Here is a 140754-nt window from a genome sequence, read left to right as displayed (position 1 = left end):
ATCAAATGTGGAAAGGGAGGAAAACCAATAGAATCCAAAACATGGAAAACATTTCTAGAATCAATAAAATTACAAGAAAATTGTGAATATGTTTTATTTTATATTTTATAATTCAAAATTCTGGCAATTTAAAACAGGGAAATGATATCAGCATTCTTTTTTCGATAATGACACTCTTTATTTGTACTCTTTTATATTAGGCGGTGAGAACGTTTATAATTCTCCCAAAACTATCAACAACATCAAAATTTAGTCACTAATTACGTTGCTCTGGAAACGTTTTTAAACTTCGGCTCTTCTTCATAAAAATTTAGTTGCTAATTATGTTGCTCTATATAAATATTTTACCAATTAGATATTCTTAACTATTTAATTAAGGCTTTTTTTTTTTTTTTTTGAGATGGTATTTAATTGAGGCTATTGATGTCCGCACAACCATATTTTGACGATGGGACGAACTCACCTTGTTTTACCCTTCTCTGATTTGGCTTTTGGGAGCTTTTTGGGGAGGGAAGTGATACATTCGCCCCCCATTTTTTTTTACTTAGGTTAGGACAGCCCCCTCTAGGGTAAAAGAGGAGTCATAGACACACTAGAAGGGGCTATCCCAAATAAAATAAAGGGTTGAATATATCATTTCCCTCTTGGGAACGCTGCCGATATTGGCACATCATGTTTTAATAATTGCACAAAGTCAGGTTGTCTTTTCTTTTTTAATTGGTTTATGAGAGCTTTGAGAAAACTGTGTAATAACCTTGTGACATCTGTATAAATAATAAAAGACGAGATGTGTCTGCGCAATTATCAAAACACAGTGCCAATATCAGTACCCTTTTGGGAATTGTAATAGCTTTTGACAGCCGGTTAACAATATGATCATATCCATGTAAAACAAGGTGAGTTCGTCCTGGTTAAACAACAACAGTGTAAAACAATTAAACAAGGTGAGCTGGTGAAACATGGTCGTGTCGGAAGGCAGCCCCCCTAATATGGTGTTTTGCCCGTTGAACACTTGAACGTGAGCCCTTTTTAAGCAATTCTTTGTTTTCAGATTTCCCTTATCTAATGTGGCCCCCACCAAATGACTACTTCCTATCATGAGACAGGTCACAGGTGTACGGTAGAGATTATAGTGGACCACCAAACCAATGTAAGCAAGTCTTTTGTTCAGGCTCTGTTTCTTACAATGTAAGATGGGAGTAAAACAAGTCTTAGACTGGTGTAAATTTTGTTTTATGCCCATCTTACATTGAAAGAACAGAGCCTCATTGAATTCGTGAGAAAGAGAACAAATGAACATGATACTAAGTAGAAATGGAAGTGGAATATCATATCGAATTATAGATTTTGAATTAACTTTTCTTATTTATTACCATGCCACAGAGTTTGAAAAACTAATATTAGCCTCTTTCTAGAAGATAGTTTATTGAGCCCTGCTTGTGCCTTGTAGACGTTGTGGCATAACGTGATCTGATCCATTGATCCGAACAATGGATGATCATAGGTCCGGCTAATATGATCCTAAGCTCTTGATGTATCGAGTAATGTTTAGCGTTTTATTAGGAAAAGCTAAACCATTGATTTTTGTAGTCCTTTATCTTATGTGTGGGATCTAAGAACAAGATCCTGTGGGTTCCACGTTATACAAGATCAATGGTCTTGACTTCACAATCATGCCTGTTTTATTTATTTATAATTTTTTTTTTTTTTTCCCCGGGGGGTGGTCTTATTCTGTATTTGGTCTAATTTTCCTTCAAAGGGTCTGTTTCATTTTACCTAAAAACAAATGGGAGTAAAATTTGTTTTACGCCCATTTCAGGTCGAAAAAATGCAGCCCAAATGGGTTTAAACTTTGAACTGTGAGATCTGATAATTACCGACTGTTTTTACTGTCTGAACTTCATTTATCATTTATTAACTCTGTTTGCTCATGAATCCTCTCTCTCTCTCTCTCTCTCTCTCTCTCTCTCTCTCTCTCAAACTTATTTATATTTCAAAAAAATAAAATAAAACATAATGTCTAACAATGTCAGTCTCTCATGTGCAATATCTGCAATAGATCTTCACCACCCACCACTCCATTTATCCATTTTATTCATTTGCCTTTTCATTTTTTTTTTCAGTTGCCTTATTTTCCAAGACAGTCATTTTCACCAACAATTCCAGCAAACAAATAAACCATGCATTTATTGCACTGAATCCTTACAGCATCCCCCACCACCAATGCCTTTCTTTTATCAGTTCAAACCATTCAAAACATACTCCTCAAACTCCCATTCCTCTCATCTGTAATATGGGGTTTTATTAAACCTTAGTTTTCTGAAATGGGTTTGAGCAGATTTTCTTCCTTGGTTTTGCTCTCTTTGTTTTTTACATTTTTCTCTTTAAAGGCTTATGGTGATGGTTCAGAAATCTCAGTTAAGTTCTTAAAGGCTCCTTTGGCTTTCTCATCTATCAACTCAGCTACATTTGTGTTTGGAGTTTCAGTGGGCAGAAATGGAGATATTTGCACAAATTGTAGTGTCAAATGCAAGGTTAGTTGTTTCTGTTTATACCCATTTTTGTTCTCTTTTTGTGGGTCTTCTCTTTCTTAGTTTTCAGTTTGAACTGATAGTACTAGTAGGAATTTGATCTTAGTGATCTTGTAGTTCCAGTTATTAAAATGCTTTTGAGATCTTTATGTATGAAATTAATTGGGGTTTAAGGAAAGATTGTGAAGTTGTTTTTGATGGGTAAAGATTGTGAAGTTGCCCTTCTAAAACAGAATAGAGGATTGGAAAACTAGATCAGTTTGATTCCTTCAAAAAATAAGTTCAGGAATTTGGACGGGTGATTTTGTGGGATTGACCAAACTATGTAATTGCTGCTTTTGGAACTAGGAGTAGACATTATAAAAAATCAGAACGTGTGTTAATAAAAAAAATTGTTTGGATGATGATGATGCCAGTTTTCCTGAGGGACATGTTCCATTAGCTGCTTGAACTGTGAGGGTTGGTTAGGCTAGAGACAGTGGACTACTGTATGCTTGGGAATTTAGGAATATAATCTACATGAATTTTCTCCATTTAAATTCATTTAGTTCACAGCACACACACACACACACACACACACACACACACACACACACACACACACACACACACACTTGTTTAGCGCTCCTCAGTTGCAGACTTGCAGGTTTAAAATTTAAAGGCCTCTTTCAGAATCCAATTCCTTTCTCGCTCTAACGTTGATAATACAACATGATGCAGCTGGATGATCAAACCTCTTCGAACTGTCAATCTAGAGAAGCTTCTTATACAGGATTGGATGATGGAGAGCATACATTTGAGGTCTGCATCAATGGGTCTCAAGGAATTCGCTGTCCTACCTATAACTGGACTGTTGGTTAAGAAACTGTTCTCTTTATCCTTATTGAATTCTTTTGCAATTGTTAATCTAAATGGTTATTTCATTTTGAGCAACCTCCTGGACATCCAAAATGACTTTTAACATTGGTTCATGAGCAAAATTCCCTTTCACAATAAATTTATTCAGGTGACTGGAGTAGAACCTGAAAAAATGTGTTCTTAATTGACGTTGTCATCAACAGTGTTAATTTAAAGGAAGTACCTTTTTATTCTTTTTTGTTTCTTTTGGCTCTAGGTTCTCTTGTAACTGTCATAATACCAATTTGCATTCCTAATATTGATTAATGAGTAATGGTCTGAAGTTCTCACTCCTACGAATTTCAAATGACAGACACAGGAATTGACAAAAAAACAAAAAATTTAGTGTTCTTAAAGGTTCCACTTCTCAGGGTAATGACTTGGTTGTTAGGATTTGGGACCACAAAACTCGTATTTTTATTCACCAGAAGATTCAGTCCTAAAAGCTCAAATAAAATATTTTTGTCATCCTGAAAAAGACGTGAACACATGATATTATTCTTTGGAGATCCATACACTGAAATTATATGTTTGTTAAGTCGGAATTAGTTTACTTTCTTTTATCTTCTGTAGTGACACATTCCCTTGTATTGTTAGATATTGTTAAAATGGGAAAACCTCATTTGTGACATCCTACTTTCTCAAATTTCACTCTTGAGTCTTGACAAACCAGGAAGTCTGTTAGAGTGACAAGAGATAGCCTATTATTCTTGCAAAATATGTGCCTAACACATCAACAAAATAGCCAGTCACTTTTCTGTTTCGTAGGTTCTCGAATAGATAATTGTCAGTGTGTTTTATGTTCTATGTGTCATTAAGAATCAGAAAATTTTCAAACCACTGCTTCTTTCTGCCTGTGCTTCCTACCATCTATCATGAGACAACCTATAATTATGGTTTGCGCATATACTTCAGTTAAAAGGGATTTTGGGTGTATTGCAAATATAAGAGGGACTTGGTTATGGCAATTTTACCTGCGAATTTGCTAATGTGATGATATTTTTTGTGCAGATACAGTCCCTCCTACAGCATATGTTACGGCTGAAAGATCTTTTACAAATGCACTAAATGTTTCTGTAGCTATTTCTTTCAGTGAACCATGCACTGGCCGAGGTGGATTTGGGTGCCATTCGGTGAATGCTTGTAATGTGAGTTGGTGACAAACTGAGCTTCTTCTCATTAAGAAAAGGAGATTCTTGGATTTTATTTCCCAAAAGTGTGGTTACTTCGATTTTTCTTTTTTTAAAAAGAAAGAAGTGTGGTTACTTTGAAAAATCAACTTCTTCAGGAATTTCATTTTGCAAAGGGTGTTCCTTAAAGCTCCAGAATAGGAAAACTCTTCAACTGGTTCTGTTCAAGTGAATAGCCCAATTGCCACTGTAGCTTTATGAAATTGTGCCTTGAAAATTGTAATACACTCCTATTGTGCATAATCCATATTGGGGGATTGACCTGGCAGTCTTTCACCTGTTTTATCTGTAATAAGTAAATTGCCAAAATTTAAGTTAACCACTTGTGGGCTATTCTAATCTGCACTCTGATTAATGATGTCTAAAATGATGATATGTGATTGATGCTTGGTGTTAATTTGGAATTTCATAAAACATGATTACTTTTTAAATGTTAATTTCTGTTATGATGCTGTCAATGATGTATTGTGGTGTCTCTTATTTTGTAATTCCTTTTTAGTAATTGATTCAACTTATCCATTATTTTCTTTTCAAATTTTTAAACTGGATATCCTCCGGGCTTTCCATATTTCTGAGAACAAAGTCCGCCGTTTTCATACAAATTAGCTGGTTGTAATTTAATTTAGGTCTTATGGCAATTGTGATTGCTTTGACCGATTGAAACACGTTAAATGACGTCTAATATGTGCCTCCTTTGGCAGCTTCTTGTATATGGTGCTGGCCAAGTAAGACCATCTACATTCAGGGTTCTTCAACCAGACCTAAAATTTTCTCTTCTTGTGGAATTAGCTGCTAGTGCGCAGTTTGGACGAGTGGTACTGGTAATGGATAAGGATTTCTGTACAGACACTGCTGGAAACAGGTTTAGAAGAACCACAAATTCAAGTTTTTTTTTACATTTTGGTATGTCGTGTTATCTGTTCATTCAAATTTAACTGTGTAATTAGTTCTAACTTATGAGCATTTTTTTTAATGTTATTCTTTCATGCCTAAATGCAAGGCCAAGCTTTGTTTATTTTCAAAATTGCTACCATCTTGCATGTGTTCATGCATTATATGATACCTTCATACATGGAAATAATTAGGATTTTTATGTGATTATAAAGATGAAACTGATTTCATCACAACATTTTTTGTATAGTGAGACACATTTCTATTTGTTGAGAAAAGCCGTTGGGTAAATCCGATCCAATAGTGCACAAGTAAACACAAGCCACAAGATGAACACCGAGATTTTACGTGGTTCAGCCAATTGCCTACATCCACGGGCGAGAAACACGATCTTCCACTATGAGAAAAATAATATACAAGGATTACAATGGATTAACCCAAAACCCACAAACCCGCAACCCTTTCCTTGACCTCTCAACCAAGACTGTACAAGAGAGTACCCCGAGAGAAAACCCCAAGAGAAAACCCCGAGAACAAACCCAAGAGGAACCTGAGAAAAACCCTTTCTCCTTCTCTCTCTCTGTCTCTTTCCTCTCCTCTCCTCCTTGCAGCTGACACACAAAGAGCCTCTCCGCCAACTTGATTGCGTGATGAAGGGTACTTTTATACCTAGGTTTCCAAAAAACCTAAACAAGCAACCTTTCCTATTTCCGTTTCCCACTAAACTTGTGAAACAACCAAGCTAACTTTTTATTGTATGAAATCTAAGGGATGATGTTACAAACACTTCTTATTTTCTCAAAGCTGATTTTACTACTATAGTCATCAATTCTTGAACTTTTGGATTATTATTGTAGAATTTACCCTATCTTTGTTAATGTGCACACTTTATCAATACACACCATTTATGTTAGTGTTAACCGCTTACTTTTTTGCTGGCTTGGATTTTTAGACAGAAGAAGTGTATTTGTGAATCTGACAACTCACATCCCAGAAAAGCTACTTCAACTCAATAGCGAGACAAGAACAGTACAGGCAACCAATAAAGTTGAGGATCTGAGAGTTTATTTATATTTCTCGGAACCTGTTCTCAATTCGTCTGCTGAAGTTTTGAGTGTTCTACACTCAAGTATTGGATTCCTTTTTCCTACTAATGGAAGAACCCTTGGGAACCGCCGGTTCGGTTATCTGGTGAGTATTTCCCAATATAAAGGAACTATCGATTTTCCAGTATAATTGTCATATTACTGGGATTTAATCAGTCATTAATTCTTTCTAGTTTTGTTTAGCAGTATTGGGTGCTGTGGCCTGCTTATTATGTTCAATTTAAGTATGATGCATGTTTCGGAATTGTTATTTAACTATCTAAGCATTATATGACCTCCCCTGTCTTGATTTATGATGTGTTGGAAATACAATCTCCCGTGTGTACTACTGCTCATTCCATAACTGAGAACCATTAACTAGTCTGAAGAGTCTCGAGGAAGATCAGATAATAATCGTTCTTGTACTTATTTAGTCTTTGCCACATACAGACCATGTACTTTTTATGTTTGCTCACAAACTAATCACCTTGCATTCCATGAATTCAGTTTAAATGATACGCAATAACAGTTCTTCCAAGTATCTGAAGCCTGAAAGCTGTAATTTGTAACAAGCTTGGGTTGCATGACATATACACTCCAGCCTGAGGGGCATGTGTTAGAAGGGTATTTCGGTCTTTACATATGTAACTCTAGTAGTCACTTGCTCGCGTACACAGACGCACGCACGCACGCACGCGCGCGCGCGCGCACACACACACACCATATTATGTGAGAGTTCTGAGATAGACTCTCACCTTCTCCCTCTCTCTTCTTCATATTTGGTCACTAGGTTACATCGAACAGTGAGGATAGAAAATGTAAATATTGTGTCCAAACCGACCATTCAAATGAAAAGTGTTGGGATAAGTGGGGTAAACTAACATGGACAAATGAAGTGATTTATGTTAGTGATGGATCTGAAAATCTACATCATATGCCGCCAGATACTTATACACAATCAGCTACCTCTGGTCCAAGTAGATCTAGACTAGTATGCTGTGAGGAGTTTAACTCCTTAATGAAGTAATTTCAGCAAGTTTCTACTACTTAATCTACATCTACTGCGACATTAGCTCACTCAGGTGCTATTGTGCATCGTCTCTCAGTAGTCCTCTCCTTGAGTCATTGACTTAGGACTTCTGAGCATATGATTAGTATGCCAACTCTATTTCCTACATGTGATACATCTTGTTCTAAGTTTACTATTGTGCTTGCTTATGGGGTCTTACTGGAAAGGGAACTGTTAGTCCAACTTTATCTCTCTCTTTCTTCTGTATGTTTTGTACCTCAATTTCCCTCCCTTTAGTCTTCTTTCTGTTGTCAAACTAACAGAATCGCTTCACTGTTCAATGTCTTTTTGTCCATCTTGTTTTCCAAGACCTATATCTAGATATTGATCCTTGGTCTGATGTTGCTACTCTCAACTCCTGTGTGCCTGCCACTCACTGGCATTGTCGTTTGGGTGATCCGTCTCTACAGAGGTTGAAGTTGTCACTTCCATCATTAAAGTCAGTATCTCGACTTGAATGTGAGGCTTGTCAATCCTTCTAGAGTAGAGAGTAGAAAGTCTAAGCCTTTTGAAGTTTATATTTGGGGTCTTGCAAGACATAAGATTTTAGTGGCTTGTTCATACTTTTCTACATTTGTTGATGATTATTCTTGAATGACATGGATTTTTTATTATAAAACATTCTGAGCTTCTATCTATTTTTAAATTATCTCATAAGGAAAGAGAAATCCAATTTGGGACTTCTATTCATGTCTTGATATTTGATAATGCTCAAGAATATATGAAAATTGCTTTACAAGTTTATTGTGCCTCAAATGCCATAATTCATTAGACATCTTGTTCTGACACTCCCAACAAAATGGAGTGGCTGGGTGCAAGAACAAATATTTGCTTGAAGCTGCAAGAACCATGATAATTAATATTCATGTTCCAAAACACTATTGGGGAGATGTTGTACTCTTTGCTTGATATCTTATTAACCGCATGCCTTCACATATCTTATATAATCAGATTTCTAGTTCTGTTTTGTTTCCTGACCTGCCATTCTTTACTTTATCCCCTTGTATCTTTGGTTGTCTGTGTTTTCTTCATAATTTGGGTCCAAGTCCTGAGGCCTGACAAGTTATCCCATCATGCAACAAAGTGTGTTTTTAACTTTATTCTTGTACTCAAAAGTAATAACGATGTTTCCATCCTAGGCCCCGTCGATATTGTGCTTGTGTTGATGTCACCTTTTTTTAGGGTGCATCAACCTCTTCCTCTCACACCGTTTGCCCAAATCCTTGACTATGACCAGTAGCTTAGGAAGTATATTAAATAATATATAAATGAGAAACTTTACAATAGGCAAATAATATGGTTTGTTTATTGTATTGTTTTGGTTATGGGGAAGGCTTGTCAATTATTCTTTGGTACATTAACAGTCCTTCATTCTGAAGTTATTCCTGAGCTTTAGGTGAATTTTACATTTCATTTCAGTAACTCTTTCTCATAAGAAATTATGTCATGGTTTCAGTGTCAATATTTCTAAAATGGTGGCATTCGTTTGGGATGTAGTGTCACACAAACTGACATCCAAATTTCTATGCTTCAAATGTTAAATTAGTTTTATCTTATGGCAAACGAGGTTCTTCATTCTGAAGTTCTTGAACTTTAGGTGAATTTTTCATTTCATTTCAACTGTTTCTCTTTAGAAATTATGTCTTGGTTTGAGTGTCACCTTTCAATAATGGTGGTATTCGTTTGGGATGTAGTGTTACACAAACTGACATCGAAATTTCTATGATTCAAATTTAAATTAGTTTTATCTTATGGCAAATGAGGTTTCAAATTGTTGGCATTTTCCCCCAGAATCAGACATTTATCAAAATGCCACTATCCGGCCCTAGGCTTCTCATTTGCACCGTGGTTTCATATTTGAAGCACTTTTTTTTTGTGTGAAATTTTGACCATCAATGCCTGATTGAACTCTCTTTTCAGGTGAAAGATATTTCCAGCATTGCTGTTGTCACTATAAGTCTTGATACAAAGTCTATAATCAGTAGACAGGGGACTGCAGTTTCTCCAATTGACCCAGTCTCTTTCCTTTATGGTACCTTCTAAACTTGTAAAATGAAGTGATAGTGATTTCCAAAAAATCAGTCATTGGCTATTCTGCCAAATGAGTTAGATACTTCTCTATTAGTTTATAAACCAAAATATCGTTTCATGCATTTTGTATCAAAACCATATATCTATTTCTTGTAGTGTGAAAATCTAGGGTTGTTTTTTTAATGGCTAAAATGTAGGGTTGTTTCTATGAGGGTTTTATCGTGCAGCTTGATTACAGAGGGAAGATCTCAAGTTTAGAGTTCTCTTGGTAATGTCGACTTTTGTTTCTCCAAAGACGCTGTCCAATTTAAGTGACAACAAATTCGCCTTGTTTTAAAGAGGATATTTTTATTTTTCTCTATATTCTCCAAAATCCGTAAATATGTTCCAGGCTTGATATGGTTATTTAGTCTTTAATGAAACTCCAGCTATGTTCCCTACCTGTAAAAACCAAAGTGCAATCTATTCACCGCCTAGGAATTTTGATTCATTGATTTCGATTTTGGTCTGGATTAATTTAAGGTTTCCTGCAACAAGCATGATTTTGATGTAATGTCTCATGTTTTAGTGGATCAGTCCGTATGTATCTAGTAGATATCTTTGGTTTGATCATCACTTCCTTGACTTATGCAAATGGGAATGAAATGTTAGACTCTCAAAGGCCTTCTGTGAGGCTGAGCACAACATCAAATATGAGGACTCGTGAATGCAACGTACCAGTACTGATAAATTTCATGAAACCAGTATTTGACTTCAACTCTTCAGCTATTTCAATTTCAGGAGGACACTTGCAGAGGTAATTTACTTTCTAATTAATATTTACAAATTGTTTTTACTTTACAGCAGTATTAGAACACATGATGTCTTCATAAGTGGCGTTTGGGTCATTCTAATATGCATATTTTTTCTATTATGCAGCCTCCGTGAATTAAGTAGGAGCATTTATATCGCATATATACACGCTGAAGAAAATAGCATATCTGTTAACATCCCTGAAAATGTAACTGGCGATGTCGCAGGAAACAGGAATCTACCATCAAGCCATCTACAAGTTAAGCATTGTAAGGATGTCATGTTCTCCTTCTTAGTAAACTTTTCTGTTTAGTGGGTTATCTCTGGTTTAGATTAGTCATATCTCATTCTCATCAAAGACATATATGAAAACTCTGCAAAAAAAAATGTATCAGAAAATCCAAGTTATGAATAGTCAATTATAATTGATGTGGAAAATAGAATGTCCATTATCCTGTATTGATAAGTAGTTACAACTGTTTGGGTATAAGTGCTTCTGTTTCATTTCAATTTGATCAAATCATGATAGCAATTGTTTCAAGATGGTTGGATATGCTGGTGTCAGACAAGGACATGAGTTGTCCAATAGTGCCCTAGAAAATCCATCATGTATGTCTGGAAAGTTATATGATAATATTGAAATGTTTCTTGTTTATTAAATATATCAGTTTATAAAAAATATATTGCATATAGATTAATAGAAATGCGTCAAAACTAATTTCCTCTTTCAGGTATGAATAATGAAATACATTATGAACCTAGCAAAGAGACATGTAACTGTGAAGTTACCCATAATGGTCGGGTCAACTTGTCGTGTGTTTGATGTGCTCTTTAATTAATGCAATGTCCTCTTATATATGTATGTGTTCATTTATTTGCATGTGATCTTATGACCATATGTTAATTAAGTACACAAAGAACTCTCAGATGTGTTTCACAGAATAGCATTTTGTTCCACCATATTCACCATTGTCATCAGATAGCTATAATAGTTTTGTCTGCTGATATGATCATCATTGATAAAATGCTGTCGCAAGGGATTTTCTTAGTCCCATCAAATTTTGGCATTAGTAATTCACATAAAAGACTATCTCAAAATACTCATAATATATATCTTCTTGTCCATTAAATCGATCTTAACTTTCACTTTTCATTCTGCATTATAAAATACAATACCGAGTATTAATCATGAGAATTTTGAATCTTTTGTCAATGTCTTTCCAGTGGAATTTATTTTTTTTCAAATAAACATGTTGTTTTAATTTGACTGTATAACTCTTCTGCAGATTCCATACCAATTATCTCTTCTGTGCTTTCTACCGTGGTGACTGCTGCTTTTACAACGACGTCTTTAGCAGCGGGGCTGCTCACTATTTCAACTGCTAGCATCCAATCACTTGGGTTGATTTCAAGACCATCTCCCCATTTTACATCTGATCCCTCAAGAAATCTTTTTGTATGATACCTAACTTCTTTCAATAGTTGTCATTCGATATCTAACTTCTTTCAATAGTTGTCAGATTCTTGTGATTCATCTCACGGACTTCTACAAGCTTAAATTCTGAGAAATGACATTTGAATTTGCAATTTCCTTTTTAGAAAGTTAGTCGTGTCCCTGGTTATTTATATTTGGGGAAGGGTACCTCTTGGAAAGGAAATGGCCACGCCAAACACCTGTGGCCATTTAGATTTTTTGATAAATGATGATATCAATTCCTTTAGGAGACTCCTCTTTTGATGAGCTTTTGCTTTAGAAATGATATTTTGGTTATTACTTTACCCTAACAAAGAAGATATTTGATTAGTGGGAGATGATTTTTCCGCCCCCACCCCCCCCCCCCCCCCCCTCCCCCGTAGGATTATGCGCTCCCCTCTTTAACGTGAATAGTGGGCAGACTTAAACACTTTTTGACGTCAAATCACGTTAAAAGGGGGCCGCATAATCTTACAGGAGGGCCACAAAAATCATCGCTCTTGATTATTTTGTGCAAAATCATAATTCTAGGTGCCTAAACTATTTCTAAAGACAATCATGAGATTGCCCCAATTATTGAAAATTCATCGAAATAATCATGGTTGACGACATAAGTTCGCAAAAGTTCTTAGCAATATGAAAATAATTATTTCAAGCATTATGTAAAGTTCCAAAAACGCCTCTAATTTCTGAGATTTCATATCCTCTCATAACTTAGTGAGTATTTCAGCAATTTGGTCATCTCAAAAAGTACTGCTCTGGCTTCCTGAAGGCGAATCACAATGCGCTTTGGTTAAGCAATTCTCTCTAAAATTCAAACAGGTTTAACAGCTCTGAAATGACTGATGGGGCCCTTTTTGTTTATTTTCTTCTTTGGTACAGAGAATTGCATGCCACATTCAGGTCTTTGCGCAGTCTAAATGGTTAACAGTTACTCTGCCTGTTGAGTACTATGAATTTGTGAGGGGTTTACAATGGAGTATCCCACACCTCAATCTCCCTTGGGAAACTGGACACGTGCATCCAATTATGTTAGATTCAGGCTTGCCTGTCTTGGCACGTGCAGAAACATCAGAGAAACAGAAATCTGGAATTCTTAAGAACACACAATCGAGTAATGGGAAATTGGAAATGGATGCTTCCCTATTTGGATTGCCACTTACTCCCATGGAATACAGTTCATTTTTTGAGGTCAAGGGCCGGTTTATCCTTTCTTTTGAGTTAGTTTGATTCTTCTGTAGTATCTGTAGTATCACACTAATAATTTTATGGAATTGTGTTGATTTTATACGTACAGAGCCAAAATATAAAACCTGAAGCTGATTCTATCCTTGATTCTCAGAATGCAAATGGGTAAGTTGTTGGGATGTTTGTGATAGTTTATCTGCTTTAGTTTTTCTGCATTTGAATTCATCTTTAATTTATTGCAGAGTTCAACTTCGGATTATGAACTCTGTAGTCCATTAATTGTCATTTTTGTAATTAAGCTTGTGAGATAGAAAATTATAACATCAGTAGCTAGTTTAGATGGAATTATTTGAGACTTTTATCATTTTATCTTTTCTATGGCTTCTAACTGATTTTGTGGCTTGCAGATGGAAAGAGTTCAGTAGAAACATGTTCTGGTTAGCTGTAATTGGTGGTGGCCTGTTGTTGCTCCATGTTTTGGTTCTTTATATTATAAAATTCAGAAGAAAGGATTTAGAAAAACAGAAAAATTATGGATCACTCGTATTGCCAAGATTTGAGATATTCTTGATAATCCTTGCATTGCCCTGTTTCTGCCAGGCATCAGCTGCTATAATTAGAGGTAGTCTCAAACAAAAATCTGATGGGTCCCTCTTATACGTTCTTTAAATGTTTATAGAAATTCTCATAATCTCTTAATATCCCAAAACATCGTGCTTACTCATTTCTGTAAAACAAATAGATTTAGTAGCTTTTGCAAATCAGAGAAAGAATTCACAACCGACAAGTTTTACTGTTCATGTCAATGCTACTTTAGTATTTTCTCTCTTAAATGTGTTGGTTTAATAAGACATCTGATTTTATTTTCTTCTTCAAACAAGGAGGATCGACATCAGGTGTTATAGCTGGCATTCTACTGCTGGGTGTGGTAGCCTTTCTACTACTAGCCCTATTGTTGTTCCTCTCAGTTGGAATTACACTTGGTAAGTTACTCCAGTACAAGGAGATTCATCAAGAAGGCCTTGAATTCCATTGGTATCAAGATATTGTGAGAGTGACTTTGGGTCCTGGTAAAAGAGGTCAATGGGTTTGGAAAAATCAACCAAGCTCAATCTATCAAACAAAACTAGGCCCCTTGTTTGAGGATCTCAGAGGGCCCCCTAAGTACATGCTTTCACAGATTGCTGGCGGGAATCCTGCGAAGAACAGGAACCAGATCATTCCTTCTGATGATGAAACAGAGGATGCCAAGGCACCTTTTATCCAAAAGCTTTTTGGTATTCTCAGAATTTACTACACATTGCTTGAATCCATGAAACGGGTCGCTCTTGGAGTCATTGCCGGCACTTATTTAGCCAATGGGTCTTCTTCCAAGTTTCCAACATTAATCCTGTTATGCATCGCCTCATTTCAGCTATTTTTCCTTGTTCTCAAGAAGCCTTTTATAAAGAAAAAGGTACAGTCTGTGGAGATCCTTTCTGTTACCAGTGAAGTGGCTATCTTTGCAGTGTGTGTGGTTTTATTGGAGAAGGAATTTTCGGCTGTGAACGAAAAAAGAATTGGAATATTCATGCTGTTGCTGTTTTTTGTTGGGTTTGTTGCGCAAATGATCAACGAATGGTATGCATTATATAGACAGATAATGCGACTAAGCCCGATTGAGAACTCATTCTTTTCGGGCTTGAAAATATTTTCTGCTGGATTTTTATTGATTTTGATCCCACGGAAGCTACTGAAGAACTGGGATGATGGTTTATCATCAGATGGTGGAGACAGAGAAATTGGGCAAACAGTTTCTTCTAGTGACCAAAACAGAAGCTCAGGAAGCAGAAGCTCAGGTACAACAACAGACAAGCCATGGATAAAACAGTTACGTGAATTGGCGAAAGCTAGCTTTAGTAAAGAGGAGGCCGAGTCGTCAAAAGATCCTTCGACGAGTCAGAAGAGTGGGTTTTGGAGTGGTAAGAGAAGTGGGAGCTCATCTGTAACGTCGTCGGCAGATTTTAAGGCGAAACGAAGAAGGCTGTACGGAGATTTAGAAGCCCTTTTCTCTTCCAGGTTTGACAATCAATGATAATGGAAGATATTTGAACTTTTTGTGGAAAAGGCATTTTAGTCTTTGAAGCTTTTATACCTATTGGTGATCTATTCATGTGAAGAGTTTGTAGAGAGCCATTAATGGTAGAGGGTCTTGGGTTTCAGTCTAGTCAAGATGTTTGCATGGGCTTTGTAATTTGCTTTAAGATTATTTGCTTCAAGGATGGATATGAATGTCATACTAGATGTTCTGTAGCATTTTTTCCAGAGTGGAAAGCTAAAGCAAAAGGTGGGAAATGGGAAGCATGGGTGTAGAAAGAGAAAATGCAAGAAGCGAAAGATTAAGAAAAGTAAAGAGGAAATGTGGGAAGCGTAATCAGGACTCACCATGAAACACGCAATAAGCCTTTTTCGAAGCGAGCAAAAAGCGTATAGAAACAAATAGGGTTAATATTAGGTTGGGGAGGAAGAGTGAATGTAGCTTAGGGTTATAAGTAGTTATTAACTTCTTTCTTTCAATGATACAAGTAATGATTCATATAAGTTTTATTTGAAATCTGATGCAATCCCATAAGAGATTGCAGCGAAACCGCAGGATAAGAAGCTAATCAAACTCAGATGACTTTGGAAATACTTCGGCAAATCTAGTAAAATGTTAGATTTTCCCAAATTTATTCTAAAATTAAAACAAAAAATTTGACAAATAAGCAAACCACGATCAATACGTGCTTAGATCCATAGTAGAACATTAAGAGATCGAGCCAAATAAAATTCACATATAAAGTTCTCAAAGAACCTAAAAGCCTAAAGGCAAATTTCCATTCAATAATCAAAGAAAGTCTATCTATCATAATGCTTCCATGAGTTCTATTTATAAGAAAACAAAACCCTAAAGCTAACTTAATACTCAAGCAACTAATCATAGCCGTCCGTCTAAAATAACATAAATAAAACCTAAAATCTTGACTAAAACTTACTTAAAATATTAATCCATAATAAGCATATACCATATCCATAAGATGCCTATAACTTACCCAAATCAAGTCTAAATCGCATAATCTTGGGCTCTTTAGATAGGTAATCGAAAAATCCTTCTAAAAATACCAAAATTAAGCTAATCGGACAAGTTTTGACGCCCCAAAAAAAATACTACAAATAAAAGACGAAAATAGAAAATAAAAAGTAAAAGACTTGTTGAACGCCATGCATTCTGCATTATTCTCCCCAGGTTAAAAAAAAAAAAAACTCGTCCTCAAGTTTTTAAGTGTCGAAGAACAATCATCAAGTGAAACTGTCGCAGATTAAGCCACAATACATAATCTCCAAAACAAAAAGATAATCTCCCTTGATCTTGAACATGCTTGAGTTCATAAATATCAACGACATACATTAACGTAGGAAATAATAAAAACGGATCAATATAAATTGATGTAATATTTTCCCGTTGTCCAGTCTCTACTTGTCCACCTAATGTGCCGTCATATCCAACTTCTTTTTGCTCTTCAATCATGATTTCACAACACACATCAACAATCACCCGAAGTGAATCATTAATCACTTTGTCTCCATAGAAAATAAATTGCTCATCATCTGAACTCTTAGCAGCAATTAAGAATCCGTCATCTGAGTATTCATCATATATTGGTGGCGATTTCCAATTTAAGATAGCCTCCCAATCTTGGTATTCGACAACCCTCCTATGAAGTGATCGAAGATAATATGTAGTCATCACGAATCAACGCAAACTTCACTACTAAACTTCCTCAACCCAAGGAAAGAATCAGCTCTGATACCAACTAATGCAATCTCGTAAGAGATTGCAGCGAAACCGCAGGATAAGAAGCTAATCGAACTCAGATGAGGTTGGAAATACTTCGATAAATCTAGTAAAACATTAGATTTCCCCAAATATATTCTAAAATTCAAATAAACAATAAGACAAGTAAGCAAACCACGATTAATATGTGCTTAGATCCACAGTAGAACATTAAGAGATCGAGCCAAAAAAAATTCACATATAAAGCTCTCAAATAACCCAAAAGCCTAAAAGCAAATTTCCATTCAATAATCAAAGAAAGTCTATCTATTATAATGCTTCCATGAGTTCTATTTATAAGAAAAACAAAAACCCTAAAGCTAACTTAATACTCAAGTAACTAATCATAGCCGTCCGTCTAAAATAACATAAATAGAACCTAAAATCTTGACTAAAACTTACCTAAAATAATAATCCCATAATAAGCATATACCATATCTATAAAATGCCTATAACTTACCAAAATCAAGTCCAAATCGAGTAATCTTTGGCTCTTTCGATAGGTAATCGAAAAAACCCTTCTAAAAATACCAAAATCAAGCTAATCGGACAAGTTTTGACTCCCCAAAAAAATACTACAAATAAAAAGACGAGAATAGAAAATAAAAAGTAAAAGACTTCAACGCCACTCGTTATGCATCAAAATCTAAGATGAGTTTTTAAGTTTGAAATGCTTTCTTTTCATAAATATATACTCTTCCGGCATGGTTAAAAGGGAAATACTTGTTATGGGGAAAATAAGTACCAAAATAATAAGTGTAATATTAATTAGAGGAGAGTGTTCCTGCGCAGCTTAAGGCCTCCCATTGGTTCGTTTACCGGGTCCACCTTTGCAGGTCCACAAAAAATGACCAATGGGAAGCTTTATAAGCCACTTATGCGCAGGAACACTTTTCTCTATTAATTAAGAGAAACAAGAAGCACTGTATTTATTAATTATGACTACAATTTTCACACTAGAAGGGGGTGGCCCAGGGAAGAAAAGTGGGGGAATATATCAAATATGTGGTATGCGTGTTTGATTGATCCGAACAATCGACCATTCAAACCAACCTGTATTTGGGTCGTTCAAGGTGAACCACTAGGAATTAAACGTTAGGAACAATTCCATTTTATTTACCAAACTATAAATATCACAACTGGATGAATCCACAAGAGAAGACACAAAAGGTTCCCAAACTACAATCCCACATAAAATAAAATAAAATCCAAAACCCAGTCATTTTTCGGTCAAATTCACCGGAAAAGCCTGACCGTTAGTTCGAAAAACAGTCCTCAGATCATCGATCCCCACCGTTGAGCATGTAAACACGAGTCTTTCCATTTGATACCGATCGTTCACAGCCGAATTAGGAGCCCACTCCCATTCGCACACATACCCATTGAAGTCACAAAAGAAGATGTCTCTCGGATCAGATGGATTATAAATATATACAAAATTTCCCATAGAACAAATCTCGATCGAATGAATAGGCAAATTCACATTCTTTAGTCTTTCAAGCATCTCCAAAGGCATTTCTCCCATCAATTTCAGATCAAAATTCTCACAATCCACTTCCCAAATCCTTAGACTCTTGATATCGGTGGGGGACCCCACTAACCCAACTTGGATCAATTTATTATCATTAGATGAAGATCCAATGGCTGAGAAGAAAACAGATGGGTCTTGACCCAAATTTACCGGATTCGCCCATGTCATTGTCTCTAAATCAAATGAGCAAAATAGACAGGAATTTTTCTCTAATACGTACATTGTCTGGTCAGATATGGCTACCGAGAGCCACACCATAGATGCAGAGTTCTTGAAATTTGTGGGCATTGACTCACACGTGTGCCAAGCATGGGACTTCATGTCATACACCTCTACCGCAAGTGGGTCATCCTCAAACTCACACGTGCCACCGGCTATGACAACGTGGGACCCAACCACCGCTACGATGGGGTCCAATCGCCATACTCTAGGCCCATCGATGTTGTGCCACGTGGCATTGATTGGATTGGATGAGAATGTAAATTTGGATGATGAGAAAGTGTAGAGGAGATTCGAATGGGAAGATCGGAAGGGGGAGATTTGCTGGGTGTGCACGTGTGGGATTTGGATCCACACGTGCGAGTAAGGGTCGTAAGCGTGTGTGGATGTTACATGGAGATTTCGGGTGTTTTGGAGGTGGAGAATGAGCCAGGGATTGGTACGTTTGCGGTTACGAATGGACCTGGAGACTGCATGGCGCCATGCTGTGGACACTTGCGAAGCTGGTAAGAGATTGAGGAGTGAGACGCGTGAGATGAGGGTATCTAAGATGTCTCCATGGAGAGGAGCTTCTTCATATTCTTCTTCTTTCTCTGATTTTGGCATTTTTGGGACTGTTCTTCTTTGAGGAATTGTTCCTTTCTTGATAGAATTGGGATAAGTAGGGGGGGTATTTATATTTGAAAGAGGAGTACGACTCATCCTCATCCTTTCCTTGTATTCTAAATTTTTAGGTATTCCTCTATTCCTCTTTCTCACCTTTTCCACCCTCTTTTACAATTTGTTTCTAAAAGGATGTAAAATGGGCGTAAAACAAATTTTACCCTCATTTTTTTAGGGAAATGTTATCAGCACTCCCTTATTATGATGAATCTCACTCCTCACCATAGGATGATCCAAACCGTCCATTAGATGGGTCACAGCCTAACTAGGTTGTGCCCCAAAAATCAATTCCATAGGTTTATCCTACCCTTCTATAGATACGAGGGTTAGGACCAACCTATGGAAATGATTTTTGGGGCACAGCATCTAATGGACGGTTTGGATCATCATATGGTGTGGGTCATACCGTGTTTTTTTATAAAATGAGGAGTGCGATTATCAAAATACAGGAGTGCTGTTACATTTCGCTTTTTTAAAATGTAAGCAAAATTTGTTTGGGTAAATTACTGTTACGTGATGTAGTGTTGAAAAAATGACCAAAAAATGTTTGTTGTTTCAAAAACCTTTAAAAATGTTATTTTTAAAGAAAATGGGAATTCAAGAATGAAAATGCCCATTTGATACCCTTTAGCATTCGTTTTACTTTTTACATTTACCTTTTACCTTCTTCAAAGCATAAGTGGAAAATGGTTTTCTGGCGAAATCTTTTCTTCTCCGGGCGAAATCTTCTCTTCTAAAGTCGGTACAAAGTCTCATTCTCTTACCAAAAAAAGTTAATCGAAGCCAAAAAAACAAAATCTTTTTGAAGCCAAAAAAACAAAAAAAAGCTTTAACAATTGTTATGTCTTAGTACAGTGGGACAGGGAGATGATTCCCCTCGGATTAATGCACCTCACATTTTTTAACGTGAATTCTGAGACAGAGTCTGTCTGACAGACTTATGTCAGGTCACATCTTTTTAATAATATTTTTCTTTTCCCCACGTTTTTTCACTTTAAAATATGCGTAAACTTCCCACCAATTCTACATCGAAAGAAACGGAGTCCGTAAAATGATATTTCCACCGTCTCTTCTAATATTTCACCCAATTTTGTCTTTTTCCGGAAACCGAGTATGTGACCAAACAGAGAACCGATCAAAGGTTTCTCATTTTACACACAATGGCCGTTGAACAAGCCGTCATAGACAGAGAGATTTTATTTATTCAGGTCGTGGCGAAGAATTACTGGTTTCGAAATTGGTTGCTAAATCGTTTTCCATGAAAATGACATTGGCATTCCCTGTTTTTGATAATGGCTTTGTCCGCTTAAAAAGTGAATATGACAAGGAGTGAGACTCCAATTATGTAAAACTTAAGGAGAAGGCGTTATTTAATCTTTTACACTCACCTGTGGCCCCCTCTTTTTTAGGGTTGGCCTACACGGGCACATAGTAGCCCCTTTTTTGGGTTGGCCATTACATATGGATTTTTAATGTCAAGGACTTTTGAACCCAGAACAATTGCTCTAACACCATGTGAAACAGCCAATTACTCCAAAGTGGTATTAGAGCCGGGGTGTAATAACCTCGATGTGTCCCCGAGGATGGAGAAAATCCCTCTGGGAAGATCTTGGTAACCCCGGTGTTTTCTCGAGGACGGAGAATATCTCGTAGTTCCCACGTAGCTCCAGCATGGGAGGGGCGAGATTGTCCACGTTGCTTTCGCATGTAGGGGAGATTTTGAGGGTTCCACGCAAAAGAAAATATCCCACATCTGAAAAGTGAATAGATGTGAATGGAGCCCTCCACTTGGCGGCTAGCTTTTAAGGGTGAGTTCTACTCATGTCTCAACAAATCAGGCCCCTTTGCATTGCATTGTAGGAATTTTCTAAAAATGCTTGCAAAAGAAAATTTTGTTCCGGAATTTTCTGTTTCGTTATCTGGCTACACATTGAAAAAAAGTCATTTGAACCACCGGAGTTCATGTTTTATTTTGAGGGACCTTCAATCTATAATGGCATCCCTTTCAATAAGCTATATTCACATCAATTTCCTCTAAATCATGGAAATGAAAATTTTCCCAAAGATATATTTTTCTTGCAATCCAATGGGGACTTACTGAAACAAGATACTTTGTAGATCCGCCCCAACCAAAATTTGAGCTATTCAATTAAGGCCCTCTTTGGATTACAGGAATTTTTTGAAAAAGATTCAAAAAGAAATTTATTTTTTCCCAGAATTTCATTCTTTTCTATTGTTTGATGAAATATGAAAAAAAAAAAAACTTGAAGCAACGCATTCCAAGTTTTATTTGTAGGGATCTTCAATTTATAATGAAATCCCTCTACAGAAGCCATAACCCATAAGAAAACATTTTTTCAAAAAAAATATATATATTTTTCCTGCAATCCTAAGGCCATGTCTGGCAACAATGAATGTTCTTTTCATGATAAATTTGTTTCCCAAATGGTGAGAGAGAGGTGGGAGGAGGAGAGATTTGACTCATTTGAGATAGCACTAATAAGTAGAAGGTGAGAAAAGGCTGAAAAACAAGGAAATACAAAACTCCGCTCAAAATATGATTCATTTTTTCTTTGTTTTTTTAGCCACTTCTGACTCTCTACCCATTCGTGCCCTGTCAAATCTCTCCCATCGCCCACCCACGGCCCTTTCTCATCATCTGATGAGAGTTACATTTAGTCAATGGCATCGGGCCCACGTGGGTGTCTCATAAACGTGTCTAACAGTATGATTTTTATTCGAAATCTACCTTTTAAAATAAAATATAAAAACGCATTGACAAATTAACCTAGTGAATTGGTCTCATCATTAAAATGTGATTATTTTTGTTAATTCGCTAGTTTTTTTAGTACAAAAACACATGTATATTTCCATATCGTCATTAAAATATTAATAGAGGTGGAGGCCGAGTTGGAGATGTGGATAAGTTTTTCAGAAAAATGGAAAGAACATGTTGCGATCAGTCAATTTAGACTAGTTACCTTAGACAATAGGTGTGCCCACTCTTAGCCTCCTCCCACAGCCGTAGTTTCTATCTACAGTCTTGCTAACGTGCGCAGGGTGCCACATCAGCAACCCCAGGGCAACCCAGCTATCTTCATCTTACTGCTTGGTTGCACAAAACCCGAGACGGTTTAGGGATTTTGCTTGGCATTTGGGTACCACGTCAGCTAAACCCTTTGTTTGGTTGCTAGTATAATATTGAAATCTCTGGATATTATGAGATATTAGTGTTAAAGAAAAATTAAATGTAAAAAGATGAGAAATGAAAAATTAAATGAAAGATGCTTCTCATTCTATAGGAAGTTCAGCGAAAAGGCATTATCAGAAAGTAATCTGTCCCAAGTGCATAAGAAATGAAAAATGATACCGTGAATTCATGGCCCGCTGCACTCGTTCGATAGACTTGCCATTCGGGAAAAGAAAAAAAAAAAGATTAGCCATTACATTTCTGGAAAGTTATCAAAAACAATTATAAAGAACCCATCAATAATATCTTGATAAAAAGAATGGAGGTTTATATCATGTTCAATTCAAGCACAACTCCAACCTGGCAAAGGAATAAGACAACCAAAAGAATAGATAGAAGAAATGGATAAAAAATACAAAAATGGAAAAACTCTGTATTTGATGACGTAGGATGTCCCCAACCCCTTTGGGAGTAGGACTAGTCCCTACGGATACACGCAACGACCCACTCACCACGTGTATCAGGTAAGTCGGGGGCGGGATTCGAACACTCGTCAACAGGGAGCAAACCTGCGACTTTATGCCGAAGAGCCAACACCTCTGTGGGTAAAAAAAAAAAAACTGTGTACCATGTAGATAGGAAAATATGACGGAATGACTAAAATAACACAAATGGTGAAATAACATAAAAGTGTCCAACTCTTATAATAATTTGAATAAGGGAAAAAACTAAAAGGATTGGTATTCCTGGTCATTCTCACATTTGAAACATTTTTTTAATCTCAGCAATCCCATCATCCTTTTTTTAAATGGTCGCAATCCCATCATCCTAAAGCACAAACTGTAGGGAATCTGACCGGGTAAAACTCACCCCTAAAAGCTAGCCATTCCTGGTCATTCTCACATTTGAAACATTTTTTTTATCTCAGCAATCCCATCATCCTAAAGCACAAACTGTAGGGAATCTGACCGGGTAAAACTCACCCCTAAAAGCTAGCCATTCCTGGTCATTCTCACATTTGAAACATTTTTTTTATCTCAGCAATCCCATCATCCTTTTTTTAAATGGTCGCAATCCCATCATCCTAAAGCACAAACTGTAGGGAATCTGACCGGGTAAAACTCACCCCTAAAAGCTAGCCATTAGAGTGAGGGTGCCCATTCCCTTATAACTCAGCCCCATCCTCATCACTTTACCAATGTGGGACTATTTGCTTTTGCTTGGAACCCCAACAATCCCCCCCTCCACGCGGAAGCAACGTGGACCATCTCGCCCCTCCACGCAGTGGTAGCGTGGGAACTACGAGATCTTCTCCGAGGGAATTCCACCATCCTCGGAGGCACACCGAGGTTACCGAGATCTTCCCGGGAGTTACCACGCCCCAGCTCTGACACCATTTGCAGGGAATCTAACCGGGTAGAACTCACCCCTAAAAGCTAGCCGTTAGAGAGAGAGTGCCCATTCCCTTATAACTCAGCCCCATCCTCATCATTTTACCGAAGTGGGACTATTTGCTTTTGCGTGGAACCCCAACACAAACATCAACGAATTTAGAGTTTGCAAAAGTAAAACGCCTAACTAACAGGTAGGCCAGAATTAGGAGTGTATTAGGCTATTAGCACATGAAGAACACACACAAAACAATATTAATGTTGGACTTACATTCATAGGTGTAGCAATTAGTGAAAGCATGTAATGCTTTCTGAAGTACCCATGCCTTGTTTTCTGCGTGATCAAAAGATTACTTTCACCACTTCTTGGATATCCTTGTGAAAATTTGTAAATAAAAGATTATTCAATAATGATGAGAGAGTCCGAGATTCTCTGGCTTTTGTAATTTGAGAGAAACCTGAGAAAAGGAAATGGGTGTATGCTATCGAGATGGATTAAAAACAGAGGAAATACCACCAGTCACTGTTAGTATATTGAGTTGTACAATAACATCAAACATAATTACCTAAGCATGCCGAAAAAAAAAAAAAAATTACCTAAGCATCCATTAAGCGGGCTCGACTAACCCAGCAAACAAATTGTACATAGCTGTTCCAAGGCCATGGCTGATATGAAGGGAAAAATTAAGCACAAAAGAAATCTCTAATTCTTTTTAGTATTGAAGATTCACTATCAGATTAGAATGGTTAGAAGATGTTAGTCTTTGAATAAATAGAAAGAAATGGGGATTTCTCAAATAACACAATTGATGACAAATTATTGTTGGGACAATACTACGCACAACACTGATAACAATTACAATTAGAAGGGTAGAACCTAAAAATGATGCCACATTATTATTGTGACAATAATGTGCACAACACCGATAACAATTACAATTACCATAACAATTGCAATACACAATTTAAAGTCAATCATAAAATTACATGGTATGTAAGAACTCCAAGGAAAAAATTCTTTGAGACAATGCAAAAGCAAAAAGTCAAACATTCAAAGAGTGAAAAAGTCAAAGGTTTAAAGAGCTATCTTTTTTGTATTTAAAGAGCTATCAAAGGTTTGCATTTGTGCAATTATCAAAAAAATGTTGTGCTGATAACATTTCCGCCTGAATTGCAATATAAAAAATTTAAAAATCATAGAGAAACGGAGCATTGAACAATGTAAAGAAGACATCCATTAGAAGCAGCTGTGATAAAAGAGTAAATTAAAGTGTCAGCGTGAGTGAGAAAAACTCAACTTATTTAGCCTAAATGTCTCCCCACAGACTCCACTCATGGAACTTGAGAGAGAGGATGGAGAGAAATATAATCTATTCTCACTTTGATTCCAAAAGCAAGAAAAACAAAGAAGCAGTCCTGCAGATGGAGATTAACAACAGGTAATAGGAAGAAGCAAACAAACCCTTTGAAAAAACCCACACCCAAAATTAGAAACAGATACGGGCTAAAATGAACAGAGAAATAAGAAGCAACAACATGCAAATCAATAATGAACAGTTTTCTGATACATGAAACAGAGAAAAAAAAGTACAGATTAATTGTTCACACATCTAAGAAAAGAGTCACATTAATATATAAAAAAAGATAAAAATCAGAATAAAAAGGGACTTATTATAATTAAAACACAATAAAGAAAAGAGGCTTACTTGAATCTTGCACATGGAACAGAATAAATATGGTGGATGGTATCCATGAAAAAGGTCAAAACTCTCGCAACATCAAATACCGGAATCCATAGCAGTTTCATGTCACATGAATCAAAGGAAGAAAAAAGTTTAAAAATTAGTCACAAATGCTGAAAAAAATACTAACACTTAGATTTATTTATTTTTGACAATCAATACTAACATTTAGATATCTCCTCACTGGCGTTCGGGTCAAGTCCTCCAAAAATAGTAACCATTAAAAATAAGCTATAAGAAGGGAAATGATATCTGCGCCAAGGTGTTTCAATAAACAAGCGCTCCACTTGTTTGTCGTGTAGTATTTAAAGGGTTTAAAGAGCTTTTTGAGAACCGTAATATCCTCTAAAATTCCTTTAAATACTACACGACAAACAAGTGGAGCCCTGTTTATTGAAACACCTTGTGGCAGATATCATTTCCCTATAAGAAATTTGTCAATAATATATAGAAAGTATGAGCACTCACATTTGAGTTAATTACCAGGAACACCCCCAGGCTAAAAGCCTGAGACAATAAGAGAGAGAGAGAGGTATCACAATCATAAATCACTCAGAAACCCTTAAAATTCCAAATTTTTAGTTAGAATGATATATATCACTTGGCGGGAAAACGTTGATGGCGATTGAGATTGCTCCATCTGCTAAATTAAAAACTATTAAAAGCCAATATGTTTAGAGATGTATGCGTATTTTGGAAACCTTTCATAGAAACGTAAAATCGAATGACTTTTTTTACATATTTTTTGCTAAAATCGTTGGAGAGAGGAGGGGTGCCACGGGACGCAACCACGTCGTCAAGGATTCCATTTTACTATTATACTAGTAAGAAACCCTGTGCGATGCACGGGGGAGACAAAAAAGATAAATGACAAATAAAAGGATGGGTTTATAAAAGGGCCTTCCTGTAAAAATATGAGAAAGGAATTTGAGCAGACACATGCTCAAACCAAAAAAACAGAAAATAAATTTGGCATAGCAATGAGCAAGTATGAAAAAAATCCAAAATCCAAATTCAAATTTGGAACACCAGCCATATTAAAAAAGAAAAAACATTGCCATAGATTCTGACATTAAGGAAAAATTTCACATACTTGTAACAATAGCTGAATCAAAAGAGTTAAACAGCTGAACATATTAGACATTACCAAAAAAATCCCCAAATTTGTAACAAAAGCATGATCAAAGAAGGATTCCAACATTGGAATCCCTTCCAAGTCCAAGTTCATTGATTCAAACAACTCAAAAACCCACGATCAAATCTTAGAAGAACATAAATCCAAAACCCAAAAAAAAAAAAAAAATGCCCATTATAGAGTATCTGGAGACCCTATAACCATCACCAATCCGACCGACAATGTGTCAACGGGATGCTTACTTAGATCTGCAGCCTAGATCTACAGCCAAGAAAAGAGTGACTTTAGCTCGGGCAACCATTGAGATGAAACATCCAATGGGTAAGGAAAAAACACATATTCCCAAATAAACCCTGACTTTGTAAAATACATATAAGCAATAGTGTAAATTGGACAAATAATTTTACACAATCTCTCAACATGCACATGTTCTGGCCAATATCATGATTCAAATTATCATATCAGCAAAGAAAAATGGAATTGGAGATTATTGAGCGTGCATGTAATGCAGGGGGAGTGAAAATATCATCTCCCTTATTGAATTATACAAAAGGTACATTTTATTTGAAGAAATTTCTGCTATTATATCTCTTGAAAAGATTTACAAAGATAATAATGTATTAAACTAATAATGTATTAAACTGAACAATGGTAACAAATACAAAGCAAGCCACTTACCAAATATTGACTTGAATAAGAAAGCCAATTTACTGGCTGATATCCTAGATCCATCAGGCAGAGAAAAAAAGGTAGGAAATACCCAAGATCTCAATTTTCATGAAGAGGAGTTATGGACTAAGCTTAAAGAAAAAATCAACACCCTTTGCTAGAGAAAATTCATGGTCAACTTTTCACAAAGGAGAGTTATGCCCTAACCACAAACTCAGAAAATAAGAAAAGACAACAACATATGTAAGTAATGTAAAATGTTGAAAAAGTGCAAAATGTTGAGAAACCCCAAAGTCGGACTGCAACTGGCTTTGAGAAGGCAAATCCCATTACACTGTAAGGATATGTAACCTTAGAGTGTTCGGAAGCACACCTAAATAGTGTGAACTGAAATTGAAATGGTATCACAACAATTTCTAAATATATCTAAATATATTAAACATGCCTCTCTGTTTTGGTGGTGGAGGCATGGTGTTGCATTTCAACCCAGAAGACACATCAGACCGCTTATTGCATGCAAAACAAAATAAAGATTAAATTTACAACCCACGACTAGAATATTCTTATTAGTTTTGTTGTCCAGATGCTTAGCATTTATGGGTGATAAACATCTGGTGCAATAATAACCACAAGAGACAACAATCCAAAAATAATCTAAACATTAAAAAGATGGATAAAAAAAATTAATGCACTTACCCAGATTCAGATGATAAACAACAGAAAATAACGCACATACCCCGGATTCTGGGCTAATATAAAAAACCCCTTTCAATCTAGCCTCCTGCTTCAGAAGGATAACCACCTTGTCCTAAGAATCAAAGCAATTTCATCAATTACACCAACATAGTAGAAAATAAAATTAAAGGTAAGAGAATAATGAGAAAAAAAAACTCTAATATCCGCTGAAAGAGGATAGAATTTAAAATTGATAGAACTTTTGATGGTCATCTAAAATGATGCCGGAAATTGAAGACCGGACAAAATTTCTGAACCTGTGGACGGGAAAACATTTGGGGTAGAAGGATTCATTTAGATGTGAACTCAACTGCAATATTCCAAAGGCACCCAAAGGTGGATATCCATGAATAGGACACATACATAGACCCAATAATGCAAAAAAAACCAATCAAATAAAGATAAGGATACATGATATCCAAGGAAATACAAAATACAATGTTTGAATCTTGTGATTTCCCTTGCTAAATATTCAAATACTTCTCTCACTGGTAAGAAATTCATAACAATACGCTGAACATGCATTTTATGTACAGAGTTTCAGAAAGCAAATAGAATAATAAAAATTTTGAAGGGAAAATTAATGTATAAAAGATGGTGAGAGAGAATTAGGCCCGAGACCATGCCTTCTACAACAGCTTAATCTTGCACCAAGATATGCATCAATGTAACTCGTAGAGAAAAGAAAAAGGTATTTCTACAGAGATGTAAGAACCTTCCTCTAGCAATCCCCCTCTCCATCCTACGGGTTCATGTAACTTTCTACAGAGATGTAAGGAAAAAACACATTAAGTAAAATATGTAAAGAAGCATCAAATTAAAAAAAAAAAAAAGAAGAATATGTAATGATATAAGAAATGGAGGATCGCAAGCAGGGAAAAAAAGTTATTTACCTATAGAGCACACAATGGGTAGTGTAATGATATAAGAAAAAAGAGCTTTCAAATCTTTCTATAGCAGTTAGATCCTTTAGAGCACACAAAGACAGTATGCAGAGAATTAAAAAAGAAAAATGGTGGGAAGGGGAACCTCTAGGGTTTCTAAGCTTAGAGAAGGGAAGTCACCAAAGACTAACCAACCCACTTTCAAAGGTGTAAATCTGCTTCATGCATGTGTGCATCACACAAAAAGCCCATCTCTCCATTTGCTGCAATGAAAGGAAAGCAGAACCATGTATTGATAAATTTAAAAAATCACAGGTTTTGACAAAAGCAGCAGCAAAAATGAAAATGAAAATGTTAATACGTCATCAACAAATTAAAAGAGACAGAAGCTTTACAGAGGAAGAACCTATCACCATCTCAATAACCCAAAATAGAAAGGAAATTTGCTGCAGTGGAAAAGAAAACCCTGCAAAAAAAAAGGCATAAGAAGAAGAAGAAAATGAAATCGAAGCCGAGAGATATAGAGCTACAGCGATGCCGGGATGGGGGTTTTCTCCAGACTGATTTTATCGTGCGAAGCAATTTTAAGAGAGATGGGAGGTACCAAGACAATGAAAGTAACATAGAAAAAGGAGATGGAGAACAAAACCCTAACTCTGTATTCAGCTTCTCGCCGACTCAACACGCAAAAAGAAAGAAGGGACATCTTCTGTGCTTGGAGAGATGGATGGCAAGATTTGCGGATATACCTTGAGGTGAAAGCTATTGAATGGGCAAGAATACCCTATCAAAGGGCAATTTTACCTTATATGGAAGGATATCTGGGAGGGCAGTAACGGTAAATATGAAAATACTCCACGTGTTAAATCCACTGAGTTTCCAAATAAATCCAAAATTTTCTTGCTTTTCTCTTCTGCTATACAGTGTAGAGAGAGAGAGAGAGAGAGAGAGAGAGAGAGACGCGTGGACATATAAAACGCCTCTTTTCAGTCGAATGCACAAACGACAAGGAGAAAAATCAGTGAAAAAATTAAAGGTAAAAAAGTTAGGGATGGCAGAAATCGTAAATACTAATGCTGACATGTAGTAGTAGAAGATACTAATTCTCAGAAAAAAGAAGAAGAAAAGCAATGCCCTTTTTTCTCTAGCTATATAGTAGTAGAAGATAGGAGAAGAGAAAAGGAAAACCCGTGCGAAGTGAAAAAACATGGGAAGAAAGTTAACTTAGAATGAAAATAAACACAGTGAAAGTGGTATTGCAAAAGATCATTAACTACATAGAAAAAGTACATGGAACAGCAAAGAAAATGGAGCAAATAATAAAACAAATTCAAGCCCATATAAATTGTTGCTTTCAGCAAGAGGTGTCGATATGAAATAAATACTAACGGTGACGGAAATACATTTTTTTTGTTAGTAAACTACGCCTGAACCTGCAACCCCCTACCATTGAGCTAGAGGCCGAACCCCGTGAAGGAAACACATGCGAATACTCTGACCTGGAATATAAAGATATCAGGGATCAAATAGAGATAAAATGAAAGAAGGAAAGAACTCTTGGATTTTTCTGAAATAATACATGAAAAGAAATAAATCAGTTTGGTATTTGAATCATTTTTGAAGATGAGGGTGAAGGACTAAGTTGAATAAAGAGGTAGGTAATCTAGAAGCTTATTAGAGGAGAGAAAATCCATGAATAAATTGTAATATTATAGCAAGAGTAAAAACCACACATTCGATGTATGGAAAGATTAAAAACCACGCATTCTATTAAAACCTTTATTAAGTTTTAATATTATAAATCCTATCACAAAGTTTTTTTATTGCACTAATATTTCAAAAAAATATAGAAGGGAAAAAACATTCAAACTCCCAGCCTAAAGCTTCACGAAATATGAAACAAAACATTCAATATCCCCATTATACAACAAATGCATGAAAGGGAAACAGAGGAAAACTTGAAATTAGAAGTCAAATAATTGATATGTTTGAGGTTGAGAGATATGGCATACAAAGGACAACAACATCTTTTCCAAACGCAGCCACCAGAGCCTTATCAGTCATCTATATTTCTCATGGGCCAAACCAACCTTGACAGTGCCTGGCAGAATGAAAAATGTAGCCAAACATATGGACACATTTGGAAAAATATGAAAAATATGAAGATATGAAGATAAATCTAAATACCAACAGCCCATCAAAATGCCAAGATAATCTAAACCAATTCAGCGCATTGAGCATCCCATCCAACAACTGCACAAAAAAAGAAGATGAGACTAAAATAATAGCCCCATTTGGGTTGCCAGTTTTTTGTGGAAATGTTTGGAAAAGGAAAATTCTTCTGCATAAAAAAGTAGCCCAAACTAAAATTTTCGGATTGCAGGATTTTCTTGGAAATGTTTGGAGAAGGAAATTGGAAATGTTTGGAGGAGGAAAACCTTTCAACATTCAGAAAGGAAATGATTGAAACATTTGGGAGAGAGAAGATGATAGTTAAAGAGTATTTTTCTCTTACCATGAAAAATAATTTGTCGTTTTGGATTTCTGGTTGGTTTGGAATACTCCATCTCCATTAGCTGCTTTTTCACCCAAATCCTATGGTCATTTTCGAGTCAGAGGAGAACATCTTATAAACCACGGGCATCGAAATTCGCTGCGTAAACTGATCCAGACTGTCCTTTTCTTGTGCCTAGCGAAGGATGGGGTCTTTTCTTACAAGCAAGGCAGAGAGAATAGAGGGCTCCATTCATGCAATCCAAGCATGAATATTACATTCGCTCTTCTTGAAATCTGCATGGAATTTGCCTGAATAGAGAAGCGGGTTCAGAGAAGGGGACGCAGCGAAGGAGGCCACATCTATCATAATATGAATGGCCACCCATCGTGCAATGCACAGGACGCTACCCAAAAAGTGTGCTTTAAATCTGTTTTAGAAAAAAAATGAAGAAGATGCATTGGTAAAATGTTGGCAAAAAGATGGAAGCCGGAAAAAAATTCAGCATGTGGCTGAAAAATGGAGAGGGGATCATTGTTGGAACCATTGAGATCCCTAATCATTTGGTGAAATACCATAAAGAACATATTGAAGACATCTTTTTATCACCTTACCGGAGCTTAACGTAGAGACCAGTCAAATAATCATAAAGACAATAACAGAATGACAAAGATTGAAGTGGTTCTAAAAATATAAGCTTAACTACATACATTGTGTTGCTTTATAATTTCATCTCTGCTTGGCTAAAAAATGAATAAAGTATTCCATCATTCATGACATGAATCATTAATAGAACATTCAGAAATACGGATCATCCATGACATAAATATTCAAAGAAGCATTTGCAGTAAATTCTCAGGAAAAAAAAGAATATAGATCCAAATGCCATGAAAAGCTCAAAAAAGTCCTGAATTTGATCACAATTATGAGAAAAAGGTGTCGATGAATGATTGGAAATAGCGATCCAAAGCTCAAGATCAACTATTTGTGGGAGGGGTGGACTTTTGAAAGAATGACCGGAAATGGCCAAACAAAAATGCTATGCATACATGAAATAAACATGCTTGTACTTTTTTGTTTCGTATAAAGCCTAAGATCAACTATCTGCCGGAGCGGGTGGACTATTATTAAAGACCATTAAATTTACATTCAAGAATCAATTGCAAATGCAAAGAACTCTCTATATACTTTTTTGAACATCAAACTCATGTCCGAGACAAACTCTTCGAATGGGAACTGTCATTACATATCAAATCAACATTTTCGTCTACAAAGATAAATATGAAAAAATTATCAAAACACCCATCCATTGTGTAATAAAATAAAAAGCTACCATCCATTGTAACAGAAAGAGAAGATACCCATGAGGATTTGCAAGACTGAAAAGGAATTGTTGAGGAACATACCTTGGGGGAAGCAGCACCCTCCTCGCGCAACTCTTGCTGAAAGCTGAGGCTCAAGTATGTCTGTTGTGCCCACTTATTAGTGTAAAAAATGTGCTGCTTCTCCCAAGGAACATACCTTGGGAGAAGCAGCACCCTCCTCGCTCAACTCTTGCTGAATGCTGAGGCTCAAGTATTTCTGAGACAATGGAGATATCAATTCCATTCAGCTACAATACTCCGCTAATTTTTTTTTAAATATGTAATTAAGGGTCCGTTTCTCTTGATGTAAAATGGACGTAAAAGAAATGTTATGCCCACTTATTAGTATAAAAAATGTGTGCAAAATTTGGTTTTTACGCCCATTTTGCGTCGAAAGAAATGGAGCCTAAAGACAGAATCTGTTGTGCCTGCTGCTACCAACTATTATGTTTTCAGGGTGCCAATTCAAATCCGCAATACCCACAGTTGAAAGCTACACCACAGCTACACACAACCTTAAGAAGGTTGAATGCATCGCTTCGTAGGAGTTGAAAACCGCCCTCCAGATCCTGATTCCAAGTATATTGTCAGGTTTGGACATTGAATTTCTACTTTATAAGCTGTGCAAATACAAATTTCGGTTCCTGAAATCACATAATCACAATAGAATGAAGCTGGTCTATGAAATCACATACCAGTCTAAATATAGGTACATGAGAATAGGTTTCTAGCAAAAATAGTTGGTTATGCAAATAGTGAAAGTACTAAAAGTATACTGGAATGCAACTAAAGTCACGTATTTCACTTTTACACATGCAACTGAATGACAAATCCATATGAAAAAAAACACCCAAGATTTCATGCGAAATTGTCATCCATTGAAGAAAAGTAGGAAATTATCTCAGATTTCATACAGGGACAAATACCTATAAAGCCTCTGTCCAAGTAAAAAAACCACCCAGGAACTTTATCCATTCAAGATGGTCAGATTACAGGAGACAAATACCCGTAAAGCCAATGTATTTCAAAAACATTAGATAGGGAAAAGGCTTTGAGAGTATGAAACCCTAAATCCAAGAAGAAGCAGAAAATGCAACAAACCTACAAAGAATAAAATACTCAAAATATTTAGAGAAATAGAAGCGGGAAATGAATAAAAATACAAAAATCCCAATGTTCTAGAAGAAAGCCAGGAAACCTAAGAAGAAGAGGAAACATTAGACAGGGAAAAGGCTTTGAGAATATGAAACCCTAAATCCAAGAAGAAGCAGAAAATGCAGCAAACCTACAAAGAATAAAATACCCAAAAAAATTAGAGAAATAGAAGCGGAAAATGAAGAAAAATACAAAAATCCCAATGTTCTAAAAGGAAGCCAGGAAACCTAAGAAGAAGAGGAAGAAGGGGGAAAGTAAGTAAGTAAGCCACAAAAAATCTCTCGGTTCATACCTTCGAACATTGAACCTCCGAAATTTCCAGATTTCATACGGGATGAGGTTACCCTAACAAACGCAAAAAATGAGATTTTTTTCTCTGGCCTCAGGACGAACGGGTGGCCCAAAATCCCTGAAATTTCGGGAATGATATCCCTCGATTTGAGAGAGAGAGAGAGAGAGCGAGATTTTTTTTAAAATCTCGCCGAGAATGATACCGGGAGTTCTTGCTTTTTTCCAAAAGCTCGCAAACTAGAGCCGAGATTTTATCCGTATCGCAGGACGGGTTTCCCACTTTGTTTTTTTTGCTGAAGAAGGAGAGACCAACACGTGGGTGATTTTTCTTTTTTTTAGACTTTTCCCTTTTTTCAACAATTCAGAAAATATGCATAAAGAAATGCAAAAAATGGCTGAGTAAGAAGAAGAGACCAACACGTGAGTGTCAACAGTAAAACTTACTTCCTTCTTTATAGTAATAGATATATGATATTACTAGTGGGACGCACGGGGAGTGGGGAAAAATTATAGTTAACTTCTCATGATCCACAATAGAAACCTCCGTATTACGGAAACCTGATAGACCGGAGGGTTGCGATCATCCCATCGAAATGATTTTAAGGCACAACCTATTTGCGTTGCGGCCCATCAAATGGACAGCCTGGATTATCCTATGGCGTTGATTGCAAACTTCATTTGAAAAATATGAGTGGGGCCTAAAATTTGTCCTTAATGTTAATGCACGACCCACACCATAGGATGATTGAAACCATTAATTTGATGGGCCACAGTGTAAATAGGTTGTGGCCCAAAAATCATTTCCATGGGATGATCACAACTCTCCAATCTATAGAGATTTCTGTAATATGCAGTTTTTATTTAGATCGGAGGGCTAGGATTATGAAATGGAGGGTTTGGATCATAGGGTGATGCGTACAATTAATTTTGAAAAATACAGGTGGGGCCTACCTTGTTCAAAGATTTGAAGAAATTATTTTTTGGGGCAACGAACTGTGAGGGATAGACTAGTTCAAAGATTTGAAGAAATTAATATTTTGGTCCATGAAAAAAGATTTTGAAAAATATGGGAGGGTTTGACCTGAACCGTACGGGTCCGGGTGACACAGGCGATGTAAAAAATGACCCGGAAAAATTTACGGGTCACGAATCTTTGACTCGTACCCGGCCCAAGAACTGTACGGACTACACCATTGGTTGATCAAAACCGTCCATGTGATGGAACACAACATCAATACGTTGTGCCTGTAAAATCATTTCCATAGGCTGATCTTAGCCCTCCAATCTATAGAGGTCTGCATAATATGTTGTTCCTCTGAAGGATTTTGAAAAAAATGGGAGGGTTTGACCTGACCCGTAAGGGTCTAGGTGACACGGGGAAGGTCAAAATGACCCGGGAAAATTTACGGGTCACGAATCTTGGACCCGTACGTGGCCCAAGAACTGTACGGACCACATTATAGGTTGATCCAAACTATCCATGTGATGGAACACAACTTCAATAGGCTGTGCCCCAAAAATCATTTCCATAGGCTGATCCTAGCCCTCTAATCTATAGAGGTTTCCATAATATGTTGCTCCTCTTAAATCTAATGGTTAAGATCACCCATTAGATTTATTTTATTTAAAAAGCATAAAGGAGCAGGGTAGGATTGAAATTATGTGGCTCTAATGGGTACCTTTGTTAAAAAGCATAAATGAATGGTAGGATTGAAAATATGTGGGTTGAATGGGTTCCTTTGTTTAAAAATTTTTAAAACAGAATTTTCCAAAAATTCATAAAACCCTTCCCTTTTCTCTCATGTTGCCACCTCAGTAGTGAATAGTGAAACCCCCATCTAGGAAAAAACATCGTGCGATGCACGGGCCGAGAAAGAATTGTACAGACCACATCATAAGGTGCCCAGAATTCGTCAATATTTTTACAGGTGTCCTACATTCGTAAGATCAAACTTTCCCTAATTTGACCCGCACATAGTGAATAAGGAAAAGTAGTTCTCGATTTCCAACCCGACCCAACCTGATTTCCAATTCAGGTTGGGTCGGGTTGAACCCGGAATTCGTCAATATTTTTATAGGTGTCCTGCATTCGTAAGATCAAACTTTTCCTAATTTGACCCGCACATAGTGAATAAGGAAAAGTAGTTCTCGATTTCCAACCCGACCCAACCTGATTTCCAATTCGGGTTGGGTCTGGTTGAACCCGGAATTCGTCAATATTTTTACAGGTGTCCTGCATTCGTAAGATCAAACTTTCCCTAATTTGACCCGCACATAGTGAATAAGGAAAAGTAGTTCCCGATTTCCAACCCGACTGGGTTCAACCCGACCCAACCTGATTTCCAATTTGGGTTGGGTTGGGCTGGGTCGGGGGTGACCCGATTTGATATGGTTGAAATAGTTGACGACCTCAACTGAAGCCGGGTTGTTTTCGATTTTGAGAAGCAATAGTGAGTCAGTAATAATCAGTTTTTAAATGACAATCGGTTCTGAAAATCCAAACCAAACAGGGACTAACAATTGACAAAGGGAAATGTTATCCGCAATACTATATTTTGATGATCACACTCCTCACTTTATTAAAGTACGGTATGGCCCGCGCTATAGGATTATCCAAACCGTCCATTGTGGACCGTGGAGACTATTTAAGTGTTGAAAAAGAAAAACACATATACAGAACTTCTTGAGATAGAACCCAAATTCGGGTTTCTGGGTCGGGTCGGGTTGCCTGACAACCCAACCCGACCTGACCCGATTTCTAATTCGGGTTGATTTTTTCCAACCCGACCCAACTCAGATTCGGGTTGAACCCGACCCGCGTGTGAACATCCAAGTAACAACGATGGTTTCAAATCATATAGTGCTAATGTCCTCACTACCATATTTTATAATGCCACTACGCATCGTACTGTGATGATCGCAGTCCTCACTTTATTAAAATGTACGGTATGGCCCGTACCATCGGATGATCCAAACCGTCGATTAAATGGGCCACTGCCTACATAGGTTGTGCCCCAAAAATAATTTTCATAGGTTGATCTGAACCCTGCGATCTATAGCGGGTTATATGTTGATCTAAACCGTCCATGTAATGGAACACAACATCAATCGGTTGTGCCCGTAAAATCATTTACATAGGTTGATCCTAGCCCTCCAATCGATATAGAATGATCCTAGCCTTCCAATCGATAGAGGTTTCCATAATTGTTGTTCCTCTCAAGGTGCCCGGAATCCGTCAATATTTTACAAGTGTCCTGCATGCGTAATATAAAGTAGTTCTTTCATCATTGTCATACGTCCTTACCTCTCCTTGGTAGTTTTTTTTCGTAATTGTCATAGACAGGTACCCGGGTCGGTACTTTTCGTATGTAGATTACGATTTTACCCTCAAATAATTTCTCATAGAGATAGATGTTAGATATCAGTAAAGGGGTTAATGGTAAAAAAGCAACGCTGTAAATCTAGAGAAAAACGAAAAGTCGAAAAAAAGATTTTCAAAAAATTCAAAAAATCCACCCCTTTTCTCTCTAACAGTGAAATCCCCCATCTAGTTATCTTATAATAGAATATGATATGATATGATATCTATCTATTATATCTATTATCTACTACAATAAGCTGGGATGAAAAGAGGAGAGTTTTTTCAATTTTTTTTGAAAATTACGTGAGAATTACACGTCACATTTCTTGACTTTTTTTGAACAAATGCACCCATTCAACTTGTATAATTTCAATCCTACCCTCCCCTTTATGCTTTTAACAAAGACACCCATTAAATCATATAATTTCAATCCTACCCCCTCCTTTATGGTTTTTTAATTAAAAAACTATAGGGTGATCTTGACCATCCGATTTAAGATAAGAGGAATTATGGAAACATCTATAGATTGAGGGCTAGGATCGGCCTATGGAAATGATTTTTGGGGCACAACCTATTTATGTTGTGTTCCATCACATGGACGGTTTGGATCAACCTATGACGTGGTCCGTACAGTTCTTTGTCGGGTTTTTACTAGTTATATAAAAGAGGAAAGTGTTTTTTTACTGTTCATCATGCTAATGTGTCAGCCTCCCCTTCGTATTACAATATATTTTCTGATTTTTCGTTTATTTGAAAAAAAATCCTTTAAAACCTTACGTGTGCTCCCCTGCAGAGAGAGCAAATAGAAGCCGAAAAAAAATTGCTTGCCTAAAATATCGCCCTTATCAAAGCCTAAAATCTCGGCGCCATGTGTGACCTTCTAAAACCACGCTAAATATTACTCAATCACGATATATATCGTGATAAATTGAACCCTCCAAAAACTCCGATAGTATCTACGAAGATCCATAAAAAAACGTAATAGCTCAACCGACGCTATTTTGACACGTTTCCCTATACAGCTGCCATATACAATGTAATTTATCTCCTAAAAGCTTAAGATCCCAGTATCAACGACTATGATTACTTCAATAGGGAAGATGGACGGTCTAGATTTTATTTTCCTTTTTCTTTTTCTTTCTACTCATCGTTATCGTTTGAGGTTGTAATTTTGGGGAAGCGTACACAATCTTCCTGCACCAAATTCAGCCTCAAGAAATAGCCATGGACAGCAAAAGAAGAGCAAAAGCTCATCAACTTCATCCTTCCCAATGGTCAATTCCCGACTTGCCGTTGTAGACCTGTTCTAAGCTTCAAGGTATTGGATTTTTTAAATTTCAACAAATTTTTTTTTTAACAGATGGAATTTCTATGGGTTTTAACTTTTTATCTTCCTCTTTCCTTATATTTGGTTTTTCCTATCTCTGCCTTTTTCTATTTTAATGCTAACTTAACAGGATGCTTTGTGATTTTACACCATGGCTTTCTGTTTTTTTTTTTTTTTTTTTTTTTATAAATTTAGTACTGCGTGTAGACTTACTGTAATTATACAGTTGCGATCACAATTTTTACTTCGTATTTGAATTTTACTGTTGTGTCTCAGTAAATTTAGGTCGTCTGGGAATTTTTCTCTCATGGTTTGAGTTTCTATTTTTTGTGTTGTGTTTTTCTTTTTTCTTTTTCTTTTTCCTTCAATGGTAACAGGTTTCAGTGCTCGTGGGTTTTATTATTGTAATAAAATTTTGTTTAACCAAATCTTAAGAGGGTTTATTATTGTATAGCTGTGATAAATTTTGTTTTATCTCATACCTTTCTCCATTAGGTTCTTAATTTTTTTTTTTTGTGTCTATTAGGTTCTTAATTTTTTTTTGTTTTCTCTCATTCCTTTCTCTCGGGCAGGCACACGATTGAAGGGTGAGGAAGTCATGATTCAAGCACTTCTCATGAATCTTTTGGGTATCTGAAGAATCTCAAGGTTAGTGAATTTATTAGGGTGTTGATTTTAGATAAAGATGCTGATCTTTCCAGAAAATCTGCTCTTCTTCCACCATTCGAAAAAAAAATATCCTGAAAATCCCTTCTTTCGTTTGTTTTTAGGGCATCTTTCTATTAGTCTCTGCAATTATATCTCCTATAAACATTTTCCTTATAATATTTGCTAAGCTTTACAATTGAAGAGAGGTTGCTTCCTGATATTCTTATCCACTACAGGTAGCTGTATTTGGGAAAAAATGTGTAGTCCAAGGCGGCTATCATATATAAAGATAGAAAAAATGATGCAAGGGATTTTGGTATTTTCTCAAAAGCATCCATCTCTCAGGATAAATACAAGTATTAAGCTCTTTTCCCAGCCGCCTCCCATCTCTCTGAATAAATACGAGGATTAAGGTTCATTCATCTCAAGAAGTAGACACATTTTTTTTGGTATGTTCATCTTGGGTTCGTGGGTATTGGGGGATATTTTCTTCTTTTCTTTTTTCTATCTTCTTGAAACTTTGGCATAGATTTAATAATTTTCACAGGCATATTTTCTTGGGAATATCTTCTTTTTAATTTTATAGTTCATGGATAATTTTATGTGATGCACACCGGGTGTTCGATGGAATGCTTGAACAAGATATTGTTACATGGATTCGAATATTGCAGCAATAATTATTAATGGCTTAGAGTTGAATTCAGTACAGTAAGTGTTGTCGGCATTCTTCTTGCTTGCGAGGTTTTTTTTTATATGATGAAAATTTTATCCTGAATATGACGTATGTTATTTAAAGTCGTTGATGAGATCCGCAAAGAGGCAACGAAAAGGAGTGGTCTTGACTCTTGATTGATTAGAGCACTCCTTTTTTGGTTCTGCTGTGATGGATTTTACACTTTTCATCTTCTGCAGTGATGGAGATCAAATTGGGTATTTACTTAAATTAATCCATGTGGTTATTCCAAAGCCCTATTCATTTTAGATTTTGACAACTGAATGTGAGTCCAATTATCAGTTTTGAACTTTCATTCAGTTGTCAAAATGCAGTCCTCCGGAAGCCATTAGCTATATTTCCTTAAAACTATTGAAATAATTGTTTGTAAATAATCATATTCAACCTCAAAATCATTTGCTATTCAGCTATAAATTTAAGACGTGCTTATCTATGTATATCTATTTTAAGCTTATAGCAACAAGGCAATGCCATGGTTTAAATAGCAATGTCTTCTTTATATCAATGCTTTACAATGCAACTAACCATACCTGCAAAGAGGTGAGAAAATGAATTCTACTATTGTTTTTCTATTGTTAGGTCAGCTGGGATCGAACCTGCGACCTAAGGTTGAGATAGAAAGCCTCAACCATTGAGTGCCCAATCCCATTTCTACTACTGGTTACTGATTCCTTTTAATCTAGATGGCCATATAGTTAGAAACATCTACAGATGCATGACTAAATGCATGCGATCTTTGAAATTGTTCAGCAGCTCAGCCCTACGCATGGTGTTCACATTTTAATCGTATCATTTTGACACACACCTGCACAAATGTGCATTCTAGGACATAGGTGACAAAATAATTTCAACTTTTTGTTGTTTGATTCTGTTTAATGTAGACGGGCATATTGTTAGAAACATCTACAGATGCATGAATAATTATATTTGTTCTCTAAATTTGCTCAGTAGCCCAGTCCTAATCATGGTATTCTAACTTTATTGGGGTTTGATTTGGCTTTATGATGGGTTTTGTATTCTGTTTTTTATTACATCCTTTTTGAGTATTAGGTTCCTTGGCGGTTTCATTTTTGTATTTTAATATATACACCTACAACATATTTGAATGGGATCCAACTGTTATCTAACTGTTTCATTTGTTGACTTGGTTCTCAAAATCCAAATCAAACAGGTCCTTATTATATTCTTTCAAATATAATCTTTTAACCTTTCATGATATATTAAGAGAATACAAATCCCACTTAAAAGGGCCAAGTGGGACCCACTCCAAAAAACAAAACAAAAAACAGTGATAAAGTATCACCCGCCCAACACATAAATTTCTTAATCTGAAGTTGTGAGATTGGGAGAGGCCGTGATTGTTGGAAAATCTATTATGCAATATCTAATTTATCGTGTGCAAAGAAACATAATAGTAGAAATAATAGCAAACAATAAGATAAACACCGAGGCTTTACGTGGTTCAGCCAAGATGCCTATTTCCACAGGCAAAAAACACGAAGACTACAAAAAAATTAATCGGGAAACCCGTAAACCTCAACCCTTTCACTTGCTGCTCTCAATCAATACCAAATAGAAGAGATCCCATGAGAAACCAAGAAGAACACCAGAGAAACCCCGATATGGAAGTCTCTCTCCCTCCCTCCCTCCCTCCCCCACGCCAAAGAGAAAATCTACGCTAATTTTTTTGTTCTCTCACATGACTTGTCCGACAGCCCCCTCTAGTGTATTTATGACCGCTCTTTTGCACTAGAAGTGACTGTCCCAAATAAAAAATGGGGCGAACATATCATTTCCCACTTCACGCGACCCTCATAGTTGGAAAGTCGGTGTTGCCACTTGGCGTGCATTTAACACCGCATCCATGTCTATAAATAGTGCAGAAAGGAATGGCTTTTCATTTTTTGCAGTTCAAACGAAAAAGTATTAGGGTTAGAGATGGCGCTCTCTAAGGCGAAAGACCTCGTTTCTTCCACTCCCATCGTCGTCTTCAGGTCTCTTACATAATTATTCTTCTTCTTCGCATTCTCTACTGATTTTTCTTTGATTTTTATTAGGTTCTAATCCGTTATATATTTTGAATTTGATGTTTTAGGCTGCTTTGTTTCTTTTTCTTGTTTGATTTCTTTTTTGAATATTTTATTTTTTAATTGATGTTCTTCAGATTCACTCATTTTAATTTTCTTTTTGCAGACCTTGAGACTTGATTCGGTAGGTTTTTTTTCCTCGTCATTTGTTGTTTCCCCTTAAAACTTTGATGATTCGTTCGGTTATGCTGAGATCTGGACCTGTTGTGTATTTTTAAAATTTGATTTCTGTTGTTTTGTTGTTTTCTCCTGTTATTTCCTTTTTGTTTGAGTTATTGTATAAGCTATCCTCCCTTATTTCTATTTATATCTTGAGATTCTTCGATTTTGATAGGCATTTTCTCTGTTCGATTTCTATTTTTTATTTCTGGTACACGCTATTTACTTTGGAATTTCAAGCTCATTGAGTTTGATGCTGTTGTTTCTCAATTTATTTCTGATTTCTCTTACAATTCCATATATATTTTGTGTTATTAATGATTTTCTATTTATATTAATTTCTCTCTGTATTATCGTAAGTATTTTGTTATTCTGATTCCGTTACTTCGAATGAGATCCAGCTTTGTCATTTGTTCAGTATCAGTATCTTTATCTATGTTTTTTTTTTGGTTTTTCCTTAGAATTTTGAACTTCTGCTCATGTTGCTTTTGTTGCAATGTTGTTTCTTTTCGGTGCTAAGTTGCATATATTTTATCTTCATTCATTTCATTTGTTTTCTTGTAATTCTGATATTGTTAGTTAATCTGTGCTTCGTTGTGTCTTTTATTTTTATTTTCTTGTAGTTCTGATATTCCGATTCAATATGCCTTCAATTTTTGTTCTAGGGGACAATTATTCATTTATTAGTGTGGCTCATGCTTTCCTTCTTTCCTCAATTTGCATTTTTTCCATTAGAACTGTTAAGTCTCTCTTCATGTATTTTTCATTTTGATGTTAATGATTTCATTGTTGCTTTCTCAGTTGTGGATTTTTCTTTAGAATTTTGGTCTTGTAATGCTTGTTTAATTGTTCTTAGAGTACATTTTCTAAGATTTTTGATATCCTGTTTTTCATTTCTTTTTGCTTCATCTCATTGGCTTGTTAATATCCAATGGTACTTCTTCACTTTGATTCCAATTTGTTATTATTGTTTCAGCAAGACATATTGCGGGTATTGCAACCGAGTTAAGCAGTTGTTATCGCAATTAGGAGCAAGTTACAAGGTGATCGAATTGGATTCTGAAAGTAAGTTTCCTTTTCTTTACACCAGCCTAGAATTGTACAAGACTAATAACCTTTTTTTATTTTACCATGTTGAATTTGTGCCTCCACTTTTCTATTTCTCTGTTTGATTTGTCAAGCTTTTCCTCTATGTTTGTTTCTTGACTTGAAAATTGGTTTCAGACTTTTTGCCTTGGGAACTAGTATAATGTTCATGTAGAAAATACCACTCAGTCTCATAAATAAAACAAGAACTATAACTTTTCAACTTAAATTCGATGCAAAATGAAACCAAGAAGATGCCTCCATAAAAGACAAGGCGAAGAGCAGAATATAGTACTGTTTCAAACAGAAAACATCAGATAAAAATCTAAAAATCCTTGTGTAAACTTCAATTCATAATTGATCAATTTGTTCCATTCGAAAAAACGACTTCAATTTCTGAGTAGTTTAAAAAGGGAAATGATAAATGCGCCCCTTTTCATCACTTGGGACACTCAGCTGCATTGTACATGGCAATCAGGTCCGTTCACTCCTTCAAATGTGAAGTACATCAGCCCCTTTTGCAGTCATAAACACACCGTAGCTGGGGTGTCCCAAGCGATGAAAAGGGGTCATTTATCATTTCCCTTTAAAAACTCCAAAGAGAGTTTTACATCATAGAAATACATTTTTCATTTGATAAACACTTATCATCCTTCTCACAAACATTTAAACCTTTCCCACATATTTTCTACCTTCGTAGGAACATTTGTAAATGAGTCTTGAACAAGCTAGAATCCTTGAAGAATAAAAATAGAAACACTCAAAGAAAATAAACTCAAATCTCCTTTAAAAACATACTTTTCTCTCCTAAATTGTTGTCTTATTGTAAAGCAATCCTAATTCCTATTTCAACTTAAACCTCGTAAGATTTCACAATAGTAACTCTGGAAGCTTCAAACAATCCATCTTCTCCCAAACATGGACTTTTTAAAATCCAATAGAAATTTTGAAAATACAAATAAAATTACCGAAATTGGTAAAAATTTCTTCGAAGGTAATTCCCTCCGATTTATGAAAAGCCTATGAAGTTGTGGCTGCATCAATTTCTCACTTGATGAAATTCCATCTTCTGCAAATTGATAGCAGTCAAGATCAAGATCATGAAGAGAAGAAAAGATAGAGATAGAACGGTTTATAAACCGAACCGGAAAGGGTGGGAAAGGTGATGGGAAAAAAAGAAGGAGAAGATGATGAGTTGAGGGATAGAAACTAACCTAATATGAAGCAACACACTTCAAAAGGCATTACATCCACACAAGAGAGAGTAGCAGAGAGAATGAGAGAGAAACTCCAAATCTCTTTTTCATTCCATTTCATAGCATTCCATAAACGTGCCATGAGGTTACGTATATAAGAAAATAAAGAAAACTAGACAGTTCTAGAACCCTAAAAAAACATAATACTTTGGACTAATATGCCCTCTTACTGAGTTAAAATTTTCGTAATAAATCTGTCGACCCTATTTAAAACACTCATAACTCAAAGAACATAAGTGATTTTGATGGGAAAAGACCGTGACATCCCTCCTATAACTAAAGAACTTTAAAACACCCAAAAGACACATAAAAATTAGAATATGGGCCCAAGGATGGTCCCCATCATAAAATTACACATAAAAAAAAGTAAAATCCAAGGGTGGAAGTCTTAGAGCTCCAAGAGTTGCCCCACCATTCAGGAAAAAAAAGAGTTGCCTACCAACTCTGTCCCGAGCAAGCTGATCGACATCGAAGTTACCGGCCTCCTCTATGCTGAAAGCGCACCCTATGACCCTCAATATGCTGTAGAATTTCTTTCACAGCATTTGCAAATCTCCAAGGATATATAGTATTGTTTCAACCTTTGAATAACATTCAGCGAGTCTCCTTCCACTATTGCACCTTTGAATCACTATGGCCAATGGGACCTAAGAAATCCTACTTGGTGACTCTGTATCCAGCATAGAACACCTCCCTCTGCTGTCGGACCTAGGTTTCTATGAAAGGAGCCATTAAAGTTCAGTTTAAGCGACTCAGGTGCAGGAGGAGACAAACAAGGTAAAGGGCAGTGCTGAGGTTCTTGGCTCTTACATACCTGACGCCAAAAGTACTAGAAAGCATAAGAGAAGACTCCTTTAAAGCAAGGCCAACAACCCAAGAAATGGTCAAAGGCGAGCTTTAAGAGAAATCCTCTTAGCAATATGGGTAGTTCTTTCTTTCCAAATCTCCCGGTTATTGGCCATGAATTAGAGGATGCGACCTCTCAAAGGCCATGGGTTGAAAAGCCAGCCATAAAAAAACTCGTCAATATAGTTAGGGAAAACTCAAGAGACTCCAAAGAGTGATAGGGCGTGGCTCTAAATATCTCTGGCAAACCTGCAATGAATTAAAATGTGGTTGACGCTCTCCCCAGTTTCAATACATAAGTCTCAGCGGTCAATTATCCAGATCTTCCTACTTCAGTGGTGATCAACCAGTAATATGCTATCCACGATCGTTGTCCAGGCAAAAGCACATTCTCTAGGGTGGGCGGGGATCTTTGAGACAGTGTTGACTGACAAGGTTGATTGAACCGGTCAAAGATTGTGGTAGAAAGATTGAACAAGAAAATCCTCTATTGAGTTCGATTTCCACATCCTTTTGTTCTCCCTGATACTCCTTATAAAAGTCCTTTCCAGCATTTCCAATAGTACAACTACCCCTTCCAACTTCCTGTCAAAAAAATTACTGCGGAAATAAGGATTCCAGGAAACTTTGACATCACTATGAACCAATGCATCTTGGATGGTGGCCTCCTTGCTACTAAGTCAGGAAAGAAGCTCATTTAAGAGTAAATTGTTGCACCACTCGTGTCTCCGTAGTAGACTTCTATCTCCTTTGGCTGCCTTATAATGAATTCCTTAAAAAGAAACATTGTGCTTCAGAATGTCCATCAACATTGTAGTTCCACTATGCCGATAGTTGTCACTCGAGCACCTTCTCCCAAAGTTGTAGCTATACTTATGTTCGCTGACAGAAACCCAGTGAGATCTGAGATCTCTCCTCTCCGAAGCACCAAAACCATTTGCCTAACAAAGCTGTGTTCATAGCCTTCAGGTTTTGAAAACCAAGACCCCTGCTAGTTTTGGGGCGACGCACATCTTCCCACATCACCAAATGAAACCTTCTGTTGTCAGGAGAATTTGCCCATTGGAAATTTCTTTGAAGTTGGTTGATACGGTGGATGACAGTCATAGGGAACTTGAATAGCAAGTAGTAAATATTAAGATCCAACAAGACAGCTTTGATCAAAGCTATACATTCTCTCCCGACTCACCCCCTCCCCCTCTCCGCTCTCCCTCCAGAAATTAAGTTCATTTTCCAGGCAGACAGCTGTCTTTCCACTTGTTCAATGATTGGACCCCGCACGCTTTTCTTATGTCTTCCAACACATAGCGAACTAGCGGGAGCCCAAGATATTTGCAAGGAAACTAATCCACAGAGCAACCAATCAGACCAGCAAACCTACTGATTCTTCTGCGTCGAAATGAATACCCATGAGGCCATGAGCTTGGATTTGCTTAAGTTGGTCTTAAAAACATACTAAAACTTATTCTCCCCAAACCTCACTACTTTTCAACCCTGAGATCAAAAGTCGAATGAATTAACTATTAAGCTGTTTGAAATACCGAGGCCCACCTTTTTCTTTAAGTGTTACATAATTCGTTTTGCCATATTTTTCATTGGAAAATGAGTTCCTTTTGAAGCTGGAATCACTTTTCCTTGATATCTGACATAATGCTTGAATGGATCCATACATTTACTGCTAAGAATGAAGAATCAACTACAATCTTGGAGCACCGCTGCTGTATCTTAAAAGCAACCATACATGACATTTATAATCTGGGAATAGAAGAAGCCTGGCCTGGCATAGTTATACAGCTTCATTTTTATTTTTTTATTTTTTTGGAAAAAGTTGGTTTTCATTTCCCTTATGATGAGCGTAGAGAAGACGTGCAATACGTAAAAATTTTCCTTCTCTTTTTTATGTTGAAATGAAATAGTAACAAATTGATTTTTTTTTCTGTTATAGTGTAAAGGAAGTCTATGGGGAGAATGAATCCCAAGTGAATTACTAACAAATTGAAAGATATCCATCAACACTTCTATCACGTCTTTAATTCGACCTCTTTTGGTCTAGTGGCAGTACACCTATATTAGAATGTGTTTATGAGCCCAGAAGTTTTTAGAACAGAGATTTTGGGCTAAATTACCCCCTCTCTGTTTCCATTCCCTAACCACAGTTTTAAAACATCCCCACATCATCGTGGACTCCCCCAAGTAGACTTCCTTTTACCTTGGCCACATTCCATGTTTTGCCCTACAAAGGCATTAGACTGTGTCAACCGAGTACTCAACCGAATCGTGCCGAGTCGTCTGGGATTTTCTTAGACCACATTTTGACCCGCATCCGCGTTTTGAAACGTCATCCCAAACCAACACAGTACAATTTTCTTCTCCAGTAGTCTACCTTTAAAATTTCAGTATGTGATTCCATATTCTCATCATACCTGTATATTTTGGACACCACCTGGCTGTAAAGGCATTTCCCCTTCCCAATTGGCACATGGATGATACTATGCCCTTGATCAAGGTCGGGTTTCTAGGATTTTTTTTCTAGGTGTTTGACACTTGCCAACACTTGCCATTTGGCCACAATCCGAACTGTTAGGATCATTTGTTTGCAGTTTGAAGTTTGTCGGTGTGCCACACCAAATTAACAGCCCCCATCAGATGTTTTAAGTACCTTTCTCTTCTTTTTTTACATTTTTAAGGTGATGAAGATGCAATGCAATCTGCACTTGTGGACTGGACTGGACAACGGACTGTCCCGAATGTGTTCATTGCCAGAAAGCATATAGGAGGCTGCGACGGTAAGGATTTCAAATCTCTCTCTCCCCCATCCCTTGCTTTTGTGCTTGATACAGCTAATCGATTTGAAATGCTGGATGTTAATAAGTCTGATGCGCTCTTTTTCAAATGGTTGCAGCTCGTGCCCTTGCTTACGGAGGCAGGTGCCGTTGCAAAGGCCTCTGCTTAGAATCAAGAACACAAATTAGTAGGGATGTAAGTTTTAGTATAAATCAACTACTTCGAATGGCACATAGAATATGAGAAATAAATAGACCTGCATTGTTATCTATTTTTTTGACTCACGGTGGTGGAATCATGTTACGATTATGCATAGAATTTGTCTTCCAATAAAAATCCTAGTACCCAGAAGGAAGTTGTACTGTGGATACTAGTTTATTTTTTGTATTTTGAAAGATTTTGGTGGACTGGACTGTCGGAGGCTGCTTTATTCAGTCATAGCGAGGCTTTTCTCTTCTTCTTTTTTCCTCATAAATGCAGACTGCGTTTCCCTCTTTTTTTTCTCTCCTAACCGTCCTTCTAAGTCGTAGCAAGGCTTTAGATGATAAATGGTTTAGGTCATTAATAGGTGACCCTTGTTGTACACCTTCGGGAAGGACTTGTAACCATCCTTTCAAACAAAAAACCTGATGATAAATGCAACCCCATCTTAACAAGGCCCTGCCCCCATCGCGATTTATGACTAGATTCATCACTTATAAAAAAAGCAGAAGGGATGGTTTTGGTAAATAACGGGGAGGATGCATTATATCACGAAAGCATCCAAAACAAACCCTTGATATTGACAATTGTTACTAGCATGTGCGCACTAGTTTCGGGTGCAGTAAAAATGTGTTTGAGAACGCTTAGGAATATGGAGTTTGATTGCTTCAGTCATCTGTAGGATCTTCTAGGCCAAACTTTCTTCGGTTACTAGGTTAATTTGGGACACCAAAATGTACTATTTCGAGCGAGGGGGAGCAGAGATTTTTCGTTTTCTTTTTCTTTTTTTTTTGGGTAAGTAAGCTGGGATCGAACCTCCAACTTCAAGGGTGAAGGTGAAGCCTTAACCATTGAGCTAGAGGCTCAATCCGAATAGAGAATTTTAGTACTACTTTATCTCGAGATTTGAGAAAATTGGAAGGGAGAATTAGTACTACTTTGCGTGTTTACCCAGGCAAATTAGATAAAAGATTCTATTGGAGGTGTGGCACATACTCTCTTCCTAGCAAATTTCTGAGTTTTTTTCTTGAAACGAGAGGCTATTCAAATAGATGTTATAGATTCGTGGAGGGTTACTCATGTCATTGACAAGATTATTGACCAAAGTAGTCATTTTCAAATGTAATTGAGAGGCCAATAAGCTTAGCCAAAGATGTACATTGAGGTCACTTTTCTCGGGGGCCACCGTGACTTCAGTAAATTTTTCTTTAAAATGACAAACATACACTCATATAAGTGGCAACATTGGGATGGTGTTTTTGGGTCAATCCAAAAAACACACAAAAATAAATATCAAATAAAGAAAATTAGATCTCACCATTCTTTGGCATTCCCTCGACATAGTTATGATGGGCCTTTATTTGATATTCAAGCCACTCCAGCAATAGCTTCTTCTTTCACCTTCTGTAATGGTTACACAGAGAATATAGTAAAAGAAAATCTAAGATCCCAGTGAGCTTCAAAATAATGTTTTGGTGGCATATATACATTATTAAAACAAAGGATTAAGAAAGCAGATTTCTCTTACATTGGAGAAATGTACCCAAGAGTCAAGTGTCTTGAGTGCTTTCCCTGATTGATGGGTCTCACGAGCGACTGCTACTCCTCCTGCAAGGCTGCTCACATGCCCACTAACTAGAAGAGCAGCCGCTGCATTGAGGATCTGATTATTTACACAAGAAAGGATTATTTATTCAGAGTTACAAACAGCACAAAATCAATAAGCTGACCTCTCATATGATGATACCAAATAGGGGTGCAACCCTTGTGTCTTTTACCATAAAATCGGGTCGGGTTCAGGTTGATTCCAATTCATTTTTTAGCAAAAGCTTTACCTGATCTGACCAAATCGCACGCCAAATACCAAATGCAACAGTTATATTAGATACTTGGCTATATCAGATCTCAGCCTTCTATTATCATAATTTGGATCTATCAAAATATTAGACATGCTTTCAACACACCATTTGGGATAAGACTAGTGTCTCAATGAAAAAAACGAAGCCCCCAAAAGAAACTTCAGTAGTGGGGAAGGTAATCCAGATCTGTATGACGACACTTTCAAAGATCTCTCTAAATTATGATTAGGTTGGTCTCATTATGTAGCAGGAGCATGCAAGTTTTCTTGTGCCTGGGACCAAATATAATATAATGATAAACAAGATCACCCAAGGAGAAAAAAAAATGCTTCTTAAAATCCATAAATAACAACGCAGATGGACAAGGGAAAGTTAATTAGAGTAGCAGTCAAGGCAGCAGAGAAAGAAGAGGCTTACAAATGCATCTGCAATCGATCCTTTCTCCCCAGATAGTACATTCCTAAGAACTTGTGCATTGAACTCTGGGCCTCCCCCTCTCAAGCTCTCCAGAGTGCAGCGTGGAATGCCAAAATCCACTGTACATTCAGTGGGTCAACATGAATCCTACATTATTATTAGCAAGATATGCAACAGAAAGTGGGGAAAGTTTGTATTGTATAACTACAGAGTTAAATAGATGGTGGAGCTGTATTATTTCAATTTGTTTTGGCAGATAATTGTTGAGCTTGAAAAAGAGGAAGTGAGGAAAAGATTGGTACATGGGTCAAAGGAGAACTTCTCAATTTTTTCTGGGGTAACATCAAGGACTGATCCAGGACCTGCAAAATCAATGCATATCACTGGATGTGCAAGTAAAGAAGTAAGCAAATCCAAGCACAAGTGTGAGAAGCTGGAAAGAGACAATAAAGTCAACGGAGCTTACCAAGTGGACTCATTTCATCTAAACCTTCTGAATGAACTACTAATGCTCTTTTCATGCCAAACCTTTGTAGTGCTTTAGCCATCTTCATGACCTATCCAAGAAATAGTGTCGTTAAGATACTCAAATAACACAAGTGCAAATGTGATTAAACCAGTTAATATGAACTTGTGTTCCAGCATCACAGGCCATATTTCTTCCAGATATTCTTTCGACACTAGTCAGTCACGCATCTAATATGTATGTTCTAGGGTTGCATCTAATACATTTTGCAGTGCTGTTTTTCTTCCAAATATCTGTTGGTCCCTTCATACATGTTTTCCATCTAGTTGATCCTCACGCAGACCTTTGTGTACCTAATCATTTCGCTCGTGGCCCCATAGACACAACCAATAGCGATGATAACTTACATCGTGAAAACGAATTTTAAACATTTCAATTCTGAAGTTTACTTTGTAGATCCCATGCATTATCATGAAGGAAATGATATTTTAAATCATGTTGTCAACAAAACAACAATAAATCGATAAATCAAGCTACCTTATTGCTATAACCCATAATTGAAGAACTTACTAGATCCTCGTTGTAGACGCCAACAACAGCAAAAGGCACCCGTGCCGGATTTAACATGGGACCCAAGATATTGAATACTGTCTTCACTTTAAGTTTTTTCCTCACAGGACCAACGATTTTCATAGCTGGGTGGTATTTGGGAGACATCATGAAACCAATACCTACTTCCTTTACACATTTCTTAACCCCCTATATCAAGAAAACAAGTAATTATTAGGCACAAGGTTCTAAAAATTTGAAAGAAGCAAAAATTGGGAACAGCTCAACCTGGGTTAAATTACTCAAGAAATGATTCATTAGAAAAAAATAAAAAGGAAAAATGGTTGAGGAGCAATGCGACATGCTTGAATCTTTCCATGCATGTTTTGGATATGCAAACAGGGCCTATAAATAGAAAATGCAAAATTGCTGCTTACAACTACTAGAGATAACATGATACTATAGTTGTCCACAGCAGAGATTATGCATCACTGGATTTCTATGGATTAATTCTATAAATAGGAGCTGTGGCATTTCCCGAAAAGCAACTAAAGAGTCAAAGATGAAGATGGAAATATTTGCTAGGTTCCAATATGGATATTTTTGTCAATCTGCATATTCTTTTTCCGTTTTTGTCAATCAAAACAATTTATTCAATAAGTAAAGTTCACAAACATGGATTTTCCATAGGAAACTAATGTTTACAATCCTATCCCACAAATTGTAAGCATTACAATGAGCCCTAAAACCAAAATATCCAAGTAATGGAAACAAGTTAATTTTCAAATGATAACAACATACTTGTATTTTACGTTGAGATTAACACAGTCGATAAAGGAAGATGAAATCAGTTAAGATGATAAACATGTCCAATCTACAGCGATGGGGACTGTAGATCATATATTTCAGAAGCCTTATGCCAAATTTTATGTTGAGATTTCTCAAGATGATCGTGCACAGAAACACGTTACTAGAAGGTTTGACATAGAAGGACCCCCAAACCTACCACTAATCCCAATCAACATAGACTGTCAGACCATCATGGAGAAACCAAGAAGATACTAAGAGAAGACAATAATACCTTGAACAACAGCGATTAGATTCAGTTAAGGCTGGGATGTGGAAAACATTGGATAATGTGATGGATACTGCAATGCCAAGTGAAATAGAAATCCCACATGGATAATTTGCAGTTTCTCCCCATTAGGAGTTAAAATTTCAAATTTTCCATGGACAGGAGAAGAAAAGGACCGAGATTGATGAGGCTACTTCCCAAATTTTCTCAAGAGAACCAAAGGCATGAAATTGTTGATAAAAATAACACAATTCCTAATCAAGGAAGTATATGTGCTGAATTTGAAGCCAAATGAAAACGGGAAAATAACAATATCTATTTCTCCATGGTTGAATAGTCTTTTTAAAAGTAATTTTATTCTAATGGAAGAAACTGGAATTAGAACTTAAGAAATTGCACTAACCTTGGGGAAACCAAAATCATAAACAATGAAGTTGTTTAAAGCTTTTGTATAGGTATCTACATCTGAACTGAATTCTCTGTGGTCAAAGAATCTCTTTCTAGTTGCTCTAGAACAATTATGAGATTCTCTGAAAGATATAAGGGGTTATGCTACCATTCAAAAAAGAGTGCGAGCACGTGTGGGTGGGTGAGGGGGAGGGGGTTGCTCTGCTTCTGGCGATGCTATTGGGTGGTGGTCCAACTAACGGGGTCAAATCAATACATTCTAAGAAGAATTTTTTTTTTTTTAATGGTTGCAAATTTCATTCATAACAAGGATGACCGAGGAGGTCAACCTGAAAATTACAACGAAGAAAATTCTAAGAAGAAATATTCTAATATCAATCGCATCGATCGAATAAGTATCACACCAAAACCCACCAATCGTATCATTTTTTTGAGAAATACGAGACATCTAAGTCGTACCAGTAAAGATATCTATTCATTGATAAAAAAAGAAAAACAATGTGAATGGTGATTGGATTGATTTCTTCTGTGTAATAGTAATTGATGTCCACAATGATTTCGTGTTAACCAAACTGTAGCAGCGAACCCAAAATATGCAGAAAACTGATGAAAGATTAACAATATATCGTCCAAGATGTAGATACAGACCTTTTGAGTTCCCTATCGAACTATCAGAGCTCATTTTCTTTAGATGCATGGAACTTGAAAAATCAAAAGCCCTAAGATGGCTCTGGTTCCATGAAATCGAACTAAGAACAAGGAATTCAACTACATGAAGAGATAACAGAACTTGTGAGGATAACATGTGTTTATCCTTCATTGAACCCAAAAGATGGGTGCCTATACAATTCGAAAAGGGGGAAAATACACATCCCGAACCATAAATGAAAAAATCACAACTGTAAACTAATAAAATGCTACAGCAAATATTAAAATGGATTATATAACTCTACTATTCCATCTAATAGAAAGAAGCCACTGCAATAGAACTAAACTCTAAGATTTCTTGATAACTTTATCTAATGCAAATGGTGATTGTCCTCAATTTGTAAATGTAGAGCCATATGTTGTAGTCAATTGTTTGGTTTTAAACTACAGATAGGCTTTTAGCATAAATTCTACTAGTACACGCTAGTTCTGTTATTTACAGTGTTTGGCAAGTATTTCCCACTTCTTCAAAGAGAGCTCGAAAATTTAGCATTCAATTGAATATGACTATATTCGAAGTTTCGAACTCACTAATGGGTCACCTAATTTCATTTTACTAACCTCAGGGTCTAAGTCAATGATTACTCCCAACGTCTCTAATACATCAGCACTTCCACAGGCAGAAGAACTGGACCGATTTCCTTGCTGAAACAAGGATAAGGTATTATTCTTCATTCCATTACAGGTCATATTATAAGAATTTGCAAATATCATTGGTTCAGTGAAGCAACCATCACCTTTGCAACTTTTGCACCAGAGGCTGCAGCTAGAATAGAAGCCCCTGTAGAGATGTTAACCGTGTTAGCCCCATCGCCACCTGTTCCAACAATGTCAACTATATCAGGCATTCCTTCAACCTTCCTACAGCATTTGATCATCGCCCTTGCCAATCCCACAATCTGCGCATCGAAATGTCTATAAATCTCTACAAGAAAAATAAAAGAGTAATGCTAGGGAGATCGTGAGTACGACCGAGAAGGGGACCGAACAAATGGGTTTTCTCCACAACATCAAAGTGACTTGAGCCCAACCCTTAAGAAAAGGAAAATCTAGAATAACAAGTAATTTTTTTTACACATGGCACATTCTCATTGTTGGGCTCTCATCAGTCGTATTCTTGGTCTCGATATCATTTTCCAAAATATAATGATCGATTTCATTCTACAAACGAAGTTTTTTGGAGAAGACAATTCTCTAAAATCATGCTTGGCTTTCATGGATTTTCTTTCTACTTCCAATTAACAATACAAGATACTGACAGCATAAAAGAAATGACGATTCTGTGCATTTACTTCTTTGAATGTTTCTCCTTTGGCTCTCAAAAGAACAAGAAAAGCACTGATCAAAGCTTCATCAGCTTCACTAAGCAAAAAGTCAAGTGTGCTTTCTGCTTCCTCTTCGGATAAGTCCACCTGATTCATTAGAGACTCGAGCACCTACAAATTAAATAAGATGATAAAAACAAAATCTATCGATAAATCATCAAAACCAGAGCAAGAGCAAAAAACAAAGAATGATCCACTTACATACCTCTTTAAAGAAGGGTGAGGATGGCAATGTACTGGAATTACTACCTGGGAAACTAAATGCCAACGTTGTAAATCTCTTCTGATTTAGTCGAGGAATCCGCGTAGTGAACAAACACTTATGAGTCTTAAATTCCCTTTCTAAAGGCCTGTAAATGCAGGCACAAGAGGAAATAGGAGGACGGCATCCAAATGCTGCCATAATCACCTTCATGAAGATCTAATCTGCACAGCTTCTAAACAACTTCAGCCTTCTAATTGCATGGATTTTACATAGTCGGATCTGTGTGTTTCTTCACAAATTAGGGTTTGTGGATACGGAACTGGAAACTCCTTCCCCTCCTCTTCCTTTTTCAAAACATTGCAAAACCAGAAGTTAAAATATAAACTCAAACGTATCATCTATTATTATTTCTCTATATATAATACGCCAAAATCTGCGAATCCGAAGAAGATTCTACACAATATAAACGAGGCGAGATTCAACGAATTTAACCTAATTTCAGAAATCTACAATGGAAGCAACACAGATAATACCGATGGAAGGGTTTCTCGGCTGGATTGAATGTATATCACTGGAGGAAAGTGAAATCCGCCATGAAATTACAGTGTCTGAAGTCTTTGCATCGAATTCTTCGGTTCGTTCTTGGAGAAGAGGATCTAATGAGCAAAAAGAAAGGGGAGGAAGAGAGAGGCAGAGGTGTTTGTTTGTGGCGCTAGCGCTACCAAACCAACAACAAAGGTCTCGAAAGAGCGGGATTTTATAGGTCCTCTCTGTTCCCCCTCAAATTCAATGACCATTCCGTTCTCCCCCTTCCCTTGTACAAGCTCAGCTTGGCCTGTCACTTCTGGCTCACTTCTGAGTGGTTTCTTTTCTTTTTTTTAATGGGAAGATAAGCGGGGGTTATCAAACTCTCAAAAGGTATCAACCCTCTTTAACAATTTTTCAAAAGTGAGTCCCCCACCGGCAAATTCTCCTATTTTGCACCATCACCATAACAAGTTTGTGGGGCACAGATTATGAGCCTTTTTATGTTTTGGGCCCACCAAAGTGGGTTACTTGTATACAAACAAGAGATAGTAAATTCCTAAAAAGTTTTACATTCCAATTTTTACCATTATCCCAACAAGTTTGTGAGCTTAATTGTGGGTCCAATAAGATATTAAACAAGTTTGGCAATTTCCCTTTTGAAACTCTATAAACAAATAAAAAATACGGAAAATTACATTTACACCCCCTCTAGTTTCTGACACGTCCGCTTCTACCCCTATAGTTTAAAACGTGACAACTACGCCCCATGTAGTTTCAATTTGCAGTTGACGGTTCGTCTACAGATTGAAGGGTTAGGATGATCTGATGAAGCTGGGCACACCCTATCTATGTCGGGGGCCATCAAATGAACGCTTTGGATCATCCAACAATGTGGTCCCATACCCGAATCCAAACACTACCAAAACATAGTGGGCCCATACTGTTTGGATGATCCAAAGCATTCAATTGATGGGCCCTGACATAGATAGGGTGTGCCCAAAAAATCAGCTCCATCAGATCATCCTAACCCTTCAGTCTGTGGACGAACCGTCAACTGAGGGGCCTACCTTATACAAATTGAAACTACAAGGGTGTAGTTGTCACGTTTTAAACTATAGGGGTAGAAGTGGATGTGTAAAAACTAGAAGGGGTGTAAATGTAATTTTCCCTAAAAAAATAATAATATTTCAACTAAAATTTCTGGGCCAAAATTTGCCCATTTTGGCTTCGGAACATTTCATTTTCAGTTGAAATTTAAAACCTTGATCGCAATTACCACAGAAGCTCTCAGAAAGCAAATTAAAAAGAAAACAAGGTAGTGACGATATCAGTAGCCTAGATTGAAGGCTAACATACAATTTTTATAGTTTTTGGACTATTTTTGGCTACTTATACTGGCACCACCATGTTTCGATAACTGCACAAACTCATCTTATCTTTTATTGCTTAAACGTCTGTCAAAGGTTATTGTAGGTCCCAAAAACTCTTAAAAGCCAATTTATAAGAAAAGGCAAACTGATTTCGTGCAATTATTAAAACATGGTAGTGCCACTATCAGTGGCCTTAATTTTTTATTTAGTTTATTTACAATGTAGGCTTTTGGATGCTCCAGTGAGAAGAGGTGACTCGTGTCAAATTGAGGGAGTAAAAAGAGGTAGGGGTAGACCGAAAATAACATGGGTAGAAATAATGATAAAAGACTTGATAGTTACGAACCTAACAGAGAACATAACCTTGGATAGGATATAATGGAAGAAAATGATCCACATAAAGGAATCCAATTAGAACCAGGATTAGAGCCGGGTAGATCCCTTTTACCTTCTTTATGATTTTTTTTTTTTCCTAAATGATTCATTTAGCTGACTCAACTAGCTTGGGACAAAGGCTTTGTTGAGTTGAGTTAGTATTAAAATATGGTAGTGCAACTATCAGTCGCCTTCATTTTTTATTTAGTTTATTTACAAAAATAGACCTCTATTATTCTCTCGGCAAAAACCCCCTTTGTGGAAAGGGAAGTAAGTTCGGCCTCATTTTGCTCTCATGGATTTCTGCGAAAAATCTCCCGTAATCGCGTGATTTTGGAAGCGATTTGATCATGGAAACCCTAGAAAAGGCAGAAGAAAGCATCGCAAAGGTCAGGAGTTGTCGAAATCTCTGTCCCCTTTCTAATCTGTTCCTTGAATAAAATTATTCACCATTTCTGTAGCAGCTCTTTATGGCGCGTGCGTCCTTGTAGGTTTACATCAAGTTTAGTATCTGGTGGCAAATTATCATCCTCATATTTCCATTCATTTTATCAGATTTGTATTCTGTGTAAATCACTGCATTTTAAGTTAACTATATGTCACTTGAAAGCACAAGGGGGATATGTGAAGTGAGATGAAAGTCATTGGGATTCTGAGAGAGGGGGATTTGAACTCCATTAAGGCCACGTTTGGATACCTCATGTTTTTTTACTTTTGAACTCCATTAAGGCCACATTTGGATACCTCATGTATTTGTATTTGGATTCGGATTTGAGTTTTGGATACAAAATACATCAATCATCCTCATGCTCATGTTGTACGAGGGAGGGAGGGTGAAGGTAATTACCACAATTATTAATTTCCAAATAATGTCTTCCAGAACAGATTTGCAAATCGGATTTTTTTTTCCACTGTTGTAGCTGATTTGGAAATCTAAGGATCTGATCCATTTCCAAATTTCAACTGCAAATGTCAGAAATCCAAATCTAAATCTTGTGGGTATCCAAAAGTGGCCTAAGTCATTTTATATGCTCTGTCTATTGTGATTCTATTTAATCATGATACGCATTCTTCTCATACTTTGTAATACATTGTATGTTGAGTAATTTTGGCCACATAGTTGTAGATCACATCACCTTACTAAATACTTCAAAATGTATGTATTGTTGGGTATATAATATAACCCATGTATGTTCTAATATAAGCCCAATAAGATAATGGACCGGTGCAGTGGGCCTATTTGGGCTAGAGCCCACTAACCTATTAAAACCCTAGTGTATCTAATATATATAGGGGCTGGAGGCAACAAACTTGGTATTCCAAATTAGATACCTTGGGTGTAATGCTTCAAGCAAACTCTTGCTTGACCTAATTAGGGGACAACAAATCTACTGCTGTTGTGTGGAAGTCGAATTGGAACTTTATGCTCTCACTTCAGTTGCAAATGAAGTAGAAGAGAAAAAGAATCTAATTATGGTTATGGACATTCCACTGACCCCGTTAAGGATTAATTCCTTAAGTGTGTTCTGTGATAATTAAGCAACGATTACGATTGTGAAGAACTCACTCTTTAATGGTAAGAGGAGACATCTTAGGCTGAAACATGCCATGCTGAATTATCTCATTGAACACAGGATCATCACTTTGATTGATGTGAGATCGAAAGATAATATGGTCGATGCTCTCGCCAAGGGACTGAACAAAGATCAAATATTCAAAACTATAGGGGTGATGGGGTTAAAGTCTATATAGACAAGACTTAACCTACATTCATGTTATTTTGAATTTTCGAATCTCCCTTTTGGCCAAGATAGGCACTTGATATGTTTTGATGATGTTTACAGTTGCTGTGTGTCATTCCACATTTGATGACATGTCCTTTTTGGGAAATGTTGTACATTCCAAACTTGATGATACAGCTTAACTCAAATATGGATAAGATGACTGTAACATTCCAAAAAGAAACATGAAATTGTTCTTTGCAAAAGAAACTATTAGGTCTTGTTCTTTATTGAAACTTGACAATGATGAATGGTTCTTTGCAAAAGAAACTGTTTAGGTCTTGTTCTTTATTGAAACTTGACAATGATGCTTACGGTAAGAGTGATACTGATACATTTTCAGCCATTTTGGAATTGTACTAAGTTCTTCAGGTAGAACTAGATACTTTCGTGAATTAAGGAATTGTACTAAGTTCTTCCTTAGGTAGAACTAGATACTTTCGTGAATTATGGAATTGCACTAAGTTCTTCTTCAGGTAGAACTAGATACTTTCATGTTTACACTATTGGTTGGATTCATTTTCATGCAATCTATATTTGGTAATTCACAGGGATTGGCGAAAAAGGAGGAGCTTGTCTTGATTTGGACTTTGATGAAGATGACTTACTTAAATCTTCTAAAGTCATAAAGACTAATTTCAGTATGTATAGAGTTCACTTTTTTGTGGAACTTTATTTTGGATCTCGATGAGAATTATACCCCATGAATGAATTCCTCTAAGATCAGTGGGGTTCACTTATATGTGAAACTACCTTTTGGTTGAGTTTAGCTTGTTGCATATCTAGAACTCTTGGTTTGTCATAAAAGGATTCGTGTTTTCAGTTGGATTACAGATCTTTTATGATATAGACCATATGGTGATGTGGATGTTTCAATATTTTGTTTTGAACATTACACTATCTATCTATTGGATTGTGCTATATGTAGAACATAGGAGGAGATTGTTGGGTATATAATATAACCCATGTATGTTCAAATATAAGCCCAATAAGATAATGGACCGGTGTAGTGGGCCTATTTGGGCTAGAGCCCACTAACTTATTAAAACCCTAGTGTATCTAATATATATAGGGGCTGGAGGCAACAAACTTGGTATTCCAAATTAGATACCTTGGGTGTAATGCTTCAAGCAAACTCTTGCTTGACCTAATTATTATAACATGTATTTCCCCTGAGGGAGGTCCCTCAAAACTCAAATGCCAGAGCAGCTCCCAGGTCATACCCATGCCCGATGCTGTGACAGACTAACAAGCTTGCATAATTTTTAAATATCTTTGGGGACTGTAGAAAAAACTACAATGAATAGTTTTTTTTTTTGATGATTCCGATAATTGCAAGCGTTGCAATGCATGATCTTTTTTAGCCATGTTTGTTCAAAGCCGAATGATTTTTATTTTTTCCCCCTTATTCAGTAAACAATATTCCATGTCTCCTAACACCGTTCAATTTTGCTTCAGGAAACTCAGAGAAAAGCAGGAACTGTTAACTGGGGCACAGCCACAGTTGTCGGAGTGTTTGCTGGCTTGCTGTATGGAGGTAGCAAGGAGGCAGCTGGATCTGTTGTGAGTTCTTATTGTAATGCCTGATTTACTTGTCCTTGGAAAATTCATTAAAAGCACGTTTGGCTACCATGAATTGTTTTTCATGATAAATCGGTGTCTCCAAGTGGAGATGAGGGTGAAGTGGCTAAGAATCAGGAAACAAATAACAGGAACTAGTGTCTCTGGTGATGAGGAGAGGCTAAAAATCCGGAAACAAAAAACTCTTCTAAAAATCCGATCAACTGTTTCCTGATTTTTAGCCACTTCACCCGACACCGATTTATCATGAAAAACAATTCATGGTAGGCAAACGTGCCCTAAGTGTTTTTGTTTTGTTGGCTGATTAAATGCCCCTCTTATTCTAGCGTAAGTGCTTCTTGCCAGCTACCTTTTTAATTAAACCACAGTTACATCAAACTGACACTAGAACCATATCAAGACTTTATGTTCGCCCTGGCTTAATCAGCCAAAATTTCATTTTGTGTTTGTGATTTTTGCAATCTCTGACTTCTGCTAATGACCAGTGACTTGTATCCTACACATGGACTCTAGACTCATTAATATTTCTGTTTGTAAATACTTGAAAAAGAATGGCTACTGTGCAGTAAATAGCAAGCTAGGAGTAAGCCATCAGGATGTCCAACTCATCATTGTTTCTCTGTCAATTGTTGTTTGATGACAAGGGATTTGTATTGGTAGTTAGGTGATAGAAGCACACTTTTGAAAGCTGTAAAAAGTCCATAAAACAGAACATTGAAATTGTGAGAAAATGAGCCAGAACATGCAATTTTTATATGATTCAGCGAACTTGGATCTGTCTTGACCTGTTTCTTTTGTCAACATACACCTTTTGTTACATGGATTCCAGAAAGCATATGGATAGCTATGTTTTTTGAAGGTTAGTGGCATTTAGTTAGATCATTTTGGGCCTTTCTGAAGATTGTGATAACTGTTTACCAACTCACAAGCCAATCATTTACCCATCTGAAACGACTTGGTTTTGGTCGTAGAGAGTCAATGAACTCCTATGACCAGACCAAGTCAATAAAATATTCACCGTGTCAATCATTGACTTGCCCAAATAGACTCCGTTTTACCTAAAGGCGAATTCTTGTCCAAGCATGAGCTTTCAAACACTAGTTGTTGGTACTGTCAGAAAATAATCAGATTCATTTTCAGATAAACAGTTCAATATAGATTATTCTTATGCACTGCCATGCAAATTAAGAAAACCCATTTTAGGATTGTAGGTAGTTGCTTCTGGTCTGGGTCTGCAAACAATGTTTTTTTACTAGATGAAAGATAAAGGTTTTCTATATGGAATTCAACGGTTTTGGTTAAGTCGATAACATGTGTTTTTCAGCACTGCTGCGTTAGGCTGGGATTATGTTCTCTCGTATCTCATTATTACTATAGAAATATTTGGTGTCATTCATTCTGGAAGTTGAATTGTCCAAATTGCTTATCAAGTTAAGACTGAACAGTTGTAAAAGTGTCCATAATAACATAAAAAATGGGAAAATGTGGAATATGTAAGAGTGACTGGAGAAAATTTACTAGAAGATTTTTGCAATATAGCTAGAAAATGCAGCGTTTTCTTTTTGAACGAGATAGCACTTTAGTAAGAAGAAATATAACAGCAAATTACAACAAGGGGAGAGCTCACCCCACTACAAAAGCATCTCTACATGTCCTCTCTTTATCAAGGGAGTCAGCCACCTCATTTGCATCCCTCCACACATCAAAGAGATGAAACATCTAAATCTTTACAGATAAAAAAACATTCAAAATATGAGTCTATCTCCATGGTCCGCCACTTCTTTGTGATGCCCAACTAATCGTATACCATAAGTCACTTTGCCATATAAAGATCCACCTGAATCCATTTTAAATGCATGCAGCTCGGCTAAGAATGACTTGCCTAGGTTATGGTTGAATCAGCAAACACAATTGGCCCTGAAGAGGCCCCCAGCCTCTATCATCCCTAAGAACGCCTACTGGATGGAAATGGGTTACATAAATGATTAGTTGAAACTTGACAGTGTTATGAGGGGGAAGAGCCCCACTTGGCAGTTTTTATGTTCTTAGTCCTCTTCTTCTCTAAACCCTTCCATTTTCTGAGAAAACCTCGTTGACATCTCCTGAAGTCCTTCCTCACCAAAGCCAAACTCACCAACCCCAGTTTCTCCCTTGACTAGAAGGGAAGAGGTTATGAAAATCTTGTTTTTTGAATGGAGGGACCGAGATGGCGAAGTGAAGAACACATACAGAATAGGAAAAAAGAAAGATACAAAACTATTCTCAAGGTGGGAGATGATCATCAAACACCTTCAACTCTGCCTGAGACACACCAGAGCAGGCCAACAGATCCACCTTACCATTGACAAAACAATCAACATGCCGAAATAGAGTCACTTGCCCCTCAACCAAGTCCAATACCTCACGCCAAGGGACTGAGCCTTGAATGCTGGCTTGACTTGAAATCCAACTCGAATTGACACACTAAGTTCTTGGACCCTGGAGTGTATTAGTACATCTGGATATGATGTAGACAACATCACAATCATCTGTTAATATACCTGATTTTATCCAAAGTAACAGCACTAAGAACTCTTTGGCTGTGGTGACAGAGCAAGGATGCAGAAGTGATGTTGAAACTTGGGAGCACGCCTGACAAACGAGAGCAGTACAGATTAATGAGAGATGCAATGGAGAAGAGATTCATCAGAGTAACTCGTGGGTCGATAATTGGTGGGATCCGCCTAGGAATGTTTACTGCTACATTTTTTGGTATACAGAATCTTCTTGCTGAGAAACGTGGTGTACATGATGTTTTCAATGTTGCTGGAGCTGGTTCTGCCACTGCCGCTACATTCGGTCTAATCAGTAAGAAGTCATAACCTATCCATCTCACTTGTTCCTTTCCAATTGTTTTATCTGTTTATGAATGGAGATTAGAAAACTGACCTGCAAAGCTTTGACAGCTAGAAGGCTGAAAATTGATTTGCTAGGCAATTTCGTGGAAAGCCATTTCACAGCTGACTTTTGTATGAGAGAACAGCCGCACATGCTCACTTTTTATCAGATTTTGACTTATTCATTTATGTAATCTAAGGTGGCTGTTCTCTCCTGCAAAAGTCAGCTGCAAAAATGGTTTTCCGCAAAATTGCCTAGCAAATTCCAATTCTAATATTTTGAATTTAGGCTTTGGATGTCAAAAATCTCCTTCAAGAAAGTGATAGAGCTACTTGAAACTTTACAATGTACAGCAAAAACTAGAGCGGAAAGTAAATCTTGAAAACAGAAATATAATTGCGCTGACTGGTGGTGAGTATAATTTGTGCTATGGAAAGTCTGCCCACAAAAAGACAAATTCATTATCAAAATTAGACGTGTATATTACATGCACAATCAAGCTGTAGTGCTTTATTCTTTTTGTAAAAAAAAAAGCTGTAGTGCTGTATTTGTGAACTTTTCTATAAATAACTGAAAACGCGAATTTTCAGCTTAGTAATAAAAAACATTTTCTGACCCAAACATAAAGCTCTTAGTACTCCTTTCTAAGCACCTTTCAGTTAGGATTCATCTCTCTTTTACTTTGATCCTGCCTTGAACTTTTATTCCCCCTTTAATTAGTTCTCTTAAGTATGCATTGAACTCCAGTTAATGGCAGGTCGTATGTCGCAATAGAGCATTCCAAAATCAATCTTAAAGTCCTCCAAAATTCCATGAAATATCTTCATAATTAAATGGGAATAACTCTGGTAAGGTTCCCCTTTTGTGAACCTAAGTGGAAATGTTGGGACCCACATGCTGATGTCAGCAACTATCATGCATCTTCTCTCCCTTGTGGCGCCGAATAGAAGCTTCTTGGTTTTCCAGTGTTAATTAACAAATGAAGGGACATTAATTTTGTAACTCCTATACTATCCTTAATTTCTCTGCCAGTTGAGTGGCATCCTAAAAACATTTCTCAAAAAATATTTTCTTGCAACTTATCATATCTTATTTTGACTGAATTGATTAAGCAGCCAATAAAAAGAAAAGGCCCCATTAACCATTTGATTCCAATAACCCATCAAAATAGTCTTTATTTTCTAAAATACAGCTTCAGATCGTACCAATTATTGTTTTTATATAAACACTTTTATTTTTGAACCGATGTTGGAAAAGTGGGACTCAAGTGGGAAATCCTCTATTTGTTCTTAGTTCAACCCAACCCGACTCAATAGAAAACTGGTCGATTGTATCAAGAAACTGGAGATCGACTCATCCGCTCTGCTGGTTTTTTTTATAGAAGCATTGGCAAGTAAAACAACAAAAACAGGAATAATGAATTATGCAGTCTTGTTTGTATTTGAACATTTCTTTTCTTTTTCTTCTCTTGTCCTGTTTCAGTGCCAGGTTCCCTCCTTTGGCGTGCTAGGAACGTGCTAATGGGCTCAGTCTTGGGTGCGGCATTTTGTTTCCCTCTTGGTAAGATCTGTAATTTTTTTATATAAAACATTTCCAATTTCCATTTATCTGCTTCCCAATGCAAATCTTTGCCACCATACTCATCTGTGTGCAGCTTGGTTGCACCTCTGGAAATATGAGTAGTATCGTCTGCAGTATCTCATGTAGAGTAATGTCTGAAAATTACGTATCATGTTGCTGTACTAGTTTCAAGTGATTCAGTCCATCACCCATGCAGATTTTGAAAATACCCTAAATCTTAACCCCGACACCCTAAACCCGGGTATTTCATAGTTTTAGAGATGCCCATGAAATTATTATATTTCAGGATCACTTTTTTCCAATTTACTGTGTCATACGGGCTTAATGGGTGTAATCTATGCATAATGGAATTTGGCTCATTTTAGTATCTCATAATATGTACTTTTTTACCTCTAACTGACGAAAAATGTTTTCCACGATTACCATGCATGCATAAAATTCATGTTGGCAAAAAATGTTTTCCACGATTACCATGAATGCCTAAAATTCATGTAACCTTGGTTTATATGCCTATTTCGCACAGCACATATGCCACTGAAGGATCATATATATTAAGCCCGGTTCGTTTTGGATTTTCAGAACTGATTATTGGACTCAAAATTACGTTAATCCAGAACGAACAGGGCCTTACAAAATGGCCCTCAACAGTTATACCAATTGAGGGCCTCTTTGGATGTCACCAAAATTGGTGCTTGTTTAAAATAAGAGTATTTTAGTTTAATCTGATTTGAAAATGGGGGCTTTGAGATATGTTTGGAAACTATTTACTATACCATTTCTAGAAATACTATTTGTCACTATTTGCAAATAACCATACTTGACATCAAAACCATTTGTAATTATCGAGAGGTATATCCGAAGAGACCCCAAAGTAGCCCAGGTGATAATAATATGGGTGCATCTTTGTACAGGTTGGGTTCATTTGAAGCTTGTGAAGAAAGCAAATGAAGAAAGTTCAGTCTTGCAGGAGAGGGGAGAGGCCAGGGCTGGTGGGGTTGGTGCTGCAATTGAGAGGCTTGAAGGAAGCCTAAATAAATGATAAAAAAAATGCAATCTTAGGTGCATAAAATCTTCAATTTTCAATCCTAATGGAAAGTACGAAAATTCAGCTCCTCCATGGAAATTCTAAGATGGTGATGAATTATATGTATAAATTCAGCTTTCTTTTAATTGCTGCTGAAATCAAATAACTAGTTAATAAATATTCTGAAATTTGTGGTGAATTTTATTAAATTATAGTTTATTTTAGGGGAGTGATTAATCGACTCTCAAATATGATAAATCGACTCCCCATGTGTCTTTCTCTCTCCTCTGGGAGAGAGAAAGAGGAGAGAGATAGACACATGGGGAGTCGATTTATCATTTTGGGGGGTCGATTTATCACTGCCCTTATTTTATTGTATTCCAAGAGCAAATCAAAATGGTTGGATGATCATACGCCCTTATCCATCGAGCCTAGTATAGGGCATCTTTGGCTAACATGTTTTTTTTTTTCATGGAATATTAGCTTACCCAATTGTGAGAATGTGTGAGGGAGGGCGGGAGAGAGTGAGGCATGAGAGGGACCGAGTGTGGGAAGGGTGAGAAAAGCTTGAAGGACAGGGAAACAAAAAACTCGACCCAAAATATGATTCATTTTTTCCTTGTATTTAGCCACTTCTCAGCCTCTATTCATTCATTCTTTTTTTCCTTGTCCACAACCTTGAATTGTTTTTCATGATAAATTAGTTTCGCAAGTGCTGAGAGGAGAGGACGAGGAGCTACGATGGGTGAGGATCGACTTGTGAGCATGGTTTAAAATTTCGGTTTCGGTAACCATTTCGGACCCCACCGAAATTCTGAAATTTTGTAACACTTTTTTTTTTAATACATAATGGCATTTAATTGAAATTTCGGACCGAAATTACCGAAATTTGGTAAATGGCGAAAAATGGAATTTCAGGAAATTTCGGTTTCGGTCTCCACTGAAATCCGAAATTTCTGTCCGGAATTTTGGATTTCGGTCAAAATTTAAAACCATGCTTGTGAGGGCACGAATGAGCAGAGGGTCAACCTTTTCTTACCCTGTCGTCACTCAGTCTCTCTTGTGTATATTCCTCTCCCACCTAGAAAGCTAATTTTCCAAGGAAAAAAATTCATGGTAGCCAAACATGCCCTTTGAGAATAATTTTTTCATGAGAAAAAAATTCACGGTTGCCAAACATGGCCTTAGGTGATGTAGGCGCATCGAACGTCCCACGTTGAACTCTCCAGTTCAAGAATTTTAGATTTAATAGGAATTTCTTTTCTTTTTTCCTAACTTTTTTTTTCTTTAGAGTAGATTTTGAGGAATTATAGATTTATTAGGAATCTTGGTTATTTGGGCCAATTAAAAGAAGCCTTTTGTAGGAGAGTTTTACAAGTTAAAGAAAAAGCAGAGAATTTATAGGAATTTTCTTTGCTGCTATCGTTGCGTCGAATCTACATTATTAAGGTTTGACAAAGAAAGATGAACTGTTGAGATACGTAGTCCTTAGCATTATTTTCAATCCATACGACCCTTTGCTGCACTCGTTCCACTGTGTTTGAATTATTGGCCAATTAAGCATACTACAAGCATTATTTTCAATCTATATGACCCTCTCTACTCTCTTTGAATTATTGGCACATCGAAAGAAAGATTAGAGAAGCCACAGCAGCCATCTTTGATGATCCACCATAGGATGGTCGAAACCTTTGTAATTTGGATCTAATGAACGGTTTGGATCATCCTATGGTGCGGGCCATACCATACTCAAAATACAGTAGTGATAACATCTCCCTTCGCATAAGGTCATTTGAATCCTTATAAAGAGGGGCTGGATGGTAAATGTGCAAGCGAGAAGCTTGTGAAGAGACGAAAGTCTCATGTTTTGGAATTCTCACCACCATCCCATAACCACCACCAATGGAGAGTAAAGATTTCCATTAGTTTCATCCAATATCTCACTTGATCATTTAACACCATTAATTCAATAATAATTCGCATTCTTCTCTCATTTGATCTGAGTAAATAGACGAAGATTCAAGCTTTTATAAGGGTTACTCATGCCAAAATGTTATATTAGTTAATATTTCATGCTCTAGCACACAATATACATTATTCTATTACTAGTTTTTCCATGCAAAGCACATGTACTTCTATAGAATATTAAGCATTCATGATCTATGTGAAACCGGTTATAAAGACTTTAGGCATGGAGAATACTTAATTTTTATGAAATAAGGTATATGTTTCAAGTAATCCACTATTTATTTACGGATTTTCTCATTGATATTTAATGAAATAAAGGAAAATGATGTGAGGACACCATAGGTGGGGACAACCTCTGCCCTTGCACTCTGTATGTAAGCCAGACTGAATTGCAATCTGGCAAGGGTGCAATCCTTTCTCTCTTCTCTGTTAACTGCAATTCTCACCAAATCTAAGAATTAGAAATTGAAGCCATCCATCATGGAATCAAATTAGCCGCGAAGCACCAAGTTAAGAGGTTGTGGATAGAATCTGATTCGCTCATCGTTGTTATGGCCATAAACCTGCTTTGGCCGTGCCCATGGCGGAAAATCCCAATGCTCGAATCAATTAGATCCATGTTCAACTCTTGTGAGAGCTGGAAGTTAACCCACATTTGGCGTGAAGGCAATAGAGCAGCTGACTTCTTATCCAAACCCAATTGTATCTGTAAAGGAGACTCAATTACTCTTGAATTGGTTCAAGAGGAACTTGCAAATATTGTTACTGATGATGTATCAGGAATGATTTATCCTCGATTGTAATTTTTCTTTTTTCTTTTTGTAATACAGCTGGTGGGGGTCTGCCTAACCCCAAATTACCGATAAAAGAAAAAAAAAAAAAAAAAAAACTGGCATCCTCCCGCACCTTCCCACTACCACCCATTATATCTTACATCGCCAAAGAGTATGACTACTTGTATACAATCTTATATGGACATCATTCTTCTCATGTAAAGTAATATGATAAGTTTAGATCTCACATTTCCCAAGAATAATATTGATTAACTTTGGAGATAGATTGTCTAATTGCTCCAGCCTTAGATCTAATAATTTTCAGAACGGAGTTCCGTTTTGAAAGTGTTTTCCTTCCCAAAATACCCCTATACTCACTACTTTTTGCAAGTACACGCTGCAATAACAAGAGTTGTCTAGGCCAACCATGACACACGCGTGTCTCTATATCGTTTCCAACCCAAAAAAAAGGACGATGATATTTTCACCCCCCCTGCGTTACGCATTCGCCACTTTAACGTGATTTGACGTCAAAAAGCGTTAAAGCTGCCCACTGTTCACATTACAAGAGGAGCGAATGCTTCCTTCTGGGGGGGGTGAAAATATCATCTCCCATAAAAAAAAACCTACACTCTTTAGATCTAGATGTTTTTGGACTGTTTCCTCACTGTTGGGTCTAGGGTTTTACATTGGCGGGCGTCTGTGTTGTTTGTGCTGTTCTGTTTCATTCTCGTTCTTCTTCTGCAAGCAAAAGAGGTGGTGAATGTTGATCCATCTCAGCCGTTGAATGATTTTAATTAGAGATCCTATAAGAAGAAAACATGTAATTTCCTATTAGATGCATGATGCTAGTTGATCTTATTAATTGATGTTTTTTTTCTTCTGTTAATGCATCTTTATTTTATTTTTTTGAATGATTAGGTTTTTTTTAATGCATCTTAAATTTTTTTTTTTTGAATGATTAGTCATGCATCATTATACCAGTGTTTCCTTAATCTTGTATTTTATATTTGTTGGTGGGTTAATTGAATGCCTTGCTCATACAAAAATGGTCAATTATCTTCCACTATGTGGCTAGTATATATTTGTGTTCTAGTAATCCTATCTTTATACTAGTGTTAGTGTTTCCTTAATCTTGTATTCTATATTTGTTGGTGAGTTAACTGAATGCCTTGCATATTGGATCCTACAAAAATGGTTAATTGTCTTCCACTATGTGGCTAGTATATATTTGTGTTCTTGTAATCCTTTCGTTCTGAAGTCGTAAAATGTTCAAATTGTAGTCATGGAGCAATGGGCACTTCAATTGGAGAAATGGGGCCTTCAATTGGAGCAATGGGTAGCTCATTTGCAGCGGTGGATTCGTCAACAGCCCGTAGAGCAACTCTATGCTGCTTTTGTTGTTTTATTACTCACATTTGTTTTTTTCTTGTTGGGTAAGTTACTTCTTATGTTGATTTCCATGTTCTTGTGTTTTTTAACACGCCAAGAATTATCTGTTTTGTGGTTACTTAGTTATTTAAAAGTAGATGAGGCAGTAGTTAAGGCTTTGAAAATACTTTAGAGATTGTGGGTTGCGGTGTTGGGGCTCTGTTTGCAAAGTTGTACAAGAGTTTAAGAAGAAAAATTAATGTAAGGGGCAGGTGCAGGCATCATGGTAGGATTTGGGTGGATATTTGGTGTGGGGTGACTTTTTTAATTGTACTTTCAGATCCTGTGTAGGACAGCTGGAAGTATCAAGAAGAATGTTTTGGAACCTAGCTTTTAGGAGAACCAAACATTTTTAGTTTATTGTTTTAAGCACTTAAGATATGTAATGTTTTCTTTAATGGTTATACACTAACATTTCATTTGCTGGTTTACTATTGCAGTGCGTGTTTTCAAGCGCAAAAGGTCTAATACGATAGTGCTTGCTGGCTTAAGTGGTAGTGGAAAAACTGTTCTTTTCTACCAGGTAGGCTTCTACACTGATGATTTTGTTCTTCTAAAGTGCTCATGATCTTCTTGAAGTATATTTGAGGGTTATTTGCGGAGGCTTTCAGATCTTTAAGTGACTGCCGTTTGGAAAATCTCACTCCCACATCTATTTTTTTGACCAATCGGATGGAAGTCATTGAACATATTTGAATTTTCAACAGTACATGAATTTGGGGTTCTACGTAATTTTTCATGGTTTGAATATAAAGAAGAAAAAAAGAGATATTAATGACAACTGGGATTCCATTTTGATCTCGTTCTAATGATGTAAAACTTATAGAGGATAGCCAAATAAACTTTTAACTTATATAAAAAACCACCAAAGTATGGTCAAATTAGGGTTTATGTGAACTCTCTAAAAATATATCAGATCCAATCATTCCCTGTTCCTCGAAATTCACAATTAGGGTTACCTTATCAAATCAAGTTGAAATCAATCCAATCCGACTTTGGATCTTGAGATCAACCTAATCTATAAATCTGATGGTTGAGATTGACTCAACCCATCCCGTCAGATCCTAGGTCAGATCCCTGGGTAACTGAGGTTCAATCTTTAGTTTGCACTTTTGTTAGAGGATTCTGGCATCCTTGTGTTTTTTGGCATGGTTCACATGGGATCCTTCACTGTTGGTGTTGCCATCATCCTTTTGTACGAACTTCTCCCCAAGGGACTAATTTGCTTATCTTTTTCTTTCTTCATATTCATTAATAACAAGTTTGTTTAAGCATGAACTATGACTCCTTAGTGTACCCTTCCAATTCACAATTACTTTGAATTTCATCCTCCCAACTTCCTTTTGTACGAACCTCTTGTCAAGGGACTATGAAGCTTATTTTCTTTTTCTTAACAATGTTTTCATAGAACCATTAAAAAAACAATATTTTCATAGAAAGAAAGGAAGAATAGAACAACGATGAAAAGCACAACAAGAAAGCAACGTGACAACTTAAAATGTGCATCAAAGCTGAGGTCAATCACATTTATAGATGGCATCATGGTGGTAGGAGAGTGAAAAGCCCTGGTCTTGCTATTTAAGAGGGGTATTTCATAGTGATAATTGTTGTGTTGCTAGCTATTGTTGGTTAGGCAAGAGAATTCTTCTTGAGCAAGATGGAAACCATGATAGGGCTTGCATTATTTCCCGAGTCTCTCTCTCTCTCTCTGATTCATTTTAATAGACGGAAATACAATTAATGACCAATAGCACACAAAAAATGCAGTTTATGTTCTTTGCTATGATTTGGCCGACACTTCGAATTTATTGCCGACTCACGTGTCCTTCCGTGTCCGACACGACACCCGTGTCGACACGTGTCGACACTCCTTTGGACACTTTTACTTGTATTGCTGAAAGTGTTAGACTTAATGTGGGTGTGTGGACATGTTTTTGTACCATGTCAAGTGTGACATTCTGTTTTTTTATTGAATATTGTGTTTACCTCATTTAGACAACGCGTATCCATGTCGAAACTGGACACACGAATCCATATTCACAAATCATGATTACACATACTTTCTATTTTAGTTGTGTCCCTGTTTCTAAAGTTTGGGGGTTTGCCGTGTCTGACACTCTGTGTCCGTGTCGACACGCGACACTCGTGTCAGTGTCCACAAATCATAGGCTCTTTGGTGGTTTTAATAGAGTATTATTGAAGATTATATCAGGAGTTGGACCTGGGCCACAAATGGGGTGTTCTCGATAAAAATTGTTTATTAGCATCTCTTGACGGTCTCGCCTCCCTTGCTAGTTAACAGAAGTTGGAGGACATTTAAACATTGTTTGGGTCTTCCCAAATCATTTTGTTGATCTCTTTGAAGGATGGAGCTTTGCCCTCTGTTCTAAAAGGGGAAGAACCTTATGGAACAATCCTAGCAGCCACCTTGGAAAGAGAGAGATAGATGCCTCTTTAAAGGCATCACCAAAGGCCCTTCTAATATTTTCCAAAGTCTTTGTGGATGGTGATTCAATGAGCGAGAAATTTACTTAGGTTTAGAGGGATTTCTGAATTCTCTCTGAAACCTGTTGGATTGAGATCTACCTTAGGAGAGAGAAATCCTCTTCTTCTACTCCCCATTGCCCCCAACGTCCGGACTTTAAAGCCTAACTTTGATGGATCCAGCCTTGGAAATCCGGGATTAGCTGAGGCAAGAAGTGTTACTAGATACAATCATGAATTTACCATTTGGGTGTTCTCTGGCCCAATTGGGGCTAATGATGCAAATGAGGCAGAAGTGCTTGCTACTGCTTGATCAATAGAAGAGATATTGATAACTTACCATGGAAGGCGACTCTCTTAATGTTATCAGATGATTTAACCAAAGCCGACCCTTTCCTTGGAGATTCGCCGACACAATTGAAGAGATCTTAGATTGTGTGGAGGGCCATTCTGTGAGGATCCAACATTTTTGGCTTTCGGAAAATAGCGAAGCTGATCATTTCGCTCTCACTGGAGTGAATAGGTCTCACTTAGAGCCTTTTGATTTTCTTCCTCCTTTTAGTTCTGTAATTTTTTTCCTTCTTCTTCTTCCCCCCTTTTTTTTGATATTTTGTGGTTTGTATACTGACCATCTCAGACCCTGGGGTTTTCCTTTTTTTTCCTATATCAATAATTTCTCACTACTGCTTAAAAAAACAGGGTATTGGGGCCTCATAAGGGGAACAAATTTTGTTGTAGAGCAGGTGAAGGCTTCACTTGGGGAAAAGCTAATACAATTATAGAAGGATTAGCTCAGGCGATTAATGTTATTTTTCTATTTTCCTATTTTTCATGTAAGTTCCTATGGCTTCCAGAAAACAAACAAACAAACCATGGATTAAAAGTTGAAAGATTTTACGTTGTGCATTCTATATTATCGAACGCAGGATAATGAGCATCATTAACTAAAGTTATAGTTAACCTCACAGCGTGGTTTAATGCTTCATTACAGTGTTGGATAAAAAAGGGACCGAAAACGTGTTCCTTTCTTTTATCAAAGCAATTCATTTCTGTTGCATCTTTTATTTTGTTGTAGTTTATCTTCTTAAAGAAAACCTTTTCTGACTTTCACGACAACTGTACAACTTATCCACTATCATTTCCTGCCTCAAAGAATTCCAGTAAGAACTGAAGCTGTAGTTATCGATGATAGTGCTTTTAGACAAAGGACTGCTTTTGTAGGATACCGTTACATGCTGTGTTTATGCTTCGATTGCTTTAGTTTCAATAGCTAATGCAGTTCTGCCCTTGCGAAAAGAACGTCAGTTAACAATTCCGGAAACTTTTTTCTTGTCCTATCTTCAATCAGTCACAATATTTCTGAGTCTAGTTTTCTGGCAGCAAGAGGATGTCATCCTTCTTAATCCTCTCTTCCATTTCTTTGTAGATCCTAAGAACTAGTAGAATTGGTATATTACCATGATTATTTGATAATCCAGTTCAATCTTCCTATGAGAGTGAAAATTGTTGGAAAGCCCAAGATCCGTAAGACCCACACTGACTGGACTTAGATCTAATTCTTTTGGTCTAAGCTTACCTGTCTTTGAATACTATCTCTGAAAAGATTGTTTAATTTTCCTTTTTCTGGTCTTCCCTCTGTTATAACTTTTCTTTTGAAGCTTTGTTGCTCATATTCAAAACCTTAAAGTAGAAATTCCCTTGCTTATTAGATCCTGAGTGACTACCTGGAATTCAATCATCAATTTGGAACCAGTGGTTTAACAAATTAGATCAGCAAGATCCAATATACAGATACCATTTCAAAAAAAAAAGAAGATCCAATATACAGATCAGTGAATTCCAGCAATTGATGATGTGATTCACATCAGTTCATGATGGGTTTTTGGAACTAATTTGAATATGGCAGCAATCAATAGTCTATGACTATGTCATGGGACTTTGTATGGTGCTCAAAATTTTCGCCATTCAAAAACAAAAAATAATGGTACGTTGCTCTTGATCTTTTTCAGTGACAATCTTTTTTCTGATTTTCCACAATAACACAAACATTCCATGTATCTGTTCAATAATAATGATCCCTAAACATCCAAAGGGTATGTACTTTTGCTTCTTATGCTGTAAAATCTGTTATCTTTCAAAGAAAAAAACATACCAAAGGATCAAAAGTTTCAAAACATCTCTGTATGTGACATCTTTTTTGTTTGTATTATGTCTTATTCCGGCCCAGCTGGCATCTGCGATGCTAATGAAGCGGAGGAGAGGGGACTACTTTTTGGCCTTAAGTGGTACGCTGCGCATAATTTAGGGCCGGTGATTGTGGAGGGGGATTCTTCAAACGTCATAGCTTGGGAGGGCAACCAAAGCGGCGGTCCATGGAGGTTATATCATATCCTTGACAAAATTCGGGATCTGATCCGCTGCCTACACCCTCAGTTAGTACACCGGAGAAGGTCTGCCAACTCCACGGCGGATTGTCTTGTGAAAGATGGGGGTTAACGTCAACGAATGTATTCTGTTCTGAGCTCCTGAGTACCCATTAGAAACTTCTAGTTGCCCTATTAGATGCCTAGAGTTACTTGTATTGGGGACATCTTGTCCCTTCTCTTTCAATGAAATAAATCTTGTAGCTTTCCAAAAAAAATAAAAAAATAAAAATCTGTTTGTATGTGTCGAGTGATATGCATATATGCCATTAAAAAAAGAAGTGATGCATATATGCACTATACATCAGTTATTTCATAGATCTGGATACCTCGACATACATCTGTATTTTTTTATACTGTTTTGTTCTCAACTAATGTGCTCTCTTTTCTCCTTTGCTAGCTTCAAGATGGCTCCTCCCATCAGGGTACTGTTACATCTATGGAACCGAATGAGAGCAGTTTTATACTACACTCTGAATCTGAAAAGGTAAAACTTACAGCAAAGTTGGGTGTGTGTGTGTGAGTGAAGACACTATTATATTGTGGGTCTTGCCGTTGTTCTACATATGCAAAGCTATAAGAAAACATTTTTAATACGCAGAAGGGCAAAGTAAAACCAGTCCATGTGGTTGATGTTCCTGGGCACTCTCGGCTTCGACCCAAGCTCGATGAGTTCTTGCCTCAAGCAGCTGGCCTTGTTTTTGTTGTAGATGCTGTAGACTTCTTACCAAACTGCCGAGCCATCTCTGAGTAACTTTCAAACCACAACTTGGTATTTTTCATTGAGATATAACTAGTTTCAGTTTGTGACCTGTGATTTTTAATGTGGAAGGTATCTTTATGATATTTTGACAAAGGCAACTGTTGTGAAGAGGAAAATCCCGGCACTGATAGTATGCAACAAGACTGATAAAGTGACTGCTCACACCAAGGGGTTCATAACGAAACAACTGGAAAAGGAAATGTATGACCTAACTTTTATCAGATTTCCTATCTATAAGCATGGATTGAACACTTTAACTTAAACATGCACTTTATCCTGTTTTTTTTTTTTTTTAATGGCATCCCTCTGTATATGCGTTCTCTTGTGATCATGGTAGAAATATGGTATGAGCAATGGCATTTTTAAAGGTCGATGAATGTTCTGTGTGAATTCAGGTTGCATTTGATGTCTGAGAAAACATGGTCACTGGATAGAATTTTGTACGCCTATAATATATCTTGCTTTTTTTTTCTCTCTGTTCATTACAGCGACAAGCTTCGGGCATCGAGGACTGCTGTTTCCACCGCTGATATCGCAAATGAATTTACACTTGGCATAGCTGGGGAGGCCTTTGCGTTCTCGCAGTGTTATAATGAGGTAATAATTGCAGAAGCTTCCGGATTGACGGGCGAGATATCTCAGGTTGAGGACTTCATTAGGGACAATGTATGACCATAGGAAGAAGCGATTTGGCTCATCAATTTTTGTATTTATGTTATCTAGAGTAGTTTTTTTTTCCTTGTCTATTGATGGAAGAAGGTTTTGGGGGTTATGTTATGGCTTCTCTAACACAATTCGTGTAGCAAACACCTCACTGTTATATCTATCTTTTTTTTATGGGAGTTATATCTATCTTTTGTTTCAGATTTGTGTCCTCTTCCTCCAATTTACCAAAATCTCATTTGGATTGTGGAAGAGGAGATTTATGGCTACGATAAAAACCCATATGAACTGTGGTATAATGGCAATGCTCCTGTAAATCCCCTTTTCTTTTACCAAAGAGTAGCCTTTGTGATTTTGAGAAAATTTTCAGATTAAGGCATTAGCCTATTATGACAGCAAAAATTGCAAGATTTTATTCAAGTTAAATCTCAAATGTGGCCAGTTACTTTGAAATTACTCTTCTTTCTAAACAGTAAAGCAACAGAAGAAAAATTGGGGTCCTCTGTAGAATTTGTCCGAGTAAGGATTCTCTACCTTGGCACACAACTTGGCATTGTGCTATTGGGCTTGGCCTGAAGGGAATTTTAATGCATTGAATGGAATTCAAATCTCTCAATGGATGTCACGGTATCATATCATATCCAACATGAAATTAGTATACACAATCTCTCCTCTGAGAACTCCAACAGGGTAATTTTGTAATGTAAATTGAAGAAAATTTCTATGTATCATTTTTTCTATGTGAATTATATTTGATGACTTGATGATCCAAACATGGATCCGCATTGCCTATCTGATCTGCACAATGTTATTCAACTCTTTCAGCTTGTCTCCTTCCTACGCCTTTCCCATTCAGTTCTATCAGAGAGCCTTTGCATGATGGGTATCTTGGCAATGGCAAACCACCCTCCTATCGCCTATTTGTGTTGGGGCTTTGAATGTTTCAGCTGTGTACCATACTGTTGGTCAATGACATCCATTTACTTTGAACACTGATAGGATTGTGGAAACCATTTTAAGAACAGGAAGTGTTTCAGTTTTATTAGCAGTGCAAAGATTGCATAGCATGGGAGATGCAACAATGCCACTGAAAAGTACCTGCAAATTTGGAAAGGCAACAGAGATTAATTAGCTTGTGAAAGATGAGTTGAAGATCTTTCTTCTGGTTAGGAAAACCACAGATAAGAACTAGCACAATCAATATTAGAGTTCAAACCCAAGAAATGTAGCACAGCAATGTTGGCAGCGATGAAGCTTTTTCCATGGAATATTAGTTTATCAACTGGTGGGAGAGGGGTAGGGAGAGTGGTGGACGGAGAGAATTGAGAGGGCATGAGTGATAAGAGATGGTGAGAAGTGGCTGGAAAACAGGGACAACAAAAACTCTATTCTAAACACTTGGTAAACTACGATTCCATGGAAAAAAAATTCATGGTTGCCAAACTTGTCATAAGCTTTTATTATTTACAACTAAAAATGTACAAGATCCGGACCCTGCAAAGGAAAATCTGAGATCCAACATGAAATCTCATTTTAAGAAAAATTATATGTTCATTCAGAAATAGAAGAGAACATCACAGTGTTGCTTGTTTAGGTTTTATGATATGGGTGGACGAGAAACAAAAATTAACAAAATAAAACTACATAATACGACGCAGCTCCTCCCAATATTGGATTGGTTTAGATCTCTGTGACTGTATATAGTTCATTTACAATATACAAATGCCATCAAATGATGTAAACTACCTACCATATAATAGGCAATCCTGGAACTTCATTAACCAGGCACCATATCTTATTCTAAAATTTACGTACTTTTTAGAATTTAATCAATCCTAAAATGGGTTTAAAAAATTTATAATTTACAGTTCGATTTCGATTCAGTTCAGTCTAGCCTCATTATAGTTTCATTATATATTATTAATGTGAAGTTTATTATAACTTATAAACTGACATTACAAAATTTTATTATCTATAACACAACTGACATCATATAAACTGAAATTACAATTTTAGTATGGACAAAATGCACACGAAACCCATTTCCAGAAGAATTTATTTGAAACCGTGAAACCCATATATACAATGAGAACAATATTTCGGTGGTATTAGAGCATACCATATCGGAGCATGAGCCGATGACAAGTCGAGAAATGGATATGGCCACCTATATCAAAATGAACTATTAATATGAACAGAAAGAAGTATCTTTCTCAACAAAAGGAAGAAACATCAATATATATATTACCAAATTGAGACACAAGCATGGACGATCCATTGGAAAATGACATATATAGCTGTCCATAATACAAAGTAGGAGATCCGAAACCATGGGAACCGCTGAAAGAAATCCAAATTATGTTAGAATTGCACAGTAAAAAGGTAGTGAAATTTATAATATGGATAATTCTAACCACATACCAAGCAATTCAATGCAGCATCGCCAAGAAGGAAGAGAGCATTGATCGAATGCATAACAACCAGTAACTGTCACACAAGGTAAATAAAAATTACTTCCCTCTAAATAAAGAGAAACATAAGTCACGCAAATGATAGAAAGAATAGTTTTCCATTATGGATCCGTTTCTGTTGATGTAAAATGGTTGTAAAATAAATTTGGAAAAATTACAAATAGACCCCCTGTGGTTTGGCCATTTTCCGCTTTAAACCTTGGAAGTTACCAAAGACACCCCCTCAACTTTCTGACATTTTAAAGTAGACCGCCTCCATTGACTGTCCGTTAGTCTAACCTGACGGAATGACTAAAACTAACCATGGTTAATATTTTGAGGACAAAAATACCCTCTATCACTGGTTTTAAGCCATTTGCAAAGGGATTAGGGTTACGCCATTTCCCGCCGCCGCCACCTCCACCACAGACAATGAAACCCCACCCCATGGCTACATCAAACTCACATTTCAAGAAGAAAAAAAGGGAAAAATACAGATACACCCCCTCTAGTTTCTGACACATTCAACTCTAACCCTGACTTTCAAAACATGACAAGTACACCCCTGAAGCTTCTTTAATGTGACGGAGTAGACGGCGAGGCGGAAATGACCAAAATGCCCTCGTCTTCCCCAACTGAAAATTAGGGTTTTCAGACTTGAAAACTGAAAATTAGGGTTTGATTCAAACCCTTGTTTATTTATCAACATAAACCCTCGATTTAGGAGTTTTATTTGTCTTCATTCACACCATTATCATGATTTGCACATAAACCCTAATAGGGCTTTTTTTTTTGTTTTTATCAATGTTTTTTTCTTGAAATGTGGGTTTGATGTAGTCATGGGGTAGGGTTTCATTGTCTGTGGTGGAGGCGACGGCGGTGGCCGGAGATGGAGACGGCGGCGGTGGCAGAAGGTGCGACGGCGGCCGTGGGAAATGGCGTAACCCTAATCCCTCTGCAAATGAGGGTATTTCTGTCCTCAAAATATTAACCATGGTCAGTTTCAGTCTTTCCGTCAGGTTAAACTGACGGACCGTTGATGGTGGCGGTGTACTTGTCACGTTTTGAAACCTCAAGGGGTGTACTTGTAACGTTTTGAAAGTCAGGGTTAGAGTTGAATGTGTCAGAAACTAGAGGGGGTGTAAATGTAATTTCCCAAAAAAAAACATTGATAAAAACAAAAAAAAATCCTAAAATATTAGGGTTTATGTGCAAATCATGATAATGATGTGAATGAAGACAAATAAAACTCCTAAATCAAGGGTTTAATTTGATAAATAAACAAGGGTTTGAATCAAACATTAATTTTCAGTTTTAAAGTATGAAAACCCTAATTTCAGTTGGGGAAGACGAGGGCATAACAGTCATTTCCCCCTTTCCGTCCACCCCGTCACGTAAAAAAACCCACGAAAAGTTGAGGGGGTGTCGTTGGTTCCAAACCACAGGGATTAAAGAGGAAAATGGCTAAACCACAGGGGGTGTATATGTAATTTCCCCAAAAAAATTTATATCCATTTTTATGTGAAAAAATGGGTGTAAAATTTATTATGTAAATTTTAAAGAGAAGTTGACAGGAACATATAAAACTATAATACTGAGTGATTACTTAAATCTTTTTATTTTAATAACTTAGTTATCGATAGAATAAATAACAAGGAGATTCAAATGAGGGCATGAAGTCCCAGATCATTGTATGTGTTGTTAATATATAGACTGCAAGAGATAGAAATAAAAGTTTTCATTGTGTAACAAATTTTAAAGAAAAGATGACAGGAACATATATAACTACACAACTACTGAGTCATTTCTCAATCTTTGTAATGTATTTTAATCACTTCAATAAAAAACTATCCCTAAGAGAAAAGTAAAGAAAAAGAATAAGAAGAGGGAATGGTTTGCTAATTTGTTGGCTTGTACAGGGAATCCACAATGTTAACAAAGGTAAAGCAAAATAAAATAAAGACGAAATAATGTATTTTCTGGTCATTTTATCCTTCAGATGTATAATTCCTCCTAATTTAATTTCTGATGAAATGTAAGCACTATATTTCCAGTTATTTAAATTCATTTGTTTGTCCCTGCAAATCAAGTAGACTAATCTAACTTGCATGTTGACACATGAATTGTAACTGATGTAGGAAACACACACAAGGTGTAAGGAATGTACCTACACTTGTGGAGTTATATGATAATATTGAAAGAAATGCTACTGTTTAAAATGTTATCTAATAGAAGATAATAGATATAGAGACACATAGACAAATAAACAGAAACACAGCAAAACTTTATTATAATACAATGTAACCGTAGAGAAAACAAAAAAACCCAAAATTAAGGTTTTGTCTGAAAGCATGCCATTTTTAAAAAAAATTGCCTGACACATAAAAGATTTCACTCTTTTACTAGAGATGAGCTGACAAATCAAATATGGAACTTGGTAGGATTCCATTATTAGCATTCATCATAACATACAAAACTCAAAACAAGGAAATAAACAAACTCAAAGAATAAATCACTTATTCGGATTATGTAATACTTACAAAATTCAATCTATAATCTTTCAAAGTAAGTAATGGGAAAATGATGAGCCAAAAGGCGACATCAGTAAGGATCACAGCACCTGCGCATGTCTGTTTACAACAAAACAAGATATGTCACTGATCCAAACACTTCCACAAGAAAATGCTGAAGACTCGTACAAAATTACTTAGAGCGTTTGTTATCCATTGATAGGTAAGATGGATTGAACCTGTAACCTCAAGTCCGAGAAAAAGAGTGCCGTCAAGTTAAGCTAAAGGTTCATTCATCTCTCTTAAATCATGTGAAAATGAGATTGATTTGAGAGTGTTTAGGGGGAAAAAAAGGCAACTCAAAGCCTGATAAACTTATTCAAATACGATGCTCTAAGGCAGAAAAAAATTCAAACTCTGTATCGATATGAAAAATTATCATATCCCTACTAAACATTCACATTGTATTTTTCAAGTTTAAAATTAAAAGCAAAAAGCAAAGTTTCACCAATTCCTTTCTACCATACTAAAAAATCATTCGGGGACAAGTATTACGCATTTACTTCTATAACATTCTGAGACCAGTGTTATGTATTTACTTCTATCCTAAGTAGGGCTGCAACTTGAGCCGGGTAAAACCCGACCCACATCGACCCGACCCGAAAATAGCCTGGGTCAGGTTGAGGTTTCTCGGGTTGAGTCGGGTTTAGGTTTCCAAAACCCGGATGAATCTCGGGTTGACCCGGGTTTGAAGGGGCCCGACCCGACCCAAGTTGCTTAAGTAAGCGTTTTTTTTCCCTTAAAACTTCAAGCCTTAAAAAATAGAAATAAAGTAATAAACGTTAAACGAAAGGTCGAGAGCCACGCACACGCCTCTTTCCCTCTTCTCTTCATTCCCCCCAATGAAGCACAGATACGGGTACGGGGTGCGGGTACGACACGATACGGGTAAGTGGATACGTGATTTCTTAAAAAAATAGGATACGGGTACGTTGGGGGTACGCTTAATATAATATATTTTTATATTTTATTATATATTTATAAAAATAAAAAATAAAAAATTTTGTTCAAGAATTCAAACAATTTAATTGGAAAACAATCAAATAACATTAACATCACCAAAATCTAATATTACTTCTAAGTTGTTAGGTTTTAAATTATGGGATATATACTATAGATATTTTAATATATTCAACCCCCCTTTTGGACAACCCATATATTGTAAATATGTAATTTTTGATTTAATTTGAACCGGGTGTGCACCCGATACGTACACAAACCCGGGTGCGTACCCGGTACGCACCCAAAGAGTACCCAAGAGCACCCGCACCCGATACGCACCTGACACGGGTACGTGGACCTCCGGAGAGTACCCATGCTTCTTAGATTCCCCCGTTTGGTCCTAGGGTTTCCAGAGGAGAGAAAATAGAAAAAGACCATTACAGAGAAAAAGACCATTACAAAAAGGTTCAGTGACAAGTTTTTTTCCTCTCGAGAAGACGTCCAATGAGTTTACTTTCCTTACATGGCCTACTAAAGACATCCAATATGTTTAATTTCATTGCATGGCCTGTAATTTCGTTCTTTTTTTGTTTTTTATGGTCATCTTCTTTGTGTCATTAAAGAATCAGATTCATTATTTATCTGTTATCTTTGGCCAATTGCTTATTATATTTATCTCATATGTGAGTATAATCATTTTCATTTGGTAATGCATCAATTTATTCTCATTGGACTAGTTATTAGTTAATGCACTAAAGAGTTTGCCATGCTTGAGTATTTTGCTTCTATGAGTTGAATTGCCTTGCCAAACAAGAATTTTCCTTAAAAAATTGCGTCAATGTGAAAAAACCCGACCCGACCCGAGATTTATCATGGGTAGGGCCGGGTTCGGGAATCGTGGGTTTTCCGGAAAAAAAGCCGACCCAAGATATTTCTTGCGTAGGGCTGGGTTCTTCAAAACCCGACCCGCCCGACCCGAGTTGCTGCCCTAATCCTAACTAAGCCTGTTACTTTTGTGTCCTTTTTATGTTCTTATACCCTTTGCATGTTTACATTGATATATGGTTTAAAACTATGTATTTGTGATCAGAATTAATTAGACATCTTCCTCTAGCTTGTTCAAAAGTTTAACATTGGAATCTTAAGCAGTGTTTTAGATATAAATTCTTGAGGGAATCACCTGGTATGCAAATTGAAAGACATAGTCCCAAATCCCAGCAGTTTGACGAATGCGATGTTCTTCCTGGTGAGCCGAGGTTTTTGCCGTGCTGCTCACATTTGCATTTCCCTCATGTGTTGGTGCCATATAAGTGCCTTGCTCTGTATCTAACGTCATATGCCCGACATTGTCACCCCGAACTTTATTGTGGATTTGGTTGCATCCATACAAGGAGAGCAAGGAACCAAGCTATAAATAGAGTTCAGATTATAAGCAATAAATTGATGTCAAATCGAAGAAGTTTTCAAGTTCGAAGTGAAAGCCAAGAATCAATCCATACAAAAGAGGAAATATATTCATGAAAGCTAACCATGCCCACATTTATAGATGGATTGAATTAATGTTCTTATTAGAAAATCCAGATACCCACAGAAATTTTTTAATCACCATTTTCAAGAAAATATACAAAACTGACAAATGACATACCCCGAAGTAAATAGTAACCAATGTAAATGTCCACCTGGTTGACATCCAAAAAGATCAAAAAACAAGTTAGAAGAAATGACTTCAATACCTACAGAGATGTAGATTTTGTACAAAGAATGTATTAAAGTGAATACCATTATTTTTATTTTATCTTATTTTTATTCAAATACCCAAGCTGAGACTAATGTTGAAACTTGAAAGGCCCGAACTAGAAAAAATAAACTGAAGGAATGACAACAAGAATGCAAAATTCCATCTCTTGAAGAAAATGGTATGTGGTGAAGTTGAGGTTATTTCTAACAAATCATGGTCTTGAGAAATCGAAAATCAAAGTCCTGATATATTAATTACGTAGCAGATGTAAATCAGAAATGCTAGATTTATGGGGCATTCACTCTCCATTATCTGCTCTTTTCGCTAATTAATATCTGAAAACAAAAAAAATGAAGGCGTGATGAAGATTATGAGTTCACTGTAATGTTAAAAGGTGGCTCCTATCAGGTCCAATTGCACACAGCCATTAATGCCAAATAAACATCAAGCAAAGACAACCTTTAACACCATAAAGATGAAAATAGAAGGTCCTATGGAAAAGTACTAGATTCACTCATAAATTCCTTCAATTTATTGTTACAATTAATCTCTTTTTCCGTAGTGTGACTCGTGTCAAATATAGAAACAAACTAATCTGCCAATGGAAACTTATTTTTATAAGCTCTCTTTCGCTACTAATCATATACTTCATCTAATCAATTCCTAACCATCGAAGCAACGAAGCTGAAATTCTCCACAGTACTCAGAATACTGAAAACTGCTAAGGCCCTATTCGTTCTGGATTTTGAAAACCAATTTTGAGTCCAAAACTGATTATTGGACTCAAATTTGAATGGACTCAAAATTGTTCAAATTTGAGTCCAATAATCAGTTTTGGACTCAAAATCAGTTCTCAAAATCCAAAATGAACAGGGCTTAGGTATCCAACAAAAGCTAGATTATATTAAAAGCAAAACATGAGTTGAACAACAAACCAGTGAAGGGTTCTAGCAGATATACATTTCATGCACAATAAACTTCAAATATCGATTTCCCTCTCTCATAAAACAAAGTATATATAGAAGATTTCCTAATTATATCCACCTTAAGTAAGAGTCCAAGCATAATACTAATGCAAGATATAAAGTTGGCTTACTGAGTATAGAAGTAAAATATGCCGCCTCCATCAACAACAACATTGGCAATGAGCAATGCCAAGAGTATGAGAAATGCAACTATGCGGAAAACCAGCAGCCAAACAGGATGGATCTCTTTCAGACAAGGCCTCCAAGATTCATCCTCATACAAAGAACCTTCTGTTTCATGTTGGGTCTCTCCCCGTTGCTGTTTTGCAGCATTCGAACCTTCGTATTTCCATATCAGGACAGACGCCGCAACCATTGGCACCAATATCCAAATCCCACACACTAAAACTCTCCAATTCAACCAATAATGGGACGTGGTCGTATCCGCAGTCATGACTGGCTGCCAATAATTCTTTGAAGCTCCTGCTACCCATTTCATGGTGAGTTATTTTTTGTCCACTCTAATTTTGGATAAAATCGCGGGTTTATTTTGAAATTTTTAGATTTCAAAGCAATGAAAGAAAAGTAACTTACATTAGAGAAATTCAAGAAGCCAATAAAATACAAAAAATAAGTAATATAAAAATAAAATAAGAAATCCAAGAAGCCAACAAAAAATAAATAAAAATTTTGAATTACTTTTCAATCTATTCAGGAAAAAGATCAAAATCAATTACAAATCAATGGATATCAAAAGGACAATTCCCAAAGAAAGAGTATATGAAAACCAAATGTCCATACCAACAATCAATCAATCCTGAAAGAAACCCACATCACAAAGAGCCCAACAACTCCAAAATCACCATTAGCAAGGAAAAAAAGGTAAGAAAGAAAACCAGAAAACAAATAATGGAAACTAATTCAGAGAGAATTCTCCAACATTCCTACATTCAATTAGACATTTAGACCCCATTAATGGTGGTAATAATCATAAAAACCAAAACCCAGATGGGATTACTCAAAACAGCAAGGCAATAAAGAAAACAGGAGCTAAATATATGATATGGAGATTCAAACACTCAACATGAGGCAATTTATCCTCATCAATGCGTGAAATCAAACAGAGATTCCTAACTTTAGTTGGGCTTTTCCCATGTCAGAGAAACTATTAATCTACAAATAAACAAAGAGGCTAATATTAGTAAAGGAAAGGCGGATACTTACTTGGAAGGTAAAGCAGAAAGCTGGCGTTGTAAATGAGATGCTTTGCTTCTTTGCTTTGAAGAGAGATTAAAGATAAAAAAAGAGAAGAGAGAAGAAAATGGTAATGCTTTGAGAATAAGCTGTTCTTTATCTTCACTATATAGATATCTAAGAAAAAAACATGGGAAAATTTGACTCTCTCTCTCTCTCTCTCTCCCTCTCTCTATTTACAAATAAGAAAATGAGAAAGAATGGAGGTTTTTGCTCTTTTGGACACGTCTTTTTCTACACGCGGTCTTTCCGCCTCCTACTAGATTGCTTGGAATGATATCTCTCTGCCTACTGCCTAGATTCTGGAGTCATTAGGACTGACATAGAGGACCAAAAGCAACGTAAAAGAAACTGGAGGATTATAATTACCGAAATGCCGTTGTACCAATTTTCCTACTTACCGACAAGTCGACAACAACTAAGGGAAATGATATCACCAGTTCACCACAAGGTTCACAACCATGTTTCAATAGTTGCACGGTTTCAGCTTGTCTTTTTATTTTTAACCGGCTTGTGAGAGCTTTTTGGGTAATGTAATAACCTTTTGTGAGGACTTGCTACGCGGACAGCTGTTGCATGAGAGTGCAGCCACCTCAGATGACTTAAATGAATAAGACAAAATCTGAGCTTATGTGGCTGCAGTCTATGCCTTATGTGATAGTCCCTAGCAAATCCGAACCTATTGACAGCTCTTTAAATACTAAAAGACAAGATGCTTTAGTGGAAACATTAAAACATGGTAGTGCTGCTATCATTTCCCGAACAATTTTTTTCCCCTTATCATAGCTTTCCCCACTGCCCTCTCGAGCCTCTCCTTTTACAGTTGGGTCTATGAACATTTCATGGATTTTTTTTTCCATGGTTGCCAGATATGTCTTAAGATGTGAAAAAAATTATAGAAAGAAAATTCTACGAAAAATTTTCAAGCTTTAATAGGTTTGCAATTTTTCTTGAAGACAGGAAAAAAAAATTCTTTCTTTTTTCTTCTTAAAAATCCATGAAAAAATGAGCTTATCATGTAAACCTTTGATTTAGAGTAATATGCGAAAACTCAACTCTGGCCATGTTGACTAGATCATGGTCTCAAATCTCCGATTGACAATACGCACATTTAATGGTGTTAAAAGTATAAAAGAATAAACAATGCCTGCTCCAACAGCTTAAGCTTTTGGAGTAACTGTAGTTTTCACATGGTATCAGAGCGAAGGTCTTCAGTTCAAACCTCCTTATGTCAAAATCCACATGCAATGGTAATCCAAAAGTGGGGCTACATGTGCCACATGTCGGCAAACCCAAAGAAAGAGGGGCCACATGTGAGGGGGAGTGTTAAAAGTATAAAAGAATAAACAACGCCTTCTCCAACAGCTTAAGGTTTTGGAGTAACTAGTTGTTTCACAAATGGGGACGCTCCTTCTATGATGTTCATGATCCTTGAAGGAATGCTAATGATCTACATGCTCTCTTTTTAGATTAGGGACCCCTCAATTAATTCGGTTTAAACTCTACTTGTTTCTCACTCTTCCCATCAATGATGGCTAGAGATTAATAAAGAATTTAGGACTAGGCACACCTAATTACACTACACTTGCTAATGTCTGGCTTACATATTACTAGCTATGCATGGGGATACTTGATATGTATGGAAACAAAACTACACTCAGGCCCCTCCATATTCACTCCAACATACTAAATATTAGAAAATTCACTTTTAAGAAAAAAAATTCCATACGAGGAGAGCCTTAGCTTAAACATTAATAGCTAAAAAAATTTACACCTACAAAGCATTTAGGTCCTGTTCCTTTTAGATTATGACAACAGGTTGTGAGTCGAAAACCTATTGGAAATTCTGAGCCAAATAATAGGTTTTGGACTCACAATCGGCTGTCATAATCTAAAACGAACAGGGCCTTAATAGATATAGAAAAATTTATTTGTATAAGATATTTAATAACTGTAACAAAATTATATTTATGCGAAATCTGAGCCTATGTGGCTGCTCTCTCATGCAACAGCCTGTCCGCGAAATGCCTTCTGCAATGGTCCCTAGCAAATACATTATTTAATAGTTATTATAAACTTTATAAGGTTACCAGCGGCCACCCAAGTTTCCTATCATTTATATGGGGGATTCTTAGCACTTATTTCTATAAATAGAGCAGGTAGAAGTAAAAGTGGGGCCCACTTATTCAATTATCCAAAAGATAGGCCAAGCACCAAAATCCACTTCCACGAGACGATTCTAGCCCTCCAATTTGTTGTCTGTGTTTTCTCACCGTCCATTCAACGGCCACAAATTGGAGGGGGGTTAGAATTGTAGGGTGGGAGTAAATTTTGTTGCATGACCCATCTATAAAAAGGCATAAGAGATAAATGGTTTGGATCATTAAACACATAGGGCCCTACCTACCCATTTTTTCCTTGGAAAAATATATGCGTATTAGTATAGACACAAATAAAGAAAATTAACATCCGTAAGGTATTTAATAGATATAGATTATTTTCTTGTATAATATATGTAGGAATTTGCTAGGCAATTTTGCATAAACTCATCTTGGGGTTCACTTTTGCCAGAGAAAACAGCCACCTCAGCTTAATTAAATAAAGAAGACAAAATCTACTAAAAGGTGAGCATGTGTGGCTATTCTCTCCTGCAAAAGTGGGCCGCGGAAGCAAAATTGCCTAGCAAATCCCATATTTGTAATAGCTACAAGGAAATTTATTTAGAGTACTGTATTTAAGAGCAAGATGAAAATTTACATTTATAAGGTTTTAAATAACTTGGGAGCTACCCAAGTTTCCCTCTTACAGAAGCACTGTCTTTTATTTTTACTTCATAAAAATTTAGTCATAGATGCGTGTATTTTTAAAATGAGTAATGTTCACACTGAGCCCGTGCAATTTTCCTGTAATCTTTTTAAGCAAATGGTTTTGTAGTTAATATGAGTGTCTGCATATAATAGTTATCTGCAGATTGTGTTTGAGATTTATAACAGAATAGTTATCTGCATATTGTTTTTTGAGATTACTAACAGAGCTTAATGGCCATGAGAAACAACTCTATAAAAAAAAGAAGTGGAGTGCCATTATCTAAATTAACAAAGGAATGACGATATCATTTCCCGTGAAGGAAAGGTTTAAATTTGGTCGTTAGATGTTATGGGGATGATATCCAAACTCTCTTATTAGGATGATGGCACACTTTCTATTTTACAAGTTTTTTGGTTTGATTTTAATTGCTTTCTGATTGTGATAATCAGAAAATTATAAATTAAATAAAGGAGTGCATTATTAAAACATGTGAGTGTGGGTATCATTACATGTTATGATTATCTATTAGGCAATTACATGTTATGATTCCTGAGAAGCAATTATTCCAATAAAAATTGTAAAATAGAAAGAGTGTCATTACCATAATAAGAGAGTTTGGATATCATTCCTTTTTTTAATCTTTTGTAGAAGTGGAGAGTGGTTGAGATGCATGGCGACTATGTAAGGGTATAATGGGAAGGGAGAAGGACAAAATTTAGGGTTTAATCATTGTTAATGATCCATGCTATTCCACACTTTAGATAACAAAAGAATGCTAAAGTATACCCATTCCAAACAGCATCCAATGCATAAGATTAAGGACTACAAAAAACAATGATTTTATGTCTTGTAGCGAAACCCTAAACAAGTCTTGCATAGATTAAGCACCTAGAATCATCTGATCAAGATGTTCTCAACGGCATTTGGCCAGACTTATGGTTGCTGTTCAGATCCATTGATCTGATCACATACGTGAGACAGAAGTGGGGCCAATTAAGTGTGTTCTGTGAAAAGAATAAAAGTAACATTTTTTTAGCAATCTCGTCATGTGTTGATTTCTACTTCAATGGACATAAATAGTATTTCAAATATGGATGCAGGTCAAAATGGGACCAAAGCGACTAGCACGACGAAGCCGAGTAATCGGTTGGCTCGCTTGCGTACTCGATTGATGTGGCCGTAACTCAGGAGAATCAAAGGAATTTTGAATGACTTTGTAAGAAAAAGCACAGATTTGAACAATGAGAGCGACCCGGATCCCGAGTCTACAATGATGCATTGGAGTTTTGAATCTATATTTGGTTATAAAACTATTATAGCTAATAGTTTGCATATAATATTATAAGAACATAACATTATATGCACATAAGCATGAAATTTTTTGGTGTAAGTTGCTTGGAAACGCCAAAAATTTAGCCAAACATGGTTGTCTTTGATACTCATATTTCATCCCAAACAATATACATAGGATCTGTAAAATGTGACCTGCACCCAATTTCAAGATTTCAATACCTTCATGATATTGGTTTATTTTTATTTTATATTTCTAATTTTGCTAGTCATTCACTTCCATGGTTTCCTTCTTGCGAACCTTGGCATTCTTTGAACTGGTTTATCTGAAAAACAACAATCAAACCCATAATCAACAACCATGCTAACATTAATCGGTAAGCTCAAAATGCATCTTCTTTTAAAGACGCGTGATTGCAAAAAGAAACCGTGTATGAATGTAAAACAGACCGCTTTTACCATAGTTTCAAAACTCCTCCATGTAATTGTTGACTCAGACTCTTGACTCTACTTTTTGCCCCTAAAAAGTTAATCAAAACTCCTTTGACCCTCTCAAGATATGATTGTGTTAGTACCCGGCTGTGTCATCTGAGTACCGGATCAAGTCAGTTGATTAGAATTTTCTCTGACTTCATTTTGGCCCATATCCACATTTTGAAACACCGAATTTTAGAGGGAATCGTGAGCACAAAATCAGTCCTTTTGTTCGTATTAAAGCTTTTGCCACCTATATCTTAGAGGTTAATGTCAGCAAAAGCCCAACAAAAGCAACATATAGTTCTTTGTAGAAGATCCACTGACCAATGAAAATTAGACAAGTATTTCATAAGGTGCAACTTTGCCATTCGCTCTAAAGTAGGGTGATACATAATATCAACTTCCTATATTCAAGACTAGGTGCTTTTGTGCTAGGGGGTATTTTATCCATTTTCAAGAACTAATAGCAATTTTCAAGAACAAATAGAAAAATAATAAGAACATGCAAAGATAGTTTGTAAGCTTAACTTACAAGTGAAAGGACTTGGGGATATAGCTTGGAAATAACCATGAAAGAAGCCTCTATTCTCTTTCAGTAGCTCCTTCCACACTGCAGATCACTAATTGCACTAAATTAGATATAGCTGAGAGAGAGAGAGAGAGAGAGAGAGAGAGAGAGAGAGAGAGAGAGAGAGAGAGAGAGAGACCAGTAAGGGTGATGAGTGGCTGGATCTTCGCACGCTCCGCGAGCGCCTTGATGCAGTCATCTCGACTCATGTGAAGAAGCAAGCACCTCTCTATCAGGTGTTGAACCTGTATTGCCATTCATATATACACAGAGATCAAACGTTTTAATCAAAGATGAAGATCATGGACATTCCACCAATAAAAAGCATAAAAACAAGATGAAGATTCTATACACATTTCTTAGAAATCTTCTCTTGGGGTTAATTTCATTTATCTTGTACTTACCATTCTAATGTAGCTATGTGGGTGGCAATGCAAACAAGGATGGTGGTGGTCATGTGACATTCCTTTCTCCTTTTTTTTTTAATGTAGAAAGTGGACCAAAAAAGGGAACAAGAAAACAATGTAGAAGAAGAACAAGAAGAAACAAAGAAAAAAAGTGCACATGGAAGCAAGAGAGAGATATATTTGAGTTGTATAAGAAGAGAAGGGGAGAGGGGTTGTTATCCACTGATATCTAAGTGAAGGGCCAAAAGCGTATAGAAATCCAAGGGATGGATATCTTGGAGATAAGAGCAGAGAGGGAGAGGATTGGAGGAGAAAGTGTGCCATCGTGGCTAACTCTAGAGCCACTTAACCACCTTCTCCATCATATTATCCTCCGGGCCCCACTTCCTCAATTGCTTTAAATGGTTAGAGAGCCCCTAAGCATCTGACACGTACGTGGACGTATAGTGATATGTCACTATTGTGCATTGGTGGATTCCTTGAGTCATTGGAGGCAATAATCTTATCCCTCCCACTCAAGGGACTTAGCTGCTTATACATGCCTCGTGTAAAGGGGACACAGTTGGTATTAAAAAAAAGGAAGAAATCTCGTCTCGTTGCATTTTCAAATGTATATTACCACAAGACTTTTGACTTTTTAGAGTTGCTCTTGTCTAAGTGCCGTGATCCGTGTGAAAGTTTTGGAGTTTTAGTACTTAAGTTGTTTCATATTTTCGAGCATTAGTAGTTTATTGATAAATGTGATTTTCTTCTAAGGTAATAAGGACATGTTTGACAACCAAAAATAGGGGAATGATATTCCCCCCTCTGACGGATAAAATCCACCTTAAGCTTTAAAGGCAAAGAAAAACGTTAAAGGGGTGAATTTATCCTCAAGCAGTGAACCATTCTCACAGAAACTGTTAAAGGGGGCAATTTTATCCGTTTGGGGGGGGATATCATTCGCCAAAAAATATTTGGTGGATTATTGTGGGTTCAGTAGTGAGCGATGGGTGGGGCATGGAGAAAGTAAGAGGAAAAATGGAAAGTTGGTGGTCCAATTTTTTTTTATAAAAAAAATGGTTGTTGGAAATAGGAAAAAAACCCATTTTAAGTGGCATATATTTTTTTTACCATTTTTAGGGATTTCTCATGGTCTCTCCACTTTGCCCTACTCAAGTCTCTTCCTCTCTCCTTCCCCACCATCTCTCATAATTGGGCCCACGAATATTCCATGGAATAATTTTTCATGGTTGCCAAACATGCCCGAGCTAAGTCTACAACGAATTTGTTCAGTTAATGAAGATGGTTGCTAGGAAAATGATAACCCTTCTTTCTACAAAAAAAGTATGCAAGAAAACAAGAAAGAGAGCGTTGATCACGGGACATATGTCTACAGATGACGGGCTTTAGGGCTGTTAAATAAGTTTGGTGTGCTTTCCAAATCACTTTTTGCTAATGTCTCATTCATTATTATCTACTTTTGTAAGAGGTAAAATGAATTCTATTGAAAAATAAAAGGATTTCAAATGACCAAAATCAACCGACCGACCTCCTAGAGAAGCTTGAAAGAAGGGAAAAAAACATCAACCAATGGTGCGGTAAAGGCCACAAAATTTATCCCAAGGGGGGAACAAGATATTAAGAGGATTTCATTCGACTTCAATTATGAAGATAAACTCTGAAACTTGTAGGAGCAAGCAAAGGGAGCGATAGAAACATCTATCGATCTACCAAAAATGTATTTCATTGGCTTTCTTTCAAAGAAATATTTTTATTGGAAAACCTTTTCTTTAAGGAAATGCTATCAGAATTTTGATGATTGCACTCTTCACTTTATTAAAAGTAAGGTATGACCCGCACCATAGGATGATCCAAACCGTCAATTAGATGGGCCACAGCCTAAATAGCTAGGTTGTGACCCAGAAATTATTTCTGTAGATTGATCCTAACCCTCCGTTATGAATGTTAGAGGGTTGATCCTAACCCTCTATAGATTGGAGGGTTAGGATCAACCTACGGAAATAATTTTTGGGCACAACCTATTTAGGCTGTGGCCCATCTAATGGACAGTTTGGATCATCCTATGGTGTACTTTTAATAAAGTGAGGAGTGAGATCATCAAAATAGAGTAGTGCTGATAGCATTTCCCTTTCTTTATGGGCATGTTTGGATCTATGGAAAGAAAAATATGGAAAATAATTGTTTCCTGGAAAATTTTTTATGGGTTTTTTGTTTTCTTGATTTCCCTTTTTAACTGTTTGGATCACATCCATCAATTTCGTGTAATTCTGAATTCTATACCTTCTGCTCCTCTCCAAATTAAGCACTGCTTCAGGTTCTGAATTGCCGTAGGAATTTCTGCCGGGACCCAGCCCAAGGTTGAAAGAATATTCATCAGGGGGAACACGATTTCTTCCAGCCATAGGGTTTATAAGCTGATGATATGAAGAACATAGAAACGTTTTGGATAGGGTGATCCCCAACATTTTACAAGCCTAGCTTGGGTGAGGCCCACCACACAAAAAGAATGGCCCACAGTCTCCACCCAAACCCATGCATAGGGTGGGGGGCCCACCATTTTACAAGAAGGTGACACACACCTGTCCGTTCTAGACACACCGTTCTACAAAAACATGGGATGGAACCTGCCATTTTACACCTAATGTTTTGATGGGGTGGGGCCCATCATCTCTCCCCAAACATATGCATAGGGTGGGACCCATCATTTTACTCCTAATGTTATTGATGAGGTGGGTCCACCATCTCTACCAAACCTATGCATTAGGGTGGGGCCTACCATTTTACACCTCATGTTTCGATGGTGTGGGGCCCACCATTTTGCCTAATGCATAGCATGGGCTCAAAATACTAGTACATTTATAATTTCTAATGAAGATTGACTCTTAAAATATTAGGGGGTTGGAGACCTGGACATTTTGGTTATCCTCGAGCCTAAGATTTAGGAGGTGAATTTTTTCTTCTTCAAGCAAATTTGGGGGACCACATACCCATGCCCATAGAAGGAACCTCAGGTGGCATAATTGTTATCTAAGTACAAGAAGGATCTAATGTGGGTAGATGACGACAAACAATTTCTGGTGGGATTTTAACCAGGGACCAGGGTGTATGGTCCTGTCAACCTAAGAAGAACGGTTCGGTCAGTTTGGCTGCACGTAGTTGCCTCGTAGAATTGTGGTGAATTAAAACTTAAGTAGTCAACATAGAGGAGACAAACCGAGTAGTTTCCATGTACTTACCTTGTAGAGAAGTGAGAAGTAGTGTTTAGTTGTAAACTGAAGCAGTTTCTTAGTACGGAGCATCAATACCAAAATAAGGGAGCACTGGGGTGTCATTATCAATATAGAGAGCATAAATCCCAACACTACCAGCAAAAAATCTAACTTAATATTTTGTAGTTTTTTCCTAGTATACCACGTGGGCGGACAAGGAGAATACAAGCCAAGTTGTCTCCTAGTAGTTCGAAAATCTAAGTGCAACCAAACACTATATTTTGATGATATGGCACTTCCAAAACTGGTCAAAACACCTAGTAACCTTAGATATTGGGCAACCAAACCGACCCTATGGATGAAACTAGGTATTAACACTATTATATTCACTCATAAATAAAGTAAAGACAGTAGATACACCACTATTAGGACTGTATGAGGAAGCTTTCAAAGTTTATTGAAGATCATGAACTTGTTGACAACCCAATAGATGCAGGGAGATACACTTGGAGCAACAATAAGTTTACTCCAATTTTAGCCGCTTATGCATATTAACAATCGCAACGTGCGGCGAGGATTAATTAATGAATGTTGGAATGACAGCTCTCCCTAGACATGTTTCCAACCATTGTACTCTTCCCTTATCTTTAGAGGACCAAAGTTTGGGGCCTAAACCATTTAAGATTTGACTTGGCGTGGCTGGTAGTTTTAAAGCTTACTTAGTTAGTTAGAACAAAGAGTGAGGTGGTGAAGTCCTGCGACCATAGCTATTTGTGAGCTTGTGACCCACTGGTTGCAAACCACAGAAATCGGCAGTTGCAAACCTGTCCTACCTCGCTATATTTTCAAAAGAGGTATTAGAATTATGTATGTTGGATTCAAATAAACAATGTTTTCCCAAGAATTCATCATCCTTGGATCCCATTTAGAGTGTGATCTACATCTACAGGAGAAAAATAAGGCAGGGAGAGTGTGCGACCAGAGTTCTCGGGGAGAGAAAATTATAATTTACCCTAAACAGTGAGCGTAATTCTCTGCGACCAGTCGCACCACTGAGCGTTGCGGTCACAATTCTCAGAATCCTTGCTTTGATTTCTTGAAAGCTCCCTCCCTTTTTCTCTAAATTTCTCTTCCTTAAATGGTGCAACATAGGCATAGAGACCAGATTTTCTGGGCAGAGATGTTGCATAACACCTTCCATCCTTTCAAGGGTCCCAGCCCCTAGGCAGCTAGGCCCTATCCTAAATGGTGACTCTAGTCAAACCCCATCGGATTTCAATCTATGTGGGGAGAGAAGAGTGTAATCGACTCTCTGATATCAAAATCAAGGGGTGGTTTACACAAATGCAAAGTAAAAAATTCGCCAAACAACGAATTAAAAAGCATGCCCCAGCGGTGGGGCCAGCCCATAGCCGATTCATCATTTGTCAGTGGCAAGGATTCTATACCGGCGGTTTAATAATGATCGCTAGTAAAGACGGTAATAATTGTATTTCTTGTAGTGCTACTAGGGCCATTCTTAGATTTCATGCTAAGGAGAATGGGATTTGGTATAAAATAGAATTTTGAATTATATGCAATTGAAAGTAGAAAGCAATGAGAGCTGTTGTTAAACAGGATACCCATTGGCTCAAACACTCCCTTACATCAACTTGTTTGGAAGAACGAAAGAATGCTCTTTAGTGGATATTATCACCAAGGAAAACACTTCCAAATGGACTCTGTTTGGAAAATGAAGACGAAAGTGAAATTGACCCCCGATTGGGTCACTCTCACATTGTTTTCTGCATTTAGTGGGGATTCAAGCTCTCTTCCTTGTCTTCTTGCACACGTGTCACGGTAGTGGGTCCCGCACAAAACGAATTCCCCCCGTCCTCTATCACCAATATTTGATACCATGTCACATACTATTATTGTACCTTCCCTATTCATTGCCATTTGTATTTATATGCGTCAGGATTCCGATTTGTGGAGATTTTGGTTCGAGAAATAAGAGACTATAATCATTAAAAGCTATTTTTTTTAGAATTTCATACTAACTTCGTATAAACCCAGATTTTCAACTGACCTCATGTCAAACTCTTCGATATATTTATTGATGAAATCATACTAACCAGATGCCAACTCTTTGATATATTTATTGATGGAATCATACTTGATCCCTTTGATACATATTCTTTTTCAAATGGCCCTTATTGTTTGGACAACTCTTGTTGGGATTTCACGCAAGAGCAAAATAGTCCCACATCGGTAAGTGAGATGGATGGGGATGGGTTATAAGGGGATGGGCACCCTCCCTCTAACGGCTAGCTTTTAGGGGTGAGTTCTACTCGGTAAATTTCCTACAAATGGCATCAGAGCTCAGGGTTTGGTAACCCTGGTTTGTCTCTGAGGGAAGAATGTCCATCGGGGAAGATCTCGGAAACCCCGGTGTAGTATCTCGGGGTTCCCACATTGCCGTCGCGTGAAGGGGCGAGATTGTCCATGTTGCTTCCGCGTGGAGGGGGAGATTGTTGGGGTTCCACGCAAAAGCAAAATAGTCCCACATCGGTAAGTGAGATGAATGGGGATGGGTTAGGAGGGAATGGGCACCCTCCCTCTAACGGCTAGCTTTTAGTGGTGAGTTCTACTCGATAAATTCCATACAACTCTCCTCCGTCACATCACCCCCTTTTGCCAGTATCTGGGGATTTCAGAATGAGGTCAACATGAGAATTTTCTAAGACATAGGAATCAAACATTGGTTCCCTAATCATTCTCCGTTTAGGCCAAGAGCACAATTTTTTGAAGAGTCCAAATGAGGACAGATCAATTCAGCCTCTCGTATTCTTTCTCCAAATCGATGGATTTTATAATCACCCTATGGGGTCCATTTTTAGGCATGGCCTATCTGCCACTGGGCCCAAAAAATGAATGGCTTAGACCATCTATTCATGTGGGCCCTGTTGTACTTTTTTTTGTTGGATAAATTCCTCCAGTCGTGGGTATGATAAGAAGACTAAGAAGCTTCAAGGCGCGTAATCGTTTTCCTTAAAACAATATTCGCCCCCACCAGTTGTGTGCAAATGGGATCCTCGAATTGCCTCCAAGATACAATGAAGCCTTATAGGACAATCCTATAAATATTTGATGACGCTCTGCACAAGCAGAATCAAACCCAAAATACCTTTCAAGAACTTCAAGCCTTAGAGAAAATCTCTAAAACTGTTTATGCAGAAAACATATTTTAGTGTTATTTTTATGAACAATTAACTAGTAAAACAAGTGAAAGAGATTGCTAGAGAGAGAAGAAAAAAGTACTGCAATAACTATTTTTTCTTAAAAGACAGATTTCTGCTCTTTTTATAGAGCACTAGATGTCTATTCACTAAGATAAGCATTTCTTCCAGACATCCCTTGGATTGGTTTGAATAATGACCATTCGATCACAACTATTGATGATTTAAGTGATTTGGATCATCCACAAAGTGTCCCTTGTGTTTGAAAAACATCCATGACTGTTGGGAAGCAAAAGACATGAAGAAAGGTTGAAAAATTGAAGTGAAAAGCCATGTCTATTTTCTCCCAACAGATAGTTTTTCGAACATCCATGGTCGATCGGGCGTCCGCGGTCGCCCGCCGACATGCTTTTGTTTCATTATTTTTTCTCAATCCAAAGAACCGCAGTCGACCGGGCCTTCCGCGGTTGACCTCCCACACCTTTCTGGAAATCATCCAAGTTTCCAGTAACCAATCCGCGGCCGCCCGAGATACCCCGGTCTACTGGCCCTATCTGAAAATTGTTTTTATATTTAAAATTAAAACTTGTGAAAATCATTTTAATTTTCAATACTATTTTGAAAATCTCTAACATTTTTACTACGTACTACAAAGCCCGTTAGAATACGTTAGATTTGTGAGATCAGATTTGATGAGATTTGATTAAGATGCTAAATAAAACATACTAACCTAACCTAATTAAGATTTGATTAGGATGCTAGATTTAATTAGGTTAGATTAGTAGGTTTTTATCAGCACCTTAATCAAATCACATCAAATCTAATCTCACGAATCTAACATATTCTAACAAAGCCGTCCACCTCTATGAGAAAGAAGGTTAATCAGTGTGGTTTATTGATTATAGCCAAGTTCAGTTACCTTGTCATCTCTGATAACCCGATGCCAACTCTTTGATATATTTATTGATGGAATCATACTTGATCCCTTCGATACATATTCTTTTTCAAATGGCCCTTATTGTTTGGACAACTCTTGTTGGGATTCCACGCAAAAGCAAAATAGTCCCACATCGGTAGGTGAGATGGATGGGGATGGGTTATAAGGGAATGAGCACCCTCCCTCTAACGGCTAGCTTTTAGGGGTGAGTTCTATCCGGTAAATTCCCTACAAATGGTATCAGAGCTCAATGTTTGGTAACCCCGGTTTGTCTCTGAGGGAAGAATATCCCTCGGGGAAGATCTCGGAAACCCCGGTGTAGTATCTCGGGATTCGTTGCCGTCGCATGAATGGGCGAGATTGTCCATGTTGCTTCCGCGTGGAGGGGGAGATTGTTGGGGCTCCACGCAAACGCAAAATAGTCCCACATCGGTAAGTGAGATGAATGGGGATGGGTTATGAGGGAATGGGCACCCTCCCTCTAACGGCTAGCTTTTAGGGGTGAGTTCTACCCGATAAATTCCCTACAACTCTCCTCCGCTGATTTCTTCACATGATAATTTTCTAAGACATAGGAATCAAACATTGGTTCCCTAATCATTCTCCGTTTAGGCCAAGAGCACAATTTTTTGAATAGTCCAAATGAGGACAGATCAATTCAGCCTTTCGTATTCTTTCTCCAAATCGATGGATTTATAATCACCCTATGGGGTCCATTTTTAGGCATGGCCTATCTGCCACTGGGCCCAAAAAATGAATGGCTTAGACCATCTATTCATGTGGGCCCTGTTGTACTTTTTTTTGTTGGATAAATTCCTCCAGTCGTGGGTATGATAAGAAGACTAAGAAGCTTCAAGGCGCGTAATCGTTTTCCTTAAAACAATATTCGCCCCCACCAGTTGTGTGCAAATGGGATCCTCGAATTGCCTCCAAGATACAATGAAGCCTTATAGGACAATCCTATAAATATTTGATGACGCTCTGCACAAGCAGAATCAAACCCAAAATACCTTTCAAGAACTTCAAGCCTTAGAGAAAATCTCTAAAACTGTTTATGCAGAAAACATATTTTAGTGCTCTTTTTTATGAATAATTAACTAGTAAAACAAGTGAGAGAGATTGCTAGAGAGAGAAGAAGAAAGTACTGCAATAACTGTTTTTTTCTGAAAAGACAGATTTCTGCTCTTTTTATAGAGCACTAGATGTCTATTCACTAAGATGAGCATCTCTTCCAGACATCCTTTGGATTGGTTTGAATAATGACCATTCGATCACAACTATTGATGATTTAAGTGTTTTGGATCATCCACAAAGTGTCCCTTGTGTTTGAAAAACATCCATGACTTTTGGGAAGCAAAAGACATGAAGAAAGGTTGAAAAATGGAAGTGAAAAGCCATGTCTATTTTCTCCCAACGGATAGTTTTTCAAACATCCGCGGTCGCCCGCCGACATGCTTTTGTTTCATTATTTTTTCTCAATCCAAAGAACCGCGGTCGATCGAGCCTACCGCGGTTGACCTCCCACACCTTTCTGGAAATCATCCAAGTTTCCAGTAACCAATCCGCAGTCGCCCGGGATACCCCGGTCTACCGGCCCTATCTGAAAATTGTTTTTATATTTAAAATTAAAACTTGTGAAAATCATTTTAATTTTCAATACTATTTTGAAAATCTCTAACATTTTAACTACGTACTACAAAGCCCGTTAGAATACGTTAGATTTGTGAGATCAGATTTGATGAGATTTGATTAAGATGCTAAATAAAACATACTAACCTAACCTAATTAAGATTTGATTAGGATGCTAGATTTAATTAGGTTAGATTAGTAGGTTTTTATCAGCACCTTAATCAAATCACATCAAATCTAATCTCACGAATCTAACATATTCTAACAAAGCCGTCCACCTCTATGAGAAAGAAGGTTAATCAGTGTGGTTTATTGATTATAGCCAAGTTCAGTTACCTTGTCATCTCTGATGACCCAAAGGCAATTAAACAGGCCCTAAGAAAGAAGAGAGCAAAAGGATTTGAAGAGGCCAGAAAATGATTTGAGGATGATATAGTCAGACACCTCAAAACAAACCCATTGATCTGATTGGCCACTCCTTTTTTCGGGCCCACCCATGTTATTTCCAACTGTTTCGAAACCTTTGTTCACATATAGCTTCCTTTTTTTTTCTTGTCTTTGCCATATGCGTCTAAAGTCTAAACATGACATACTCCTTTGAAAGGAATTAAAATGGCATCAGATAATTAAAATTGTATAATTTTATCAGTGATTCCAGAAAGAAAAGTCAGCTTAGCATGTAAATTTCCTACAAGCGAAATGCCTCCATGTGCTCTCCATGGGTCAAGTATTTGACGAGGAGACTTTTGCACGTTGGGGGCCCGCAGAGTTCGATGATCTAAACCCTTCATTTGTTGGTGCCATCTAAGATAGGTCGTGCGTCCCGAAGATCATCTCCATATTATGATCCTTACCCTCCGATCTGCAGAGGTTTCTATAATATAACATCCTTTGGAAAATTGGAGGACCAAGATCATCCGAAGGAGGTGATCTTTTGGGTCAAGGCCTATCTAAATCACGACCCAGAGAGTTTGATAATCCAAGCCCTTCATTTGTTGGGCACAGCTTCGATAGGATGTGCCCTGAAAATCTTATCATAGTATGATCCTAAACCTCTGATCTGCAGAGGTTTCTAGAACGTGGCATTATCGGAGGGTTATGTTCATCCTAAGGAGATGGTTTTTGTGGCATAGCCTATAGGGCTCACACAGTTTGATGATCCAAATCCTTCATTTGTTGGGACAGCCTTAGATAGGCCGTGTCTTTAGCAGATCAGAGGGTTTGGGTCATCCTAAGGAGATGATTTTTGGGCACGTCCTACCTAATTGGAGAGCCCAAAAAAATGAACGGTTAAGAACCTTAAACTATTTGAGCCCACATGTTCTGTAAAACCAAATACATGCACCTACGCGTGGACAGACCTTATAAAAACTCGTGGACATACCTAACTTCCCAATTTTTTTTCCCTAAATGCCGTCACCATCCCCATTCAATAATTCTAGCTAATGGCCACACCATTCCCATTAATAATTCCAACAAACAACTCCTACTTTCAATGTGAAATGACGAGAGATGGCCAAAGACCTACTCATTGACCAACGACCGTTGATCTTGTGGTTGCATTGAGACTGTTGTGATGGGACCATTGATTTAGATTTGATCAAAGGTAGGGTCCTGCTTCAAATCGGAATCTCCAAGTAGAGATGAGGGTGAGATAGCTAAAAATCCGGAAACAAGATCTGAGAACCTAGTGTAGATGTGGCCAAAAATTAGAAACCAAAAACCTCTACTTAAAATTGGGATGACCTTTGCCCGACTTTTAGCGCCGGAGACACTAGTCGCCGGGATTTTGTTTCCTGATTCGTATCGATTCCACCCTCATCTCTACTTCGAGATTCCGATTTATCATGAAAAGAAATTCATGGTAGCCAAATCGATGCCTAACATTTCACATTCATACGTCTCGTAGAACCTAATAAATTGCCTCTTACCATTGATTTTAAAAGTGGTTTTTTGAGACTCCTCATAAATGAGAAAATGAATGGCTGATGTAGCGTAGTAGGGCTACTACACAGAACCAATGGCAGGGCGTTTTACAAACCTCATTAAGTTGCTCTCCATGTGCCCGCACATTGCATAAAATACGCAGGCCTACTTGTTTCTAATTTTTCTAATTCTTACGGGTCATTAGACTCACCACTGCTTTCGCTTCCTAACCGTGGATTTGCTAGGGACCATCGCAGATGGAATTTCGCGGACCCGCTATTGCATGAGAGAGCAGCCACATAGGCTCAGAGTTTGTCTTATTCACTTAATTCATCTGTGCCCATGGTTTTAAATTTCGACCGAAATCCGAAATTTCGAATTTCGGCCTTTGCCAAATTTCGTCCAAATTTTTGAAATTTCGAGAAAATGCAACTTTTTTTAACAAAAAATAACTGTTACAAAATTTCAGAATTTCAGTCTAAATTTTCAAAATGAATTAAATAACTTTTTTTTAATTATTACCAAATTTCCACTGAAATTTCAAATTTTCTGGAGTCCAAAACGGGTACCGAAACCGAAATTTTAAACCATGTCTGTGCCTATGTGGCTGCTCTCTCATGCTACAGCCGTGAAATGCCTTCTGCGATGGTCCCTAGCAAATCCCTTCTAACTAATATCTAATATTTTTTCCTATAAATAACAACATTTCCACTCTTTTCTTTTTCTAGGACTTTTTCTTCAAAAAAGAAGAAGTCATATTTAGTAAAATATAAACATAAGGGGATGGAGATATCATTTACCTCCGACTAAAAAGTATATTATATTGGGATTTGCTAGCAACCATGGCAGAAGGCATTTCGCAGACCTGTTGCATGAGAAAGCAGCTAACTCAGATGAATAAGACAAAATCTGAGCCTAAGTGGCTGCTCTCTCATGCAACAAACAATCCGCCAAATGCCTTCTGGGATGGCCCCTAGCAGTCCCTATTATATTATTTTCATTCTTTTACGGTTTGATATTTTAATTCCCGTAATTTAAGCCTCCCAGGCCTCATTAGCTCCTTCACCAATAAAATTCCGGCCAGCTAGACCCTTGGTGGTGGGATCCACATTCGTGAGGACCACTTGCCGTCCCAGTCTCATACTCTTATCTTCTCCCTTTCTCCGTCATCTTTAATATTGGGTGATGAGTAATGATAAATTCGCACCAACTGTAGGATAATTCACACTCCTGTAACGTGAATTAACGTTTTTTCACTGTACAGTGGTGTGAATTATTCTACAGGGGGTGCGAATTTAACATGGCCCTTAATATTTCTTCTTCTTCTTCCCGCTTTTTCTTTAATTGGGTTATTGATGAGCCTCGTACCCACCACCACGATTTTCTGAGCGTAACAGAAGAAGATGGGGGGGAACCTTAATTTCGAAAATGCCCTTGAATAGGCAAAATAACATGAATACCCCTTTTCTTCTCTAGAAGGCCGTGGAGCTACCGAAAAGTCTTTTAATGAGCTTTTTGAAGTTACCAAAATACCCCTTGCACAGAAGGTTGCCATTCTACTTGGATGGCCCCACTCAAGTATATGTTATGCATTTTCACAATGGAGGATCATAGCCGTTCGATTAGTGCATTTTGTGCACCGTCGAATGTGGATCGTCCAATCCAAGTGAATCTTGGGTTGTGGCCCACTAAATAATCAATCACGATTTGATTGGGAGTCACAATTTCCTATCTATGGATGGATACCCAAAATGAAATGGAAGTTTGATAGAGAACTACTATGAAGAAAGTCACTTCTACACTAACGGTAAAAGGTAATTTTTGGGTTGCAACTTGTAAGAGAGGGCATGAGGGGCAGGTTTATGATATCTAGACCCTTGAACCTATGGAACATGACCTTGTTTTCATCCTCAATAGAAATCCCAAGCATAATATATGACCACAAATATCAGCTGTTCAGCTTTTCTTGGCAGACCACCCCCAAACGAGGCTTGATCAATGGATCAACGGTCTGGAATCATCCGATTAAGGTGTTCTCAATGACATCCGGTGAGCCTTATAGGTACCCTGTTTGGATCAACGGATAGGATCAAACAATGTAGGCAAACCCAATAAGTATCTCTTAGGAAGGAGACAGTAATTTTCTTTGTGGGTTTTCTCAGTTTGATAATGTTAGTTTTGATAAGTTGTGGAGAAATGGAAATTGGCTTGTTTGGGGTATTTATACTATGAGTATTTTTCAAGTACGGAGGGGCCCATCTCATTGGATGATCCAAAATGTTCATTTGTTGGGCCACAACGTAAATAGGTTCCATCCCGTAAATCATCTCTATGAGATGATCTTAACCCTCCGATCCATTAGACTGTACACTACTGAAATCTCTATAGATCGGAGGGTTAGCATCATGCTGTAGAGATGATTTACTTTGACACAACCTATTTACGTTATGGCCCAACAAATGAACGGTTTGGATCATCCAATGAAGTGGGCCCCACTGAACTTAAAAAAAAAACATTGGACTCTAGGCCACCCCACACTATAAAAAATCTCACTAAAGCCTTTGAAGTTGAAGGGGTATTTATGTAAACATACGAAATACTGAGACATCAGGAGTCTTTGAAATGCAGTCAGGGTAGCTGACGTTATTTACTTCCAAGAGAAGGGCATTAAAGTCATTTCAAATTGCCATAATTCTGAATAAAAAAAAACGAATTGCTTGGGTGGGAAAACGAAAAGGAGACTAGAAACAGACCGATTCCTAAAACTCTCTTTCATCTCGAAAGATTTAAATCCAATCTTTAACCCCTTCTCATTTTCTGTTTCCAAATCTCCGATCCAATCCTTTATTTCTTAAATTTCTCTTCGTCTATTCAATCCGATACTCGAATTCCTCAAACGATTTTGCACCGGACCAAAAAAACGGCGTTTTTTTATTTTTATTTTTGGAAATTTTCCAATCACAGATCGGTTTTTTAAAGATCTAACATTTGCAGGTATCGATTCCCTCATTTAGGTTTTCGATTTCGTTTCCTCTTCTTGAACAAGGATTTAAACGATTTTAAATTTTTATTTTTTTTCGGTTTTATATCGATTTTATTAGATTGCAGTTTCTGATTCGATTTTTTTTTTAATCATATCGGTTATTTGAAGATCTAACATTTTGAGGTATGGATTCGATTCCTTTATTTAGGTTTTCGATTTCGTTTCCTTTTCTTGAACAAAGATTTAAAACTTTTTTTTTTTAGTTCTTTATTGATTTTATTAGATTGCAGGTTCAGATGTGATTTTTTTTCTGTAATCTGTCTAGAAATCGTAGCATAATAAGCAGATCTCTGTGTGTGCTGTTTTCATCTTCTTATTTTTGTCTCGAATCAGAATTCAACGGTTTTATTATTATTATTATTATTATGTGTTCATTTTGGCTATGTGTGATTATACTGCAGGATCTGATACGATTACGTGTCTCCAATCTGCTTCAAAATCATATTATCTATTCATTGTTTAGGTAATTGTCTGATTTTTCTCTTGAAACGATTTTTTTTTTTGGTGATATTTATTGCTTTGTTAGGAGTTGAGGGGATCTGATGTCACTATTTAGTTTCATCGGAAGGTTGCATCTTGGGCTGTAAATAGTATTTAGGATTTAGTTTGTGTTTTATCAAAATAGAGCATGGACGAGGAGTTTCTTGATTTCATGTTTCTTTTTTGTGATATTTATTTTTTAGATTGGATTTAAGGATCGGAATCTCAGCATTTTCAGCAGATTTCTTTGTTTTCTGTTTCAGAGATTTGCTTTCCGCCTCTCTGCCTTTTCCCTTGTCATTTTTAATGTGGGATGAGATTGGGATTTAGCTGTTTGCTGTGCTTATTTGAATATGTATATGATAATATGAGTTTGGGATTTAGGTATCTGCTGATCTTATATGAATATGATATTTTGAGATGTTTATCGTATTTTTTTTTCGTTCTTGAATTTTGGCTGTGTTTTGTGGACACGGACACGGACACGAGCATCTCGTGTCGACTCGGACACTGAGTGTCAGACACGGCAAACCCCTAAACTTTAGAAACGGGGACACTGCTAAAATAGAAAGTATATGTAATCATGATTTGTGGATATGAATTCGTGTGCCTGGTTTTGACATGGATACGAGTTGTCTAAATGAGGTAGACAAAATATTCAATAAAAAAAACATAATGTCACACTTGACACGGTACAAAAACATTTCCACACACCCAATTTATTTCTCACACTTCTAGCAATACAAGTAAAAGTGTCCAAAGGAGTGTCTAGAAAGTATATGTAATCATGATTTGTGGATATGAATTCGTGTGCCTGGTTTTGACATGGATACGAGTTGTCTAAATGAGGTAGACAAAATATTCAATAAAAAAAACATAATGTCACACTTGACACGGTACAAAAACATTTCCACACACCCAATTTATTTCTCACACTTCTAGCAATACAAGTAAAAGTGTCCAAAGGAGTGTCTAGAAAGTATATGTAATCATGATTTGTGGATATGAATTCGTGTGCCTGGTTTTGACATGGATACGAGTTGTCTAAATGAGGTAGACAAAATATTCAATAAAAAAAACATAATGTCACACTTGACACGGTACAAAAACATTTCCACACACCCAATTTATTTCTCACACTTCTAGCAATACAAGTAAAAGTGTCCAAAGGAGTGTCGACACGTGTGTCGTGTCGGACACTGCAGGACACGTGAGTCTGCAATAAATTCGAAGTGTCTGCCAAATCATAGAATTTTGGAGAACTTTGGTATATTCATCCACAGGCATTCAATTTCTTTTTCCTGTCATTGAAACAAAGTATTTGACGTATATTTTTGTGTCATTTACTTCTTCTCTTTTTGCTAGGTTGAATGAAAAAACATTTATTTTTCTATGCTTGCAATTCCATTTTAGTTCTCTTGCGGTGGTAGAAATGGTAGGTTTTTAATCCTTGGTGTCGGTAGTTTTTCTAATTTACATCAGATTCAGCAGCTGGGAGTTCTGACTGGTCTTTTCTCTTATATCTCCATCAAAACCTATCTGTTTTTACACATTTCTTGGCCATCCTTGGGTTTTTTTTTGTTTCACTTTAAAATCCATGTTTTTAGAATGCTGGCAAAATGTTAACTGAAACATCATAATTACAGGTTTTTAAATTTAGTTTCCACTGTTGTCAAAATTATTTATGATACTCAACTCAACTCAACTCAACTAAGCCTTTGTCCCAAACTAGTTGGGGTCAGCCAATGAATCCTTTAGAAAATTTTCATGAAGAAATTGAATGGATCTACCCGGTTCAAATTGACTAAGTCTAATCCTGACACTAGTTGGGTTTGTCTACATGGATCATTTTCTCCCAAACTATTTCTGATACTGGGATCTCGATTTTAATTTTATAATTGATTTGGTTGATATGCAGATGGAACAAATCAATTGAACTGAATTTGCATTTGTACCTGTGAATTTTAGATACTATGCCGCATTATTTACATTTGCTATGCACTTGAGCTTCGGGGTATTTCCCTGCCTCTATCATGTTCCGGATGTTCTTTTGGTTGTTGATCACTGATTCTTAATGGTGGATGCCCTTGGTTTGGTTTTCTGCAGGAAAATGTTTGGAGGTGACAATGGTAACTCTGTTTTTCCTGTTTTTCTGGATGAAAATCGGTTCCAGTATGATACTAACGCATCAACCCAGCTGCAGTTGTTTGGAAACTGTGAGATTTTTCAAAAACCCTAGAACCAATCGTTGTTTTTGTTGTTGTTGATACTGTATTTGACTATTTGTTTACCTTATTTTGCTGTTGCATTTCAGACATATCCTTAGTGAATTCTTTGTTCTTGTTTTATGGTTTTATTCTTTGTGTTTTAGTTTGGCTTTGTTCATTTACACTTGATGATAATTCCTTGTGCACTTGCATTGCTTTGTACTTTGTACCATTCATTGATTTTACTTGTAGTTTGTTGATTTGGGCTCTCTCAGAATCTAACAAATGCTGAGCCCTGAGCCATTCATCAAGAATATATTGCCATGCCTTTTGTGATGTACTATGAAGTTTGAAGCTAAAATTGGGAGGCCTTCCTCTCCAGCAACCATCTCACCTCCTGCACCAAACCTTCTACAGAACTGGTCTTTGAGAATAATGAAGATGGATATTGCTGCACAAGTATCTTTAAGACACTTTAAAGGCCAAATCTATAGAAATCATGATGTAACATGCGAAAAGACTCTAAGAGCAAGTTTTTAAAGTATTACACTGGCTTCAATGAGAGAGAAGCGTACCGAATCTAAGCCAGTGATAATGTAGCCTCGAAACAGTTTTGTGAATAATAATCAGGTTCAAGGCGCCCTAGAAATTGCAGAGTGCTATGGGCAGGCTCTAGGTTTCCTGTCTTAAATACATGAGCTTCCATATACTTTTTGTAGGACACTTCATTCCTTGATGCTGCTATGCCGTGGAGATTTCAGACAAGGTTTAGTTAGAATCAAACTCATATACAGCAAGGTGAAAATTCACTCCAACCAGGATCTAGGAAAGACAATTTACCAGAATCAAACACCTGCAGAGGGTGGCAGGAGTCCAGTCCCAAAGAAAGAGAGGGGAAGAAAGTCATAGCTAAAAGTATGGTGAAGAAAGGGTGAATAGTGGATGAATCTGTTCCGAATGAAGGGCATATGATTAGCAACATGTGTAGAACGTAACTATGGTGGACACACAAAGGCGAAACGTTGGTGTGTCATATAAGTGTTGAAGTGTGGTGAAGATGGTCATCAATTCATTACATTTCCAGAAAGAAGATTTGCAAACATGATCGCGTTGAATAACAATGTGAAGGGGAAGTGCTTGAAGGTGACCTACATTTTGTTGATGGGGAAGAAGAAGCACATGAATGTATGGGACCACATACCGGTCCAAGAAAGCCTCCTCATGTAACCTGCATTTTTTTACAACAAAATATTTAGAAAATCGGTATGATGGAGTTGACTGATCAACGTAGAATACATAACTAGTATGACCATATTGACATCTTGTCGATGTGAAGTTTTCTTACAATCAAATTATGGAAATAATGTTGTTTTTATTTTTGAGATCTATTGTATCTTCATTAAAATGAGAGTTGACTTAGGTGATTTCTAGAGGGGTTTAACTACATAACTTTTGAGTGTAGTTTTTAAGTTCTAGCTTCTTAATTGCTATCATAAACTAGCAGTTGTGTTTGGATAGTTAAATGATTCTTAGATAGGAATAGAATGAGGAAGAGAATCCTATTTCTAAGGGATGCATGGACAAATTTGAGTGGAGACTTGAATGTTGAGATTATAATTTTTATTTTTCGAAACTTTAAGATCTCCAGTTGTATAAACAGGTTTTCTCCCGTTCTCATCAATCTTGATTTTTAGTTTATTTATTCTGGAATCAAAAGCTGAAAGTTTCAAGACACATACTTAATAAACCTGCAAAGACAATATCATAGTGTGAAACATAGCAAGAAATGATGAACAAGCTTGAAGAGAAGTTGTCTGCCACTCATCCCATTTTGTCAATGTTTTTTGTGTCTCAGTGCTTTTCCATATGATTGACTCATTGACAGCCTGATTGTTCCTCTCACAAAATTACTTGATTCATATATCTCATAGCTACTTTTAAAAAAAATATAAATATATCTCATAGCTACCCTTTGATATGTTGATTGACTAGGTCCCTACAACTGAGTTTCCACCATGGTGGCTTCATTTACCGCATCTGTCTTGCCTATACATTTTGTAACATAACTTGGTCCCGAATAGGTAATTGGAGCTTGCCACTATTGTGCGACACTATTTGCACTTCAGATTCAGGTAAATTGCTAGGTACAAAGGGTTGGAAAAGTTTTTTTTGTAATCTCATATTGATATCCTTCTTTGGATTCTGATATTTTTGAAATAAGCTAATAGACATAATCAGTCGAAAGAAACTTAGTTATTTTTTGTTTCTTCGTCTTCTCCCAAGTAGCGAGCTTTTCGTTTACCATTCGGCAACACATCATCTAAAGAGGACTCTGCCAAGTGGAGGCACACCATTTCAATTTCAATGCTACTAATTTCACCTTTATTGCTCTCAGGCACATTCTGTAATAGAAGAACTTCCCATCATGCTCAACTGATCAAGAAATTCCTTTGTTTGTAGTTGGTCATAAAGATTGTAGAATCTCCACCTTGATACATGTATCACATGCACTTTGAGTTGTGAAATTATCGCTACTGTGATCTTCGAACCAATCAAGTTGGCCATAAAAATCTGAAATCTCTCACATCCATGATCTGAGGCTGAAAATTTGTTTTTTGCTGCGATTCATGTGTAGATTTTTTTTAATGGCATCCATGTGTATAATTTTTTGTAGAACTCCGTCTCTATCATAATCGGCGTGTTGAAAATCCTCCTTACTGTGATTAGCATGCTGAAAGCTTCTCTACCATAACCTGCGGGTTCTCTACCATGATCTGCGAATCTGCAATATCCCACTTATCTCAGCTAATCAGGCAGACCATGGTTTTAAAATGGGCTTTCATGTTCTCCCTGGTCCAACCCATCATCATTTTTTTTTGAAAGATAATCCAACCCATCATCATCTATATCTAGATTCTCCATGTGCTCCAATCCCATGCAATCCATGGAAGTTTTCACCTCAACTCTTACATATATTTATCTCTTTGGATATCAGAATCTATGAAGTCTCTTGTAGCTGGTCTATCTGAGCCACATGCTAAGGAGTTTGAAAGTCGCAGAAATCACAAGATTCGGCGCGTGCCTGTGCAATGAGATGAAATCGTCAAGGTGGAAGAAAATAAAAATGATTGATCCTTTCTCTTAAGACCCCATCTCTTGCTAGCCTATCAGCCACCTCATTAGCCGATCATCTGGTATGATGAAATGAGATCGAAGATCCCCCACCTCGTCTTGAATTTCATCAAAATAAGGAGCAAACCTCCACGGAATAGAGTGAGTTAAGGAATCCCCTTCCACCACTACCTTGTTCGGTCTAAACTCTAAAGTTCCAAGGAATTTAATTCCTTGATGGATGGCGCGCACTTCCGCTTCATTTGCATCCACTACTCCTATCGGACCTGAAAATACCCATCTTATAACTTTTATTCTATCTTTTTTTTTTGTTTAACAAATTTTGATTTTTCTCTTTTGTATTTGCTGCCAGAACGTGAAAAATGATTCGAATATATTAAGGGGCCGTTTGGATACGCGTATTTTAGAATCCTGGATTTCCTCAATATTGTAGTTGGGAGACAAGAGAAGAAAGAGAGCAGCCATCGTTTTCTGATTTCTAGCCCTTCTTTCCGACAGCAAGAGAGCTGGCGATCGTCCCATGATTTCAGGTTCTAGAAATCGCAGGATGCGGGAGAGATTTCTAGAACCTGGTTTTCTTACTTAAAATCCAAGAAACGCTGCCAGGACAGCATACCAGCAGCTTGATCATGACTCTCTTTTACACTGTTTTCAAACTAAAACCTGGATTCTAAAATCTGTGTATCCAAACGGCCCCTAAGAGAAGCAGAAAATAAATAAAATACAAGTCATTAGCAGTAAAGAGTACTAAAGACATCCCAATAAATTATTGCTACTTAAACACTTAAGCATAGCTGTGATACTGTATGATGTAAAAATCAAGTACGAAACCAATATTGATGTAGAAATCTAACCCCGGTAAAATACCTATGAGCAATTCAGGTCTCTCAGCAGCACAATTGACCATATAAAACAACAAAATTTGCGGTTCGTTGTGCATGAGAAATCTTGACTGGGAATGAAAGAGATATTTTTGGCCTAGCAAATGGCATTTGATCAAGTGTCTTCAATCCATAAGGTATAAGAAGACAAGTTATTGGGTGCCAAAAGCCTCACCCAAAGCTTTGGCCTCAGAACTGCTAGCATCAACCCTATCCAACTGTTCCTGTTTAAGATATTATGATATTGCGTTTTTTTTTTTGAATGGCAATATTATGATATTGCATTGATCAGCATAAACGAAATATGTCACTGTTTGTGTTGATTTATACTACCTCCTATATGAGAAATTCAATGTTTTTAACTGAGAACTTTTGGTGTTTGTGATTCTTCCAAAAAAAAAAAAAAAAACACTTTTGGTGTTTGTAGTTTGTCAGAGCTTGTTTGTACTACTGCCTTCGCTCATTTATTGCACTTTAACATCAACAAGGTCCGATTTAAGCTGCAAATATTTTCTCCTCTAGTTGAGTTGTGTTGGTTGGGTTTCTGTCATGGGTTTCATTAACATTCCTTGGTTGCGATGTATGGTACAGTAAACATCCTAGTTGTGAATTTTTCTGTACCTGGTGACTTTCTTGGCAGATTTCTTGCTTTGGAGAATTGTTTTGTATATTTAGTTGCATTTCTTAGTTCATCATTCAATGTGTATTCTTCTTGTTTCCTGGACTATTTTCTGCTGATTTATCCATTCTTTGTCGAGTAATGATCTTTGTTAGTGTTGGTGTTTTCATGTTTCAAGTTCCTTGAAAGTTGAAACACTCCTTTTTGTCTAGTCATATCTCCGTTATGTTTTTCTTTTTTTTGCTTCTCATGTTGCTTACTGGTCTCAGATTAGCTTTTTAGATTTTCTTCTTTACCTCTCATCTTATTGACTAGGACTTATTTTATATTGAATTTGGTTTCAACCTGTCACAGTTCCAGCTGGTTGTAATGTTGATACGATCAACTATGTCGGAAATGATATCATTTCTGCTCCAAATAGATCCAGCAAAAGGAGCAGAGAAGTGGATGATATACCCAGGCAGCAAAAGCTTCAGATTTCCTTGAATAATTTTTGTCAAGATGACGCTGACCGGTCAGTAAACATTCCTGATCTGAAAGCTGTATCAACTGGGTTGAGGCTTTCATACGACGATGATGAACGCAACTCCTCCGTCACATCTGCAAGTGGAAGTATGACTACCCTTCCTGTCATTTCATCTATCGGTGAGAATTTGAGGGCTGAGATTGATCGCCAGAAGGAAGAGTTTGATCATTACATCAGAGTTCAGGTACTGGATCCATACCCTTTTGCATAGAATCTTTAATCAAATACTTGATAATTTTGTGAAGTTGCTCAATCAAGACTTATGTGGGTTAAAAGGGGTGACCTGGTTCCCCTGTTCTCCCCCACCCCACACCCCCGCTCAAAACTCAAACAAGTACTTGAAAAAACTCCTATGGTACTCTGCTTCTTTAAGAAAATTCAGTCACTTGGATCTTGTCATTTTGTACTTGTAGGAATTAACAATATTTACTGATTAAATGGAATAAGACAATCAAATGGCATAAGATCTTATTTCGAAAGGAAGTCACCTTCGTCGTTGTCTACCCTCCAAACAGGAAGAACACATTGCGAAAGGTATAAGGGAGATGAGACAGAGGCACATGACTTCATTTGTGAGTGCCATTGAGAAGGGAGTAGGCCGAAAGCTACTGGAGAAAGAAGTTGAGATCGAGAACATGAACAGGAAGAACCGGGATCTGGTTGAAAGAATAAAGCAAGTGGCCATGGAAGCTCAATCATGGCATTACAGAGCTCGATACAACGAGTCAGTGGTTAATGTTCTGAAGAACAATCTCAAGCAGGCAATTGCGCAGGGTGCGGACCAAGGAAAAGAAGGTTGTGGAGACAGTGAAGTGGAAGAAGTAGCCTCTTCTTACGATCCCAACATAATCCCAGGGTTCCCTGGGAAACAATCTGTATTGGGAAATGGTGGGGGATTGAAGGAACAGATGAGTTGCAGGTCCTGCAAAAATAAGGAGGTCTCTATGTTGTTGTTGCCCTGTAGGCATCTATGCTTGTGTATGGATTGCGAGGGGTTCATCGATATCTGCCCTGTCTGCCAATCTATGAAGACTGCTAGTGTCCAGGTTTACATGTCTTAGAAAGTGAACACAGAGAATACAAAAATATCATAACTTGATCTGATTGCTTTCCTTTACAGATTGTGTGTTATCATCCAAAGATTTACACCTTATTTGTGAGGAATTAGTAGAATTGATTAAATGGAAATATTTGGTAACAGATTTCTTCTTGTTTCTTATGAAATTGATTTGCTCTGTTAGCCATTGATTCTTGCTGTAGAGAGCTTAAAAACATGATTATTGTTTTAACTATTCAACTTTGCAAGTGAATTGGATCTCTTTTTGGCATGGAACCAACCCCCACTGTACGGGTTGGCGGAGATCAAGAGCTTGGATTAACATACACGTGCCATGTGTACGGTGGAGATGACGGGTCTAATATTTTTGGATCCATTTTTCCTATGCGAGCAACATTAAAGATATAAATGAAATCATGCACTCAGAATTAGCCCAAAATAAGGTGCTTTCCTAACAACCATTTTTTAGGCATTGCGTGCCACGTGGAATTCAGCTAGCTGCTATAAAGAACACCTTGATTGGATTGCAGGAATTTTATGGAGAAGTTTCGGAAAGAATCCGAGTTAGATACTCTTGAATCCTTTTTCCTTTATATCTCATGTAAAGAACAAAACCTTTAACTTAGCGCTGCAACTCGGGTCGGGTTTTTGAAGAACCCAACACTACCCGAGAAATATCTCGGGTCGGGTTGGGTCCGGTTTTTTTACGTTGACGCAATTTTTTATGGAAAACTCTTGTTTGGCAAGGCAACTCAACTCATAAAAGTAGAAAAACTGAAGCATGACAAACTCTTTAGTGCATTAACTTTCAAAGAGAATAAATTGATGCATTACCAAATGAAAATGATTATACACATATGAGATAAACAACAAACTATTTAGCGTATTAACTATTTAGTTGAAAGTTGAAACCCTAGAGCTAAAGGGGAGAAATGAACAGAAGATGGAAAGAGCCCCTGTGATTGCGTGCGTGCGTGAGTTTTACTTTTAAGTTTTCACTTTTAAAGTTATAAAGTTTTAGAAAAAAAAAAACACATACTATAACTTAAGTAACTCGGGTTGGGTCGGGCCCTTCAAACCTGGCTCGACCCGAGATTCATGCGGACTTTTGGATCGTAGACCCGGCTTGACCCGAAACCCGAGAAACATGAACCCAACCCAAGCTATTTTTGGGTCGGGTAAAACCCTATCCAAGTTGCAGCCCTACTTTAAATGTACAGTAACATTGCATGATTCGTAAAAAGTATGGACTTACCCTTCTATATCTCCATACGATCTGAATAATTTTGCTAGTATTCGTAGCGAATAACTGGAGGTTCGTCTATGTTTCACGGCATCTCCGGAACACCAAAATTGATACGAAGGAGAGGACAGTTTGCTCGGGCCTGCAAGGCATTAAGGTGGGTCCCATCCCTCGTACTCAGGATTTTTGACCGTTCATTTAGGTGGTCCCACTATGGATGTACAACGTCCTCATAATCTCCCACCGTCGGACGATACTGACCATCTTATTCGGGGACGAGAAAAAACAAAGGCATTGTTCCCAATCTATTGACACATTTTGGATCCTCCGTAGACACATTACCTTGATCTATAGACACATTTCCGACCCAACGGACCTTACTCATAGGATCCGATAAATCCGATTTATCTTTAACAGACAACTAACAAAAGCCCATGTCACAGTCCTAAACCCAATTTATCATTGCCCTTCACAAAAATACCTTTAAGCATTTTATCTTTAAGTTTTGCTTAAGGGGCATTTTAGTAAAAATAAACTATATGCATTTTTCTTCAGATGATTCTTATTTTCAGTATTTTGTCAGTCATCTCTCAAGAGTCTCAAGTCACCCCCTTCTCTTCCTTCTCTAACCATTGTCCTTAAATCTCTAACCCACTGTGCCGCCACTCGCACTCGTCCGCACCCTCTTTTAACTATATAATGTAAGTAGAACCTACTAGGCTGCTCCGATGGACAGCCCGATTGAAATGAATTGTGACTGGAAGTGGGATCCAAAGAATATTTTGAATCCGATCTGACCGATGAGGATTAATGGATAGTGACTAAGTTGTAGGTGGATCCGATCCGAAGTGGATCCTTCCTAATAGGGGTGCAACTCGGGTCGGTTTGCGTTGGGAACCTTTTGCCGACCCGAGTTTAACCCGACCTGACCCGACCCGAGATTTTAACTTTAAAAATGAAAAAAAATAATTTTAAAATGTTGGGTTCACTCGGGTCGGGTTGCGAAAGCCCTCAACCCTAACCCGAGTTGAACTCAACCCAATCTAAAACGAATAGGGCCTTAGTGGCGGGAGGTGAACAATCTATAATTTTGAATTCAATAATCATATTTGGACTCAAAACCAATTCTCAAAATCAAACATGAGTAGACGACTAGGGCCTGACAGTGTGCCTCGTACCTATGGTTGGGAGTTGGTACAACAAGGCGGCGAATTATGTAGCATTTTTTGTCTTCCTTGATCTTGATCGTTCAACTTGCCCATATATTGCAATCAAGGCCATTGATTTAGTGGGGCCGCCGCATTGATGAGAACAGTTGAAAACTTTGATTAGGAAGGTTTGATCGTTCAATGTAACGCGGTAAATTAATTTACCGAGAAATAAATGAGTGTAACGTCTACCAGGATCTCGCTCACTGCCATTGCGGAGATTCCAAACATACGTACTTTCATTTTCAAAACTTATTCGGATCATATAAAGTATAAAACCTCTCTCTCTCTCTCTCTCTATCTATTCCAAAGATCCATACTTTCATTTTCAAAACTTATTCGGATCGTATAAAGTATAAAACCTCTCTCTCTCTCTCTCTCTCTCTCTCTCTCTCTGTTTGCGAAAATGCAGAGCGGCGCGTTTGCTCTCGCTCCCTCCAACTCCTTTCTCAGATCCCGTAAACCCGAGATTCGTAACCCTAACCCTAGATTCAACCTAATTTCTCTCTCTACTCCTTCCAAATCCCTGGATCTCATTCCAATCCATGGAAGTTTCGGTTCTTCATTCTCCAGATCGTCATCTTCCTCTAATTTCCATGGCTGGATTTCAGTTCCTTCTCTCGTTTCCATTCGAAAAACAAACGATTTTAGGGTTAGGGCAACCTCCGTCGCTGAAAACGCTGATGAGAGCTCTGCAAAATCTAGTGCCTTCTTGCAGACATTGCAGCTCGGATCTCTGTTCGGTCTATGGTATCTTTTCAACATCTATTTCAACATCTACAACAAACAGGTGTGTTTCTTTTTAATAAAAATGTTTTTTTTCCCTGTTTGTGTTGAAGATCTGCTTTTTTTTGTTTTGTTTTTTCTGTTATAGTTCTATGAATTAGTTAATTTTATGTGATCTTGTTTCTCTTTCATATGATTGTTATTAGAGATGAATTTTTTTTCAGATCTCGCTTAATTTTCTTGATGCACGAGTTGATCTTTGGTGTTTTCTCTTTCTTTCTCTTCTTCGATTTTAATTTTCAAATTTAAGCGTTGATTAGCATGGATCACTAACATTGGAATCTGAGATCCGTTGCTTTGATCGGTAACGTAAAAGTTAGAAACTTTAGGTAACCGAGCATAGTAACCATGCTTTGGTTTTTCCGGATATTATTTGTTTATTTTCTACATTATGTAAGAAATAGCTATTGAAAACAAAGTTACGCTGTCATTGTTACGTCTTAGGTTCGGAGTTGATTTTGAGTTTTGATTTCTGTCCAGAGTTAGGTGATTCATGATATCTGATTTTATTATGGATATGGTTGTAAAAGTTAACTTACAATTGAGATCTGTACCAAAATTTTCGTCCTAGTTCATTTATCTGTATGATGCATTTTGAAATTTCAATTTTTTTTTCTATGGAAGGTATCTGTTTGTTTGGGTCGATAGATATGTCTTTTCCCGTTTTACATTGTGCATTTTGGGGGGGATTTATACCATTGTTGTCTGAGCAAGAAGTGAATGCGAGAACTAAAAGCATGAGGTTAGGCCTCTAAAAATGAGAAAACACGCGAAGTGCTTAGGAAGTGATGAAGTTATTGGCAAAATAAGAGAATGCATGTGGAAAGTGTTGTGGGAAGTAAACATGACCCATGTAGGATGAGTCATTGGAAGTGAACAAGAAGTGCATAAGAATATGGAGGGCTTGGTAGGCTAGGGAGAGGTTGCGTACTTACTATGTAGGTTAGGTTTACCAGTAAGTTATAAAAGTCATGATTGAGTAGGGTTATAAGCTTTAGCGATTTATGATTTTACAATTTGAAATTTGATTTCTTAGTCATTTAAATATGGACCTCAAGATTATATTTAAACGTTTCTAAATACACACCTTTTGCATTGCCAAAATGGAAAACACTCCTTTGGAAAACAAATCACCTAAACAGGGAGAATATTCTTGGTAAGAAGTGTGCCCTGTCGCTAAATTTTAGAAATGAGAGGAATTTAGCTTCCAAATCAAGTTGTCGTGGAAGCAAGCTTTCAACCCTACTAGAGAGAAATCGGTGACTATGGATTATACTTTACAGTGTGCATTGTCTGGTAAGCATTAGGCCCATGTCACTTTGCCGATGCCATGGCTCTTCATATTTTTTTCTATTGGGTTATTAGTGAACGCCGATGGTATATGAGATTGGAGACGTCCTTTTTTTTGAAAAGATAACTTTATTAAGAAAAATAGGAAAAATTACAAATTTTCATCGATGGGCAACATCAGCCCACAATATAATTCCATCCTTCCAACTCTTTCCTTTGCTAACTTGTTAGTTGTTTCATTGGCACTTCCAGGGATATGGTTGTACCCCTCTAGCATTCATCTCATTTAAAACATGACAGACCTCCACTGACCTTCTTCTCTTAGCAAAGAAATAACATTTGATGAATCGCCTTCAACCAAAAGCTTACTACCTAATTCTGACCTAAATATAAATAGCCGCATATCTTTCTCGGTGTGCTTTTATTCCCGTCTGCAGCAAGTCCGTACGACCTATCAGACCTGAATAGGCTACAAGAATACCACCCTCCTCATATGTAAGAACCCCTCCTAGACTTGCTGGATCAGGGTTGCAAAGAGAGCGACAGTCGAAATTCAGTTTTCTACCTCGCTTTGACCTTTTGTGGACCTCTTCCAAGTAGTTTCTCCTTCCACTTCCTTAGAATAGTTTATTGGGAATAACCTTCGACCTCTTTTCTGCACAAGGCCCAATTAACAAGCGATACTTTGTTCTTCATTGCAATTGATTTTGTTGAATGTTCACTAGTTCCTCTCATTCCAAAGTCCCCAACATACAGCCATGGGTGCCCTATTCCAAATGATTTGCTCTAAGCTGCCTAAATGTTCACAATGCCAACTCTCCAACACCTTGTTTACTGTTATCGGCTGCACCCAACTGACTCCAAACCAAACAATCCAATGTGTTGATCTTTCGCCTCACTGCTGCCCATGTGAATGCCCGGACCTTGGTTGGGGTTGAAGAATACCAGATCTTCTTCCAAGGGGAGGAATTGGTTGAAGAGTTAATCGAATTGAAGAATGACTTGACCGTGAAATTTCCTCCTGGATCTAGTGCCCACATTCTCTAGTCTTTGCATTACTAACTTTTTTACTTTCCACTCCCCCAACCCTCTCTCGATATTTGCCTGCTATTAGGGGTGTGTATTCGGTTAAAACCGAACTGAAAAAACCAAAATTATTTCGGTTATCCAAAATTGGAACCGAAACCGAAACCGAATTTAGTTGAAACCGAACCGAACCGAAACCGAAAAAAGAATTCGGTTGTTCGGTTAGAACCGAATAACGACGAAGATTCGCACAAAAAACCCTAATGAAGGGGGGAAAAAGGAAAAAAATAGTGGAATATGAAGAAAGAAGAGCAAACTAAAGTTACTAAACCACTAACCTGATTCATCCACTTCTTCTTCTTCTTGATCTCTTGGAGACGAGGGCGCGTGGAGGTTGAGCCATCAGCCACGGAGTCTTCTTCACTCTTCAGAATTTTCACCCTTTTTTGCAAACAAAAAGAAAAGGGGTGGAATATCATTTTTCCTCCTAGTCTTCGTGATGTGAATCCATTTCAAAAAAAAAGTCTTCGTGATGTGAACCCACGGTACTTGCACCCCTTTTACTTTTACCTGGCACAGCCTCCTTTACAGACGTCACTTTGCACCATCCAGCTGGCACATTGGCCTTAATATTCAGCACCATAGATAGGTAATTTTAAAATCTTTTCGAATTTTAGTGGTCAAATTTGCTCCATAGATAGGTAATTTCAGAATCTTTTCGAATTTTAGTGGTCAAATTTTCCTTTATTTTAATTTTCTTTGCTAATATTTGAGTTCATTCTCCACTCTTGAGTTGGCATGCGGATACATTTTTCTCTCCCAAGGACTGTAGAACTTCGGTAAAACCGAAATAATTTTTGGGAAAACCGAAACTGAAATCGGAAACCCGGTTTTATAAAATTTACAACCGAAACCGAACCGATTAACCTGATGACCGAATCGAAATGACCGAACTATTTTAGTTCGGTTGGTTAATTCGGTTTTAACCGAATAATGCTCACCCCTACCCGCTATGACTTTCCTCCAAATTGCATCCCTTTCCTCTCCAAAGCTCCAGTACCATTTTTCCGATGAGTGCTTTTTTCTTTTTATTAAATTACTCATCCAAGCATCCATCCTACTTTGCTTTGCACATTTCTTCCCATTTGTCCAAATGCCTTAGCGTTGTCCCTTTTCATTTTGGAAATTCCTTTGAACCTTTTCCGTTTTCTTCGCCACTCCTTCTGCCATCTTAAATAAAGACATAATATCGTTGAGACATATTTCTAATTATATCAAGCTTATGCAATTGTCTTGTGGCGGCACACCATGGGTGCTATATTTCTTTCCTTGGAAAGATTAAAAATATATATATCGAAGAGTAAATGAGTTAAAAAGGAGCCAGAGGTTGCCCATAAAGTGCGATTCTCTGGGCACACCATCTTTGGTTAATGAAAGCCTTCTACATGACTTGCTACAGTCTGCCACATGTCACGATTTATTCTTTTGAATTTTAAATCCCTTTTTATGGGCAGCACATGACATCTCCTTGATGGTGCCATGTGGAATAACATGTTCAATTTGACAAACCATGTGTTTTGTATGTCACCATCCATGCAATGGCATGAGACTTGGTATCATATGTTTATGTGACTTTCTTGGGTTGTGGCTATGCTGTTCGCCTTTTCTGAACAAGCTTGTTTTTATTTTTTAATGGGTTCATGTTGTGGATGGGAAAGGAAACACATGTTAGAGGCAGGATTGGCTTTCAAGCTTTGGCATTCCTTGCTGAACATGAATGAACATGCTGGATGGCCAGTATGCTGAGTGTAGTGGAAAAAGCGTCATTATTGTACAATATGATCCTATGTCTGGTCGCGCCACTCGGGGAGAACTATATTTTAGCTATTTGTGTTTGAAGATTTTAAATTTTTCTTTGAAATTTAAATATTTAAAGCTGAGGGAGTTATGAAACCTGATATCGCGTTATTTGGGAAATATTCAAAAACTGCAGTGGTTTCTTATTCCAAATATCGTGAATGTGGAATGCCAATCTCTGTTAACCACTGTAGGGAAAATTAGCTGACTGTCCCTATTCAAAGCTTAAGGAGTTATGAAACCTGATATCACACTATTAGGGAAAGATTTGAAGGACTTCAGAGGTTTCCTAATTCAAATTTTGTGAGTGTGGAATGTCAATTTCAATTAACCACTAGAGGTGAAATTAGCGGACTGTCCCTCTTCTTTCATTTAGTTAAGGCCTACTTAGGTTTGCAAAAGTAGTTTAGCAACATGATGTAGGAGCTATCCCTTTGAACAGAGAGTCTAGCGATATAATATATATTCGTGAAGGTTTTTACTACTTACAGGTGGCAGTATTGAAAATCCTTAGAAGATAATGAAGACCCTCAAACTGTTTGTCAAGTGAAAGGGCGTTATTTTCATCGAGTAGGATGCTGGTACCGATAAGGGCTATTTTGGTTGTGCTCCCCAAAATTTTATCAAAATTTCTTAATTGATAAGTTTTTTGAAGTGCTAATAATTCTTTTTTTATAAGTAGCCGTGCTCTGTTGCATTTTTTGTTGGAAAGCTTGGAAGATGTTGTCCTTTAACACATTACTTCATTCATTAGAGAACACATAGCCTGCTGCTTAAACAGCAGAAATGTTTTCAAATTTATGAATGCTTGAGAAGAGGGCAAAACAAGTCTAATCGTACTGATTGTATACAGGTTCTGAAGGTCTTTCCTTTCCCAGTAACCATCACAACATTTCAGTTTGCTATTGGGACAGTGCTAGTTCTTTTTATGTGGGCAACAAATTTATACAAAAGGCCTAAACTTACTACTTCACAGGTATGTTTTTATATTTTACTTGAATGATTCTTCAAGATAATTTTCATTAGTTTCTTAGATGTACCATGTAGCTAATTTTTCGGTTGCAAATTTATCTTTACAGCTTTTAGCAATCCTACCACTGGCTGTTGTGCACACAATGGGAAACCTTTTCACTAATATGAGTCTTGGAAAAGTTGCTGTTTCCTTCACGCATACAATTAAAGCAATGGAGCCCTTTTTCTCGGTTGTCCTCTCTGCCATATTCCTAGGGGAGGTGAGCTTTTTGTATCATATGTTTTTCTTTCTTAATTGCATATATCGGATTCTTTTTCATTTTTAAATTTTTTTTGCTGTGGCTAGAATGCTTAGGATTATTCTGATTGCTGTATCAACTCTCCATCATTGAGGAGCTGGTTACATTGCTGGTGTGACCATGAAAACTTGTATATACAATGTGGAATGTTGATTTGGAAGTTTGATAGCTTTATGATTGCTGGACATTCTTTTTCTGTTGAGCTATTCAACTCCAAGTCTAACGACTTCAGTTTGATCATCTTGTGTACGCAGATTCCCACTCTCTGGGTTGTTTCTTCCCTTGTGCCAATTGTTGGTGGAGTGGGATTGGCCTCACTTACGGAGGCCTCTTTTAATTGGTAAGTGATCCTCATGAATGTGCTCATGCTTTTAGTCAAGAAGATCAAAGGTGCACATGTGCTTATGCGCATGAGTCATTCTTTGCTTCAGTTTTGAAAAGGTTGAAATCAACTCTGATTTCTGAGTTTGATTGGGCCAAGTTGATAAAATCTCTGCAATTTTACCTTATTTGATGAATACTGTGCTTAAGCATCTCAATTAGGTGCTTTGTGTTGCAACCAAGGGGTTGTGGGTTCAATCCCAGCTTATGTAACTGAAAAAATAAAAGTAAAGTTGATGATGATCACTTGGAATGAGAAAAAAGATATTGTGATGAAAAAGTAAAAGTAGAAGTAATGGGTAAGAAAAACAAGAAAGAAGAATGATCAGGAGAAATAGAAAATATATTTTCATGGACCCTTACACTGATGTTCTTGAGGTACATGCTGGTATGCTGGGCTGCCATGAATCTGGTCCATTGCCGCCTGTCCAACTGTGATTGATGATCTTTGTCCCTTGATTACATGTGATAAAGAAGGGGTCCTTTTTAGTTTTTTTTTTACCATTGATTGCTTGCAGGATTTGATCAACCAGACACTATCTCCATTTGGTGTGGACCAGGATTCGCTGTCACCTGGTGGTGGCCTGTCAGATCAATGGTCCAAGCACCAAAGACATGTAGGGGTTGGGAGTGTGACAGAACTAACCGAAGTTGTCACACATTGTCACTGTAGGTGTGGAGGTAGCAAAAAGTGCAACAAATTAAAAAAAAATGGAAGAGTGCAAAACTGAACAAAATCATTTGATACACCCATAATAACCCTTGCTGCATTTATTAAAAAATTGCCTAATTGGATGAATTGACCATTGATGGCTGGTTTTTCCCAAAATTCCAACAACCACAGAGTGGTCTTTATTACTTGATGATTGGGTCCTGGGCAGACTGATTATCATGGCTCATTTCCAAGTTTTATGGCTTGCTGCTCGACTTTTAGCCAAACTTGCTAACTAGGCCAAGTTCTGACTTTGAGATTCCAAGTATATGTATATGTTGCTTTACTTGTATTATGTTGCTCTGTTTAGTCTCTCTACTGAGATTCCATCTAGGAATCCAATTTATCAATATTGGTTAAAATGGTCTGAGTATAAATTCTAATGACTCTTCATTCTCTCATGGGAAACAGGGCTGGATTTTGGAGTGCGATGGCTTCCAATGTGACTAACCAATCTCGTAACGTGCTGAGCAAAAAACTCATGATTAAGAAAGAGGTAATCTGCCTAATAGAGAAATGACATGGAGCCATTTTACAGTTTTTTCTTGATTACCACAATTAGCTGCTATTAAGTTAATACTGTGAAAAGTAAGGTTTATTTTTATTGGTTGTTTCTGAATCCTTCTGAGAGAGGAATGGCATAGAGCCATTTTACAGTATAATATCTTGGTCTTTATCTTGCATTTTGTGTCTTTACTATAAATGGTAGTTATCAAAGGCAAAGGTGGCCCTTAACCAATAATATGTTCTGAAACAGGAATCTCTGGACAATATAAACCTCTTCTCGACAATAACGATCATGTCACTTATCCTGTTAGCCCCAGTAGCTTTTTTTATGGAAGGCTTCAAGGTCACTCCATCATACCTTCAGTCGGCTGTAAGTCCTATATCTTTGGAAATACATTGCTTTGTACTCGATTCATTCTACATATGTTTATTATAAATATACACTAAATGGGTTCTTCATTTCCTTTCTGTCAATGTAGGGCCTGAATGTAAATCAGCTCTATGTGAGGTCTCTCTTGGCTGGGCTTTGTTTTCATGCTTATCAGCAGGTGAGTGTTTCTATACTGTTGTTGTTACTCTTTAATCTACTAGAGTCATGTCCTTCAAGAAGGTATACTGTATACTATAGTTGCTGGCACTAGTTGCATTCTTGAAACATGGAACAACAGACTGAAAACATATGCTGTAATGCTGACATCTAGTTACAAAACCGAACTTCAGGTTGTATAACATCTCAAGAGCTGCCTCTGTATTTTTCCTGGCTGGCCACGTTTGTGGAGCTAGGAACATTATGTTCCCATTGTGACCTTGTGGCCATCTCTGGAAGATTTCATATGTGTTCGTGCTTTTTTCCAGGCAATGACTTCTGAGGAATTTTCTGTATTGTTTTACGCTTTTTAGGTTTCCTGATCACTAGTTAATATAAATAATTTTGATTTTTCAATTTTTAGTCATGAAAGCTTGGAAAAAGTTGACGAGATGTAGACGGGTTATAAGGGCTTGAGCACCCTCCCCTTAATGGCTAGCTTTTAAGGGTGAGTTCTACTTGGGTCCTGACAAGTGGTATCAGAGCCGGGGCGTGGTAACCCCCGGTGTGCCTCCGAGGACAGAAAAATCCCTCGGGGAAGATCTCGGTAACCTCAGTGTGCCTCGGAGGATGATGAAATTCCCTCGTAGAAGATCTCGTAGTTCCCCACGCCTTGAGATTATCCGTGTTGCTCCCGCATGGTCGGCTGCAAAAGCAGAGGTGTGAGAACGTGAGACAAGAGAGAGAAAGATGGAGAAAAAGAGAGAGGAGAGAGAAAGAGAGAAGGAGAAAGAAGAGGGTTTTCTCGGGTATTCTCTTGTGGGTTTCCTCTTGGGTGGTGTACGGCGGTCTTGGGTAAGAGAAGCAAGGAAAGGGTTTTGGGTTTAATCCATTGTAATCCTTGTCTATTGTTTTCTCATAGTGGAAGATCATGTTTCTCGCTCGTGGATGTAGGCTTGGCCAAACCACGTAAATCTTGGTGTTCATCTTGTGGCTTGTTTATCTTTACTTTTCAGTTAATTTGTGCACGATCGGATCGAATTTGCCCGGTGGATTTTCTCAACAAGTGGTATCTGAACCAGGGCGTGGTAACCCCGGTGTGCCTCTGAGGACGGAAAAAATCCCTCGGGGAAGATCTCGGTAACCCCGGTGTGCCTCTGAGGATGGTGAAATTCCCTCGGATAAGATCTCGTAGTCCCCATGTTGTTCCCGCGTGGAGGACGAGATTATTAATGTTGCTTCCACATGGAGAGGGAGATTGTTGGGGTTCCACGCAAAAGCAAAGATCCTACATCGGTAAAGTGAAAGAGATGTGGATGGGTTGTAAGGGCTTGGGCACCCTCCCCTTAACGGCTAGTAAGGGTGAGTTCTACAAGGGTCCTGGCAAACCCCTTTGTCTTTGCAAAGTGTATTTCTCATTAGCCCCTGCATTTCACCTTGCCTGCTAATTTCTTTTTCCGAATTTTGTGAATATGAATTGTGTATCCTCTGCTTATAACTCTTCCCATGATGCATGTGATGTTGCATGTAACTCCCTTGAACTATGATCAATCAATTTCCTACCGAATGTGTTTCCTACCAAATGCGTTTCGGTTTCGGTGAAAGTTTTAAACCATGCTGAAGGTCTAAGCTCTTTTTTGAAAGAAAGAATAAAAAATGTTTGTCAACAATAAGCTCTTATTGCATTGATTTTAAAGTTATGTTGTAATCATAACCCAGCACTAGTGCATGCATACCAACATTAGATGAAAAGCCAACGGATGTTTGAAATTGACAAGGTCTCACTTGATGGTTACATACATTGGATCTCTTTATATGAATTATTCTTAGGCATGAATTCTGTTGTTTCAAACTGGCAGGTTTCTTACATGATATTGGCAAGGGTATCTCCAGTTACCCACTCTGTCGGCAATTGCGTGAAGCGAGTAGTGGTTATTGTGACATCTGTTTTCTTCTTCAGGACGCCAGTTTCACCTATTAATTCTCTCGGTAATTTCCATCCTTACTTTACAATGGCTAAGAACACCTCATTAATCAAATGTTTGCTACCGTAATTCGTTTCCTTTCCTTATCTCTGTTTTCTGAACTCCATGACATCCTTGATTGTGCAGGAACTGGTATTGCACTTGCTGGAGTCTTTCTTTATTCGAGGGTGAAGCGGATAAAGCCAAAGTCCGCCTGAGCTCCCGTGGTAATTCCCTTAAATGGTTATGCTTTTTGTTTGAATGTATTTTTTTTTATTTTTCAGTCAAATTCTTCTCGGAGGATCTCGGTCCTAGCATTTAGATTATGCAGAGTGCTTGCTCTTGTTCGGATGATTGTATTCTTTCGCCGCTTCTCTTATCCAATTTTCCAGCGGCATGTATGTTGGAATTAGAGAGAAAATCTGGCTGTACCCATATGCATTCCCTTATCTGTTCATCATTTTTTTCACTCAATGCAAAAGTATTACTGTTTTGAGATCAAAATGGGCAGGTATTAGCCATTCAAAAAAAAGGGGGGCGGATATTTAAACCATCGGGATTCAAGCAGTAGGTTAAATTAAAAAAATGGCCTACGCCTCAAATTTCTTTAGGGCCATATCTCACCAATTTGGAGCCCTGTAGATTAAGAGTTCCAAATATGGCTATAGAAAATCCCTATGGCTTGCTGTTTTTTGCGTCATATCCCAAATTTATCAATGAAATGCACTAATCTCTACTAAACCAGCATTATTCCATAAGAATGACGCTAACTGGATGAACCTTGTTTCTTCACAGTTGGAATTCCAGAATCTCATTGTTCAAAAGTTCATAATCTGCTTCTAAACAAGTCACTTAAATCACTTTCAACCATGCAGAAAATATGAGCCCTTAATCTTCAAGCTTCCACCTATCCAATATCAGAGCTTCAATCCACTAACTTCCTTACTTCCATTCTCGGGTCTATTTGCGTCTACAACAATCTACATGGTATTAGTATGAAATGGATCACTCGTTCGAGGGCCCCACAGTAATATGTAGTTGGGACTGTAACCATGAATTCTCCACAAGGTTTAATGAGCGTCGAGCCCTTTGAAAGGTAGGTACTGATATCAAACCCCAACGAGTGTGCTAGCATTTTGTCTTGATTAAAACCAACAAGGGCTTTAGTCAAACCGCCCTTGTCTAGTGTTTTTCTTCATTGTGTCATTTTTTTCTAGTGTTTGATGAAAATCACGTGTGAGCTTAGGCACTAATAAGGTGGCTCACGTGCATTCCCCTTGAAAACCTATTATAGAAGAGAGTTTAAGGTCTGAACGAATAGAATGCTTTGTGATATGAGCCAGGCGATACCTCTGAGGACTAAAATCCTTGCCCTTTCCATCTGTCTAAGGAACCCAAGATGGAACTTAAATGCCTCTCAATGCTTAATCTTCCTCTCTTTTCTTAATAACCTAATGATATATTTAAAATGTTTGGGACAAAAGACTATTTTCTTCTTCTTTTTTGGGTCTGATCAATAGCAAGTGACTGGGGAGGCATGTCCACATGGTGTGTTGCCCCATCTTTATCAAGCTTACCTTGTGAGGCAGCTCATCATTGATGATGATTCAAAGACTTTGAAAGGAAAAATAAGCATAATTTGGAATGGCCCTTCAATGGCAAGATTCTTCTCTAGAATAGCAGCCATAATTTTCTCAATAGAGTTCCTCTACTTTTCTCCCTCAATTTCCTAAACCCATTTGAATAATCTGGTCAAACAAAACATCCATATCAAGAATTTTCTTCATCAAATCTCTACCAAAGTATCAGCATCAAAGTGGCGTCTATCAATGGCTCTACAATTTTCCATGTTAAAAACCACCCTCCTCTATGGACCAATGCACAAGGCATTTCGCGGAACGGCTGTTGCGTGAGAGTGCAACCATAGGCTCACTCTTCAACAGATTTTGTCTTATTCATTTAATTCATCTGAGATGGCTGCACTCTCATGCAACAGCGGTTCGACGAAATGCCTTCTGCGATGGTCCCTAGCAAATCCCCTCTAGGAAACATTAACAGACAGTTATCTGAAAACTGGCTCCTATTTTCTACTCACACCATTAACTTCCATTGAAAAGAATGCAGAATGAATGAAATGAATGAAAACCCAGAAAATCAAAGTAGAGATCTTGAGAGTTCAGGGATGGAATTACAATCTCTGAATGCAACAAATATGAACAAGGAAAGATACTGAAACAAGCATTTTTTTTCACTTCACCCCACCCCAAGAACATGAATAGATCAGTCTGTTTCTGAACAAATATTCAAAGAAACTTTTTTATCATTCCTATTTACATGAGAAAAATCTATGACACACACCTGTGATTAGAAACATTTATTCAAGCCTTTCAACTTGAATCAGAGGCTCCACATATATACTTGCCAAGGGCAAATTTTCGAGGGCATATGTATACTTGCCAAAGGCAGATTTTCGAGGGATTTTACGAGCTAAATTTGTTCGAACGCCTCTGCAATTCTCTGGAAATCCTTGCCATGCCAATTAGTCAAATTGTCGACTCCGAATTGGATCTCCGATTTAACCTCTCAATATAAAGGTGGGGTTTGATTTTGAATCACTGGGGATTGGAGACATTCAGGCCATTTGATATCGTCCCCGAAATCTGCCAATTCCCCCCCAGAGAAGACACTGTTCTCAAAGAAAGAGCTACTAGTGTTACTGTAATGGAGTCCATTAATATTAACACAGCTGGTTGAAAGATTGTCCATCTGAGGGGGAAGCACTGAGCTTGGCAATGAAGGTATGACAGTGGATATCGCATTGAAGTTGAAATCAGTATTCATCTCAAAAGGCCTGCAGCTCTGGTTAAAGCAGAGAAGTGGATGCGGGTTTCCCAAAAGCCCAGGTGTAGCGGTCTGAGTACCACGACTGGATCCATAATTCAATTGCTCGAGAGGGAAATAACCCATTGAATCCGAATTATCACCGCTTGTTACAAAACTTTCTAGGAAGAACTCCTTGGTGGGTGATATTGAATTAATGCTGTTACTGTTGTTTGTTACGTTATCATCTCTATTCTCAACCTCAGACAGTGGTTTGTGTGTGTTTGGGTCAATGCCCCTCTGCGTCAGCTTCTTCTTAATGCAAGAGTTCCACAGGTTCTTTATTTCATTATCTGTTCTTCCGGGCAGTTGTGAAGCAATCTGAGACCACCTGATGTAGTTGCACAAAATCTTAGCATTTGAGTTAAACTAAAAAAGCAAAACGACTACTTGAAAAAGCTCATTTATTAGAAATACGGCCGAACACCCCACCAAAGACGTTCCCAATGACCCCAATATGCACTCATCAAGCTAGCCCAATATGCAACTTTTCACTCATCCATTGAGTATTGAGCTACATCCGCATCATATATGGGATTATTGGGAACCCTTTCTTTTCCCTGTTTCCTCTAGTTATCGACTCTAGGATTTGTTCTAAGAATTTGGATCGCTTGAGATCCTTTGTTCCCCATCTTGTCTCTAGAGCTAGGGGTGGTGCTTTGCGCTCTTGATTGTCATATCTTTTTTTTTAAAATATTAATACACTGGTACGGGTTTTGCCTAACCCCAACTTAGCAAAAAAAAAAAAAAACGCCCATTTATTTGATTTTTAAAATATGAAAAAAGAGGATTGATTACCTGTTCCCCAAAACTGCATGGATTTCAATTATGAGCTTCTCTTCTTGCTCTGAAAATGTTCCTCTTTTGACATCAGGCCTCAAGTAGTTTATCCACCTTAACCTGCAACTCTTACCACACCTCTGCAAACCTTCAAGATGGAAACTGTCATTTAACAAAACCAACAGAGAAACATAACCCAAATTCTCAAAGGCCCAAACAAGGCACATACCTGCTTGTTTGGGCACAGAGCTCCAACAGCCATGACCGTATTTAGTAATATGCCTTAGAAGCTTCTCATCTTCCTCTGGAGACCAGAGGCCTTTCCTCAGCTTTTGCTTGTAACAGCAAGAATGCCTCCCCATTTGCACAAAAAAACCCACCTGAAAAAGGCTACTTTGAGCTCAATTCAGCTAAATTGTCACCAAAAGCAGAGGTTTGAATGGATTTTCTGATATGGGTTCTGGCTTGAAATGGTGGAATTTGAGAAAGAGGGGGTGGGAAAGCTAAGAAAAGGTGGAATTGAATTAAGAGAAGAGGAGCTCAAAAGAGACAAGTCACCTTCAACAGGGTCATTGGAGCTTGAGGTATTTTGAAGGTGAGGAGAAGTTGGGTTAATCATATGAGCAAAGGTGGGGCAATTTCTTCATATATTTTAGTGAAGAAAAACTGCATGATTTAAACGCATGCTTAAAACACAAGTCGGTAAAAATAATAGTAAAAAATGCAATATAGAATTCAAAAGAAGCGGCATGCTAAACTCAAGGGCGCCCTTGCAAAAATGAGCTGAAAGAGCCATTATAAATGCAAAATGCTGTCGTGGAGCCAATGGGGGCGCCCTTTCAGCCCATTTTTTCAAGGGACCTTGAGTTTAGAATAATAGTGAAAAAGCATGGGAATTTTCCATTCAAAAAAAAAAAGAAAACACGGTAAATTTCACTCTGGGGTCTTCAAACCTTGTATTGTGTTTCGAGCAATCCTTCTTTGAGATTTCTCACAGTACAAAAACAACCAGAGATTGTAAAAGAGAAAAGTCAAAAACAGGAAATTTTTGTCTCATAACATGAAATAAACATGTCAAGTCAAAGTTTGCCAATATAGTATCGCAATTAAATGGAAAATAACATAAGCTTTACAATTCAATTGTTCATAGAAAGAAATAAAATAACCATTGAAATTTCTGATTTTTTTTTTTTCAGAATTCCAAGAAAAACAGCATTTCCCCTCAAAATCATGATCATAGTTAGCAAAAATCCGTTTTAAATGTCCTCGTTTTATTGGTGTGCCGTTTAATACTCGTTTAAAACTTTTACGTTGAAAAAAAAACTCCCTTTTTTTCAACCAAGCGTTTTAAACATGTTTAAAATGCATTTTAAACTCGTTTTTTTGGCCAACTTTCCAATTTTACCCCTATCATATTTTGTAAATGACAAGATTTTAAACTCATTTTCTTGTGTTTCCTTTTTTTTGCAAACACGAATTTTTGCCGTTCCGTTTTATTGCCGAATCACGTTTTGCTAACTGTGATAATAATGATCACTTTGAAAAGTTTCGTCATTCCGTGGAAAGAGCAAAATTCTTTGGAAATTTCTAAAATAAAAGGTGCCTTTCTTTTACCAGGAAAAGTCGCTGAAATCTTGGAATATCCCTTAAACAATCACATTTTTTCCATTTGGGAAAAAAAAACCATCTTTTTTGGCCTCATGGGAATGCAAGAAACATTTGGTACACGCCTATGACGAAAAATAAAATTCCAATAATTACAGAAAATTATTAAGATAAATCCGCAGTTGTTGTCTCTCAAAGAAACTAAGAACTCTCACCCATTTCCTTGAAAATCATACTTATCATTTTAAGAACTGAAATATACAAAAAAAAAAAAAAAAGAGAGATAAATTTAAGCAAGATTGGTAGTCATTCTTATCATTTAAAGAACTGAAAAAATAATTAAGATAGTAATCTTTTTCTCTAGTTGCTCAAATACATGACCCATATTCATGCATGAATTTTCATGAAAATTGAAATTAAATCTGATAGCTTTAACCTTGATTGTTTTTAGTCAATTTCTAAAAGCTATATGAGTCATTCTTAAGCTTTTAGAGAGTTGGTGTTATTTAATCATATATAGTCCAACAAAATTCTAGTAATTTTCTAACATCAAACATCTGTTAAAAGTGTCATGGGGATGAAAATCATTCTTAAAGAAAAGAAGATTCAGTATTAAAAGTGTAAAGTTGCATGATTTCTTATGATTCTGAATAATTCATGGGTTGAAGAGACAGATATAAAAAACTCATATAATAATAAATTCTGACCGATTTCTCTGATTTTTATTGCATTGGACCCCACAACAAATTACAGAAATTTCAACCCTTGCAATCCATGCTGTTTCCACCTGATCTGAGGGTCTTCAACAATCAACTATTCAAAACCAATTAAAACAAAAATTTTATAAAAGAAATATATTTCTATAAAATATTTAAAAAACCAGTCAAAAAAATCCTTCCATCTAATTGCACAAACCAATACAGAAATTTCAATCAATGAAAAATATTTTTATTATTCCATTAAAAAATATGAACAGTGTCTTGTCTGGAATTAATAAAAGAATCTAATTTTCCATTGATTTTGGTAAAATATGCTTATTTTCATATGACAAAATGGATAATATGACCAACTTGCAAGAAATAAAAAGAAAGCCAGTTGGGTTTTGGAAAATGGGTGATTACCAAACCATCCCCATTTCATGGACTAAAATTACAATACTAACCAGCAGAGACGTCAAATTACGATACTAGCCCAGCATTGTAAAATATTGGCCCACAAGCACTTCTTTGTTGTTCACCCAAACCTGACTTCTATGCTTAAAACCATGGTTTTAAATTTCGGTGGAGACCGACACCGAAATTGACCAAAACCGAAACGATCATTTATTTCGGCCGAAATTTGACCCAAAAATACTGTTTTTTTAATATTAATTTAATATTTTACCGAAATTTAATATTAAATAAAATATTCGTTTCTTGTTTTGTATCAAATTTCGACCGAAATTTTGAAATTTCAAGTACCAAAACCGGTACCGAAACCGAAATTTTAAACCTTGCTTAAACCAAGGTGCAAGTCTGTAGGGTTCTAGCCTCAGGGGCATTATTGTAATTGCCCACACATACAAATATACAACACCTCCATTTGCTGTGGGGGGCAATGATGCATTAGGAGGGAAATTTTGTGTAATGAAGTGACAAAAACACCCCTGTAATAGCAAAGAGACTTAAATCCAATCCCCCAAAAGGATTGGAGCAGTAATAGTTTTCTGGAGACACAATAAGCCAATTTTGTCAGTTTAACACTACGATCAGGCAATAGCCTCCGCGGCGATGGTGGTCCTAACCAGTGCTTGGCTCATGCCTCTTTAGGCCCTAGGGTTATTATTGACAATTCACTTTGGTGAAAGTTTAGCCTATGACCTTTTTATATGGAGGGTTATATCCTTTTTTGCAGCGGAAAAAATTGCCATGTCCATTCAAATAGAAGCTAACCAAATCCATGTACTCCACCCTAGGGCTCTCTTGGCTACTTGTATTGAACCTTGTGGTTATGACCTAACGTGCCATAACTTCCAAGTCAAAGGGTCCAATCCTAAGTCAGTGATCCTAGGCTCACTACCGAGATGTAAAGGTTAATCTGTTAAAGGATTGGTTGCTAGAATCAATTTTCCTTTTTCCTATTCTGCTAATTTAGATTGTTTTCTTTATTTAAGTTATTTCCATATTAGAGTAAGATTTTCTTATTTCCTTTTTTCTATTCTGCTGATTTGTGTTTCCATATTTTGCTTCCCTTAATTTCTATATAATGTAGATCCCGTATGGCTTTTTGAGCAATGAATAATCAAATTAAGTGCAATTTGCATATTGGAGGTCGAGTTTCCTCGAATTAACTCATTGGAGGCCTGAGTTTCCTCGAACTAATTCAATCTTTCCCTTTTTCTATCATCTTCTTCCTATTTTCTTTTATGATAGAACGGTGTTCTACGATTGGGGCTCATGTCCTCTTGCTGACCCATGTGTTACAATGTGTCAAAGGACTGGGGCTCATGTCCTCTATGAGAATTGATTTTGGGTTCAAAACTGATTATTAGAAACAAATTATATCCTAGATTTTACAAGCTAAAACAATAAGGAGCAAAAAAGTAGCTTCTTCTGAATCATGAGGCAACTCTTTGCAATATCATAACCCAAAATCATGACCTTGACTTGAGATCTATAACATTGAGGTCATGGTTTTGATCTGGGTTTCGATCCGCCACAGCGAGTATTCAATTCCCACTTCTCATAAAATTACAAAATAATTCTCATCCGAGGAATTAATTAAGTCATGCAATTAAAAAATTTGTTTTTTTATTATATAATATTTGTAAAATTTCAATAGCATTTTCATGGGCTCTTCTTTAAAGAAGGACATTAAAATTTCATCTCTATCCATTTCAAAAGGGGCCCTCAAGAGCTGGTTGGAATGTTTTCTTTGTACTTCCCCACGGACAAAGAAGCAGGAAGAGAAAAGGACATCCAATTCTCAACTGAAAAGACAATAATACTCTCTGTAAAAATCCACATCTTTTTTAAAAAAAAAGAATAGAAATAAAAATTGAACCCGCTTAATTAATTTTCCTAAATATTATTAGAATTTAGAAGTATTGAAAAATGCCTAAGATTTTTTGTCCAAGTTTTGTAAAAGATATGCAGTTCTTTTCATACATCTAGGGTTTAGGGTTTAGAATTGAGATGATATGTCTCCCAAATCTCAACTTCTCTCACTAGATTAATTAACTTATTAACTAGAGAACTCCTAGCTAATATGCCTCTTAAATCGTCTTAATTCCTATTTCTTTGAGCTGAACACCCTTCAAGGCATTCGATGTGCATGTAAGTTTGATTTCCATCTCACTAAAAAAGAATTTAGCAGCGGAAATTTTTTCCCTATGCGTTAACCGACGATTACTTCAACATCTCTAAATGTTTATTTTTTATAATTTTAAATATTTTATTTAATATGCAAAAAAATAGGTTTTTAGCTGCAAAATTTTCACTTTTTTATAATTTTTAATGCTTCTTAATTTCTAAACATTATTTAATAAACAAGAATAGGTTTTTAGAAATGGTGGCTTAAATCTGTCGTAAAATTTTAATTTTTAGTTCCCTGCACACATTTTTAGCGACGGGTTCAGACTTTTTCATCTATATGTAGCATTTCTCTATTAACTAACTTATAGAGCAACTTAAATACACCAATTACCATAGGGAGATTATTTTTTCGCCCCCCTGTAGGATAATGCACCGCCCTTTTAACGTGAATTGTGGGGAGACTATAATGATTTTTGACGTCAAATCACGTTAAAAGGGGGTGAATTATCCTACAGCGTGGCGAAAAAATCATCGCTCATTACCATATCCTTAATCATCGAAAAACTGAAAAGCAGCCCTCAATTATATAGGGAATTATGTCACTTTCTTCCTATCAATACTGGTGCGATAGTTCTTGGGTCATTAATATCAAGGGAAGTGATATTTACGCCCCTTTTGAGTACTAGGGACACCCAGCGCCAGTGTATCAATGACTAAAGGGGGGCAAATGTACTTGACGTCACAAGAATCCAGTGGGTTTGATTGTCATGCATACTGCTGCTGGGTGTCCGTTCACCTCCTTGTAGTGTAAAAGAGTAGTCATAAATACACTAGAGGGGGTTGGCACGGGGAAGAAAAAGGGTGAATATATCACTTCCTCTTTATGTGTGTGGGTGTGGGGTTAGTCAGGTAGTATATAGTTATATGGGATTTGCTAGGAACAATAGCAGAAGGCATTTCGTGGAACGGCTGTTGCATGAGAGTGCAGCCACATAGGCTCAGATTTTGTCTTATTAATTTAATTCATCTGAGGTGGCTGCTCTCTCATGCAACAGCCATTCTGTGATGTCCCTAGCAAATCCATAAGTGACGATACATAAGCCTATAAAATTACATTTTTTATCGGATTAGTCATATTGCTATAGATCATGACATATTGACAATCATTTGGCCTTCTGACTAACGCTCAACGGGAGGTCTATCGTGGTGTTGGCTTTGGGATAATCATTTGGCCTTCCTGCAGGCCCTCGCTTGAGATTAAGGTCCACCTAAGCCCTTGAGAGATATGTCGCATGACTTTGTCTGGGGTGTCCGTTCGTCGATCACCGACGGGTCCGTATACGACATAGGAATGGTTATAATCAAATGAAGCCACACACTTATACCTAACGTACGCGTAATGTGGTTTATAGCATTTCCCTTGGCCAGGGGAAATGAAAAATGTTAACAAGCAAATAATTAAAAAAATACATGAGGAGGTGAGGTAGGGCTACTCATGTGTTTAATAGACCAATTTAATTCATATGTATCCCTCAACCGACCCCTTTGTCTAATATTTTTCCTATTAAAGCTTCAAAGGATAATGCCAAAAATAAGCTCATGGAAGGGTATAAATAATAGTGAAATTGGCCTCACATTATCCAAATTAGAAGAGAAGGGAACGAAAGAAAATGGCCTCAATCCATGGAAACATTAATAAGCTAGTGAAAATTGAAGAGACATATCACTTTGAAACTAGAAAAGTAGCGACTGACCTAGACAGCCCAATGATACAAGGCCTTGTCTAGTTCTCTCAACGAGCCTGAGTGACTGACTATAAGGAAAGACCATTTTCTCTAGTTGGCCCATGAGCAGTATTGCACAGACGGAGGAAGACCCATCTCATTATTCTAAGGTAATGTTACTCTCCTCTTCAAAGTACATTGCCAACACAATTGTAAGAGGATACAGAAGGTGAAGGAACCTAAAGGGCTAAAGGCATCTTGTCCCTTTGCCACCTTTAAGGCAAGACAATTTAGCTTTTTATCTCCTTCTCATCGAGTAGAATTAGTTCTTGTCATAAAGCCTCACAAAAAACTGTAGTCTCTGTCTTTCTACCGTCAAGACAGAAGGACTTCTCATGGGTTAGAGAGAGACTTGTATGACATAGATTGCTGGCCATATTGATTATCATTGTTACCATCTACATGCAACGTATTAATTTCAAAGATAAACCCACCATAAAGCCCTGTCTCAAATGCCAACTATCATCTTCAAAAGCGTGTTTGGATCTATTAAAAGAAAATTTATGGAAAACAATATTTTCATGGAAAAAATATTCCATGAAAAATAAAATTCCCGGGTCTAATAGGTTTGCAGTTTTCCTTGAAAAGAAGGAAATTTCGATTTTGAAACAAAAAACATGGAACATGAGTTTACCGAACAATGAGAAAGTTTCGCTTGCAATTTAGCATCGAACTCCCTGAGATGTCTCGTGGGTAATTATTTCATGTCTGCTTATGGTGCACTCTGATGTGGCATTCTTGTCCCCTTTATTGTAAAAGAGTAGTCATAAATGCACTAGAGGGCTGATCCAAGTTTTAAAGAAGGGTGAATATATCACTTCACTAATTTTCTGATCAATCCTATTTTAAGCGATTAAGGGTCCGTTTGGATTCACAATGATGTTTAGATGAAGAACGAAAGTAAAACGATGTCGTTTTATGAGTTTTTCCAGTTTACTTTTCCTTTTCCTCCTAATTTGGGAGGAAATCAATGAAATAATTCTTTGCTTAGAAGGACCGATACTGGAACAGTATATGGCAGCCAAACATCTTTTTTTTTTGGTAGGTAATTTGGGGCAACCAAACATCTTTGAGAAAAAGAAAATGACGTTATTTTCCACCCAACCCCTTTTTCCGAGGGAAAATGATTTCGGTTGTAACAGACCCAAAGGGCATGTTTGGCAGCCATGAAAAATAATTCCATGGAATATTTGTTTACAGGTGAGAGAGATTTGAAAGAGGAATGAGTGAGGAATCAGAGAAAAAACCCTTATTTAGAGTAGGTTATATTCTCCTCATTTTCTATACCCATCCATGCTCTCCTTATCACTCCTCAAAATCTTTCTTTCACTCCTAGGACTCTTTTCCCCATAAACAAAATTTCATGGTTGCTAAACATGCCCTAAATGTAGATTGTTGTCTATTTTCACCAGGATCTTACAGCTAAATGAGATTAGGAATACAATGATACAAGTGACTAACACAATATCACTACAAAAAAGAGGAAAACTAAGGGCCATCCTGATGCAGGGGAAACTCTTTTTGAAATTTGTTTTTCAAGGAATATTCCTACTAATTGGTAAACTCATTTCTCATGGAATTTTTTCCAAGATGAAAATTTTCCTTGTTTTCAAGGAAAAGTGCACAACTCGTAGACCTTGAAATTTTATTTTCCATGGCCAGTATTGTTTGCCACTTTTTTCTTTTCCCTAGATCTAAACACCCCCTTAGGGTGGTAAT

At 37.2% G+C, this 140754-nt stretch overlaps 11 protein-coding genes and 1 long non-coding RNA gene across 74 annotated transcripts; 6 read left to right on the top strand and 6 right to left on the bottom strand.

Annotated features, from left to right (window-relative positions):
• Nucleotides 1-2145: 2145 nt before the first annotated feature.
• LOC143884473 (uncharacterized) lies at nt 2146-15443 on the top strand. Of its 3 annotated transcripts, none has more exons than XM_077388074.1 (13): nt 2146-2534; nt 3252-3387; nt 4440-4576; nt 5320-5521; nt 6462-6700; nt 9584-9695; nt 10346-10490; nt 10613-10755; nt 11773-11942; nt 12843-13151; nt 13258-13313; nt 13556-13770; nt 14030-15443. In XM_077388074.1, the coding sequence occupies exons 1-13, from the start codon at nt 2325-2327 to the stop codon at nt 15220-15222; spliced, it is 3267 nt and encodes a 1088-aa protein (XP_077244189.1). In that variant the 5' UTR covers nt 2146-2324; the 3' UTR covers nt 15223-15443. The 3 variants fall into 3 exon arrangements, with proteins under 3 accessions (XP_077244189.1, XP_077244190.1, XP_077244191.1); XM_077388076.1 differs by having other exon boundaries at nt 2476-2534; nt 3252-3332; XM_077388075.1 differs by lacking the exon at nt 3252-3387 and having other exon boundaries at nt 2395-2534.
• A 2653-nt stretch (nt 15444-18096) lies between these two features.
• On the bottom strand, nt 18097-19636 carry LOC143883227 (F-box/kelch-repeat protein At1g23390-like). Its single transcript, XM_077386577.1, has one exon. The coding sequence runs from the start codon at nt 19457-19459 to the stop codon at nt 18221-18223; it is 1239 nt and encodes a 412-aa protein (XP_077242692.1). The 5' UTR covers nt 19460-19636; the 3' UTR covers nt 18097-18220.
• A 567-nt stretch (nt 19637-20203) lies between these two features.
• LOC143884471 (uncharacterized) lies at nt 20204-34713 on the bottom strand. 50 transcript variants are annotated; one of them, XR_013252912.1, is made up of 10 exons: nt 34466-34711; nt 33503-33587; nt 33061-33235; nt 31676-31965; nt 31173-31413; nt 30608-30659; nt 29556-29626; nt 25702-29423; nt 22785-25411; nt 21757-22624 (listed from the first exon to the last, which is right to left on the bottom strand). It is a non-coding gene; the product is annotated as an uncharacterized LOC143884471 (long non-coding RNA). The 50 variants fall into 50 exon arrangements; XR_013252908.1 differs by having other exon boundaries at nt 21758-22624; nt 29574-29626; XR_013252891.1 differs by having other exon boundaries at nt 21751-22624; nt 25702-29038; nt 29306-29423; nt 29556-31413; nt 34466-34712.
• Nucleotides 34714-38901: 4188 nt separating this feature from the next.
• LOC143884470 (glutaredoxin-like) lies at nt 38902-49245 on the top strand. 3 transcript variants are annotated; one of them, XR_013252875.1, is made up of 5 exons: nt 38917-39143; nt 39725-39800; nt 40037-40249; nt 43756-43844; nt 48655-48702. XR_013252875.1 is itself a non-coding variant. In XM_077388069.1 (4 exons), the coding sequence occupies exons 1-4, from the start codon at nt 42472-42474 to the stop codon at nt 48992-48994; spliced, it is 369 nt and encodes a 122-aa protein (XP_077244184.1). In that variant the 5' UTR covers nt 40256-42471; the 3' UTR covers nt 48995-49245. The 3 variants fall into 3 exon arrangements, 1 of the variants encoding a protein (XP_077244184.1); XR_013252876.1 differs by lacking the exon at nt 39725-39800 and having other exon boundaries at nt 38902-39143; XM_077388069.1 differs by lacking the exons at nt 38917-39143; nt 39725-39800; nt 40037-40249 and adding exons at nt 40256-42527; nt 48870-49245 and having other exon boundaries at nt 48655-48753.
• An 877-nt stretch (nt 49246-50122) lies between these two features.
• On the bottom strand, nt 50123-56847 carry LOC143884469 (anthranilate phosphoribosyltransferase, chloroplastic-like). 4 transcript variants are annotated; one of them, XM_077388067.1, is made up of 11 exons: nt 56498-56847; nt 55965-56308; nt 55727-55870; nt 55172-55333; nt 54996-55079; nt 52265-52453; nt 51695-51785; nt 51531-51590; nt 51229-51347; nt 50481-50615; nt 50123-50356 (listed from the first exon to the last, which is right to left on the bottom strand). In XM_077388067.1, exons 2-11 carry the CDS (start codon nt 56172-56174, stop codon nt 50321-50323), a joined length of 1230 nt encoding a protein of 409 aa, XP_077244182.1. In that variant the 5' UTR covers nt 56175-56308; nt 56498-56847; the 3' UTR covers nt 50123-50320. The 4 variants fall into 4 exon arrangements, 2 of the variants coding, with proteins under 2 accessions (XP_077244182.1, XP_077244183.1); XM_077388068.1 differs by having other exon boundaries at nt 55965-56304; XR_013252873.1 differs by lacking the exon at nt 50123-50356 and adding an exon at nt 50683-50787 and having other exon boundaries at nt 50481-50602.
• Nucleotides 56848-58451: 1604 nt separating this feature from the next.
• LOC143884468 (Mitochondrial import inner membrane translocase subunit Tim17/Tim22/Tim23 family protein) lies at nt 58452-67280 on the top strand. Its single transcript, XM_077388066.1, has 5 exons — nt 58452-58626; nt 61477-61581; nt 64191-64446; nt 65959-66036; nt 66969-67280. The coding sequence occupies exons 1-5, from the start codon at nt 58588-58590 to the stop codon at nt 67094-67096; spliced, it is 606 nt and encodes a 201-aa protein (XP_077244181.1). The 5' UTR covers nt 58452-58587; the 3' UTR covers nt 67097-67280.
• Nucleotides 67281-70410: 3130 nt separating this feature from the next.
• Nucleotides 70411-77769, top strand: LOC143884466 (uncharacterized). 3 transcript variants are annotated; one of them, XM_077388062.1, is made up of 7 exons: nt 70411-70578; nt 71106-71258; nt 71694-71776; nt 76561-76647; nt 76765-76910; nt 76993-77124; nt 77412-77769. In XM_077388062.1, exons 2-7 carry the CDS (start codon nt 71108-71110, stop codon nt 77593-77595), a joined length of 783 nt encoding a protein of 260 aa, XP_077244177.1. In that variant the 5' UTR covers nt 70411-70578; nt 71106-71107; the 3' UTR covers nt 77596-77769. The 3 variants fall into 3 exon arrangements, with proteins under 3 accessions (XP_077244177.1, XP_077244176.1, XP_077244175.1); XM_077388061.1 differs by having other exon boundaries at nt 70412-70645; nt 76762-76910; XM_077388060.1 differs by having other exon boundaries at nt 70415-70578; nt 76762-76910.
• Nucleotides 77770-78159: 390 nt separating this feature from the next.
• Nucleotides 78160-88402, bottom strand: LOC143884464 (UDP-N-acetylglucosamine-N-acetylmuramyl-pyrophosphoryl-undecaprenol N-acetylglucosamine protein). 2 transcript variants are annotated; one of them, XM_077388059.1, is made up of 9 exons: nt 87476-88402; nt 86383-86734; nt 85194-85227; nt 84729-84956; nt 82577-82666; nt 80008-80073; nt 79835-79926; nt 79706-79753; nt 78160-78684 (listed from the first exon to the last, which is right to left on the bottom strand). In XM_077388059.1, the coding sequence occupies exons 2-9, from the start codon at nt 86703-86705 to the stop codon at nt 78567-78569; spliced, it is 999 nt and encodes a 332-aa protein (XP_077244174.1). In that variant the 5' UTR covers nt 86706-86734; nt 87476-88402; the 3' UTR covers nt 78160-78566. The 2 variants fall into 2 exon arrangements, with proteins under 2 accessions (XP_077244174.1, XP_077244173.1); XM_077388058.1 differs by having other exon boundaries at nt 86383-88402.
• Nucleotides 88403-91712: 3310 nt separating this feature from the next.
• Nucleotides 91713-140421, bottom strand: LOC143884467 (uncharacterized). Of its 2 annotated transcripts, XM_077388065.1 has the most exons (5): nt 140418-140421; nt 93053-93132; nt 92788-92893; nt 92613-92690; nt 91713-91929 (listed from the first exon to the last, which is right to left on the bottom strand). In XM_077388065.1, the coding sequence occupies exons 2-5, from the start codon at nt 93110-93112 to the stop codon at nt 91877-91879; spliced, it is 297 nt and encodes a 98-aa protein (XP_077244180.1). In that variant the 5' UTR covers nt 93113-93132; nt 140418-140421; the 3' UTR covers nt 91713-91876. The 2 variants fall into 2 exon arrangements, with proteins under 2 accessions (XP_077244180.1, XP_077244179.1); XM_077388064.1 differs by lacking the exon at nt 140418-140421 and having other exon boundaries at nt 93053-93266.
• On the top strand, nt 106701-116065 carry LOC143884463 (SBP (S-ribonuclease binding protein) family protein). 3 transcript variants are annotated; one of them, XM_077388057.1, is made up of 5 exons: nt 106701-106971; nt 107422-107483; nt 109607-109716; nt 114694-115049; nt 115381-116065. In XM_077388057.1, exons 3-5 carry the CDS (start codon nt 109611-109613, stop codon nt 115924-115926), a joined length of 1008 nt encoding a protein of 335 aa, XP_077244172.1. In that variant the 5' UTR covers nt 106701-106971; nt 107422-107483; nt 109607-109610; the 3' UTR covers nt 115927-116065. The 3 variants fall into 3 exon arrangements, with proteins under 3 accessions (XP_077244172.1, XP_077244171.1, XP_077244170.1); XM_077388056.1 differs by having other exon boundaries at nt 106701-107143; XM_077388055.1 differs by lacking the exon at nt 106701-106971 and having other exon boundaries at nt 107159-107483.
• LOC143884462 (triose phosphate/phosphate translocator, non-green plastid, chloroplastic-like) lies at nt 118620-129148 on the top strand. The gene is made up of 9 exons (XM_077388054.1): nt 118620-119163; nt 124186-124308; nt 124412-124564; nt 124858-124943; nt 126108-126192; nt 126454-126573; nt 126683-126751; nt 128589-128718; nt 128841-129148. Exons 1-9 carry the CDS (start codon nt 118780-118782, stop codon nt 128909-128911), a joined length of 1221 nt encoding a protein of 406 aa, XP_077244169.1. The 5' UTR covers nt 118620-118779; the 3' UTR covers nt 128912-129148.
• On the bottom strand, nt 130921-132988 carry LOC143883203 (transcription factor MYB61-like). The gene is made up of 3 exons (XM_077386554.1): nt 132583-132988; nt 132372-132501; nt 130921-131904 (listed from the first exon to the last, which is right to left on the bottom strand). Exons 1-3 carry the CDS (start codon nt 132713-132715, stop codon nt 131277-131279), a joined length of 891 nt encoding a protein of 296 aa, XP_077242669.1. The 5' UTR covers nt 132716-132988; the 3' UTR covers nt 130921-131276.
• Nucleotides 140422-140754: the final 333 nt, after the last annotated feature.

This window comes from Tasmannia lanceolata, unplaced genomic scaffold (genome assembly GCF_043159265.1).
Source record: "Tasmannia lanceolata isolate RefF3 unplaced genomic scaffold, GAP_Taslan_0.1 ptg000008l, whole genome shotgun sequence".
In the NCBI taxonomy this organism is placed as follows: domain Eukaryota; kingdom Viridiplantae; phylum Streptophyta; class Magnoliopsida; order Canellales; family Winteraceae; genus Tasmannia; species Tasmannia lanceolata.
The sequence above is the reverse complement of the archived record's forward strand: the minus strand, read 5'-3'. Positions and strand labels throughout refer to the sequence as shown.

Excerpts from the sequence above, each read along its gene's own strand:
- LOC143884468 (XM_077388066.1), top strand. The coding sequence starts at position 58,588 with ATGGAAACCCTAGAAAAGGCAGAAGAAAGCATCGCAAAG. Across the intron at positions 61,582-64,190 it reads AGGAGGCAGCTGGATCTGTT|AGCAAGGATGCAGAAGTGAT; the intron begins GTGAGTTCTTAT and ends CTGTGGTGACAG. Across the intron at positions 66,037-66,968 it reads GGCATTTTGTTTCCCTCTTG|GTTGGGTTCATTTGAAGCTT; the intron begins GTAAGATCTGTA and ends ATCTTTGTACAG.
- LOC143884466 (XM_077388061.1), top strand. The coding sequence starts at position 71,108 with ATGGAGCAATGGGCACTTCAATTGGAGAAATGGGGCCTTCAATTGGAG. Across the intron at positions 76,648-76,761 it reads TACACTCTGAATCTGAAAAG|AAGGGCAAAGTAAAACCAGT; the intron begins GTAAAACTTACA and ends TTTAATACGCAG. Across the intron at positions 77,125-77,411 it reads AAACAACTGGAAAAGGAAAT|CGACAAGCTTCGGGCATCGA; the intron begins GTATGACCTAAC and ends TGTTCATTACAG.
- LOC143884464 (XM_077388058.1), bottom strand. The coding sequence starts at position 86,750 with ATGAAATGGGTAGCAGGAGCTTCAAAGAATTATTGGCAGCCAGTCATG. Across the intron at positions 82,667-84,728 it reads TCTTTCAATTTGCATACCAG|ACATGCGCAGGTGCTGTGAT; the intron begins GTGATTCCCTCA and ends TGTTGTAAACAG. Across the intron at positions 78,685-79,705 it reads TCGGCTCATGCTCCGATATG|GTACTTTTCAGTGGCATTGT; the intron begins GTATGCTCTAAT and ends CCAAATTTGCAG.
- LOC143884473 (XM_077388074.1), top strand. The coding sequence starts at position 2,325 with ATGGGTTTGAGCAGATTTTCTTCCTTGGTTTTGCTCTCTTTGTTTTTT. Across the intron at positions 4,577-5,319 it reads ATTCGGTGAATGCTTGTAAT|CTTCTTGTATATGGTGCTGG; the intron begins GTGAGTTGGTGA and ends CTCCTTTGGCAG. Across the intron at positions 5,522-6,461 it reads AAGTTTTTTTTTACATTTTG|ACAGAAGAAGTGTATTTGTG; the intron begins GTATGTCGTGTT and ends TTGGATTTTTAG.
- LOC143884463 (XM_077388055.1), top strand. The coding sequence starts at position 107,386 with ATGTGTTCATTTTGGCTATGTGTGATTATACTGCAGGATCTGATACGA. Across the intron at positions 107,484-109,606 it reads ATTATCTATTCATTGTTTAG|GAAAATGTTTGGAGGTGACA; the intron begins GTAATTGTCTGA and ends GGTTTTCTGCAG. Across the intron at positions 109,717-114,693 it reads GCTGCAGTTGTTTGGAAACT|TTCCAGCTGGTTGTAATGTT; the intron begins GTGAGATTTTTC and ends AACCTGTCACAG.
- LOC143884462 (XM_077388054.1), top strand. The coding sequence starts at position 118,780 with ATGCAGAGCGGCGCGTTTGCTCTCGCTCCCTCCAACTCCTTTCTCAGA. Across the intron at positions 124,309-124,411 it reads CTAAACTTACTACTTCACAG|CTTTTAGCAATCCTACCACT; the intron begins GTATGTTTTTAT and ends TTATCTTTACAG. Across the intron at positions 126,574-126,682 it reads CATCATACCTTCAGTCGGCT|GGCCTGAATGTAAATCAGCT; the intron begins GTAAGTCCTATA and ends CTGTCAATGTAG.
- LOC143884469 (XM_077388067.1), bottom strand. The coding sequence starts at position 56,174 with ATGAAGGTGATTATGGCAGCATTTGGATGCCGTCCTCCTATTTCCTCT. Across the intron at positions 55,080-55,171 it reads CTGGTGCAAAAGTTGCAAAG|CAAGGAAATCGGTCCAGTTC; the intron begins GTGATGGTTGCT and ends TCCTTGTTTCAG. Across the intron at positions 51,591-51,694 it reads AGATGAAATGAGTCCACTTG|GTCCTGGATCAGTCCTTGAT; the intron begins GTAAGCTCCGTT and ends TTGATTTTGCAG.
- LOC143884470 (XM_077388069.1), top strand. The coding sequence starts at position 42,472 with ATGGCGCTCTCTAAGGCGAAAGACCTCGTTTCTTCCACTCCCATCGTC. Across the intron at positions 43,845-48,654 it reads GATCGAATTGGATTCTGAAA|GTGATGAAGATGCAATGCAA; the intron begins GTAAGTTTCCTT and ends TACATTTTTAAG. Across the intron at positions 48,754-48,869 it reads GCATATAGGAGGCTGCGACG|CTCGTGCCCTTGCTTACGGA; the intron begins GTAAGGATTTCA and ends AAATGGTTGCAG.
- LOC143883203 (XM_077386554.1), bottom strand. The coding sequence starts at position 132,715 with ATGGGGAGGCATTCTTGCTGTTACAAGCAAAAGCTGAGGAAAGGCCTC. Across the intron at positions 132,502-132,582 it reads CTCTGTGCCCAAACAAGCAG|GTTTGCAGAGGTGTGGTAAG; the intron begins GTATGTGCCTTG and ends TCCATCTTGAAG. Across the intron at positions 131,905-132,371 it reads CATGCAGTTTTGGGGAACAG|GTGGTCTCAGATTGCTTCAC; the intron begins GTAATCAATCCT and ends CAACTACATCAG.
- LOC143884467 (XM_077388065.1), bottom strand. The coding sequence starts at position 93,112 with ATGTCACATGACCACCACCATCCTTGTTTGCATTGCCACCCACATAGC. Across the intron at positions 92,894-93,052 it reads CACATAGCTACATTAGAATG|GTTCAACACCTGATAGAGAG; the intron begins GTAAGTACAAGA and ends ATGGCAATACAG. Across the intron at positions 92,691-92,787 it reads GCCACTCATCACCCTTACTG|TGTGGAAGGAGCTACTGAAA; the intron begins GTCTCTCTCTCT and ends AGTGATCTGCAG.
- LOC143883227 (XM_077386577.1), bottom strand. The coding sequence starts at position 19,459 with ATGAGGATGAGTCGTACTCCTCTTTCAAATATAAATACCCCCCCTACT.